This window comes from Cheilinus undulatus, linkage group 21 (assembly GCF_018320785.1).
Source record: "Cheilinus undulatus linkage group 21, ASM1832078v1, whole genome shotgun sequence".
Taxonomy (NCBI): domain Eukaryota; kingdom Metazoa; phylum Chordata; class Actinopteri; order Labriformes; family Labridae; genus Cheilinus; species Cheilinus undulatus.
Window position 1 is genome coordinate 34,801,946 of NC_054885.1, and position 144,179 is coordinate 34,946,124.

The 144,179-nt window shown below is 40.6% G+C and overlaps 1 protein-coding gene across 1 annotated transcript; it reads right to left on the bottom strand.

The window, feature by feature from the left end:
- Window positions 1-2,441: 2,441 nt before the first annotated feature.
- On the bottom strand, window positions 2,442-77,931 carry fam20ca (FAM20C golgi associated secretory pathway kinase a). The gene is made up of 10 exons (XM_041817069.1): window positions 76,840-77,931; window positions 73,180-73,364; window positions 62,333-62,411; window positions 12,769-12,861; window positions 6,819-6,934; window positions 4,933-5,113; window positions 4,730-4,839; window positions 4,565-4,646; window positions 4,348-4,407; window positions 2,442-4,047 (listed from the first exon to the last, which is right to left on the bottom strand). The coding sequence occupies exons 1-10, from the start codon at window positions 77,376-77,378 to the stop codon at window positions 3,792-3,794; spliced, it is 1,701 nt and encodes a 566-aa protein (XP_041673003.1). The 5' UTR covers window positions 77,379-77,931; the 3' UTR covers window positions 2,442-3,791.
- Window positions 77,932-144,179: the final 66,248 nt, after the last annotated feature.

Here is a 144,179-nt window from a genome sequence, read left to right on the forward strand (position 1 = left end):
ACCAAAAAGAACACACTCACCTCTGTTCATGCTTTGAAGGAAGTAAAGTTGAATGTCTGCAGGCACCCACGCAATGAGAGATTTGTGCTCATTTTGCTTTTATTGCACACTTTAATCATTTAGTAAACAGATCTTCACAGTAACAATGCAATAGCAGAAAACAGAAGCAAACCACTGTGCAATGAAGCTTTTTAGGTCTTCCATGTATTTATAGGTATTTACACTGAGAATATGAAACCAGAGCCAGAGGTTTTCCCTGTGGAGGAGGCCTTTGAGCCTCCCTTTTCATCCCCAAAGCACTTCTCCGACTGAAGCCCAGCATCTCTGGCTTTAAACTGTCTGTGGCTCTATGAATCCTGTCCACAATGAAAACCCCAAAAACATTCAAGTACTGTATTTCTGTCATTGCACAGGTAGCGGGTTAGCCAGTGCACAGGACTCTCAGGAGGAAAAACAGCATGGCACCACTTCACTAACATAAAGTCCAGAAGTATGCGTTGTTTTTCTAACATCTGAATGTGAAAACGTACCCAGAGGAATGTTAAATAATATCCAAATGATAAGGTATCTACGGTAAATATTCCCCAAAAAATAAAGTAAAAATAATAAGCTTATCAAAACGCTCCCATTCCCAATAAATAGTCATTTGGACATCACAAAACTAAATCAACATTGTAGCTTTTTGCATTGCATAAATAAACAGCTGTAAATGTTGCAGACCTGTATGTCAACACTAACCAGCACTCTGGCTTCCAGTCTTTGCATCAAGAGTATTTTTGGTTTGAAAAATCTGGGGCCTACCCTACAAAGTGAGATCGGCACACCTCTGCTATCTTTCAGTGACCTGGCTTCACTAAGAGGAGGGTCACATGAGGTTACCTTTAGTGGCATACTTAAGGGTCGCATGAGGCTGCCTAAAATGCTGATGAAGCAGCACAGGGTTCCTTTGTGCACATTCATGGAAAAAGGGTGGTTTAAGCAGCATTTGACCAATTATTAACATGAACATTACTGTCATCAGCAGATCATCATACCTCGCAAACTCAGAGCAAACAATATTACATGGACAAGAAGTTAGACATATACTGGCAGCTAATGCTGTTGGTACTGCTATTTGCTGCTGTAATCCATCAGGACATTATTAATCACACTATTATTATTTTGGTGGCTGATGTGTTTATGGTTTACAGAGTTATCTCAATTTAGTTAGGAAAAAAAACCACAACAATAAATTTCTTGTCAAAATGTTTGTTTACAGAATTTGCACTGCCCTGGGCTAAAACTAAGAAGTATAACAGTCAAGCATAAGCTTCATGTTATAGTGTGGGACAGACTTTTTGATCGCCATGAAACAGGAAGCTTTTTCTCAAACACTAGTGGACATCAATTTTTGAAAATTCTGCAAAATGCAAGGGGTTTCTCTTGCCCTCAGATAGGTTCATCTGATCCAAATATAAGTAATTTTACAGTTCATAGAGAGGCTAAAAAAAAAACAAAAAACTTTTTATACATATAAAACTCACAGGCTGGGGCTGTGCTTGCTTCCTCTATCAAAGAAAGTTACTGAGTCTTCAATATACAGGCTACAAACTTCCTGATACTAAAAACAGGTTTTGAGTTGACCTCAGAATACTGGTTTGACACATTTTAACACCACTTTAAGATTCATAGGCAGCGTTTAAGACTCTGGAAAAACTACTTCCTGTTTCATGGTGAACAAAAAAAATTGCCATGACTATGCTTTCTTTTGCTTCCATAACCCAACAGGATATAACAAATCATGATATCATTATGATGTTGTTTGCTAATATGCTTAAAACTTACAGTGTTATCTCAATTTACTTAAGAAAGAAGAAACCAGTAAATTCTTCTCGTCAAAATATTTGTTTACAGAATTTTCATGGTAGCACTGACCTGTGCTGAAATGTAGGAGTATAACACAGTCAAGCATAAGCTTCATATTCTAATATGGGCCATATTTTTTGTTCGTCGCGAAACAGGAAGTTTTTTTCCCATGAGTCTTAAGACACTCAAATAATCTTTGCACAAAAAAACTGAATGAGAAAGGGAGAGGACTGACATCCATTTTGGAAAATTCTGCCAAATCCAAGGGGAATGAAGCCCTCAAAATGGATTCATCTGATCAAAATATAAGAAATTAAGGGGAGCAGATGGCCTAGTGGTTAAAGGTGCTCCCCATGTACGCAGGCGGCCTGGGTTCGAATCCGGCCTGAGGCCCTTTACTGCATGTCTCACCCCCACTCTTGACCCTGTTTCTGACTCTATCCACTGTCCTCCCCTATCTAATAAAGGCACAAAAAAGCCCAAAAATTAATCTTAAAAAAAAAAAATAAATAAAATAAAAAAAAAAAAAAATATATATATATATATATATACATATATAGGAAATTAATAGTTCCTAGAGGGATGAAAAAAACTTCCTGAGATTAAAAACAAATTTCTGAGTGGTTAGGGATTTGAAGTTATGATTAAAAAAACAGTCTGGGTGAACAGTTTTTCTGTACCTTATTTATAATTCCCTCACAGCTTTTTGACACATTTTAAACCACTCTGGTGAGATTCATGTCTTTACTAGCATTTTAAGACTCAGAAAAAACTACTTCCTGTTTCATTTCAAAATTTGCCATGACTATGTTTTTTGATGTGTATTGAGCTGACTTGAACCCACTGGCAGTTGTATAAAGAATACAACAAAGAAACGATGACGACATATTTTATTTTATTTTTGAAATTTGCTGCAGGCCATTTAGGAAATGGGCTGGGGGCCAGGGTTGTAGTTTGAACACCCCTGTTACAGGGTAAATAAAGTTTTTCTGACCCCTCAGATTCAACAAGGTAAATCCTTAGGAAGACCCCAGAAAAATCATGTGAAAAACTGTTTGCTGGTCTTCGACCCTCCTAATCCATGATTAAGAGATCTGATTGGTCAATGCATTCACTCATCCCGAACATAACCCACTCTAGAACAGCTAAGGTGTTCAGTGGTTCAGCAGCTGTCCTTAAAACCCTGAAGTAACCTCACTAACTGTAAATTCAGCTTTGTAGCATAGCCCCAGATTTTAGCATTGTGTTGTTACACTGCATGTAGAGCCAGCTAGACTTGCAGGGGGACTGGGGAAAAGAATAAGGCAAAGTGAAGGTGCTGTTTGAAGTACAACATTAAATAAACCAAGATTAATGCAGTTCAGATGTATGTGATAACATTTTCAGTCGGACTGTCCCGTGTCTGCTGAAACAAAAAGCTTATAAGATAAACAGAAAACACCGTTTCTCCTGGTGTTACATTTTTTCTGCTGATTGTAGAAGCTGAGACAAGCTTTACAAAAAAAACATCTTCCACACAATTTGTCAACCTGTTTATACATTTGGAAATCTGGTAATAAAGCTTATTGTCTGACCATATGCTGCCCAGTCAGTGAGAGTTCTCATTTGGTTATGTTCTAATATCATAAAACACATAAAACAAACCCTTGATGTGACTGAAACAAACAGAAATCTGAACACAGCAGTGGATCTTTTATGTCTCACACAAGACCAAAGTACATCTGTTTCTAACAAATCCTCTGTGTAGCACAGTCCCTCCTGGTTTCTGTGGACCGGTTCTATTCAAACACACTTAAAAGCAGGTTCCATAGAGGCAATAATGGCAAGTCTCGGAATTCACTGAATTCAGCTTGATATCAGAAGTGGGATCTTTTTTTTCCCATTGGACGAACAGCCATAGATGTAGTCCCTTCTTTTTTCACGTCTTCCTCGGTTTTCGCTCCTCACTACCTGTGACCCAGGCTCCTGTGGGTGGCTGTGTCGACCAGATCTTCCTCCACCACATTAACATAACCTTCTTTCTCTATGCAGCCTGCCAGGACCTGCAGCACCAGCCGGAGCCTGCGGTCCATGGCCTGGAGGTGAGGCTGGATGAGGATGGGGGTCAGTTTGTCTCGGAGCAGAGACTCCTCCATCAGCGAGCTCAGCTTGTACTCCTCTTTGGCCAGCAGCTGGAGGCGCAGGTAGGTGGACTTCCTCACTCTAGAAACAAGGAATGAAAGATAGTTTAGATATATTCCTACTTTGAAACAGATAGTGCTACTTTGGTTCTTACTAGCAAGTGCATTCATATTACTTTTAAATGTACACAATAGTGTGTTGGGCTAAGCCTCATGTTGGAAACACCTAGCCCCAACCCTTTTCCCAAACATATCTTGCTTGCTGCATTTGAGTGAAGAGCTTATTAAAGGACCAGCAAACACACAACCTCTGGGTCCTGCTTCTAGCAAAAAAAGCCACACCAGCTCCACTGAAAAAGAGAGATAGAACACAAGATCTGACCTGCAGCACTGGCTGAGAGGCACCAGGATGGACAGCTCATCATGGGAGTGTTTTCCAAACCTGCAACATCATGGAGAAAGTTGGAAAACTAAAGCAGGATTCATTGTAAATACACTCCTTGCTGGCTAAAAAAGTTTTTGCAAGATGTTTCACTGATTTGGATGCAACAATGTCATCATAGGAGATCTAATGACTGGTGGTTGTGTGGACATTTTACCCTCTTCCGTTGTCCAGATGAATGATGAAGGTGTCATTTCCAAACTTCTCAAAAGTCTCGTAATGATGTCGATCCATGTTACCTGTGCAAGGATACAGCCAATATTTTTCTTGTAAAAAGAACCATAAATAACCTGTTCATTATAGATGATGTCAGCTTACTTACCCATCAAGAAGTCAAAGATGGTCATATCCATGACGTCCAGCAGCCGAGTGCCTCGGTCATACGGAGGAGTCTGCTTCACCTCATCACAGTAATCCTGGTCAACCTCCCATCTGAGGAATCAAACAAAAAAGCAAATATTATACTTGGATGCCTTGACATGTAGTAGAGGGTCATGACTGTGGAGATTTGATGTCTTATCTTACTCTGCTTTCTTGCGTTTGTGGTACGAGCGTCTCCAGGGGTTCCTCCAGGTCTTACGTTTGGCCAGGTTCAGGTCAGGCAGGAAGGCTGCGAGCGAGCCTTCGATCTGGTCTGGTTTACCGCACAGAGCATGCTCAGTGGAGCAGTAGTAGGAGCACTCGCCGTAGAAGCAGACGTTATTGGCTGAGGAGGGAAAAGTAGAGATTTAGAGAAGGGGTTGAAGAGGATGAACAAGCAGTGGTTTTGTGCATTATTTCTTGCTTGATGTTGACGGTGGAAGAAAAAATTGAGTTTGAGGAAAGAACAAGAACTTCTACAGAGAAAAAGCCCTGTGTTGAAAGGTTTTTCCACGGTTAGGAGCAGTGATTAATCAGACATTGGGCATAAGAAACAAAAAGAGCCCAAATATCATTCATACCTCCTCTGAGTTAGCTCTTTTGAATCACATCCATATAAAAAAGAATAAAAAATCTTCAATAAAGTTTCTAATTTGACCTTTTATTTACTGCAAACATGTTATTCATTCCTCAGAGTGTACAAGCTAATCTTAACCTCCCAAGGCCCTGTATGCATATATGAGAACATCATTTTGGCTTTACTACAATTTAGAAATAATTTCTATTACAGTGTTTGTAGATAATTGTCTGGAATCTCAATTAAAGCAGAAGTAACTTACTTAAATATGTAACTTGTTTTTTCTTGGAAATTATATGTTTTTTTTTTGTATTTTGGGGAATTTTCTTGGGTATTTGCAAGTATTTCCATGGAAATTTGGGGGGATTTTTTGCATATTTTGGAGAGTTTAATTGGATTTCTTGAGGGACATTTGCTTTGGATGCTTGTAGGAAGTAGTTCAGAAATTTTCAGATGATTTATATAAGTTTTGTGAAGTGTAATCTTTCGGAATTTTATTGGACTTTTAGTGGGCATTTGCTTTGAAAATCTAGTGTATTGTCATGGTAGTTTGTGAAATTAATTTGTAATTTCTGGGGAACTGACTGGGAATTTGGGGTGGTGGTGGTGGGTATTGTAAGGGGGAAAGTTTAGGGGAATTTTTCATCATTTTCACAAATTTTTGGGAAATGTATTTGTAGACTTTTGGTAATCTGACAAAGTATTTAAAGGGGAATTTGCTTTGAAACTTACTTGACAATTTTCTGGAATCAACATGCATTTTTGGGGGATTTTTTTTAAAATTGGAATGATTGGGCTTAATGATAAAATTTCATTGGAACATTTGGGGAATATTTGAAGAAATTTTGTGTACTTTCCATGGAATAATTTAAATATGTCTGAGAATTTTCACAGAAATTGCATTTTATTTTTTATTTTAGGTAATTTGTGTGGATTTTGTAAAAGAAACTATTTAACAGATTCAGAACTTTTTAGCGGAAATTCTGGTTAGGCTTGGCCTTAAGTAGTCCTTGTGGTGTGTCATCAAAATAAGAAAAGTAACTCCACCATGCCTCTCTCAATGCAATAAAGCTGCTTTAATTCTATCTGTATGGTTTTTTAAGGTTCTTTTCTTTAAGCCACAGATGTGTGAGAAGATTGGGATTCAGTCTTTTCATTCTTTTCTCATGCTTCTTTTCAGAATCAGCTATCCTACACTGCCATCTCCTGGTGACTCTTATTAATTACTTTATCTATCAGCTCATACTCCAGTGCTTTCCTCTCATTAGTGCTGCCTTAAAGAGCAGACCAGGACATACAAACTCAGACACCTCCCCCACCACAGGCACATCACCTACTTCAAACATCACTCAGTTTACTTTTCGCTGAAGACAGTGATATACGGTTTGTTTTGTCCTCGTTTCAAACAGGAAGAGTGATGCTGCCAAGACGCTACGTCTCTGTGCCAAGCTGCAGAAGCTGGCAGGGCGTCTACCTGGTGAAATGAAGAAGGTCCTCCACAGCTTCTTATCTCGCGTCACGTCTCTGATCTCTCTTGTCATGTTGACAAGCCGGCCCGCCACCGGGGGCACCCTACGGAAGTCCAGGATCCTATAGAGAGAGAGGGAGATAAAGCAGTGCTTATTAAAGGGAATAGAAGGTAGATAGTGATATTGACACAATAAACTGAAAAGCCTGCAAACATCATGTGGAGATCTGCAGACTGCAAGTGACATAAGGGCTGACTGGAAAGAAATGCACAGTTATTGCATACTTAAGCACTACTCTTATGGTGCATTATATAGTATTTCTAGTGAAACTGTTATAATTTTTAATAATTCCAGAGGATAGCTGGTACCTTGGATACCTATACAGATCAGATTCTTTTATTCTTTAGTCTTCTATGGTGTCTCAAGCCAGATTTTAAAGACTGTTCAACCAAACAAAAAAAGTGGAATTTTGCCACTTTCACACTTTATTTCCTGTGTATAAAGACATGCATACAGGCAAAGTTTTATAAGCTCAAGACTTGTGGATGGACTTCTTTATGGACTCATATGTTACTGTTGGATATCTAGTTTCAGTCTGAGGGATTTTGAACTGTGGAGGAGTCCACAAAACCCATCGTTTGGGGCTTGTTAGAAAAACCTACCATTTGACTTCAAAGATTTGCAAAAGAGTGAGTGGGTTGTGTAGTTTCTTCACTCCTGGAAAGAATGCATGTACACAGTGTTGTTCCTTTGCCAATTTCTCTGTTTTCCAATGTTATTTTTGTGCCAAATCAAATGTTTTGCAGTCATGAGTTTTCTTGTAGCTGGTTGGCTTGGCTCCGGGATTAGAAATAATGATGTAAGAATTTTCTGAAATGCCTATGGAGGATTTGAAAAGGGATATGTACTTCCAAAACCAGTGCAGCAGTCACTAAAGAGCTCCATAAGCAGAATATCTGATCACCTTTCCCTATGATAAATGTTTGTAATCAAACCGGTAAATGCAGGACTTGATTGCTTTCTTCACAGCACACATAAAGGTTGAAAAACTCATAATCTTACAGTGATTCTGGTCTGCTTTTATAATTTGCACCTACCCAATAACGACTGAAAAGGTGAATATCTTTGCCTCCTGTTCCACTACCACACATTAGCACAAACACAGCCTTTGTGGATCAACTAAAACCCTATCAATCCTCTATACTTAATGGTATGTTTACTCCACTCTCCTCCTGTTCTTTCCCCACCTGTTTACCTCTCTTCCCTTTAATGTCAGCACACTACACCTATTCAGCCCCTCTTAAGGCCTCCTCTCTGTGTGTTTGCCGTCCAAATGACCCAGAACACTCAGACTAAAGCTAAGCCTCCTGGGAGCAGACACACATTCACAGAGTTGGGTGAAACTTTAGCCTATAGAGGACACTATACAGGCTCTGCAAACTGCACCGTCACGTCTGGCCGTGGTGACAAAGGAGCACCTGTGTGAGTGCATTCGCATGTGTGCATTTGCCTGTGTGCAGTCTCCTGAAAACACTCCCAGGACTCACAACAGATGGTATTATAGTGCACATGCAAAGAGCAAAGGATAAAATGAAGCTCTGAGATCCCAGAGTAATTACAGGAGAGGAGTGATTCGAGTTTAAGAGCTCTGCTCTTAAATTTAAAGGATGTTTAGATGCATTTCATCACAGTTGTGTGGAATATAGTTAGAGAAAGTTTTAGAGAAAAACATCCTCCAATCCTGCAGTCCTGAGTTAGTATGAAGCTATAAATTAGTCAGAGCTTAGACTGGGAAGTAGAAGCTGCTGTGGTCGGGAAACTGGATTGTAATTTGCCACTTTTAAACCATCTCCTGGTGGTAATGACGTGCTTTTTATTTCCTGTTTGGGTCCATTTTCCAGCCCACACAAACACGTGCATCTGAGGTTAATAAACTGCACGGCTGTGGCACAAGTCTACTTGGTCTTCTGCTACTTGATAGGAATATTCCATTTCTGGTATTTGCATCAAACCTAGTCTCTTCTTTTTAATTTGAATATAAATGATTTCTCCGAGCATTTAAAAGCATTCAAGACTTGATGTATAGAGGGTTATTTACCAGCTAACCATCTCATATATGTTGATGCTTTGCAAAATGGGTCAGTCTGATGACAGACATGGAATCTGGCCAGTCCATCTGCTTTGTAAGGTCAGTTAAAGCATAAAAAATGACACATTCAAAAGTTAAAGGACTTAAAGTTAATGGAGTTAAATATTGAAGGCACATTATCAGGAATGATTTGAGTTAGGCTCAACAAATCAATGTGGCTATATATTGTCACATGTCCTTTGCAAATGCTTGTATCAATGCAGATGTTACAGAACTGATATGGCCATAAATGAAAGTTTAACAATACACATCCTCTATGTTGCAGTTAATGAGAAAGCCATTAGGGGCTGCAGCAGAAGCTAAACTCTGTAAAATGAGGCATGCTTCATCAAAACAAACAAATATGGATGACAAAGTATTACCACTGCCTAAATGACAAGCAAAGATCTTGGACATGAGCCACGCAATATGCAAGCTGTGCAAAAACAAGGTAAAATACTGCAGCAACATGGCCAACATGCAGAGACACATGACAAGATGCCAGCCTATATCACAAGAAGTTAGCAACAACAGTTAGGTTTGCTACACTGTGTGGATTGTGTGCCCTCACATCCATCACTGAATTAACCTTACAAAGCAACTGGACAGGCCATATTCCATGTCTGTCATCAGGCTGACTGGTAAATAACCCACAATATATAAAGTCTTACAAGCTTTGTGTGATTGGCTAGATTCCATGTCTGCTGTCCTAAAAAAAATCTTGTGAAACAATTGTGCCAGGTCTGAGGACCGGACCAGTGTCAATAAGGTGGTAGCTACAGGTGGGGTTTTGATATACTGGGAGCTGATAGGAATGGCTGTCACAGGTGTAGCAATTAGATGGATGTAGCAAAAGAAGAGTAAAGAACCACACTGAAAGCTTTTCATGGCAGGAAGATATTTTCATTCTTCTCCCCATCTGCTTCAGCATGCCATAGCTACAGGTGGGGGTTAGTCATAGTGGAAGCTGGTATATACAATGACTGCCAGAGGTGAAGCTATTAGCTTGGATGTATCTTTAGCAGCAGTTTTATTGGATACAGACATCTTTTCTTTATTGAAAGAGAAATAAAGAAGCCTTTGAGATGCATGAGTTTTATCTACCAACAAGCTCCACTGATCAAAAACTACAACAGCTCCTGCCTGCTAAACTCACTTTACTCAGTGGACCTTCGCATGCTTACTACCTTGTTTTGTCTCATTGCTCTGAATGGCCAATAATGATTGTGACAGACAGAACACACAGATTGGTTTGAAAAATATCGCATCCAATGGATACAGTCTATCCTGCATGTCAGATTATCACTGAGTCTATAAAGTCAAAATTTCCCTCAACTCTAACTGGGATGAGAAGCTCAACATCAGCACTTTAATGCTCTATAGACTTAAGCTGTACAGCAGTATAGCTGCTAATGAAGGCTTCAGAGAGCCTCTTATTGAGTTTGATTAATGCTGTTTAATCCCCACTCTTTAGTTCATGACAGAAACGGCGGTGCTGACATCATATGCATATGTAAAGCAAAAACACATTCCTGCAAACACAAGTGGAGGAAAGCTACAATATTACTGCTGTATCAAAACAAAAGCATAATAGATGGACAACAGGGAGGGAGGACCTTTTCATGTCAAAGTAAGTAAATCACACATTTATTCATGGCACAGAGGTTAAACACTAACTACACTCTATGGGGATCAGTTCTATTGAGTTGAGTTCTCAATCTAAACCAAGATGTAAGCATTGGAGGAACTGAGCAGCATGGCTTGGTTGGGGTCAGAGGGGCTGCGCCATTTCAGCAAGAACTTAGGCGACACATGTGGAGCCCAAGAAAGCAGCACAAAACATGAATGAGATACAGCAACAGAACGGCAGTTTCCAAAAGCAGTCTCTAATGTAACATCCAGCTTTTAGACGTCAACAATAAACATTTTGTGTTCACCATGACATGACACATCTTGTAGAAATTAAGGAGTTCTCTGTCTTTGGAAGCTGTTGGACATACCATGCATTCAGGAAGTTTCAGACAACCTGCAGCCTGATGCGATAATCCTCTTAATTAATTTTTGATCTCATTAATATTCTCTCATTACCCCAGAATTTTAGAATTTTCTGCAAATTCATTAAAAAGAAAAATACTGAAATAGCACACTGACATAGTAAGTATTCAGACCCTTTATTCCATACTTAGTTGAAGCACTATTGGCAGCAATTACAGCCTCCAGTCTTTCTCAATATGACAACAAGCTCTGCACACTGAGATTGGGGTATTTTCTGCCATTTTACTGTGCAAATCCTCTCAAGCTCAGTCAAGTTAGATGGGGACTGATGGTGGGTCTCTGCAGAGATGTTTGGTAGGATTTAAGTCAGGGCTCTGGCTGGGCCACTCTAGGACATTCACAGAGTCGTCCCTAAGCCACTCCTGTATTGTCTTGGATGTGCGCTTAGGGTGATTGTCATGCTGGATTGTGAACCTTTGTCCCAGTCTGAAGTCCTGAGCACTGTGAGACATGTTTTCACTGAGGATATCTCTGTACTTTTCTCCATTCCCTCAACCCTGACCAGTGTCCAGTCCCTGCTGCTGAGAGACAACCCCACAGCGTGATGCTGCCACCACCATGCTTCACTGTTGGGATGGTACTGGGCAGATGATGAGCAGTTCCAGGTTTCCTCACAGTCTGAAAGTCCTTCAGATGCTTTTGCACTGAGGAGAAGCTTCTGTCCAGCCCCTCTGCTATAAGCTTAGTTTGGTGGAAGGTTGCAGTGATGGTTGTCCTTTTGGAACTTTGTCCCATCTCTATACAGGATCTCTGGAGCTCAGTCAGAGTGACCATTAGGTTCTTGGGCACCTCTTCACCCCCGATTGCTCAGATTGGCTGGACGACCAGCTCTTGGACGGGTAAGATGCGAAATTCTGTTTGCACTTTGTCATTACGAACGTAGATTAATGAGAGAAAAAATGAATTTAAATGATTGTAGCATCAATTATTACTTTTAGAATGCACTGTATTTAAGGTAATGCAATGCACTGAAGTGTTGTCTGTTAAAACCAGATAGAATCTGGACTGAAGGAGGCAAAGCAAGTCTCAGTGACAGTACATTTTTGGGGTTGCATGCCAAAAAACTGTAGCCGGAGGTTGACAGTTCCTTGAAAACAATGTCACCTCCTGGCTGTTGTGGTCCTGCTTGCAGAATTTGAATCCTAAATGCCAAACATGTCGACAATGTCAGATGGCTCTGTAGCTGCTTTTGAGGTTTAAGATTAGGTCTGTGAAACCCTCATATTACCAGATAATCTAGGTTGAATATTGGAACGAAGCAAGGGCACAAAGTCGATTCCTCTAATTGTCTGGAGGTATAAAACTGGTATATATCTTTCCCTTTTCCCATGGAGTCTGAATTCTGGCCTCAGGCAGCCAACACAACCTTAATCTTCCTCACCAGAATCCCAAATCATCAGATTTGACTCCTCTTAACGCTCCTCTGTGGAGTATTTTTCATACCTTGTCTGCTGAAATCTGCAGAGTAACAGGATCATGAGGGAATCATTAAAACTCAGCAGCAAGTGAGGATGATCTGAGCGCTCTGTGTTAGCTAATCCCTCATGTACCAAATCCCATTCACATTCTCACAGCTTTAAAGTGCGTTATGGCACACCTCAGGTTTATAAATGTGTGAAAGTGTCCGCTGTCTGGACGTGAATGAACCTATGTGACCTCTTCTTCCAGACCAAACAGACTGTGAAGGATGATTTGAAAATAGCTCCGTGAGGGAAAACTGATGAGTCATAGAGAAACAGCAGCACAACAGAGCTTTTTATGCCAGAACTCACCTGTCCAAGTGGAAAGCAGCGATCTCAGCATTGTGCCTCTCAAAGTCGGAGAAGTAGAAGAAGTCTGGAGGGGTTTCCTGCTCCCGAGTCTGCCTGAAAGATAGAAGGGAAGAGAATGTCAGCAGGGTGGTAATTTAATCAAAACCGTACAGTTCTTTGTAGTTTGATGTCTTTGTGCTAAAAAAATCAAAAAAGAAAGAAAGGAAGCTGAGGACTAGAGCACTTTTATTTCTTCATTAATGAGAACCATATAGTGAAAGAGATCTGTTAAAACTGGAGGCTGAATTTCTCCCAAGGTGTTTTCTCAGCTCCCAGCTTCATTAACAATGAAGTTTCAAACAACCGTTCTAATTAAGACATCATAAATGATATGTTTAGGGATGCTCCAGTCAAGTTTTTGGCTGCTTATATCAACACCAGTCATTTATGAGTGAGATTGAGAGATGATGATTATGTTTTGTTATAGCAGCTGGTTTAGTGGGTGGCCACCTTTCCAACTATTCTAATAGTAGAGGAAAAGTTGTCTCAATGACAAATTGGCTCTTAGCAATGGGCTGAGGTCTGGTGGCCCAAACCTGCTGTCATCTCAGTGAGTAAACAAGCCAACTCAACACAAAATAGATATTGCAAGAGAGGAACTCAATTTCTTCTCCTTACAAAGCTGATGGATCGTCCGGATTCCATATCAGTCATCATGTAGATCCATCTTGACAAGCTTTGAGCTAATACACCAGTTCCCGCTCATTAAAAGGTGGACATATTTTACCCTTTTAGGACAAGAATATATTGGTCTCAGAGGTCCCCAAAACATGGCTGTGACGTTTTTTGCTGAAACAACACTCCAGTGTTGGATATTTGCATGTCTAAAAACCCCTCTGTTTCAACCCTTCTCAGAATGAGCCATTTCTGTGTCTGTGGCTCTAAATGGTAATTAGCTGTCTGACTCCACCCCTGACCACACCCCTCTCAGGAAATGGATGCAGGACTCCTGATGTTACAGATTCGAACCAGCAATCAGCAGGGTAATCCACTGAGCTAACCAGCATCTCAGCTGGTACCTGAGAGGATCAGTAGAGGAGGGCAGAACTTTCCTCCAAGTGGGGGAGGGCCAACCCAACCTGGGGGCGGGTGCTTACACCCCATGTGAGGTCACTAGATGTAAAATCCGAGAACGGCTTGTTTTAGCACACATTTTCTGAAAGGTGGAGAAAGAGAAGGGGAGAGGGAATGGATTTTTCTGGTACTTGAGGGGACAGGCCAGGGGCACATATTTGTGTTAGAAAAGCTTGAAAAAGTGATTTTTGCATAATATGTCCCCTTTAAGAAGAACAAGGCACAAGCTATGGGTGTGGTTTAATCACAGTGACTGTAAGCCTGTAAACAATGGTGGCCATTGAAGAGATTTGTGTGGATGCAGCTATAGCTTAACCTGGCATGCCAGATGGATATGCGGATGATTGGGTGAACGCTCTGTCTGTCACATATTTACGGGCCAATCAGAGCAACAAAACACATGACGTAGCCGCTACTGAAGAGTAAACTCCATAAAGAACTGCATAACGTGAACGATGGCGACTGTAGACATGTCAGTACACAACTTTTGTCGTTTTTGAAAAGAAAACAACTCACTGCTGTTCTTTGTTCCTCTTTTAAAGAAGAAATGTCATCAAGTTCTGATAAAACTGTTGCTTTAGCAGCATCCATGCTAATGTTTTCTGCCATAATTGCACCAGTCTCTTGCTGCTGCTTGCTTATGTCACAACTCTGTCTGAAAGTACTGCCCCTCAACACTGATTGGTCCTGTCGCTTTCTAACCGGGAGCTTTGCAAGATGGATTCGCCAGTAAGAAATACGGAAAGGGGGGTATCCATCTGCTTTGCAAGGTTAAACCAGTTTCAGCAAGAGCTGAATTTACAGTCTGGCTCCACTGACAGTGAAGAGTTGCGAGGCTGCTTGTTAAGTTTTTGTTATGTAGTTTACTCCTGTGCATACCTTCTAAATCATATGTTTTGTTTCTTCAGATATGACAGATTGTCCAGTTTCTTTTTGATAGGTTCTGTGTGTCCCAAACAAGGTCTATGGGCTATAACCCAGAAAGATGTGAAATATATTCCCTGCCATTGATATGTGACTCAACTTTACAATTTGTAGTCATAGGATATGGAAATTTCTCAAATGGTTTTTGTATATTAAGAACCAATGTGCTTCCTTGCCAGCAGCAAGGACAGAAAAAAACAGCTATAAAAGAAATTAGATATTGTAAACAAGTCAAAAAACTACATAATGACTGTGGACTGCAGTTTTATGGCATAAACCAAAGTAAAATCCACAGGTGATCGGCCTAGTCAATCAGTTCAACAGAACCTCTGATGAACTTCAGTTTTTCTCTGAATTAAATGTCTTCATTTTTTTCCAGACACTTCTGCTCCCGTCTATGCAAATCTCCTCTCTTTCATCAGCATTCTCCGTCTCCTGTAGGGCGAAACTCATCTCGGCATCTGCTTCCCTTTCTGGGACAGCGGCTGACGCACGAGACCAAAGCCTGCGTGGACAAGGCTGCTGAAGGGAGGCTGGATGAGATTCTTGCTCACATCCTGCAGTTCCTCCCAGCGATCACGCTCACACAGACACACATCCAAGAGATGTGAAACCCTGCCAGCCGAGCCATGGATCTGAGTCAGGAACTGCTAGAAGCCTCTTTGTGTCTGTCTGTCTCTCCTCTCTGCCTGTCTGGCAGCGGGATATTATCCCCTCCGCTCTTGCTTTCTCTTTCTCACACACACCTGGCATTAACCTGCTGCAGCTGCTCTGCTTTCACACACATAAACTCTCAGACATGCAGCCACTTGTTTTATCCCCTCCTGCTCTCCTCCTGGTTTGAATTCATCTTTGAGGAGGAGCTTTGCTTTGGTTTTCTTCTCCTTTGTCTCCCAATTGTCTTGAAAAGCAAAACCACCAAACAACAGAAAATTACCCACTCTTCTTTTCATTGATGTGTCAGGAAAGCAGCCATTTACTTACTGATCAATCCCTGCTTTTGTAATCTGTTCTATTTTATACAGACCCAGGATGGAGAGAGGTTGGGCAATGTATCTAGTTTTAAGATATATCAGCATACTTATAAACAAGATATGGGGTAAGATACTTATTTAGATGGAAAATAGATGCCAGGCCAATTGCACCGTAAAGGATTGTTGAGTAATATGCTTCTGACCACAAGTTGATCCATCTGAAGTTTTTAGTCTGAATGGTCATGATCATTTTATTGATTTTATTGGACAATTCATGGTTTTACATGTCAAAAATGCAGGCAATGTCCACTACACTGTCGTAACTCCATATATTCATTAGTGACTTTTGAAAAGAGGGTGAAACACTGAGACATGCTTGGATTTGAACTGGTGGGGGCAAAGAACTTCAATGAAAATGTCTTTTCTTGTGGTCTCTGATTCTCTGATTCCCTGATTCGCTCCATGTCTCTATGTTTCTGTCAGCAGACAACACTGACTTCTGAGTATTTCCAGGTTGATGTGCCAGCACAGATGTAGATTGGTTGAGTAGTATAATGTGGGACTGGTTCTGCAGCAAAGACAGGAAAGGTTACTCCATTTAAAAATGGACTACTGTTGAAATGCTTGAAGGCAGCCCCATTTGGAAGGGAAATTACAGGTCAGGTCAGGTACATGTGAGCATGTGCCGGTTCAGTCCTGTGCTGCTCTGGCCTCCTGATGGCCATCATCCAGGACTGTGCTTGGCCCATGCCCCATCTTTTCAGGTATTCTCCCAGCTGCCCCCTCCACGATGCACATGGTGGACCCCAGGGTCTGGACTAGCCCATCAAGTCCTGGGCACCCAGGACTTGGAGAGCTAGATCAGGCCCTGGGAAGTGCACTAGGTGCCTGTAAAAGCACAGCTGCTCCCATATCAGGCAACTGACCCTTCTAATCTCCACTTTCCTTGGCATGTCAGCATTATACACACGGTCTAGCTCATCGCCCTGTATGTGGGTTGAAGTCTGCACTCATAAAGCACTCATAAAGCCAGCAGATCTATGGATTATGCTGCCAAGGTAGGTGAACTGCTCTACAACTTCTCACAGACACAGATTCGATGGCAGCATCCAAGACATCCCCAAATACCTGGATCTTTGTTATGGGGTGCTGTCCCAATGCTTTAGCCTCCTCACTCTACAAGTCTAGAGCCCCCACAAGGACTCTACAGTCTTTGCAAGGATCGCAGCATCATCAGCAAAATGTGTCCAAGTCCACATCACCATGCATCGTGGAAATGATAATATGAAACATCACCACAGATCGCCCAGCCCTACCTCCTCCTCTCCCCTCTTTGAATTAGACTCTAAGTTGGATTGTTCCCTCTTCCCTTTCTCCCAATTGTCTTGAAATGCCAAACCACCAAACAACAGAAAATAACCTGTCCTTCTTTTCATTGACGTGTCAGGGAAGCAGCCATTTACCCACAAATCAATGGCTGCTTTTGTAATCCCCTTCTTCTTTTTTACCCAGAGCAAGAAAAGGACTGATTGTGTTTCTCATTTCAGGGTGCCACACAGCAAAGAAAAGGCAGATAAAGAGAGAAGGTAGTTTAAAGGTGACCTTTACAAGCCGGAGCACTCATTGCACCTGTGACGCCACTTGTTATCACTCAAACTCAACTGTTATCAAAGTACCTTATCGTGTATAGATAATCAGTACTGCAAAAAGGCTAAGCAGCAGAGACAGAGGAGCACACTGAGGGCTGAAATGGGAGCTTTTCTTCTTCATGATGTAGGCATGAGTCATGCATATTAACAGCTTTTACTTTCATACGATACTGTGCATAGAATTCAGTAAGAAAGCAAGAGAATGAGTTTGACCAGGCTACACAGAACATACTGGAGTTCAGCACAATCTTCTAGTATGTGTGAGGTGATGAAGCTGAACTGCTTGCCTCTGTGGACTCTGTTTATGCTGACTCGGCAGTTTTAATGCTCTTTCATGAGCTCAGACCTGCACAGTGGAGGGTTATATTAGAGAGATGGAAGAGAAGGAGGAGAGAACACAGGGACAGCTGTGGTCCACACTCTGCAGAAACTCTGCTTCTCTCTCTCACAAACACTGGGACACGAGCAAATTAATAAATGTCAGCAACAGAAAGAGGGCAGCACAGACAAAACCAGGGAAGGAAAATCAACATGCAAAGGCACCACTATTGCACCTTTTAGACTGGATCTGATGAGGTGAAATGACCAACTCTCCTCACATGTTCATGCTGACTGAAGATGCAGTGTGATAAAAAGTCACTTAGTTAACTCCATGGCTGCCCCCAAGTCATCTATCAGGTTTTAGTAAATAAAAAGACAGCTGTATTAATGGGGTACACTACAACACCACGGTGGTGGTTCTAAAACAGCCCCAGATTTACCTGGAAGGCCCCTAAAAATTTGCCTTGCTTTGCTAGCTTGCATACACTGTTTTCATCTAGCCTTGCTGTGGACCCCTTGTCATTGCTCCAAGAGGGTATTGCCCCCATATAGGAGTTACTGATTTAAGGAAAAAAGCATTGTGGGTAATTTATGCATGTAGGGTTGTCATGATAACAGATTTTCAAACTTCAATTCTAAACTAGTCAGTTCAGTTCTATTAATACAGTGGTGCCACTGGTTAGAAGTCAGTGATCTGCAGGTATTTAGCCCAATAAATCAGCCAATCAAGGGTGCGTGCCTTGACACCAATAAATCACTGCAGGACTTGATGTGAGAGGATGCTACAGTGCATGGGCTGAAAAAATCTGCTCATTTATAGATACAGTGGTTTCCTCATTAGGTTGACAGCTATTCTGTGTTCCACCAAAATGTATTCTGATGCACAAAGCCCAGTTCCAAAAAAGATGGGACACTAAATTAAAACAGAATACAGTGATTTGCAAATCCTTTTCATCCTGTTTGAAATTCAATATCGCACAAAGACAAGAAATCTAATTTCCAAACTTATGTTTATTATTAAGAAATATGCACACCTTTAAATCTGATGCCTGCAATATGTTCCCAAAAAAGTTGGGACAGTAGCATGCTTACTATGTTGCATCACCTTTTCTTCTTACAGCACTCTGTCAGCATCTGTGCAGTAAGTGTAATGTATGACAGTGCACACCCTGGTCAACTTAAGATGTGCCTCAATCAAAGTTGGGAACGAAGAGTGTCTTCAGTCCCAGGATGCATGCAGAGTCTTGTTAATGGAAGATATAAAAGTGGAAAGCACGATCCTGTCCCAACTTTTTTGGAACATGTTGCAGGCTGCAGTCAAAATGCATGTATATATAAACAAAAAATTAAGACGATCAGTTTAAACATTGGTTAGCTTGTCTTTCTTTTGTATCCAGTTAAATGAAAACGATTTGCAAATCACCATATTCTGAGTGAAGTCATATTTTAAACAATGTCCCAACTTCACTGGAGTCGGGGTTTCTGAGTTATTAAAAAATCATTTTGTCATATTTCTTATCTTTATTACAAACCAGCCATCCCTGGTTAAAATAGAGAAATAGATTGAGATGATAAATGTGCATTGTCTAAGAAAATCAGAAGGTGTTGCAGCTCTAATATAAACTTTAACTGACTTCATACTGTGACAGCATCCTGCTGATTCACTGTAGACAATGAGGAAGAAGAGACAGAAGAGATCTGTCATCTGTTGGTAATCCACTGCAGATTTACACCCCCCACTGACACACATTTTGTCTCTGTCCATAGCCTGTGTGTGTGTTTTAATAAGACTCAGGCTGTGCATCACTATCAGATCGGATGATATAAAACTACAGCTTTAGACCTGAACAGTCCTTTGTTAAAAGATCCTGAGTGCTTAGCAATCAGCCATGCAAGAACCATGTTTCTCAAGTGTCCACCCCCCTTTGATTTACCAGTTCGGTTTGGTTACCGTGCAGCCAAATGAAATTCCCTTTCGCCAGCCTGACCCCACTTGACACCAATTATCGAGCATCCTGCAGCTTCTCTCCTCTGCTCCTTCAGTTTTTTTTCTCTTATTCCTTTCAGCACCCATGTCAGTGTTTGCAACCCATCTTTTCCTTTCCCTTCCAGGTTTCCCACTTTTATCCACCTCTGTATTTTTTCATTACCACCAAGCAGACATATTTGCATTTCATCAAACAGATTAAACCAACAGCTATATCATTTTCCAACCCTCTTGACATGTTTTTAAGGAGTTGTATTACAGTATGAGTCATCTGCTGTGGAAAAGTACCGCTGAAAGTCATATGAGCTCAAAGGTTGAAAAGAAATGTAGGTGATCAGTGCATTTTATTCAGGACACTTGTGTCTAAGTGGCGCCTTGTTTAGAATTGCACGTCTCTCAAGGTGACAGGTGGATGCATGGAGGATAGGACAAAAGATGGTGAGATAAGACCCTTCAGCCTGCTGATTTGTGTGAGTGGATGCTTTTCTGTCATGCACAAGTATCACAGCACAACCAACAACTGCAAACCTTGTGCATATTCATGTAGAGTACATCTACCTGCCTCTGCCTGCTTTTTTCTCTTCATTTTCCTCCACACATGCCGCTTTTTTTTTGCTTCCCCCAGCGTCGGTATCGAATAGAGGGATCTAAGATTTGGCCCAGGGCCCTGAGGTGGCTGTCAAGATTGAATTTCAAATCAATGTTACACAAGTTGTGTTCTAGCCTCAGCTATTTTCAACACACAGGGTGAGGCATCGCCAGGAGGGAAAAGGAAAAGTTATCTGCCTGTGTGGGAAGCAGTACGGGGCGATATTAACATAAGAATGCTGGGGAAAAAAAAGATGAAGAAGATGGATGAGGGCCTGAGTCCGTACTTCAATTTCAAAGTTATTAGATGCTCACGAGGTCGGAGAGAGTGGGAATTAATATGAAGACTGAGTAAGACTATCAGTGATCAGATCTCTGCAGCATCGAGAATTCAGTATGTGGGAGTGCGGAGGTGCAGATATGTGTTTTATACTTGTATAAGCATGAGAAGCTCAGAGAGGTCGTGCGGTTTCATTAATGATCTGCATGAAAACCATGATTCATTAAAAACAACATACTTCAGACACGATGTGTATGAATCCATTACGAAGAGAAATTTAACTTAGAATATACGGTACGCCTTCACAATTCACCTATTGCTAATCCCCGCCCTCCAACGCTATAATACAATCACATTTTATGCAGCTCCGCAATGCACTGAAATCCACAGAAAAGCATGTGAAATTCAGATTCTCCTGCAGTTTTATTAAAACTCATGCAGTTTTAACTCATGGGGTAAAGGCAAACCCTGATAGGAGGTATCCTGAGAGGCTAGAGAATAAACTGTATGCTGTCCCTAAACATCCCTCTACATTCTCATACTTCTAAGGTTAGGCAAGATACTCAGCAGAGTTTGCTGCAAAGCCACAAGAAAAAAAAGAATGTAGCCTAGTGTTAGTTCATGCAGAACATAGTTGTCATACGCCCAGCTGTGATCAGCTGACAGCCAGCTGATCTAATAATCGCTTCCCAGCTCCCACAGCCAATCACAGCTCTTTCTCTCAACACTGCAGTGTATTTAAATATGACGTACTTCTCACTAATCCCTGCTTGCATTGATGTCGATGCAGCACGCTGCTGCTAGCAAAGCTTCACCTCCTCCACCCAAGCCTCCTCCCGTAGCATAAAGCTTGTTATGGGGATTTAAGCACTGAGCAGAGCCTTCTCTGCCAAGTAAAGCTGTATATCCATTTTGCAATAAACTGGTGAAATGTATGACGAGTGTTCCTGATTGAACGTCATTTATTCTGTTGGTAACTTTGCCTCCTAACTACACAAAATCAGCTTGATTATAATGAGTCCTATTGTAGTATCCTGACAGTATGCAAGCGATGCAGTACGACACCTGCATCCTGTTCCGATTTGCCTCTCAGTTGCTTGCAAATGCCAAGAAGCATGGAAAGAGGGAGATGGCAAGGCACCAGGACAGGGATATTTCTTCAGTTTTCTTTCACTTTTCTCACTCAACAAACCTGGTTGCTTGCTTGTTGTTAGTTTGATTTACAAAGTGGATATAGTAGTGCATTAACAACATCCATACTCTTATGCTCTGACTTGTGTTAACAGAGGGAAAACTATACGATTCAAATCTATCAAAGGCTCGTCAATACAAAGTGTCACTCTTCCTTTTGAGGATTGATTGCTGTTGGTTTTTCAGGGCGGATACTGATACTGATTATTAGTAGTGCATGTGACCTGTAACAGTTGAGATTGTGTGATGTACCTTTAAGACATACTGTGCAACGTCACTAGAGGGTACAGTTGTTTATCTTTGTTTTTCAGTCTGAGTGGCACTCTTGTTATGGATGCCTACCTGTAGCTGAGCTCCTGTTCTCATTTTACCACTCAACTCCCCAGTAATGGAAGGATTCGAAACCACTGTTTTGCTCATGTATAAAATTTTAGCCATATAACCAGGCTTTGTAAGGTTGATGTTTAATTTGTAAGAAACTATGAGACTGAGCATTGTGGAAACCCCAAACACTGGCCACTGGTTGTGCCAGTTGTGGGTGTGCACTTCTGGCTTACTTCACTACCTTCAACACTCTCAAAACACCATTAACCTTAGAAATGCGGATCCAGACCATTACAGACCGATAACCAATATTTGATAAACAAAATGTACTTAAAAGTGGCAAAACTAAAACTGCATGCTAGAAACTCAAGGAAAATAAACAACTTGTCATTGGCTCTGTCAGCATGGAAACAGCACAGAGCAACACTGCAGCAGCAGGAAACAGGAAGTGGTGTCAGCGCCACCTAAGCCTCAGCACTGATTGACTGGTAGTTTTGCAACATTGAGCCAGATACATAGTGTTGTATGAGGGAAACTAGGTGAGACTGTATAGGGGGAAAAAAAAGACACAGGGAAAGATAGAGCTTGCAGTGGAGACAAAGTAGCACCCTTTCGATTAATTGCATTTGGCTGATTATTGAAACTTAAAATGCATACAGTGCTAACTGGCTGAATGCCAAATATCAGCAATCAGCCAGGCATATAATGGTCTGTCCCTATTTCTTTTCGTCAGCATTTAAAGTAAAAGCATTAGATGTCATAGCAAGGAGAGCGTGATATTCAAAGGGCAGAAAATCTAATTTTTGACTGATACAGTGTGGACAGTGACCATGCAACAATGTGCATGCAACATCACCTTGTAGCAAACTTTGCTACCTAAGGTCAGTGTTTAACTGTAGCTAAAGGTTGTAGTTAAACTAACCAGCTTAGGCAGCACGTTGTTTTTCTGAACAAGCTAAGTGGGGAGGGCTTAGTGACAATTCTGATTGGCTAGAAGGAGCAGATAACTTTGATAGACCTTTTGCAGACAACAGTGGATGGAAGACGTGCTGAGAAGATGTTGACAAATTTGGTTCAAGGTTTATTTGTGAGCCACAAAATTAAGAGTACAAACCAGGAATGGCACTTTTAACAGCTTTTCTCCCTCATAATTGGAAATTCATTCACAAAACTAAAACTATTATTGAATCGATTTTTTTTTATATAGTTTTACTGAACCATTGGAGGAGTGTTGTCACATAGCTTGGATGGGGTCAGGGGGGCTTATGGGTAGATCTTGGGCGACATGTGCCCAGCTGATCTAGGAGAATATTCTTGGACCATCACAAGTAATCGGCACAAAACTTGAATCAGATACAGCAACAGAACAGCGTCTTCCAGAAGCATTTCAACACAAGAAGTAGGCAGCAGACCTGGGCTGAGCTGAGGGTTTACACGCTGTGCATTTAAAGAAGCAAATTATGTGCAAAGTTTTGATTAGAACCATTTTTAAACCTATATGAACCTCTCAAAAACTGTCCATATGCATCACCTTTGAAGTTAGCAAAAAGACTGTAACACTACCCAGTTCCTGGGGTAACAGAGCATGGATTTTAACTAATAGATGGTCAGTGAAATACTCAATGAAGTAAAGGTGAGAAAACTTTCCAAGTGAATGAGCTGGATGATGAAAAAATAAAAACAGTCATTTAAAATCACTCACATACCTCACTGGATGTTCCACTGGTTCTTTAGAAAATACAAATAGAGAATAAAGTGCTAAAAATAGGTTTAGCCAGACTTTCTCAGCTTGTTCTGCTCCATCGTCTGGTTATCTCATTCACTTTAATCCCACATATTCCTCCTCTCCCAATTATCCTCCGCTGCCTCTCTCTTTTCTGGCTCTCTGACCTTCTGTCTGTTATAAAACCTGCAGGCTAAAACTCAGGCCTTGAGTTTGGAATCTAAATTCACGACTTTGAGGGAGGATAAGGAGCCGTGGGCTAGGTCACTATCTGTGACCACCAGAGCGCTCTGGCAACCCTTGAGACAGATGACAGAAAGGCCCAGAACAGCCGTAAATTGTGTCTGGGAGAGAGTCTATCCAAGTGTCTCATCTTGCCAGATGGCTGGGAGTCCCTGTCTGTATACGTCAGGGATCAAGCCATGGCTTATGGGCCTCCAAAGCCCTGCTGCTGCTCCCCGACGACCCTGTGTGTTCAGTTTAACAAGCCAGGCGACACGGGGCCACAGAATGAAATGCTGAAAGATCATAGAGAGGTTAGGGATCAGTGAATTAAACAGGAGCTCAACTTCAAAATCAAACATAAACAGAAGGATGTTAAAAAAACGGAGTGTCAGTGATTGAAGCCCACATTAAAGCTCTGCAGAGGATTAGAGCACATTAACAGCAGAGCTTCATAAATAGAAAATGACTTTGTTGCAGTTTGGCACTCAAGTTGTCTTCTTGTTTAAGTCTGGAGAGGTTCAGAAAGTATTAACCTCCAGCTGGAGGGTGATTGCTTTTTACTTATTGACTTTATATTAATTTTCTGTACAAGTCACTTCATGAACAGCAGCATTATTCAGCCTAACACACTGAAAACGCACAAAAATGTCTGTAACTTCTTAGATTTTCATCCTGGTGGTGATGTAATGGGAGGGATTGTCCTCTATCAAAGATATAGCAGTAAGTAAACATCATCAAAGCCAAGTTCTGCCTGTAAATTTCAATTTTTAGTTAATTAATTAGTCTTTTAGGTGCTAAAAGGGTCAAAATTGACAAAAACTACAGTTATAATCAATATCTCAGTTTTTCTTTGGATGACAGGTCAAGTTGATTTAAGTTAATAAAGTTATTTTAATCAACATACATTTACCAAAGAACAAGCAAAGACGATAAAGAGACAGGAAAATCTCCAAATACAATAAAAAAGAGGCAAGAGAGTCAGGAAGTTTAAGAACAATGAAGAGCAAAGATAAAACTCTAAAATACAATCATAAAAATCTTCTTATAGGTTTGTTCCATAACTTAGGGGTCTTAAGTCTTTTTCTTTGCTCATACTTCTTTCTTAAAGTGCCTTCTACGAACAGAAGTTTTGGGCTGCCTCTCCAGCCCTGGGCTGTGGTACTTTGGGCCTCCTGATGAATCCTAAGCACCCTACATGTCAAAACTTGTGCACGTGACTGTATATCGGTATCGGCTAAATGTATTTGCAAATATCGACTTATTTGATATTGGCAACACTCCAATATTGTGCTATTTTTATGGTGTTTTTGCATGATAGTTTTGCAAATTAGCATGCATGTCTCTTTGGGGAGAGGGCTCATAAAGTATATCGACAGCAGAGCCCAGCACAAACTCGAAACAAACCTCTGGATGTTTCTATGTGTGTTGCTCTTGCACCACTTGTGCATATCCTTCATATCTCCTCCTCTATGTGCCGTAGCCATCATTTATTTAATTTTATTCAGAGAATTGCTAATGCTGATGTAACTGCTTAAAATGCCCATCCCTTTGTAATATGAATATCAGGAAGACTAAGGGGAGAGGGAAATAGGGTTACTTTTTCATTTTCTAGCAAGTTAATGGCAGTTATCTCTTTAAATCCTCTTGTTCTACAACAAACTGTGAAACTGGAGCTTTCCTCAAAGTTAAAAATGTTTCTAATGGTCCAGATTTTTCTACCAAAATGTTAATCTGATCAAATATTAAGGCATTGCTACTTTTAAGGTCAGGGCTACCCTCTCCATTTTCATATAAAACACACTGACTCAGTAATAAAGCTGATTTATTAAATAATTCTCCATGTTGCAGCTCCATTATGCAGACTGGATCTCTCTTCCTCTGTCTCAGTGCTCTACATTCTCTCTCAGAGCTATTTCTGAATGTCTCTGAGAGTTTTTATTTATTTATTTTCCACTGGCCCTAATTGACTGGTGTGTCATATTCAGCTGCATTCCTGTGGGCATATCGCTCCACAGAGCTCAGTGTTGAAAGGCCTGAAATCACTGCAGAGACCTGCACAAAGCTGAAGAATTATATCTGTTCTTCTGGGATCATCTTAGTGGGCACAGATATGGAGCAGGCCTAAAAAAAAGACTGAGAATCTTATTAGTATCAGTGCTTTTATAGATGAACAGCATCAGTGTGGAGCGTGTTTCCATGTCAAAGACAGTGTTGTGCTTGTTACTCTATAAGCTCATTCACTGGCTGCTCTCAGTGAGAGGAGCTTCTGAATGACAGCTTTCTGATGTCAACAGCCAAAACGTTTGATGACTCAACGGCTTTTCAGCTGCATTTCATTCACTCAGAAAAAGATCCAAGTACATTTTTTTTTCTATCAGAACAGCTTAACATCACAGCTTGACTTTATTTCATAACGGCTACAGATGTTGGAGGAAAACAGATTAGTTTATATCTCTTGTTGTGCAAATTGACAGGTTTCCTTTCAGCTTTTTAATGCTTTGTACCATGATCATGTCAGACTTTTTACATCAATGGCATTCACTCACAAACACGTTGACATAAGCTCTAAAATCCACAAATATATGTTATATTTAGGGATTAGGGATGTTAGGAGCTGCTTATTCCAAAGTTGAATAAATGCAAATGAAAATTCAGAAGTCTTAAAGTTAAAACACTCATAAAAGAGTCAAATAGAGTAGAAATACTCAATACTAATCACACTGTCTGTAGGTAATCAAAGCCATATTAGTTTGCCTCCCCTGGCTACATTAACACTTCTACCACCAGCAGCCTTTAGACCTCCTTTCGTGCTAATGTTCATATGCCTGTGTTCATAGCTTTTAGTCATGTGACCAGCACAGAGGCCCAGAAGGCAAAAAGAGCTTAGGAGAGCAGCAGCTACCATTGACTGCTGCATAAAGCTGCAGCGCCGTCGATTTCAGCTGCCATCTCCTTAAAGAATGCATGTTTGCATCACCTGACAACTGCAGAAAACAGATTTATTCATATGGTGACACTCTGGTCTCCTTAGACCCCTGTAAGGCACCTGGGGCACTATCTAAATCACCTAAATTATAAAAGTCCTAGCCAGAACTTAGCTTCAATGATGTTTACAAGCATATCTGCCATACTTGTAAGGCCACCCATAAGGGAGAGCTTCTGGGGACCAGCCAAACTGGGGGGGCCACAATAGTCAGGAAAATCATGGTCCTTTATAAAGTCAGTCTGTGATAAACACATTTTAAATTCAACCTGAATAATAACCAGTCTGATAAGAGAAACAAAAATGAGGAAAATTTATCTATTTATGCTTATATTTATTTATAGCTTTTTTCTAAATGTAAACCCCTTTCTTAAAACAGAATTCCCTTTTTGGGGTAATGTTAGCAACGTGGATGGGCACAATGTAATGTAATGTAATCAAAGCTGATCTGCACAACCAACAAAATTAATTTTCATAACTGTAAAAAGTGGCAAAAAGGCTGAAAATGGGCAAAAAAAGTGTAGGAAAAGTAGTTGAAGAGTAGCAAAAATGGGATAACAGCAGCAAAAATGGGCAGAGAAAGGCAAAAAAGGGGTAAAAATGGCAAGAAAAAGGGTGAAAAGCTGTTAAAAAAAAGTGGCAACAATGGGCAAAAATAGGTTCAATGTGGCAAAAACACTGACAGCTATATGCTGCAAAAGGCAAAAAGGTGCAAAAATGGCAAACACGGTTTAAAAGTGGTTAAAAAAATGGTAACAGTGGTTTAAAAGTGACAAAAACAGTCGCAAAAATGGCTGTCTCAATTAGTGTCAAGTTGTTAAAAGTAGCAAAAGTCCATTAAAAGAAGAGCTAGAATTAGTTAAAGAAGGCAAAAAACTTAACAGTTTTGAAAAAAAAAGTTGTAAAAATGAGTGGAAACAATGAATAAAGGGTCTAAAAGTGGTACAATTGTACAGCAGAGCATCTAGCAGTATTATTCATCTCTTGATTTTCTCTCTCCAATGGTTCTGTGAGTAGTTCAGTTGTAGTACAACCCGGGCTTGACTCCTCACTGGTTTGTGTATATAGTTGAACAGAACTTTCTTTTATTAGAATTAAAAAAAAAAAACCCTCTCAAGTGGCAACGAAGACCGTCCATGACACTCTGTATGGTGTACAACCGTACTTTCTCACACTAATTGTGCATACTCAAAACACTTTGCATTAAAAGATGGCTGCAAAAAGTTACAACACTTTGCATGCAGGCTTGGTACAAATCCATGTTTGAAATGCGTTGCATTGACAGAAAACACACTCAGCTTCACATGGATGCAGTCTGACACAAATCCAACATGGACAACCTGTTAATCCTGTGAAAATGTTTGTGATAGATGATTGTAGTGGGCGGACTCCAGTATGAAGTGGAGAGAGTAAGTTAAAAAATAATTAAAGTTTACTTAAAGAGTCATAAACACCACTTTATGGCATCATGTTGTGTGTGTTCATCTTGTAAAAGAGGCAGTTGGACTAAAACTGTTTTTCGTTGATGCAAAACAAATATGCATTAGTGTGAGACTTCCAGGCCACCATCCATTGCCTCCCAGAGCGCAGGACCACTGGTGTAGTGCGGGGCAGAGCAGACATACAAAGTATACCCACTACTTCTATTTCTCTCCCTGCAGAGCAGCGCTTCGGAAAGTGTGGGCCCCAGAGGTACAGTAGGTGGGCCACAAAAGATCATTTACAATAACTAAAAAATAAATTATTATTATTTTTTAAATTAAATCACTTTTTAATGATCATAAAATGTTTGATGGCATATTATTTTATGCCTCAGAGGCATCAAAACAAAACCAGAAGTTTTAACTTGTCACCTTTTTATCATTTAACTTGTGTGATGTATACAACCAGTGTCATGGTTTAAGTGGTGTTGAATCAGCTGATGACACTGTTTAGCATTTTACCTTCTGTACTTTGTGGCTCCACAAACACTTTCTGGGTGAAGTTATTTTTTTTATTTTCGGTCAATTTAATCTCTAAATACATTTTTTATTATCATTTTTGTATTTATTTTTAATTTTTATAAAACTTTGGATTTTTGAGTTGGGTAATTATGGTCAACATTGATTAAAACAAAATTACAAACAAAATAATGATTTTCTAGATACACCAAGCGATTAAAGCATGAATGAACAGGCCATATCTACAATTTATTTGCGATATTTTACTTTCCTGACTTAATATGAATCTGACTCATCATGTGATTTGAAAAGAAATTTAAAAACTTTGCAGATTTCGATGCATTATGAGTGCATTTACTGTAGGTTCATACAGTGTAACAATACATGTAAATAAAGTATGTGGAGTTGTCTTGCATGTACCTAAAGGATTGAACAAACCTTTATATTTATGGTAACCCCTCTTTTCCATCTCTCCTGCACCGTCATCCACAACAAACACAACAGCCATCGGTTTATCCGCCACAATCAGAAGCGTTCCAGCAACAACAGAGCGGCACTCGCTCATATTTACATACCCATCCACAGAGGATTAGCCATTTTCAATAGCACAAGTCTGAGACAATCCTTCACTGGGTGTGTGATTCATGACAGGCTTTGCACCGAATCTGAACTATGAATTATGCAGAACAAACACAAACATCAAGGGTATTCCTGGGTCAACAGTGATTAGATGTCAAAATGCACAAGCTTGGGGATGTTAGGAACAATAAGCTTCAAAATGTGGCAGTTTGTTGATGCTGTGTACAGACAGAACCTGAGTCTCTCCTGCAGCTTTGCTCTGCATTTATTTCTGTATTTTGATTTTTCTTCTCAAGGCCGACCACCTGTTTGGAAAAATCTCCAAAACTTTGACAGCTATGACAAACTGAACATCCTACCGAGGATATCAGCTCCATAAAATGAGGCATGTAAGGATTCTACAGGAATGCCAAAAATGCTGTGGATCACTGTCCCCCCAACAACCACAAATATTAAACCAAACAACCCAGAGAGTCCCAAAGAGCAGTCATGGCTCAGGGAGAGGGCTGGGAAATATGACCAAAATCGTATCAAGATATGTTTATAGCTGATATAAGTTAATTTCTCACTATGATTATTCATGTAAGAAATAAATGGTCATCACAATTTAAGATAGAGATCAACTGCTATTAAATCCCTTGGGATTTTTGAATCAACATCATGGTTATTATATCACTGGTGCAAAAACAACATCAGTTCTGTTTTTTGAAGCCATGCTGTCATAGATTTACTTCCATGTTTAGGGTCACTGTCCTGCTGCATCAACCAACTTCTCCTGAGCTTCAGCTGGTGGACAGCCACCCTGACATTATCCTGTAGGATCCCTGGAAACTTGGGAGTTTATTCTCCCCTCAATGATGGCGAGCGGCTCAAGCCCTGAGGCAGCGAAGCAACCCCAATTCACAATGCTTCCTCCACCGTACTTCACTGTGGGTATGATGTTCTCATGTTGGTATGCGTTACCCTTTTTATGTCATATGTAGTGTTGCATGTTCTTCCCAAGCAACTCAACCTTAGTTTCATCAGTACACAAAAGTTTTTCCCAGTAGTGTTGTGAAGCATCAAGGTGCCTCTTGGCAAACTTTTGGAAAGCAGTGATGTTTCTTTGGAAAGCAGTGGTATCCTGCCATGGGCACCGCCTGTTCAATCTTTAGCATATGGTAGACCCATGAAAGGAGATGTTGATTGTTCCAATGGTTCCTTTAAGCCTTTAGCTGTTACTCCAGGGTTCTTTTCTTACCTCTCTGTGCGTTCTGTGTTGTGCCTTTGGAGTCAACCTGGCAGGGTACACACTTCTAGGGAGATCAGCCACAGAACTGCATCGTCTCCATTTGTGGACAGTTTTTCAAACCTGCAATTTCCACATAGGATGACTGCGCCTCGGGTTTGCTCTGACTGAAGGCAAACAACCTCGCCCACTGAGGCGCTGCACAGCGGCACGCAGCCCTGATCAGCAGGCAGAGATCACGGGAGAACTGCAAATTCATGCAGGATTAGTATGTCAACAGCAGACAATTTTACTTTTTGGGGTTCATTTATCATCCTTTCCTGCATAAGAACATGATATTATTGCTTCCACCATTGGGTGAGTATATTAGGAAGTTGAAAGGTTAATGTTTGCTCAATGGATCTGTGGTTTATAGTAAAATTATTTTGCTAAAAGTCCTCAAAAGTTAACTTATCGTCCTCTGTTACTCACTGACCTCTTGGTGACCCTTTACTCTTGCTGCAAGATGCTGAATTGTGACCTGGAGTTCATGCATTGTGTTTTATTTTTAAAGAACCAGATATTCCATGGCGTGACTTCCTTTTTTGGAGCTTTCTGATTGACGGGTACTGACGCGGTTTGGCAGCGGCCAACACTCAAAAAACGACCTGCAGTGCTTTTGACTGCAATATCTCAAGAATGCTTTAACAGATTTTCTTCAGACTTTGCACAAATGTCCACTCTGACTCAAAGATAAACTGAATCCATTTTGGAGGTACAAGGTCAGAGTTAAAAACCGTGACAGCCCTTCCTCTAAACCGACATCTTCACTTTCAATGCCTGACTTTTGTATACCTCCCTGAGCCAAACGGCATATAGTTCTAGGTCTCTTCTAAATCAGCATAATGATATAAATGACATGTTCTTTCTCTCCGTCCCTTGGAATTATATCAATATATCTTATAAAGTCAATACATTGCCCATCCCTATGCAGAGGAAGGCACTTACACCCATTTACAAGAGGGGAGCAGTCTCTCTACAAACTCATCCAGCAGGAAATTCCTCCAGAAAGCCTCAAACAGTTGTTTCTATCCCTCACAGATCCAGAGCTCCACAGGAGGGACGGACCAACGCTTTTAAAGACCTACAGCTAGACTTTAGTCAAATAATGTGGGAAAATGGAAACAGCAGCTCCACCTTGATACTTCTGGTCTTATGGAGGCAGCAAAAGATCAAAAGAGCCAGTCGGTATTTCCATAATAAAAAACAAACGTGTTCTCTCCCCGTGGTGAGATCAATGGAGATTTTAGGAGCTTTACCTGTGTGTGTAGGTGTGTGTGTGTGTATGTGTGTGTATGTGTACAGGTTTTTTTTCTCTGCCTGCTCACAAAATCAATGAGCATTACCAGGAGTCTTCATCTCACTGGGACTGAGTAACAAGCACTGGTGTTCAGCATGAGGTGTAAGCTGAAGCCGATGAGAGGAGGGGGAACTATCCCACACTGAGGGCGCCAGGGAAACTGCAGAGCTGGCGAAAGTAGTCCCTCCACTCACTGAGGGGGATTAGGGGAAAGATACATGAGAAACTACACTAAGGTATCTTGTCTCAGTCTCAGTCATTCCCTTTAAACTGTGATGGGAATGTGATATTTCCTCAACAGATCCCTGAAGTTTGAACCAGAGACTGTTATCATTAAGACTGAAGTTGAGGTAGTCATATTTTTAGTAGTTAATGCTTTTGATGTTAGGAAATGAAATGTAAATTTTATGTTTTGATTGGGTCACTGGTTTAGTAGAAGGTCAGTCTACTCAACTTTGTAATGTACTGAGACCTCCTACAGAGGGCAGCATAACCATAAAAAAGAAGTATAAAAGTCATCCTTATTCAGTCAACAACATGCTTTTTCTGACTTAACAGAGCAGTACAACGCAGAGCAATGCAACAAATATCCTGCAGTAGGGCGTGCAGATGATCGAGTGGTTGAAGGCATGCCCCATGTATGTGGGCGGCCTGGGTCAGAATCCAGCCTGTGGCCCTTTGCTGCATATCTGTCCCCACACTAGTCCCTGTTTCTGAATCTATCCACCATCCTCCTTTATCAAATAAATGGCAACAAATATTTCTTATATCTATAAAATAAAAGTAAAAACTGCATGATAAGGGCTTAAAAGTAATAATTAGCCCTTTGAGCCTGCAAAAAGCCCAATTGGACTCTGCAGGTGAGCTCTGCCATAATGTGCATGAATAAGCACACTAATTATTGCAAAACATATGCATGTTTCACATCAAACTAAACAGAACAATTTGGGCTATAAGCCCATGAAAACAATTTTTCTTCAACAAACACAACTGGAACACCAAGCAAAGAAACAACCACTTCAAAAAAATCATAATAAGCTACACATTTTAGCACTAGCAGCATTCTAATTAATGCTACACATACAAACAAGGAGTAATATGAAATGTGAGGGGGGTTTTGCAGTTTGCTTTTTTTTTCATTGTAAATAAATCTGCTCCACTTGGAGTTAAATTTCAGATCCTTGTATGGTTATCTCCCAATGGCAAAATGAAAAAAATTAGTTGTGTTTGGATATAAAAATAAAACCTACATAGCTGGGTCTATAAGAAATTTCAGATGGCAAATGGCAAAGATGGTGCAAAATGTTGAGGGTCCACCTGAATATTTTGTACTAAAGCTTCTCTAATTATGCTCTGGATGGCAATTTTAGCATAAAAGTTGGCACAGTTAATGTTAAGGTGGTTTTCTATTTCTCATTTTTGAGCTGCGACTGCTCCCCTTCGTTTATTCGGACAAAGACATATTTAAATAGCTGAACAAATCTACAATGGTTTCTTTAAATCAGATACACTTGTTATTTAAATAGGCCTTAGAGTTGCAAAATACTCTCAATAATGGTTTAAAAACATTTTTTTTTTTTTAGCAAGGACCCAAGATAGGGGCTGGTTCTAAAAGTTTAAGGCTTTTGAACAGGCTAAAGTTAAGAATAGTAAATGAATAAAAGGAAAAAAGTCTGAGAACATTAACACTGTTGCATTTATATTTTTTTGCATTTATAATTGAGACCAGCTGATCTCACAGAAGCCCTCATCAGCTGACAGCCAGCTGATTCACTGATCATGTTATTGACTCGTGCTGCCATATTTAAGCCGCTCTAGCCTGGCTACGCTTCGCCGCTTCCTCTGCAAGCTGCTTTTTGCAACCCTCCTCCACCCCAGCTCCTCATTTATTAAGCATCTGACTTAATTAGTGTCATTCTGTTGTTGCCGATGCCTGCTGTTCTCTGGGTTTTTGCTGCTTCTCTCCCTGCCTCAGACCTCCTTGTAGGCACAGGAAAGGCAGGAATGTGTGCTGCTCCTACTTGATGTTTTCCATTGAGGTTCTTGGAAGGTCAGGGGGATCCCAGAACAGCCACGCCACCACAAATAAATAACAGTAGCAAGTGCAAATTGATAACTGCTAATAAACTGCACAAGTGCACTGGTAATTAAACATTTTTGGTCAGAAAAAAAAATTGTGCCTGAGAGTTTAATTTTGTTGTCTTTTGAACCATTCTATTGTGTGCATACAACATAGATGTTAAAATATTTACATTTTTAGAGGTCAAGTATCTAACTTTAAAATTCTGACATTGTAACAGCCCTAAATGATCCCACAGATACATTACCTAGTGGTTTGTTCACTTCCTTTCTGAAGCTTCCAGTTGGGGATTTTGGCTGCCACCATGTTGGTTTACTGGAGCCAGAATTGACTGTATTTGGACAAGATGGTGAAGCTGGCAAGCCCCAACTTATTAGAGCTAAACAATCTGTGCCTGTGGCTAAATATCCCACTACTGAGCTAGTTTCCCACAAAGAAAGATTCTAATTGTGATGGTGATTTTTTTATTTACTGACTTGCCTTTGGATTAAAGTGTCCATTTTTGGATCTCCAGTTTTTGGCACCTCTTTGTTGGCTTCTTTTCTCAGCTCTGGAGGTTACCATTTGGATTAAACACACACAAAAGGGCAGTTTCCAAAGTTAAGGTAATGCTCCGGTTCTCTTATAGTTGCTTATTTTCTCTTAGTCACAGAATCGATTGGAGGTCATGAAAGCCAACGAGACATCTTTGACCGGGGTTAAAACACAAACATATTCTCCTCTTGGGATGAAATTCAAAGCACTTTCCTGGAGTGGAAGTTGGCAGAAAACTGGGCCAGAATGAGTTCTGAGGAAGAGACTGAAACACCTGCCAACGCTATTTCGAGCATCTCTTTTTGAACTGCAAATCTTTAACCTGAATGTAAGTCCATCCTGCACCGAGCCCGAGGTACACCTCATTAAGAATTTACTTGATTATCGCTGAGTAGTTGCTGAACAGCAAACACCAATTAGAGCAAATGATGTTAAATCCTGGGAAGCATAAATTCACAGGCCGACTGTCCCAAACACACATGCAGCACTCTGTTCCAGGACATGGACTGTGCCTGCCCCGTTATCAGCTGAGATAAGTTAATTGGATTGTGAGTAAGCATTTTGGACTCCAATTATCTTTGGCCATCTGTGGGGTGAATATCTCGAGGTGTCTCATCAAAAACAATCTCATTAACTAAACCAAGAGATAAGAAAAATGCACATGCAGTTTTTCCCCTTTCTCCTACATTCTTTTAACCTGAATCAGCTATAAGAGCTCTCCACCTCTATTAAATGACTGTGAGAGATTCCACTCAGGTTTGGGTCTCAGAATTTGCCTGCAAAGACTCCACTGGGTTCAAGTTCTGGGACGTGTGCCTCCTCTTTTTATTCTGTATTTGATAATAATATGATGTATTATCATTACAAGTTGGTACATGAGCTACCATACTTCACAGATGGCATGATGGCAAGCAGATCACCTGCAGCTGCTACATATGGGGCCATTACCCTCAAATTCCACTTACTTAGTCTGCTCAGAGTTCCAAATGTGCTGCACACTCCTGAGCACGTCACTCTCTTTCTAATCCGTCTTTGAAATTCCACAGAATACGATGGCATCCGTTCCCTGCACGGATCCAGCGGGCAAGGGTGCATGCAATCGGTTGAAGCAAAACTGTAGCACAGAGTGTGGCTAGCCAACTTGGCCTGCTACCATTAGTTCTGCTAACAACCTACGATTGCCACCTAAAACAAAAAACAAATGGAAACCAAAATGCAAACAAATCCAATTCAAATCAGTAAATGCTTCATGATAAAGTGGTAAACCCAAGAGAAATACCTTAGTAATCATTAAAATCTCATCTCGCAAGGCTCACTGCTAGGAAGCTGGACGCTCAAAACCTGTTGTGTGTAGGTACGGTTATGATTAATCTACAATGGTTGCCTTGATAATTTTGAATGAAAGACGAAGACAACAGATGATAGTTCAGAGGCAAAGTCCGTATATATGGCAAACGGCACATATAAGGGTATAAGTATGGTGTTAAGAAAAGTCTCGTCTCCTCTTCTGTCCACACGTACCGCGCCTTTTCGTCTCGGTGTGAACTGGTCACTGGACACAGTGTGTTACTTCCTGTGACTTTTGCACTTTATATTTCTTTCTTTTTTTTTTTTTTTCTTAAAGATTTATTTTTGGCCTTTTTTTGATAGGACAGTGGATAGAGTTGGAAACAGGGAAGAGAGCGGGGAGAGACATGCAGGAAATAGTGCCACAGGCAGGATTCAAACCTGGGTCGCCTGCATACATGGCACGAACCTTAACCACTCAACTACGGTGCGCCTGCACTCTATATTTCTATATCAAAATGTCTGAAAAACCTCCTCATGAGAGCGTAAAAAACTTTTAAGCAATATTTGAGATGTTTTTTGAAAATTCAGGTGTTTCCGTAACCATTTTTTTTTTTGCGCTGTTTAGATTTTGCGTGTTTCTAATTGTAATAAAAACGTGGCTTTTGAAGCTTTGCAAGATGCATCCACCAGACTCCATGTCTGTCCTCAGGCTGATCCAGCTTTGAAAGCATCGAGTTGATCTGCTTGTTCCCAGTCGGAGAATTACCAGACCAATCAGTGTCATCTGATGAAAATGTGTTGGCAGCTACAGGCTGGGTTTACAATGGCAATTGGTGTAGAGACTGGCATGGATGCAGCTATAGTGGCAATTTTATCAGTAGAAGATAGTGGCAGGCATTAAACCGGTATCAGTGCTGTCACTGGTAAAAGTTTAAAATTCATGTATTGTGTTTTTGTGCACACATTAGGCAGTGCTGATGTCACCGATAGTGTAGCAGAGTGATATGTGACAGACAACAGCTCAGTCTGAGTCCAGTCACCAGCATGTTTTGCCTTAGCATTACAAACAGCCAGGTAACCAACTAAAGGCCACCCACTCTTGTAATTACCATGCAGCACAGTAGAGAGGGAAAATGTGTGCCTCTCCATGTTTGTTATAACAGAAACATGCAGTGAGTGTACCCACTTTGCAAAGCATCTCTGTCAGTCAGCGCCTGGTTTCAACATGTTATGAGCTGCAATGGGTCGACTTGGTTTGTCTTTAGCCCAGCACTGCAGTGATTTCTTTAATAATGGCTTGAACAACTGTTTTGGAAGGTTGGAGATCTTGTGCTCAGTGTGGATGGTAGTCCCATTCGCCCATCCTCCGAGGTCCGCAACCTGGGCGCTCCAATCCCACATCTAATCTGTGACCAAAACTGCCTTTATCCAGCTCAAGAACATCTCCAGACTCAGGCCAGCACTGTCAGATTCTGTTGTCGAAACTCTAACCCATGTGTACATCCCCACCAATCTATATTACTGTAATGGAGTCCTGTTAGGGACAGGCTCCAGTAGGTTAAGAAACTCTGCTACAAGGGTTCTCACCCGCACTAGGCCCACCTCCACTGGCTCCCAGCTAAGTTCCGCATCAAGTACAAAATCCTCCTTCTTACTTACAAATCCCTTCATGCCCCTCAGTACCTCATCGACCTCCTTCACCCAAACACAATGATTCAGAGCCTCTGGTCTTCAGACAGTGGCCTTCTCACTATTCTATACCAATGAAGACAAAAGCCTGAAATGCTCCTTTTTCAGACATGCTGAAAAAACTCCTGAAGCACCACCTGTTCACCATAGTCTACAATCTCTCCTAAGTCTGCCCCCTCCAAATGCTCAACTTTGTCTTCGTGAGTTGTCTTCATGACTTTTGTGGGCCCCATGAAAGACGCCATATAAATCCAACCTTTTATTATTATCATTATTATTATTAAAGGTGTATTTAAACTGATGACTCACTTGTGTTTTGCCCATGAGGATTCGAAAAAGCAGACTGTGCCATTTAACTCTGCTACAGCTAAGCTGAATGAATGAATAACATGCAATTTCTGTCAAGTTCTTCATAATTAATGCCTGTGGTTGTTATTCTGCGCAAGTGATTTTATTGTGAATGACAACACCAGGAAACGTGTTTGATGAAGCAGCACCTTTAGCAGGAGAGAAAAGAAACTTAAAGCTACAGGAGTGAAGACAGAGAGACTTATAGACACATGTTTTTGTGCTCTCATACTCATTTAGCATGCCATCTCAGGCTTGTTTTAAAGGACAAAGGGGTTGCAACACCTGAATTTTATGCCATTTTAGCCAGGAAAACTCTCATCCTACATTTGACCATTTTATTGCAAAATAAATATACAATTTTACTTTGTGGAGAAGGCTCTGCTCAAAACATGCTCCCTGGGTTAGTCGAGCAGCATGCTTTGACTTTTCAGGGAGCGCATTTCTAGAAACCTCCATATAGACAAATACATTAATGCAATGCATACTGAATACAAAAGAATTAGTTCAAAAGCTATTACAATTAACCCAGAGTAGCATGGATCTGAATATGAGGGTGCAACAAGCTTTATGCTATAAAGGAGGAGGTTAAGCTTTGCCAGCAGCAGCAGCAGTGTGGCGCATCAGTCTTAATGCAAGCAGAGATTAGTGAGAAGTATGTCATATTCAAATGGAAAGCTGCATTGAGAGAAAGAGCTGTGATTGGCTGTGGGAGTTGGGGGGTGATCATTGGGATCAGCTGGCTGTCAGCTGATCGTGGCTAGGTGTATGACTACCCTTGTAAATTTTATTTCTCAACCCTGCTCAACCAAAGAGCCAAACTGTTGAAAAATATCTTTGAAAGAGCCATGATGTAAGAAGTGAAAAGTGGCAAAAATGGGTTAAAGTGGCAATAAAAATGAGTTAAAGTGGGAGAAATGTTCAAAAAGCATAAAAGAAGTGGCAAGCATGGGTGAAAAGGGGCAAACCAGACATCAAACTGCAAAAACTGGGTAAAAATGGCAAAAATGGGGAGAAAAATGAGTTATAGGTGGCAAAAATGGTAAAAAAAAAAAAAAAAAGCTATAAAAATGTTGCAAAAAATGAGTGAAAAGTGACTAAAGTGGGCAAAAAGCAGCAAGAGTGGAAAAAATTGGAAAACAAGCGGTATTTAATGGCAAAAGGCAGCTTGAATGGGCAAGAAGTGGCAAAAAAGGGCAAAAAAGGGGAAAAATTGCATATAGCAAAAAGTAGGATTAAAGAGGCAAAAAATGTTAAGAAAGGGCCAAAATAGAACAAAGGTGTCAAAAAGAAGTGGCACAATGGGCTTCAAAAGCAGAAAAATGGATTAAAAGTGGCAACAAAAAAGGAAAAGGGTGTGTGTGTGTGTGAAAATAATGGCATTAGAAATATACAGACACGAAAAATGAAAGTTGACAATTAAAGCTACAGCTGCACAAGAGTGCAGCTTCCAATGGATGGTTTCCAAGGTCAAATTTTCCCCTTTCTAAGGTTTTCTTTGCAAAAAAATATTTCAAATGAAGTCATAGAAGAGCCACAAATCATCACAAAAGAGCCACATGTGACTAAAGAGTCACATGTTGAGTATCACTGATTTACGGAGTCGCTCCAATGATACTGAAGAAGTGTGTATTTAATGTGTAGTTTTTATTAAATTTAAACCATCAGAGACTTGATTTAGACTCCCAGCTGCCCTAAAAGACTTTGGAGTTGCCTTCAGCTCAGTCCCATTTCTATCTTTTACCCCTACACCTTGGTTCTGAGTGCCCCATGCCCCCTGAAACAGAGTTACTAGAAGCAGAGGTGACTTTTTCCCCTCAGAAAGGGGACAACCCTTTGGACTTGCAGTAAGTGACTTGTGCCCATCTCTTTCCTTTCTCTACCTTCTTCCTGAGGCAGTGTCCACTTTTAATGACCCTGCCACCTTCAAGTGCCCTGCCCATAAAGCATTCAGCCACATACCCACAATCCCCATCACTTTCTCCCCTCTTTTCTCTCCCTCTTGCTGCTTGATTTCTTTTCCTGAAGGACACTTTGGCTGCTGGCCAGTCACTCCTGCCGTCTGTGTTTACTTAGACCGAATGTGAACGCTCCACAAGAGGCGATAAAGACTGTCAGCAGCAGAAACAGCTCTGCTCAAGAACTGGCAGTGTTTATTTCTGACTGTCTCTGAAGATGCCAATAATGCTTGAAAGACTTGTTCCCTCATTATCCCAATGTGAGGCTTGTTAAAATGCCATATTCCAGCAGTGCATGACTGATGACCGAGCAGCATTTGATTTAACGCCGCCGCCTGCTAATGAATGTGTTTATTAATTACCTGGGAAGCTTTGGGGTAGTCGCAACAACCTGCTCTGTTCAGCGCTAAAAGTTACAAGCTCCTGCAGTTCATCCATCAAACCTTTCAGCTCAAAGCGCCAAAGACTCAATTTTTAGCTGGCTGTCGGTTATTTTCAGCACCGCCGCTTTCCCTCGCTGCCAAAATGGATTGCACACAATTGTTTGAAACCTAACTTACAAAAAACTCACGACTTCACCCAAAGAAAGCAATCATGAGAGTCTTTCCACAAAGCCGTTTTTTTGCAAGCGAGGTTCCAAATTCGAGGCATGTCTGTTTGTGCTCCGTTTTCTCCCACAGCTGAACTTTTCTATTTGGACCTGTCAACAGTCTTGTTGTGCTCCGTGGTTTGTGGTCAGATGCTGTTTCCTAAATAGAAACCATCTATCAGAGGCTAAGTGGTGGCGGGGAGATGTCATTGTGGTCATGAGTGGGTGACGGTGGCGAAGGAGGAAGTGGTGAAACCGCTGGAAAAACAGTTCCAAAGATTGCATTTATCCTTTTGTAAGAGCTAAGTGGCAGCGAGTTCTGAACACTTGAGGATGAGGAGAGTTATTTGTGTGTGAAATGAATGAGCTGGAGACTTCGGATGCTTTTACACAAGAACTAAGAATACACTTATGGCAAATTACAGTATTCTTGGATGTGGAACTAAAGATAGATTTATAAGTGAAAGAAGAAAATGTCCAATGCCTTCTTCTCTAATATCGCTCATTCATCATCCAGTGATGGCTTCTCTCTGTAATCTGACCTATAATGTTGCTTCTAAATGCATCATCTTGTAATGATGGTGGGTTGCTGGTGCGTTGGTCTCTCCTGTGTAAATACCACAAAAGAAGGGGACAGTATCTTGCAATATTGTGTAATCCAGTAACAACACCACCAGCAAAAGCCAACTGAAATCAAGACCTCCATGACCCTGCTTAAGCCTGAGAGTGTTTCTGCATGGCTTTTCCACTGAATAGCATAATGACAGGGTGTTAAACTGCCTTAGCCACACTACCAACGTGACTCTGGGGATGGTAATGTCTGGCTGAAGGTTGCTTGGTGAACCACTTTGGTGCAGATGGAAAAAGCTGGGAACTATTAACTGGATTGCCATGAACTTATGGATGAACTGTCATAGATTAGAGAGCAAAAACTCTGTAGGTCTTCACACCCCAAACACCCAACGTAAATAAACCCATTTCATTCAGGACCACTTTGTCAAGACACACCCAATTTGCAGTTCTAATTATTTTCTTTATTAGCAGTTATTAATTTGCCATTATTTGCCTGTGTGGCTGTTCTGGGATTCCCTGCCCTTCTCTGAGCCTATGTGAAAAGAATCAAGCAGGAACAACACATCTTCTTGGTCTTGCTGTGCCTACAAGGAAAGCCTGAGGCAGTGGAAAATCCAGAGCAGCGTCAGCATCAATGACAACAGAATGACACTAATCAAGTCAGATTCATAATAAAGGAGGAGCTGGGGTGGAGGAGGGCTGCAAAAAGCAGCTTGCAGAGGGAGCAGCAAAGAGCAGCCAGTCTAGAGCGTTTAAATATGATAGCGACTAGAGTGCGACTAGCCAATAGTGTGCCTAGAATGAATCAGATGGCCACAGCTAAAGCCGGGTGTACACTGTGCGATTTTCCTCTGATTCACCCATGAATTTTGAGTTGCATGACTCACTCTGAAGATGGAAATTTCAGTGGGAAATTTAAATGAAAATTTTCAGGTATTTTCATGGCACAAACTGGCTGACATAACACCAAAGCATATGCCCTAAAACCTCTTCAGAGGTGTATTTTCTGCAGGAACAGGGCCTACAGGAGACCAGTGGACATCATTTGTAGTCAAAAATAATTCCTGTTCAAAGACAAGGCTGAAGTTATCAGGTCCTACTGGCCCCAAATAAGTGGTAGAAACTAAAAATGCATCTCCAACAAAAGCTCAGGTCTTATAAGAGAGGACTATAAACAAGCTCTTGTGAAAGCTTTTTTTTAAATGTCAGATCAAAGTAAGAACTAAATTTCACACATTCAGGAGCTGCAAATTAAACTCTATTGCGTCCCATGTTGCATAATTGTGTCACAAGGATGCAACATGCAAACAGCTCTCTCACATCTTTTTATATCTCAACATACAGCTTTATAGCAGCAGCAGAGACAGCCAAAGTCTCCCTGCACCTCCAGGACAGAGGTTCTTCTGTTTGCATCACCACCAACCGTAGCTGCGAAAAGGTGGGTGGGAGTGACCCAGGAAAGCCCCTGGATTATGTTCCTTCTTCCCCGGACCGGTGATACCATACCTGACCGCTGCAGCCCCTCCCACATCCTGCCCCGACAATGGGCAAAGCCAGGGGGAACCCTCCTCTTTAATTGGCGGACAATGATTGCATTCTCCTCCCCTTCCACTGGACTCCATCAGGGGGATAGTGGGAGTCACCCACACCCTAATTGCCACCTTGCATGGGACAGGCTTAGGCGAGCACAGGACTGGGCCACAATGGCTGTATTAACCCGTGCTCAAAGGATCACAAAGGACAAAGTTACAGAGCTGCACTGTTCCTTCCCTTTCTTCCCGTTGAAGAACTGTTGCTTCATTCATGCAGCTCAGGTGGACTGTGATGGATCTACCTGGGAAAGGTCTTTATCTAATGACTGGGCTCAGCTGTAAGTGCTGCTGCGGTGCGTGTGGTCCTATTGTCAAAGGTAACAGTTCCTTCAGTGACACAGTAACAATGAGGCATGTGTGCTCTGTCATTTCCTACATTTTACCCAGCAGACAATTCTCCTCATTATAGCTTCTAAGAGAAACTAAAAATGGAAAACACCAGGGCCATTAGTGGGATTTTATGTCACACAGCGAGTTGTTGTCTAATACGTCGGGATAAATTGCAAAAATTCAAGGTGTTAATCGCAGGTAGCGTACTCACTGAAATACTTAGCCGACAGTTAGCCTGTGAAAATTCCTCTTAATTAACTGCAGAGTCTCTAAGTGCTCATTAAAGATAACCATTCTGGGATGTTTTGTGTAATTTCAGCATGTTCTCCACTGCTGAAAGTTCACAAACCTTCCCAAACTGCAGCTTTGGCGTGCTTTCACTACCTCATAAAGACAAATGTGCACTTGAAATGTCTAGAATTCACCTCCCGGAGGGAAATGAGCTTTCAGCATTCCAGGCGAGTGCGGCAGCGACATTCCTCATGGGAAGCTTAGGAATTCCCCCATACAGTATTTTAGACTGTAATGATATGTTAGTCTGACTGAGGAACATAACCACGCAAAGCAGCGACAGAACAATGCCAGTTACCACAACAAGTGTGCAGGATTATAAAAAAGACTCACTTGGATGTGGAGAATCAGAGAGAAGGACGCATGGGTCAAATGTCATGAAAAAGACATTCAATATAGATAAAACTATAAAGATTTTTTTTTAAATATCAAATACAAATCCTGTCAGACCACAGCTGCAGGCACACACTTTTTTTTAGCTGCTTTGTTCTCCATTTATCTATGCGGATGTTTTAGATGTGATAATAGTGGTTAAATTTCTGAAAAGGTTATCATACTGTCACTAGATCAGTCTAACTCTACTGTAAATATTACATATCGTCTGTGGCCAGGATCCCTAACATCTCAAAGCAGATTGGTTTGCGAGACTCCAGGTCTGTCATGAGACAAATCCATCTTGAAAAGCTCCAATCCACAACGTTTGTGGTATACCCAACAGTGTTTGGTCCCATTTGAGAACAAGGCAGTAGCTATGGGTGGGGTTTAGTTGCGTGCAAAGCTGTTTGCAATGGTAAGTAGCTAGAATGTAGCTTTAGCACAGCATCAGTTTTACTAGAACTGGACCGTGTTTCTGCATGAATTAAGAATAAAAACAACCCTAGAAGCTTTTCATGATGTGAAAGATGTTTTCACTCTTCTGCCGACCTGCTTCGGCATGAGTTTGCAAGAGTTACGGGGAAAGGGTTTGTTGTGTAAGTGGGTATATTTTGATTTGATATTCAAATATTTTTGCACAAGGCACACCAAATGTCAAGCCAAAAATCTAACGGCACAACATCTTCCAATTCAAGAAAAATTAAATTTTCTTACAGTGTCTTTAGTTGATGCAGTTGTAGTAACAACACATGGTTGCTCAAATTCACAATGCTATACCATTTGGGAACAACTGAATTACACAAAAACATGCTAAAATTCATATTTTTGGAGCACATATTTATGCTTTATCAGCTCTATGTTGATTAAAGGTATATGCTGTAAAATGATACATGATTAATCACAGCATTTCTTTAGTTTTAGTAATGTTTAGATTTTTAAACGTTTTTATTATCAAGTGTTTATTTTCATTATTTTAACTTTATATACCATCCTTGGAAAGTGCGTTTCACTACAAAATGTATTATTATTATTATGATTATCTATAAATTAACATTTAAAATACTACTATTTACTTGCATTTTTGTTTGAGATAAATTAGTACAAGTGTGGTGTTTAAATGAAGAAATATTAAACAAACTAGAGTTTTTAAACTTGTTTGTGGTTTGTAAATCAGAGAGTCTTAATTCAATGAGCAATAATATTTATAAACTGCAAACCAGCCCGGAAGAGAAACACATCAGGTACAAAATAACTCGTGCTGTAAAGTGAATGATCAGGTGTGCTGTTACCCCGAGGTAGCTGAAGTTGCTGACTGATGTCCAGTGGTCTCTCATCAGTGTAATAAATGTGGCTTAGGCCAGCTGCTCCACTTTAGTTGCTTTTTTAGCTGTCATACAGTTCACGGCTTCTTGTGACAGTAGTTCTTGTAGGTGTTCTGTGGTACAGGTCAACCGAGGCGACCCGGGTAATGTCTTGAAGCCCCTTGTCGTCAACAATGTCGATGGTCTGCGGTCTCTGGGGACCCATTAGCGATCGCATCAAGGCCTGAACATACTCGAGCGTACTGTGAGCAGAGCAGACTCCGCGCAGAATGTCCGCAGTCATCAGAGCTTCCATATTCGAGCGCACTGCTGCTAGTTTCCTGTGAAATTTCCGTGAAATCCTACATTTCCCACAATCCTTGCATGTTGTTTACATTTTTCTGTCATGGTGTTCGACACTGACGACGAGGAAGAGAAGCTGCTCTGCCTGCTGGTTTTACAAAGCAATAAAATTAAGAGACTATGGTATGTACAGCCATTAAATGCCATAAGAGACGAGGAAGGGGAGTATGCCATGTTGGTGAAGGACATGCGAAGTATTGAAAACTTGGAAAAACAAGCGCAAAATGCAGATCGGTGTCACATGAGGGTCAATGTGAAAAATACATGCCGAGCAGTGTTTTGTGTGACACCAGTACACAGAGAGGAGTCCACACGGTCATAAAACTTTCGCTTTGAATCCGCAGAACGGACCTCCGTGGAGTCTGTTCGGCCTTTAATCAGCTTAGATGTCGTCGTTTTGGGGACAAATCTGGGTCTGTTGGACTGCGCCGGTGTAGCTTGGCGTTATGGCTTGATCCTGTGTTGTTGTTAGCGTCTTTGCTAACATTAGCAACATTAGCTATCATGGCTTGATCCTGTGTTGTTGTTAGCACCTTTGCTAACATTAGCAACGAGGCATTTTGCCCGGAGTTGTTACTATGGACTCGTTGTACTTCGGCTTAAGGACAGTTCATCGTCGCAGTATCAACACACAACTTGTGTTTCATCCAGACTTCCATTAGGCAGCTTTTCAAATCTAAATTTGCCGTGAAGCAGACCTGGTTCTGTCTCCTTACTCATCACTGCTGGCTGCGTTTGACCCGCCTTTAACCTTTTCAGCCCTGGAACGTAAACATCCATGCAAGATGACTACGGAAAGAAGTTGTGGTCAAACTTAGTCATATGATTAAATTGCGTTGTTATTTTTTTTAAGTTAAGCTTTCCAGATTTATCATGGGCGTTAACACGTTTTGAAATAGTAAACAGTATCACATCACAAGAGTGCAAAGTTGGTTTGCAGAATGTGGCTAATGTTAGCATTTAGCACTGCATGTTTTTGAACTTTTTTCTAAGCTGGCAAAGCCTATTGACAACTTTATTCGCATTTTTTTAGGTCAAAGTAATGCTAAACAGCACTGTTTCTATCAGATACTATCATTGCTGACTGCAGTTGTTTAAGAGCAAAGAGCATTGTAGCAGCAAGGCAGCAGTCATTAAGAACAACTACAGTGGCTACTAGTAGTAGGCGGGTGTGCTACAGTTTAGATAGCAAGTTTGACCAGGATTGATGGCCTTATCTGATAAAAACTGTAAATAATTAGTTTAACCGGCTTGACAACAATGACAACTTTTTAAAATGTTGATTATTATGTCTATTATTATGTTATTATTCATTCCTAATATTTACAAAGCCTTGTTCTTTCTTGGTCATGACCCTCCAGACTCCTGTTACTGACAAAAATGTTCTAAAAAGTGGCTCCAAAGGCAACATCTATCTGTGTCTATCTATATCAGGTCTAGGCTTATGAAAAACAGGATTTTCAGTTAAGCAGGTTTGTCATTTGGTTGTTCTCCCTGAGCTGATTCAGCACTGACAAAAACACACAAACATCAGTCATAGTATCATCTCCAGCGACTGAGTTGGCCTATAATCACATTAAGATTAGGGCACTCATGGCTCCGCCACATTACTCTGTGAGAGCATAAACACTTGTTAGACAGAGAGGGAGAGAGAGAACGGAGGGGATCTAAAAATAAGGAGCGGGAGGCTCTGAAGGACAAGGAGAGGGACAAGCCGAGGATTAGTGCCGCCTCAGCAAGTCAAACAAACAAGTCCAAAAAGGAGCATGAACGGGAGGTGGAGACGAATAGAAGGATGGAAGGGAGTGGTGGTGATGGAGAGAGAGGAGCTGACCCAGTAAAACATTCATGAGAGATGTCTTTATGTGAGAGTGGGGAGGGAGGGAGTCTAAAATAAGACGGTCCTCTGTTTTTCACTAGTCAAAAATCAATCGAAAGTGGAGACACAGAAGAGTGAGACGCTCAGAGAAACATGGAGACTTCTTCAGAGAGGATCCTGAAAACGGAGCTGAGTCTGTGGCAGTTCTGACAGATGTGAGGGATGTAGAGTGACTGATCATAGAAAACCCAACACACATTTTAATGATGGCGTAGTGAGATAATAAGCAGAACACAGCATGATTGGCACTTCAATTAAAACTTCACGTTAAGATAAATTCTGCCGCAGATGCCTTTAAGACTCCAGGAAGCTAACTTAAACCCTCAGTGTGCCGATGACGACGCAGATGTGACAAACCACTGACTGCAGCTGGTTACACGGCTGTTAAAGCATTGCACTAATTAACCGGCTCATCTCACAGCCTACAAGGGGTCAACGCATCACAGCGCCCACACAGTGACTACACCGGACACACTAAAACACACAACGTAAGAGCGCACGCATGGTTACTCAGCTATTAACACTTCTGGCTCAAACAAACATCCCACATCGTTTGCTAGGCAACAATACAGCGAAAGGGCGAGGGATCGAGAGTTTCATTAAATGGCTTTGTTTACCTGGAAAGGAAAATTAAAATATGGGTAAATCAGAGTCACTTAAAAGACAGACAGTCACATGATGATAGCTGGAAACTGGATGGAGAGCTTGCATAAAGAAGGAGCGAGGTCAGCGCAGGTTGAAAGAGGAGGGAGGTGGTGTGAAATGAACAATCTTCAGCCACATTAGAGAAGCCTTGAGATCAAATTAATCATGCAGACCTGCAGAAGGAGCCAGTAGAGTCTGCAGCTGCCACATGCTGCAAGGATAAAACTACATAAGAAACAGATGTTACAACATCAGGGCACTTTCACGTGTCTGTGAAAGACGGAGACGATGAAATGATGAAGATGGGAGAGTAAAGCAGCAGATAATGACTGGCAGCCGGAATAATTTTTGTACTAATCTTCTACCATATTTCTATGTTTCATTGCTCCTGTACTGTGCACACTGTTGCTGGGAAGTTAATCCAAATTAAGATTAAAATGCAACATGTCCCACTGCAATTTTCAACCTGCAGAAACTGCAATATTTCTTTTACCTGCAATCGATGCCAAAATACCAGTTTAGTCAGTGCCACAGGAACACAGATGATTCAAAGATAAAAATATTTGTCTTTATCAGCTGTTATTATTTTGCACTTATTGTCATTATCTATATTGACATATATTGATGTGGCTGTGCCCCCCCCCCCAGCATCAAACAGGAACAGCACACATTCCCACCTCTCCTGTGCCTACAAGGAAAGCCTGAGGCAGGGAAAGAAGCGGCAAAAAGGACCCAGAGCAGAGCAGTTACAGATGACGACAGCATGACATTGATTAAGTCAGATGCATAATAAAGGAGGAGCTGGGGTGGAGGAGGGTTGCAGCTTGCAGAGAGAGCAGCAAAAAACAAACAAAAACACACAAAAACAAAGCAGAGCAGGCATCAGTGACAACAGGATGACACTGGTTAAGTCAGATTCATTATAAAGGAGGAGCTGGGGTGGAGGAGGGTTGCAAAAAACAGCTTGCAAGAAAGTCCAGCCGGGCTAGAGCAGTTTAAATATGGCAGCATGAGTGAGCTTAGCCAATAGCATGTCTAGAGTGAATCAGCTGGCCATCAGCTGATCAGTGAGGTCAACTGATCTCAATTATATGGCAGCACTTGACTTCATGGCCTGCCTGAGCTAATGCTTTGTTCTCAGTTTTTTACTATGAAGTACAATTAGCCAATAGCTCGCTTACAGCTTGCCGTCAGGTGATGAGGGTTTGAGTGAGATCAGCTTATCTCAATTCTGTTGTGGTTATGGTGGGCCTTGAAATTCTGGCTTGATCTTACTGTAGGTGTGGCTTCGGCAAAAAGATTGAAAAGCACTGTTCTAAATGAAACAGGTGATAATTTTGCCATAGTTGAGCAGCTCTGGATGTAGTTACGATAAAAGCCCATCTACAGTTTCAACCAAAGGTTTTGAACCTCAACTGGTGTTTCCGATGCAAACCCAAAGTTAACACACAGCTCTCTGGTTTGAAGTATGTAGTTTTTAATTTTAAAGACTACTCTGCAGTCAGAAATTATGATGTTTAAACTTCAATACGTTGGTTTTATTCCCTTTTTGAAAGTATGCTGTAATTGCATTCAAATTATACCTTTGTAAACTAACAACTAGTTTTACAACATTTACAAAAAGACGAATGAAACACCCAAATATAGACATCACTTTACTCAAACCATCTGTTTTTTATTCTTCTACAGCACTGTCAGGCTTCCTGTCACTGTTTCTCATCGAACAAACACAGTGTGATCATCCTCAAACATCTGGCTCTATTCCAATTTACTTTTTTTCATCCTGCTTCAAATTTACCAAAAATACCAAAACCAGACGTTTAATCGAACATAAATCCTGGATGTACACCCGCCCACAAACTTCCCTTCATATTTCCAGCCTCCTCTCTCTCTGCCCACTCATGAACAAACCACACCTGCTCTCTGCTGATTGCCATTGATTCCAACAGCCAGGTCTGACAAATTGCTTGGCATCATGATCCGCTCCGTCCGCTGCCAGCTGATTGGTCTGCTGTTCCTGTGACATGAGCGGACTCAAAGGGACGACTGTGAGGCCGCTCCGATGCCAGGACGGCACAGCGGGGGCTGCTGAAAAACCTGAGGAGTTTCTCGCTGCCAAGCACCGCTCTGCAGGCTCAGCACCGTGCAGCCAGAGTTTACATAACCAGTCAGCAAGTGGAGGAATAGATGGGACAGCTGAGGCTTTTATAATATTAAGATTTAGGTCAGGATCAGCAGAAAGGCTCATTTTGGACTCCAGGATGAGGATGTGAGGGGGATGTTTCATGACTTTCTCAATAACACGCTTCAATGCTTGTGAATGATCAAGGTGAAAATCATTAGGGAAGTGTTTAATGATGATTTAATGGCTCCTTTTGTTTTGTTTTTGCAGCAAATTAGAATACATTATCGTCTGTGTAAAACACCCTGCTGAGTGAGAGGCTGCAGCTGCGGCTTCATTTTTAAAGCACAGGACCCGCGTGATGACGGGTGCATGAACTCTGCAACCCCGACAACTTCCTTTTCTTTACAGCTTGTGTGGGTGCGTGAGCAGCAGCTGTGTGAACAGCTGGCTATAGTAACGTGCTTCATCTGCGCTCACACCCAGAGATGAGCTCAGACGGCACCTCTCAAAAGTGTTCGACTTATTAGATCCAGCAGCGCTCTTATGGCCCCCATGGGAGCGCTTTGAGGAAACGGTTGAAGACGATGAAGAAATAAAAGTTGACGTGATGTCAGTGACACTTTCTTAACATTACAGAGAAGGATTGCTTTTAACATGAGCCTGTTTTATTATATCCAGCATCAAAATGTACAGATTGAGTGCATCAAAGCTTTTTTCAAACATTTTACAAGAATGACCCAGTTGTGCAGAAAATCTGTTACACAGTCTGACCCTTTTATTGGTTTTATTTGTTTTTACATTTACATTAATTTTGTGAGAAAAGAATCATGTGATCAAGGCCACCTAAAGGCGCGGGGGGGGGGGGGGGCAATGGAGGTCAGCAGAATCATGATGCATTGATCAGCTATGGTAAGAAAAAAGTATGGTCAAACTTCATAGCTAAGTCATGATGTGCACAAACATCAGGATGCCAGTAAACAAAGAGGAACAACCTTTCTAAAGAATAGAGCATTCGTGAAGAGACAAAAAAGGGGAAAAGTGGCAAAAAATTGCAAAAAAAATGGTAAAAATTGCAAAACAGTGGCATAGTGGGCAAAAAAGTGGAAAATATATTGCAAAAACCATTGAAAAGTGGCAAAAATTAGTGAAAAGAGCCAAAAAAGGCAAAAGTGGCAAGAATGGGCAAAAAGAACTTGCAGAAAATTGTAAAAATGGGCAAAAACCAGCAAGATATTGCCAAAATTGGGTAGAGGGGCATATGGGTTTGTTGGCAAAATTGGGCAAAAAATTGGTTGAAATTGGAATAACAAATGGCAGAAACAAGAGGCAAAACAGGCAAAAAACCAGCAAATAAGTGGCACAGTGGGTGTAAAGAGGATAAAGGGGCAAAAAAGTTCCAAAAAGTTGTGAAATGGGCAAAATAGTGGAAGAAACATTGCAAAAATTGGGCAAATGTGGAAAAAAAGGTTAAAGATGGCAAAAAGAGCAAATAGGTAGCAAATTATTGGCAAAAATGGTCTTAAAGGGGGCGAACTGGGCACAAATGGAAAAATGGTCAAAAAAATGGCAAAAACAAGTGGCAATATGGGCAAAAAAACAAAACAAAACAAAACAAAACAAAACAAAAAAAACAGCAAAAAGGGGCAAAAAGTAGCAAAAACAGGCAAAAGAGCAGCAAATAAGTGGCATAGTGGGTGAAAAGGGATAAAAGTGTCAAAAAAGTTCCAAAAAGTGTTGAAATGAGAAAGACTTGGTTTAAGGTAGCAAAAAAGGGCAAATAGGCAGTAAAATATTGCCAAAAATGGTCAAAAAGGGGCAAACTGGGCATTAAATGGCACAAAGTGGGCAAAAATTGGCACAACAGTGTTAATTTTGGCAGCTATTTTTAATTTTAGTCTTTAAATGAAATTCATTTTAGTTTTAGTCACATTTTAGTAATTTATATCCTTTTTAGTTTGAGTTGAGTTTTAGTCGATGAAATCTCAAAAACTTTTTAGTCTAGTTTTGGTCCATAAAAAGTCCTCACATTTTAGTCTTTACTTTTAGTCCAAGCTTTATTTTCTTTCTTAAATCTGGTACCAAATCATGGTAGTGTGTTCTCTGCTCTCTGCCAAACCTGGGGTCCCTGCTTTCTACAGCTGAGAGGCAGAATAGATATAGATGCATTGTTTTAGACAGATTTACTCACAGTGGAGAAATATCATGGATTTTGAATGTCCGACAAAAACTACATTACATTTTAATCCAGTTTTTGTCATGCTGACAAAAACTAAACTTAGATTTGTCAGTTTTAGTCATCACAGATCTATTTTTGTTAGTCTTAGTCTAGGTTTTTGTCATAGAAAAAGGCTGTTGACAAAGATTTTTAGTCATAGTTTTAGTCAACTAAATTAACACTGGCACAAAATGGGATAAAAGGGCAAAACGTGGTAAAAATAATCAAACAAGCAGTAAATCAGTGGAAAAGTGGGTGAAAAGGGGATAAAAGTGGCAAAAAAAAGAAAAAAAATATACATGCAGAAATCTGCAAAAATGCACCAATAAATTGATTAAAAGTGATAAAAAATAGTGGTTAAGGTGGGCAAAAGGCAGTAAAAATAGGTTGGTGGTAAAAGGAAATAATGGATGGTAAAAGTGGTGAAATTGATTAGAAAGTAGCCAGAATAAATCATTCCAACATCAGGACCCACTAATATTTTAACACCCTTTTCAGCTCCAAGCTGAGATATCTGTCAGCCAGGATGCTAACACCAATGCTGCTGGTCCAACACATGCATTAACATCATTGATAAATCACAACTGGGGCCTGTTCTTTTGTTTTTTCAGAGGCTAAGCCAATTCTGTGGGCTGGCCTGCCTGAAATATGAAACAAAGATACTTAAAGCAAAAACCAAACACCGGCAGAGTTCAGAGCCCCAAAGGTACACGGTGATGGAAGGTGTGTATTCAATCATGATGGGAAATTCAGGAGGGGGCTCAGTCTGTTTGTGCATTGCATGCCTATGTAAATTTGCAGTGTGTTTATGTGCATGTGTGTGTGATCATGCTTTATTTATCCCTGAAATAAGACGTTCAGTTCCATTACAAAGGGACTTGTTGGGATCAGGGGGGATCTGCTGACGATTTGTGTGATCTATCTTTTTCCCTGTAATCTGATACCTCTCTGCTTTCATGTTTCTGTTCATGACTTCGACTGCTTGTGTGAAAGACGTGAGAGACAACTCAATCTGTGCAGCAGCTTTTGTTGTCATTTGGTCCACAGATGCTTGTTATCTAGTCACGACTTTACAGGATTGGGATCTCAGCCTATATGGATTGAAAATCTCTGCGGTTGAAGAAGATTAAATGGCAGTTCCTGTAAAGAGGAAATATTTGCAGTCAGCAGGTAATCTCCATCGAGACCACAAGCTATCAGAGACACTTTATGAGCAGCGTCGTATCTTCCTGCACTTTACATAAATGCATGGGAATCAATAACAAAATCATCAATCTTTCATGATCAGATCAATAACCAGAGCAAGGAGAGGCTGTCTCTAGAGGATATTAGATGTTTTTATCCCTGATAGGATTCCCATCTGCAGACAGGATCCATAGGGATTGTCAGTCCTAACCAAACTGTGGTGCTGTAGATATAATGAGGCCCTGCGATGTTTATATAACAGCCTGAAGATGATCAGAAAACAGGCAGCCTCTTGGGGTTTGCAGCTCAGGCGCTTCAATGCTGACCCCACTGGCTTTACTAGCTGAGGGCCAATGCTTGTCAAAACTGGGCGGGTTCATGAAGAAGAGGATGCATCCTGATTCCCCATGGTGCCAATGGACAGGCATGTGTGCCCTACATATATATCCTAGCACGTCTGCACATGTTATGCACCCTGCGTGATGATACAACAGCTTTCTGCACAACTGCACACAACAAACGGGGACGATCAAAGTCCGCTCTGCTATTCTTGCAATGCATAAACCATCCGGAGCTGCGAGACTATCAGCAGAATCAAAGGAAGGAAGACAGAAACATGCTTGTCAGATGGAAAGTGATGGAGAAATTAATTCTTTCTGTGCATATCTGAGGCTTACACCTCCTTCCGCAATCCCCGGACCATCCATCTGACAAATCCAATTAGCAAGACATGAACATTCTGTATACACACCATAAACCGGGATCTTGGCAGGGGATGGCAGGACGGGCACCAGGGACTGCTGCCAGACAGACATGGAGGCCTGGCATGGAGGGTCTGAGCTCGGCATGTAACCTGGCTCCAGCTGGAAGAGCCGGTTCTTTGACAGGTTGGCAGTAAAAATGCTTCTCTACCCTCTGGTTTATCTCTGCTCCTCATCCATCTTCCAGCACCAGCTCTCTCTTATCAGTTTCCCCCTCCTTTCTCTTAAGTCTTACAGCCATCTGAGATCTCAATTCACTGTGTACTGCAAGTGGCTGCTTCAGTGAGCAAAGCTTCCTGGGATACTTAACGACAGCAGCATCATTTTTTTTTTAACACATTCTTCATCATAAGTGTTACATTCATAGAAAGCATTGGACAAACACCAACCATTTGGTTAATGCAGCTCTTAGGCAGCCTGTGGCACTTGTAAATACTGTTTAAAATTAGTTCTCTGAACCTTTAAAACAGGAAAAGGTATAGCTAAGGTAGGTGTATTACCTGTCCAGTTTAAGTCAGTTTAAGTTTATCAGTATGAATATAAAACACGCAAAGTAAAGCACTATAAAGACTTTAATTGATTTAAAATATATTCCTGAAAATACTGGCAAACCTTTTATGCACAGTGGAGACATATCATTGATTTTTAATGTCCTATAAGCCCAGCACTAACATTAAAGTCTAGTTTTAGTCTCCAAGATGACAACTAAACTTGCTGTCAGAGTTTGTTATCATTGATCTGTTTTTGACTTGTCTTGTCTTAGTTGCATCTTCTTCTTCTTCCTCAACAAACAGTTTTAGTCATCGTTGTTGTCAACAAAATTAACACTGCTTTGTGATCCAACTTTGGGTCCCAACCCACTACTTGAAAGCCACTAAGGCCGTGTTTCCATCAGGGGGTCCGGTTTGACTCAGTACAGTTTGGTATGGTTTGGTACGCTAAACCCCAAAATAGTTTGACACCCATGCCCTCACTTGGTGGGCGGGCTGTAAAGGCGATGAATGTGAAGTCCCATGCTGCACGAGTCTGCTGTTCCAGCCGCAGAGTTATAGAAAGTATGAGTGACAGAAATCAGTAGGGAATAAGTGTTAAAAAGCTTTATTTCAGCTGAAAGTGCTTTAAAAAAATAACTACATCTTAATTATGCTGACTGCTATCAGTACAGATCCTCAGCTGATGGAGTATGTGTACAGAAACATTTTGCGTCATAACTGTACGTAATACATGAATATATCTGGTCTATAACAGTTTATATGTCAAATATAAAAGTTTAGAGCTGTACTGTGAGAATTCACCATATTAAAAACAAGGTAGAAGTTTAGCTGGTGTTTAAATCGAACTAGATTAAGTCAGAAATCCTGGGTGCGCTGATCTCGTTTTAAAATCGTCTGCAGCCTGAAGTTTGAGCACGTTCAACAACCACAGAACGATGTTTTCACAGGTTACCAAAAGTAAGAAGTAGATTAATAACTAGTTACAGTACAGAGAATCAACTGTTCTAAGGCTTCGTATTCACAGAACTTCAGCATGAATTTAGTTTCACATCCATCGTGGATAGACCAGGCTAATGTTAGCCTTCAGGCTCTGCTCTGTGTTCTTAAAATCAGATCCAGATTAACGTCTGGAAACTTGATTTGTGGCCAGATATCAATATCCAAAGACTAGGAAACAGTTTGGATCTCTGTTGAGTCCAAATATCCCCGATTTAAGCAGATATTAGTCCATTTTTCTCCTGTTTTCACCCGCCCCTCACAGTGCAGACTTCTGTTTTTTGCAGCCCAGAGCCAAGCAGCTGAGTCATGCGCTGACTTGACATCAGTACATCCCCCATTGTTGTGTGTGTAGCTCCACCTTTTTAGGTAAGATTGGTACCCCTACAGAAGGGTGCCGAAAAGTGGGACCGTACGGGTTGGTTTTTTGGGACCCTGTCCAGTCATTATCTGATCTGTAGTCGAGTTTCAGTGTGAAATTTTGCAAGATGAAATCTGCCTGGTGACAGACATGCAATCTGGACAATCAATCTGCTTTGCATGGTTTGATTTCTAGAATACTTTAATGCATAAAGAAAAAGGGAGTTCATATTTTTTTCTGACTGATTTGCCTCATTGATGAAAATGTGATATTGATGTAGCAATGTAGAAAATTTGGGACAAAGCCCAATGTGATGCATTGCAAATGCACTCTGATATCAAATTGGATCAACCTGTTTCACCAGTGAAGATGCAAAGTCCTGTTGTGGACTATGCTAGTCAATACAGCTATCTGGTAGCATTTTTTATAAATCCTCAACTTGATTATTTAGCTCCAAAAAAGCTCTCTACATGGTAGAAAATTGAGCGTATTGCATCAGTTCAGACTGGCCACAAAGTCAAGTGTGGCCACATAATTGAGATCAGTTGACCTCACGCAAGCCTTCATCAGCTGACAGCTATCTAATTCACTCTAGGCATGCTATTGGCTAATCTCACTCATGCTGCCTTATTTAAACTGCTCTAACCTGCTGCTCCCTCTGCAAGCTGCTTTTTGCAACCCTCCTCCACCCCAGCTCCTCCTTTATTCTGCATCGGACTTCATCAATGTCATTCTGTTGTCGTTGATGCCTGCTCTGCTGGGTTTTCAACACTTGCGGAAGGGTAGGGGGATCCCAGACCAGCCGCAAAACCACATAAAGACAGCAATAAGTGCACATTAATAATTGACAAAGTGGTCATCAAAATGACAGCTTTCTGTTGTCTCTTCTGTTAAGACAAGCAAAGAAAGACATTGCATAGGTAACATTAGAAACACAAGCTAAAGCAGCTTTAAGGATTTCTTTAAACCTTGTCAGGATGTCAAGGGTGGTCACAAGCTTAACTTCCTGTAATTTCCTGGATTATATCATTTAAGTTTGGTCCTAAATTTGGTGAAGAATAATAATTATTTAACTTGTAGCTGCACTTTTATCAGCTGTGCTATCTGAATATTCTTAAGCCTCAATATATGAAAGCAAACCAGTGTAGAGAATCTCTACATCCAAGAGTCAAATGAGATGATGTTTTGTGGTGGGAAACAGGCTGCTGTGACCTGAAACACTTAACACCAAATGACAGCGTGACAAACCAAACGAGCCTCTTCTAACCCCATGAAATCACCGAACACAATCATAAAGTTAGCCAGACAGATAAAACGAAGCCTCAAACTTTTTTTTCCCCCTGAGCTGCATGGTGAAAAACATCGAGTGGAGGTGTCTGGCAAGCTGTCAGCCTGTGCAGTCTCCTGGCCCATGCCAGTTTACAGATTTGCATTCAGCTCAAAGGAGGCCTGTAACATCAAAGCCTCTTTGAAGCTCCACTTGATGCTGCACAATGGGACAGGTGAAGAAAAACAGCTCAACAATCTGAACTACTGTACCCAGAATGCATCACAGATCCCAGAATAAATGTGGGACACATCAGTGGTGTGACAGAAAAACAAAAGTAAAAGAAAGGTTATCTTTTTACATTACTTCTCACAGAAAACTCTGATATTTTTGTCTGTTTGCTCTGATGACTTATGCATAATATCTGTAAACACTGGAGACGGATGACTGTACCAGTCAAAGCAGAGACTTTGAATACAATATGACAGGCTAAATAAAGAGCTGCAGGAATCTGTAGCATATAATTCAGGAACTGACATGTAATTACTGTCACAACGCTTTCTGACAGCTGCTGAGAAGGCTGCTTTGGTTAAATCGACTGTGAGAAATCAGCATTGTTCCAAATCAAGGAAGTGACTCCTCATTTAAGTCAAAAAATGAAAACCACATCATGTAAAAGTGGAGCTTTTACCACACAAACACATACACTGACACCACCTTTACTACTAAAGGGCTACGTCTTATTTTACCTGTCAACACTTGGTAAAATAACACATTCTTATAAATCGACTTCATACATATGCTGATGATATTCAAGTTTCTATCAGGGATGTTTCCAGCAGAATCATTTTTAAGTCATTAAAATGAAAGAAAATAAAACATAATTAACATTAAAAACTTAAAATTGTATGTTGGTAAATGATGTCAGATTGGTCAGCAAGCATTAACAATGCCAGCACTACCATGCATTGCTATAGATATAGAGACACTATATATGGACAAATATGGATGAAGGTATTTGGCCAAACCTGTTTATTACTAAATTCAGGTATTGTTACAGGTGTGTAAAATAATCATGATACCAAATTCATTCATGATACCAAACAGATCGTTCTGAAGAGCTGAATGACTTCAAGGCTTTGGTACTGGCACTGATGCCACCTTTGCAAAAAGACAGTTCATGAAATTTCATCCCTTCTGGATATTCCACTGTCAACTTTAAGTGATGTTCTTAGAAAGTTGAAGTGTTTAGGAATCACAGCAAATCAGCCAAGAAGTGGAAGCTCATGTAAAATCACAGAGCGAGGTCAAAGGCTGCTAAGGTGCATGGTGCGTAAAAGTTGCCGATGCTCGGCTGAGTTCTGAACCTCCCTTTGCACTGATGTAAGCACAAAAACTGTGCAGTGGGGGGCTTCATGAATGGGTTTCCATTGCCGAGCAGCTGCATGCAAGCTTCAAGTCTAATGCCAAGTGTTAGATGGAGTGGTGGACTCTGGAGCAGTGAAAGTGTTGTGATGAACCACACTTCTCTGTCTGGCAGTCAGGGTGAGTCTGGATTTGGCGGATGCAGAACATTACCTGTCTGACTGCACTGTGAAACTGTGAAGTTTGGTTGAGGGGGGATAATGGTATGGGGCTGTTTTTTAAGGTTTGGACTCCAGCAAAGGCCAATCTTAATGCTTCAGCATACCGAGATGTTTTGGACAATGCTATGCTTCCAACTTTGTGGCAACAGTTTGGGGAAGGTCCTTTTCTATTCCAAAATGACTGTACCACAGTGCACAAAGCAAGAACTATAAAGACATGGTTTGATATGGAAGATCTTGACTGGCTCACACAGAGTCCTGACCTCAACCCCATCCAGCACCTTTGGGATGAACTGGAACAATAATTGTGAGCCAAGCCTTAAGTTATAAGCCAACATCCTTGCCTGAACTCATAAATGCTCTAAATTAGCACAAATTCCCACTGTTGTTTTAATGGTCAGGCGTCCAAATGCTTTTGTTTTGCTTTGAATAATGTTTTGATTGTTCAGTAACATCATGGTGTTATCTTATTTTTTTAACTATTTGTATGGGAGTCTTGTGCAATATGGGTACGTGCAATATGTGTGGGTTATGTGATTGTATCTTTGTTCTGGTCTATTACTTCTGTGTTATTAATTGGCAGCTTCATCTGTGCAGCTCTTGGAGTCCAAGACAAATTTCCCTTAGGGGACAATGAAGTGTATCGTATCGTATCATATCGTATCGTATCGATATGATACGTTCTTGTCTTGAATGCAATTAATTTGTATTCAAGACAAGGACATTAACACTATAGCTGCCAATGGATAAAATTACCCGAGGCTGTTCTTTAATTGTATCTTACTTGATGTGTATACAGTTTTAACGACTGTCAGTCCTTGACAGTCCTTTTTAATGGACATTTTTATCTAGAACCACCATGCAGGTCAAATTTTCCCCATAAGAAAGCCTTGATTTGCCCACTGTTTTATTTCACACCAGCAATAACTAGATGCCGCAATGGAAATAACATCTCTCTGTTGCAGCAATGCCTAATCAGAAGTCGATAGATCAACCTTCAACATGGACACAGCAGGCAAGAAAAGACATTTACCATTGATACATGTTAAAAGGTAATCTCAGTGCTTTTAATGAAGAAGAATACACAATGATGAGGAAGTTTCAGGATTAGCAACCAGTCCAAAGATGATTTTCTAGGTGATGGATAACAGTGATCTAGTTTTCTATCTCTGGTTAATAAGCAGTTCAATGTCAGTGGTTAACTAACAGTCCTCAATCAGTGCTATTTAGAAAATCAAGGCACTTTAATGACAGGTACATTTGACCCATTGGCTGTTTTAGGTAAAGCAGAGATCCAGAGCGGTTCTAGTGTTAAAGAGTATGGACTTATTTTACATCTCCGTAGCTGCAAGGAGACTAAACTTAAAACTAAAGAGTGCTGAATGGAAAAAAAAATGCATCAAACTGATTGCAATTTTAAAAAAGGAATGCATTAATCAATCATGTCAAATGTATCAGCTCTAAAAGCCCAAGTGTGTTTATGGCAATGCATGTTGAATGAAATAAAATCTAACTTTGCAGCAAGCTGCTCTGCAGAAGCATAAAAGTGACTATGAGGATGCATCAAAAGCTTAAGGCTTCAAAGAAGGAGGCTGGGATGTTGGAGGTGAAGCTTTGCCTCTAGCTGTGTGGTGTGATTGGCATTGATGAGTCAGGGATCACTTAGAAGGATGCTATGTTTAAATGGACCGCCTTGTTGAGAGAATGAGCTCTGATTGGTTGAGCTGGGAAACAATAATGTAAATCAGCTGATTGCAGCAATGCGTATAACTTCCTAGTCCAGCTTAGACTAACAGAAAGCTTTGAGACATTTGGCGGTAGTGGTGGAAGATGCCTGTGGTAACCAAATGAGTGACAAAACTCAGACTTTATCCAATGCTTTATGCAGTCTGTGACTCAAACATACTGCTCATGCATGCAAATTGGTGTTGGAAGGCAGACAATAGCTTCTCAGTGAAAGCACCTCACAAGCCAACTGTCAGGAATAAATATGGAATTAATCCCTATGAAATAAATGCTGTATTATTCACATATCGTCACAGGACAACTTTAGGCTCAAAGCTACACATTCAAAAACCATAGCCGCTGTTTGACCTTGACAATAAACATCAAAGTTGGACATGAACTATGACTTATTCAACTCTGAAGCAGTTACTACTGTCACTTACAGCCTCTCCATAAAACAACCCTCTCTGAGAGACGTTCATTCAAGCTGCTGTTGAACCCAGAGGATTAAACTCCATATTATCTGACTGATATGACTGTTTATGCGGGTTGTATGGAAGCAGGCTCTTTACACTTTGAATTCTCATAAGTATACCTGCGCAGGTTGTCAAGATGTCACACTTTGAGCATCACAGGCATTGTTCGCCGGCGTTTCAGGCAGTCTGTCTCATCCTCCTTTCCCCCCTCTCTCCGAGTCTAGCTCAGACACTTTCATGTAGAAAACCATTCTGCATTTCACAGCAATCAAACCCAGCTCCTGAGCAATTACTTCTGATCACAGCCCAGTTGGCCTGGACACTGTTTATCCGTGTCGGCGTGGGAATTCATCGGGCAAAACTCAGCACAGCTGAAAGGGAGGGCATTTCTTTTTCATGTGCGATGCGCTGTTGCCAGCATATATGGATCCCCGAAGACGCCTTCAAGACGGCTCAGTGCTCATTTTAATTAACACATAAGCCTGTTGATGTTAATTAAAAAGCAGACAGAAAAAGATCACACAGTAGGGATGGCTGTGTATCTGAATGACGCAGCGGCAGCTTGGCTCTTATACAGATGAGATCTTCTGTAGCACTTTTTAAATGTATGCAACAGATTGTTGATGTCGGATATTGAAGGAGTAACTAAACCCTCAGACATCTTTTTTCAGAAGGAAACTAAGGGGAATTTAATGGTACTGTTCATCAGTTGGGATCCAACTCTTGACATCAGAGCACAAGTAGGTGCAGGAATGAGTCCTAAAACACGGAAGTGAGTTAGCATTTTTGCACTTCTGGTTCTCTTGTATGAAAGTTTTTGGGATTTTTGAGTTTTCGCTTAAATGCCTGAAATAAGGTCTGTGGTGAACACAAGCTCAAGAGGTTTTAACATTTTATCCCATGATATAAAATACATCAGAAAAGTGCCCCACCTTTGAATTGCACATTTTCACATCTTAATAAAGACGGCTGCTAAAGGACAGCTAACTGGGACTACAGCATTTGTTAGCACCATATACGTCATGCAAGTTTGAAGAAATTTAAGTCAAGTTAAAGACACAGAGACCTCTAAAAGAAGATTTTGGAGCAATGATAATAGAAATACTCTGAAGGTGTGGTGTATGCTGGGATGTATATATGTCATAGAGTCACTCCCAGTGTCACTTACTTCATGGGCTTGAACAGCGCTTGTCCATAGTTCTGGAAAGTCATGATCAACTTCAGCTGAGTGCCTCCTGATTTCATGGCTGAAAGGAAAACAATCAAGATGTTAGATCACTATCTGAAGCATCATCAAACACAGACGTAAACACACACAAATGCATTTGCACGTATGCACAGCTGTTTTATCATTTGCCAATTTGCAGAGTGCAATTTTGCATGAATGCATAATAGAGCTATTACATCTGCAGACCAGTTTGTTGAAGGAGGGTGTGGCTGAGAGTGAGGAGCGGCATGAAAAGCATCTGCTGAAAACGCCTGATGGAGAATGGGACATGAAAAATGTTGATTTGTCCAAATGAAAGGGTGTAGCTCCCGCAGCATGCATGCATGTTCACAACCGCACATTTTTTTTAAAGAACAGTACAGACAGTCCACTGAAAGCACAACTCAGCAGTCTATTATTATACTGCAATTCCTCTCCTCCTCATATGAAGTGACCCAAACCGTCTTGCTCCATCCATGTGTGCACATGTTGCACAACAGACCTGATTCTGAGCAGATGTTTCTCTATAAGCCTTTATGGCTCGTACACGTTTTCTCTGATTGGTTGTGCACTTGTGCACCACTCTTCCTCTCGCTCACACTCGCAATCTGACCTCCTGCCCTGGGAGAGGAGCCTGGGGCGCATGTCCCTGACTATCCGTCATGTCGGTGGTGTCTCCCAGGGGCTGACAGAGACTCACTGTGGGCTCCCTGCCTGCCGCTGAATCAAACAAAGGGACCGCCAGGCCTGTCTAAATGCCTTGTGTTTCTGTCATAATGGACAGGCTTTGGGGGGATTTGCCCATTTATTACAGCGCATTAACTTGAGCATATTACACAACACGGCGCTTCTGCCTAACCCTAATATCAACATAAGCCCCCTGTAGAGGACCCACTTACAGACTGGCTTGCTGGCTGAGGAGCAGGCTGCACTTTCTGATCTGTGCAGAGCTTTTTATTGGTGTTTACTGACTGTCACTGTTTCTTTCTTCTTTCTTGTTTTCATGTGTCATCCTTTAATTCACATCATCTCTGCTTACCTCAGTCTGTCTCATTTTGTCTTACTCATCTCTGGCTAGCCTCCACACGTACAGTGACTCATCTTTAGGACCTTTTTCTTATTTTACTTACTCTGATGCACAAAATGTAACCCAATAACCTCACTTTGTGTTTTTTCTTTACCACAGAGAAATATGCGGGGCAGTGCAGTGAAATAATACCCCGCAGGGATGTAGGTATTCATCCTGAATCTTTTAAACATTTACATCGAGTAAACAGAGCTGGGCTCACATCCATTAATCCATTAACTGTTAGCTATTAAGCTTTACATAAATCTTCAAAATGAAAAACAATATACCAACCTTTAAACTTTTATTGAAAGTAGTTTCCCCTTAATAATTTATTCTAAGCAAGTAAAAAATAAGAAGTATTCACCCTCTTGGATGTTTTACCCTTTAATTGATTTTATAATTCAATCACAGTCAATATACTTGGGCTTTTTTGACCAAAAAAACTCTTTAATGTCAAAGTAAAAACAGATTTTTACAAAGAAATGTCAATCAATTTAATGGTAGCCAGTATTCATGGCTACCATTACACCATGCATACAAAAGAACACCCCAAGCAACTCAGAAAGTCAAGGGATGGATACAAAAAAAGTTTCAAGGTACTGAGCGACCCCCAGAGTTCAGTTAAATCCATCATGAAGAAATGGAAGGAATATGTCACATGAGTAAATCTGCCTAGATCAGGCCAACCTCACAAACTGAGCAACCGTGCAAGAAGGAGACTAGTGAGAGAGACCACCAAAACACCTATGACTGCTCTGAAGGAGAGACTCTGCATAAAACAACTGTTGGCTGAATTTTTTACCAGTCAAAGCTTCATGGGAGAGTGGCAGAGAGAAAGGCACTGTTGAAGAAAACTCAGATTGAATCTGGACTACAGCTCATAAAAGGCATGCGGGAGACTCCATGGTCAAGTGGAAGAGAGTTGTTTGATGTGATGAAACCGAAATGGTGCTTTTTGGCCATCAGACAAGATGCAAAACACTGCATATCACCACTAAAACACACAATCCACACTGAGAAGCACAGTGATGGCAGCATCATGCTGTGGAGATGCTTCTCAGCAGGCAGCCCAGGAAGGCTTGTAAAGGTAGAGGGTAAAATGAATGAAACTAAATATGGGCAAATCCTGGAGGACAATCTTATTCAGTCTGCAAGAGAACTACAGCTTGGGAGGAGATTTACTTTCCAGTGAGACAATGAGCCGACACATACAGAGAAAGCGACACAGAAATGGTTTAAAAGTCAGAGTCAAAGTCAAGTCAAAGCCCAGACCTCAATCCAGTAGAGAATTGCTGGACTTGAAAAGGACTGTTCATGCACGATCCCTGTGCAATCTGGCAAAGCTTGAGCAGTTTAGCAAAGAAGAATGGAGTAAAATTGCAGAGTCAGATGTTTGAGCCTGATTGAGACCTATCCACACAGACTCAGTGCTGTGATTGCAGCTGAATCATTAAAGGGTTAAACGCCCGTGGGGGTGAATACTTTTTATTGGCACTGCAATTACACTTTAATCTTACAGAGCGTTTTTTCATAAGAGACAGCTGTTTTGTGTGTAGATGTTTACCAAAACCCCCTGAACTATTTCTTTTGACTACTTAGCTTTTAACTGTGGAAATGGGCACACTCGTTCTAATACCGTTCTGATTTTTATTTTTCAAAGGGCAGTTTTATGTTTTCAATAACACTGATTTAAATGAAAGAATTTAACTGTTTTGAATTTGAATTGCTGAAATAAATAATCTCTCAAGTTGCCAAAATCTATATATCGCACCCAATCAATTTCCATAGAATCAACTCTAATCCCCACCCACAGGTCCTGGAGACTCCACATTGAAAAGCTATCAGCATCCCTGCACTGAGAGCATTAGGCCTACACATGAGGCAGATTTGTCCCTGCCGGGTCAAGTAGACAGTGCCCCCCAGAGTAATCTTTTGACTTGTTACAGCTACACAACATGTCTAAAACCTCAGAGAGATTGCGATTGACTGAACGAATGCTGTGAACTTGAACCCATAAGCCACAATCCTGGAGGGACTGACCTCAATTCTCTGCTGAACGTTTATGAAATTTTGTTTCTAATTGAAATACTACAAAAGGTAATCCCCCTGCAAAGAAAACGCCGGAAAGGCTCAGCTGATTGTTTCTCAGGATTGTTCCTGCATTGACATGCAATCACACAACTTGAAGCGCAGTAGACTTCAGAAAGATATTTGTTTTACTCTCCTAAAAGTCATTTGTTTCAGCACATGTGTATGATGTTTGTTTCTCTGCTCATGTGGCAGTTCATCCCTTGCTTTGTTCCTCCAAGCATGAATCAATTCATGCAGCTCTCTTCTAAACCCTCATGATCTCTGCGCTCTCTTATGGTGCTTTTACATCTGTGGCTTTTGTCTGATTCAGGTTGCACAATGTTGCAATTTTTCCTTTGTAAGAAAAGCTGGGACTGTCCCAAAATCCAAAAAAGGAGGGGCGCTGTGTAAAATGTAAATAAAAGCAGAGTGCAGTGACTTGCAATTCTCTAAAACCCATATTATATTCTCAATAGAACATAATATTGCCAAAAGATTCAGAGAATCTGGGGGAATCTCTGTACTGAAAATCCCTGCACTGGCTCAGCTCATTCATAAACCATCATCTGTCAACATAGTCCGCTGTGCCGTCAACAAATGCAAGTTAAAGCTGTATCATACAAAGAAAAAGCCACAAACCCAAAATAATGCAGTCTTTTATGGGCCAAAGCACATTTAATATGGACTGAGGAAAAATGGAAAACTGTTCTGTGATCATCAAAAATTGGAGTTCTTTTTGCAAACCACAGAAGACATGTCCTGCAGGCTAAAGAGGAGAGAGGGACCATCCAGCTTATTATCCTGGCACAGTTCTAAAGCCTGCATCTCTGATGGCATAGGGTTACATTAGTGCCTATGGCGTGGACAGCTTACACATCTGGAAAGGAACTATCATGCTGAAAAGTAGAGAGAGGTTAATTTAGAGCAACATATGCTCCAATCCAGACAACATCTCTGTCAGGACTATTTGACTATTTCAACAAGACAGTAATATTCCACATCCATCACAACTGCATGGCTTCACAGTAGAAGAGTCCAGGTGCTGAACTGGCCTACCTGCAGTCCAGACCTTTCACTAATAGAGAACATTTGGAGCATCATTAAAGGAAAAATCCAGCAAAGAAGAGCCAGGACTGTTAAGCACCTAGAATCTTACTTCAGACAAGAATGGGAAAACATTACTCTCACAGAACTCCCGCAACTGGTCTCCTCACTTCCCAGATGTTTACAGACTGTTGTTAAAAGAAGAAGGGATGCTACACAATGGTAAACATGGTACTGTCCCTACTTTTTTGAGATGCAATCAAATTCAAAATGAGCTAATATTTAATAAAATTATAAAATGTCTCAGTTTAAATATCTGATATGTTGTTTATGTTCTATTATGAACAAAATATGAGTCTGTAAGATTTGCAAATGCATTCTGTTTCAATTTAAATTTTACACAGCGGTGTCCCTACTTTTTTGGAATTGGGGTCATGCATCCTATCCTGCCTTTTCCGGCGTCTTCTCCTCCAGATGATCCAGGTATGAAAAGATAAATCTCTGTGCTGAATCCACCCCTCCCACCTCCTGCTGAGTGATAAATCCACCCAGCTCTCACCTGTGCTCCCTCGCCGTACCGTGCCTGTGATTTATGAGTCCAGCTGAAGATGGAACAAAAGGCCACATGCACCGACAGAGAGAGACAAACAGAGATGAGAGGAGGACTAAAGCACAGAAAATGCTGAGCAGAGGAACTTTCTAATTCTGTCTGCTTTTTTTTCATTGTAGTGAGACAGATAAGTGGTAAGTGTGTGCAACAATTATGGGGCACAGAGGCTTTAATGCATGCTTCCACAACCACAAACTCACACCCTGCAGTGGAGGTTCTTCTCAGCAGACAGACTGTTTTTATAGGTGTGTCTGGGTGCAGATTGATGCTTTATATCATATAAACACAAGGGACAAAACACAGAACCTACTACAGTGTGGGCTGAGTGAATGATTGTGAGCTGCCTGTGAGAGATGGAGGGCCTAATAACAATGAAACTGTGGAGACAGCGTCAATAAGAAGCACAATGAGTCTTTGGGTGAACAAAGGCAGAGATACAGCATGCATCTGTGGAGGAGATTTCAGTATTCAAATCCAGTTTGTATGAAGCCACTGAAGCAAATATGATCTTCTAAGTAAAGTGCTTTATAGTGTGTCAACATCTCCCACACAAAGCAGATTTGAGCACAATGGCATTTGAATAAAGCACAATAAAGTCCACTTAAGGTGTGCCATTTACAAGGAAAAGAGAGGATAAAAATAAAAATCAGCCTTAAAAGCAGCTGTAAGCTTCATGAATAACAGAACATGATGGAAAAACCTGCAGAAATGACTGATTTTACATGAAACATCTGCAGCTCTTATTTTCTTGACACTACTTTTGACCACATCGTGATCACCTTTCCTCATGCTTTGTAGTCATTTAACCAACTGGACCTCAAATGCATCGTAATGTGTGCACTATTAGCCATGTCTAGTTAGCTAATAAGCAAATAATCTAATGATTTAAACATAGATTTTAACTTTGGAGAACGATTTTTGAATAACAGGACTTCCTGCAAAGTTTGGGGGACAGTTAGAGGCTGGGGTGTTGCACAGAGTCAGCCAGAGTCAAGGTCAACACGTGTGTGCTGCTTGGCAGCCAAGGTTAAGCTCGATGGCATCTCTTTGGTCTTCTTACCCCTGGTGATGCACCCAGAGAGAACCGATAGTTTTCAGGCTCTGGGAAATCCACAGCATGACCAGGGGGTCATGGCAACCAAACCACCCTCTTGGACGGTACGCTAGGCCATGCATACTCATCACATTCACCCCTTACTATGCCCTTAAAGGGAACATATTATGCAAAAATAACTTTTTCAGGCTTTTCTAACAAAAATATGTGCCCCTGGCCTGTCCACAATCCCCTCAAGTACCAGAAAAATCCATTCCCTCCCCCTTCTCTTTCTCCACCTTTCAGAAAATTTGTGCTGAAACAAGCCCTTCTCAGATTTTTCCCCTGATGATGTCATTTGGGGAGTTAGCCCCGCCCATGGGTTCGGTTGGCCCTCCCCAATTTTAAGAAAGTTCCGCCCTCCTCTCCTGATCTTCTTCACAGCTAACAGGTGAGAGGAGGATCAGGAGAACCACATCGATTAAGCCACATCCATTTCCTGAGAGGGACGTAGTCACGGGGCGGAGTCAGACAGCTCATTAACATTTAAAGCTACGGACACAGAAACAGCTTGTTCTGAGCAGGGATGAAACAGAGGGTGTTTTGGACATATACTAGAGTGTTTTTTCAGCAACAAACTTCACAGGCGTGTTTTGAGGACCTCTAAGGCCAATATAAACTTGTCTTAAAAGGGTAAAATATGTGACCTTTAAGGCAGGGGTGTCCAAACTAAGGCCCGGGGGCCAAATGGCCCATTTCTGATTGGCCCTCTTGACATAAAATTAAATATGGCCTATATTTGAACGTTAACTTTGTGCTTGACTGTATTGAACTGTGTAGTATTAGCACAAGGCTGTGCTACAATGTTAATCCAGTAAATAAACATACTCAGTAACTCTGCATATCTTAAACTTAACCTACATTAGATTGGTTTCATTGGTTTTACATATCTTCAATAGGGCTAGGCAATTAATCGCAAAAATTAAATCACAGTATGGACTGCTGCATTTTTCAAATCGCAGACATTGCAATATTTCCTTGACCTGATATGTGGTAAAATACCAGTTTGATACAATTTTGTAACAGCAGAGATTTTATACTCTACACTGCTCTATCTGGTTTGTTACTGAAAGATCTTTTCTTTCCCGTTCTTCCACAGCCGATGCTCTCAAGTCTCACTTGTTCTGATGGAAAAATTGCCTCTTTTTAGGGATGTGGATCATTTGCCTCAGCTCGGTACTAAACCTGTTCTTTTGACTCCCATAAGGGTCTTCATTTGGTTTCTAAATTTAGATTAAATAACAAGAATAGAGCAAGGAAAATCAGAGCTTAAACGGAAGCTAGCTACTGTGGTTTACATTAAAAGGCTGTTTCATAAAACTACATGGCACTCTGTCTCTTAACCCACAAGTTTAATTTGGTTTGGTTTAATTTGATTCAAAATCTCGATGAGCTTTAAACTTATTGGCTTACAATTTACTATATAAACGTTAAAAGATAACTGTTAGTATAAGTGTGATTTGATTTAAAAGATGTGTCTCAACTCAAATTCTAACTCCAGGTTGCTTTGTAAAAATGCAGAACCAGGTCCTTATGGTACAGAATTTCAATCTCTATCCCCATTTAGAACAAGACTTCAAATCTGTTACTACAGAGCAATGTATTGAAGCTCAAGTATATTCTCCTTTGCATAGAATTTGCACTTCTTTGCCACCAGAATACAAATAAGAGACAGTATTAGGTGTGTAGGAATTAAAACCACAACTTGAATGCCAGTGCAATTTCCTTACAAGAATGTTTTCGGCTTTTGTTTTCTGTCCCTGTATTCCTCATGAGTGAATGCTGCTCTCATTCAAAGGTCAAACTTGGCTGAAATTAAGTGCTGCTCATCATGCAAAGGGATCTGTAGAGGATTTGTTAATCAAATCACAGCCATTAAGGAGACATAAAGCATGTCTTAGCAGAGGTTTCTCTTGAGACACACGAGCGCTCACATGCCAAAACAGCCACGTCATTTGATAAACATAGATTGTTTCAATCTATATGAAACTCCCCAGAGAAAAGTCAGCTGAATGCAGGTTTATAAACCTGCACACACCAGCAGAAAAGCAGATGTAGGGGCAGATGGGTTTGATTGTGACCTCTTTTTCTCACACAGTTTTACTGTATGCACAAGTTTGCTACACCAGTCTTACTCTGTGGTGTTCTGCAGAATGAAGCTACAAATGAATATGTGCAATTAACATATGAATTATTAAATCATATTTTTGTCAATTTAATGTTCTTATAAAAGCAATACTTTTTTGGTTTCTATTCCAGCCACTCAATCTTAAATTTTTTGGTGCAAATTTATTAAAAAAAAATCTCATGACACTTCACACAGAGAAAAGGTCCAGACTGTACTCTTCGCTGTAACATTGCATTGCAATCTCCTGTATTGTTTCTACATTTTTTCCTTCAAATTTTATGTAAATCTTAATGCTTGCTGTACAAAGTGGAATTTGAAACCATTGTCTCTTCAAATCAGCATCTGCAGAGTTTGCATCACACAACAGCAGCTTTGGAGAGAGTGTGGTTTCAATGAAAACAAGTAAGAAAAGACTGGAAATCTAAGGATGAAGAGCACACTTGGAGAGTTTTTTGTCATTTTTTCATGAACTACATCTAAACATTCTTTAAACATTGGCACAAAAGCATTTTAACATATGAACTAGACTTTGGGTGCTTTGCAGCATTTAAAAAGTAGGCTTTAATGTTTGAGCTTCTCTAGGAAATACATCTTCGGTGATGGGAACTAAAGCCATGTTTTTAAGAAACGCACCCAGGCATAAAGAACTGGAACTACCACTTGGTGGTTATACGCTCCTGCAAAGTTTCCAACTGCCAGACAGTGAGAGTTCAGCGGTGGGGATAGAAGGGCTGGGGTGTTTTCTGGGATACAGATGTAAGCAAGGGATGAGCATGAGGCCGAATAACCTTTGACCTCCAAAATCCAATCAGTTCATTCCGTAGGGGATATTTGGTGTTTCCTACAGAATGGCACTATACTTGGCAGTAGGGGTGGAAGAATGGGTAATTTCACTCTCTTCAATTTATATTTATGTTTTTTTCTACAGTGTATAAAGGTGCTCAAATATCCTCTCTCACCTCTTGAATGTTTTACTTGATATTTTATAACACTGAGAGCTTATTGCAACCATCATCCTTGAGTACAGGATTGCAGGATATCAGTAGCAAGAACAAATGTTAAAATAACTATGCAAAGAGCTAAATTTCTAGCATGAAATGTAACTCCTTACATTGCATTTATGTATACATGGACACCTCTTTCATGCATGGATGGTAATTATGTAAAAAAACTGGTCTGCAAATATACTTGGGTGGCCCACACGAGCATAAAGTATGAGTTGGAAGCGTTCAAAGTTAGAAGAATATCCCTAGGAATTTTCTTCTGATATCACAAGCAACAGGTGCTCATTAGTCCCATGACCTTAACCTTTGTTCCACGACCTTTAAAATGCCCTCACGCCATCCTTGATTAAGGTTGAACATTTGTGCAAAGTTTCAGCAAAGATCTTGGGTGGGTTTACAGTTGCACCTCCATCTCTGTACCATTTAGCATGTAAGTGTTAATCTACTCCACTTCTGTTACTTTGTTTCAGAAATATTAAAGTTATCTTCCGTGTAAAAGCCTCTTAAGTCACATTCTAGCACAGGACGGAGTCCCATGAGAGTGTAGTGAAAAAAACATGTTACAGAATGATATTCAAAAATTTGTTTGAGCACATTTTTCTAGCAGTTACTGTAAAACTAAAAGCTTAATGAAAGAGAAATAACACCTTTTAAAGTCAGTGTCATGTTGAAGAAAAGAGGCGGTAACTACAGGCGTGGGTTAGATGAACTGAAGCCTGAAGAAAATGGTGGTCGGTAAAGAGATTGCAATTATAGCAACAGATTCATAAGAACTGGACCACGTTTAAAAATGTATTATAACTTATGTTAGTTCAGGCAGGCTACTGAGTCAAGTGCTGCCATTTAATTGAGATCAGCTGATTCACTTCTAACCACACTGTTGGCTAATCACACTCATGCCATTATATCTAACTGGCTACACTTTACTGCTCCTGCTGCAAGCCACTTTTTGCAACCCTCCTCCACCTCAGCTCCTCCTTTATTCTGCTCTTGACTTCATCAGTGTGATTCTGTTGTCATTCATGCCTGCTCTGGGATTTTTGCTGCTTCTCTCCCTGCCTCAGGCTTTCCTTGTAGGCACAGGAAAGGCAGCCAACTATAAGTAATGGCAATAAGTGCAAACTAAGAACTGCTTATAAAGAAAAATCTTTCCAACTGCAATGTGTGTTTCTTGATAAAGTGGTCCTGACTGAACTTTCCTTATTGTGTAAGATGTTTTTGCTTGATTACATCGATAATAGCTGCCTGTCCATCTAGTTTACTCCTCAGAGGTGGTGCAAGACTACTCAGTCATGTTTTTTTGTCACTCTGATTGTTCTGTAATGAACATGACAGTCAGCCTCCAAGATTCATTGGCTCCACCTTTTCCAAACACTTTGTATGCACTGTTACCTTGATGCATGTCACTTATATCCCATGCACTGGATATTTAGGAAACAGTCTATCTTATGTGTCAGGCTATAAAAGCCCGAGTTGCCAGTGCACCTCCATGCAGAAAGAGCAAATATACTTGAACATGAAAAGCAGAAATGTTTATGATGTAGGGTTTTGTGCTTTGAAAGAAAATATTAGGATATAACTGGCTATGATTTCTATAAAACTCCTTAATGAAGCATTACTAAATGCATCTAAGAAAATTAGAAAGGTTGCATTGTGTGTAGCATTGCATTGGGTTGTTGTGTTTAACTCTGTGTTAGCTCTGGCTCTCTCAGTAACCAGAGTTGCCCATCTCATACATATCACAGGCATATTACACGTAGTGATGGTCTAGTTTTCCCAGTCTGACTCACCCACGCTAGTGATCCTCTGTGTGACCAAGTCCTTCAGTAAGGCATCCAGCACAGGATTGTGCCTGGAGTAGAGCTCGTAGCGGTTGATGCCGATGTGGAAGCGTAACCAGTTTGGGTAAGATTCAGCAGTCACCTCTCCAGTGGGAGAAAACTCCTCCTCCTCCTCATTGCCCTCTTCATTGTGCCTGAAAAATTAGGGAGAGAAAAGGGGTGAGATGGTTGGCAGAAAAGTTGTTGTGCAAGCAGATTCCTGTTAGGATTATTTATAGTATCTGTCATTTATGATAGGTGTGGAGAACAGCACTATTTCTGGACCTGCATCCACAACAGGCAGCATTAGATTGGTCAGGTATTCAGGTATTTTCAAGTACATTATGATCAACATTTAAATCTCAGTTATAGAGAGCTATTTTTCCTTTTAGGTGCACCATAGTTAAGCAATCGCTAGATATCTTAACTTCTCCTACTCTCACAGTGGTGTAAAATGAGGATAACGGTGATCTTTTGAAGGTATAATTTCAGCTAAAGAAACTCACAGATCAGTGGAAAAGTCAAACATAATCTACACATTGTGATATCCAAAGTTTTGGAAATTTATCATTCTCTTATGCTCTTTTTGTGTAATTGTCTATCAGTGACAAGTTCTTTTTTCCTGGGTAAGCTAATGTCATTACTTTTTATCTACCAGAGGTCCCTATTCTCTTTTTAAACAAACATTGAAAAAAACTAAACAGGAAGTAAGGTACATTTATCAACAGTATAATTAACAAAGTAAAAGCATCACAAAGAACATTTTCTCAAGACATCTTTAGCTTAATTATCAATCTTAACTTGTTTACTTACAAAAGCAACTAAATGTGTACTCATGCAGAGTTTAAATGCTGTCACATTAACTGGGGATAGTTATATGTCATTGAGTCATTTTGTACATGCACTCCTGCGTATTTCCTAATATATAGCAGTGTGAAACAGTACCCTTCTCCTAAATACCCTTAAGACAATTCAAATTACAAAGTAAAAGCATGAGAAAGAGCAGTTTTTAGAGAAGCCTAAGCTTAATCATTTACCTACACAGAAAAGCAACTAAATGTCAACTCCTGAAAAATGTAAATTCTGTCCCATTAACCAGGGATCATATGGACTTCATTGAGTCATTTTGTACATGCACTTCTGCATATTTTTTTATATTTAACTAGGGCTGGGCGATTATGGCAAAAATCCAAAACACAATTAATTGAACTTTTTCCCTTGATTACAATTAAACAATTACTTGCTCCCAACCTCCTACTCTGGTCTGAGTAGGAGGTTGGGAGCAAGTACACATCAGCTGAAATGTCTTTTTTTTTTTTTGTAAAATTCAAATTTTCTAAGAAAACTAGGAAAATAAACAACTTGTATTTCCTGCTAACAAAATAAATTATTTTTATACTGTTGTATAAAAAGTAGAAAATAACTTTGCTGCTCACATTTTACAGTCAGCTCCGTGTCTGAGTTTTAGTGGACTGGCTGAGCACATGACTAGTACTTCTTCTTCTCTTGGGTTTACAGCAGGCTACATGACTTGCAACACCTGGCCACCTATCATGTGACTACACAGCCAATAGTGTGTTTTAAGGGGGTGGTACATTAGTAGAGAGAGGATTACAAGGGGAGAAAATTTAGATAATTGACACAGCAGGTTCATGTCAGTCAGAGGCTCTAGATGTCGGTTTTGATTATTCTTCGATTATTTTCCAAGCTCTATGTTGAACAGTGTTGGACAGTACCCTTATCTTAAGACAGTAAAATTACAAAGTAAAACATGAAAAAGGAGAGTTTCTCTAGAAAATGTCTTTGCTTAATTATTCACCTTAACTCCTGAGCAGTGTAAATTCTGTCACATTAACCAAATATCATTGCCAGCATTGAGTCATTTTGTACATGCACTCCTGCATGAATCCTAATGTATTCCAGAATTAAATAGTAGACCTATCTGAAGTACACTTATCTAGTGTGAATACAAATTATAAAGTAAAAGCATGACAAAGAACAGGTTAATTGTATGCCAGTGAGCCATCTTGTACATGCACTTCTGCATATGTCCTAATGCAGTGGTTCTCAAATGGTGAGGCAATCTAGGCATCTAGGTGTACAGTGGGAATTTGTGCAATATGTTATCACTACAACTTAATGGCAAGTACCATAACCAGGCCTGCCCAAAGATCTGGCAGGACCCCTGAAAAACCCCAGAGAATGGGACCTCCCCAGTTGTGGTTTATTGATGATATCAGTGCATGTGTGTTGGATCAGAAGCATTGGTGCTAGCATCCTGGCTAACAGTTACCTCATTAGGAGCTGAAAAGCATGGCAAGCTATTATTGGGTTGAAATTGCTGTTAAAATTATTAATTCATGCTATTTTTAACCAAGCTAACCACTTTTTCTATCCACTTTTGCCACTTCTTTTGACAACTTAAACCATTTTGCTGCTTTTTTAAGCATATTCGCCACTTCTTATTACTAATTGTGACCCATTTTTGCCACTTTTTTGCCATTTTCCCATCACTTTTAACCGCTTTTTACCACCATTTAGCAACTTTAACCCTTTTTTGCCACTTTTCTGCCACTTGTGTTTTTGTTTGCCACCTTTTTGACACTTCAACCCATGTATGCCACCCTGTCGCCAATTTTTGCCCACTTTTGCCTTTGTTTGACCACTTCTAACCCATTTTTACCACCTTTTTACAACATTAAATCCTTTAAGGCCACCCATTTTTGCCAATATTTTGACACTTTCAACAAGTTTTTGCCAAGTTCAACCCATTATGCCACTTTTTTACAAATTTTTGCCCATTTCTGACCTTGTTATGCCACTTTATGCCCGATTTTGCCACATTTTTCAGCACTTTTAACCCATTTTTGCCACCTTTTCCATCTCCATGATCCCCCAGTTGGCTGAGCCTCAGAGAGCCCTCCACTTTATCTCCCCTTGAAGGCCACCTTGACTATGACATTATTTAAATAGTCTATTTTGTACTGATTTAAATATGGTGTGCCTTGAAATTTTGGCTTAACCTTAAAAAAGTTTGAAAACCACTGTCCTAATGTATAACAGTATTACATAGTAGCCTTATCTTAAGTATCCTTATCTAGTATCAGTACACATTACAAAGTAAAATCAACTTAAAGCCTGACAAAGAATGATTTTAGGGATGATTATAAGCCAGTGAGTCATTTTGTACATGCGCTCCTGCATACATCCTAATGTTTATCAGGCATTAAACAATGTATTTGACAGAATGAGCACTTTGAATTGTCTCCTACCCCTAAGTCATGGTTTCAGACCTGTGCTGCACTCAAAGTTAACACCATAAAGTACACTTCTTTGACTTCATTTGACCCCCAAACAACACACTGCTAATAACTGATTAACTTCTACGATATGGACTGCAGTAAATATGGTAAATTGGAGAAAAACTGGATTTTTAACATGATAAATGAGGTAATGTATTAACTATAGATGTTCAGCTCTCAATCATGAGAAAAAAAAAGAATCATTCTGTCAGCCCTGGATTACACTACAACACCATTTGACCTCTTGAGAACATCCGGTCTATAATCAGATATGTTTCAAACTGTCCCACTTGTTCCCTTTAAGTTGATGAAATCTCCAGCTGCTTACCATCCCTGGTTACCTGTCGCCCTTGGATAAAACCTGATGTCAGTGTTGACGTTAAACAAAGTGTCATCGTCCGTCAGAGGCGGAAGGTCAACCTTGTATAAAGGATGCTCAAACAGAGCGGAGAGTCTGGAGACACCGTGAGCCGGGACGGTCCGACCCCCGCTCGCGTCTCCGATGAGCGGCTTGTGCTCCCCAACCTGCCGGAGGGACTCGGCTCTGTCCCCGGCAGCTGTGTTCTTCTCCAGGGAGTGTGACGTGAGGTTGGAGTTGGGCTCGTTGCTGAAATCCTGCAGGATCCTCAGCGTGTGTTTGTTAGGCCAGCCCGCTTCAGCCGCCGACCTGGCGCGCTGCTTCCCCCAGCCCTGCGCCTCCCCGCCCGGGTGGTGAGCGCACTGACAGCCGCTGTCCCCGCTCTCCGCTCCGGCTGCACGCTTCTCGAGCTTCGGTAACAAGTCTATCATGATGTGCATGGTGCACGCCACGAGAAACACCATGAGTATCAAGACTCTGAATTTACGGAACAATATCATCTTTATCATCTCTGTTTTTCCTGACACTGTTAGCTTTAAGCGCAGCGCACCTCACGCCACCGACATTGATGTCCAGCAGATGACAAAGCAGCGATGTTAGTTTGGAGATTTACTCTGATCATTGCGCACATAATGCGTGTCAGCCTATGTTAAAAACTCCATCATGCTCTCACATATTCGCTAGCTAAAATAGTCCCAATGCTTCCTTCCCAGGCAGGTGGACGAACCCACACATCGTGGACACTTCACTGGCAGTGCTCTTCATTCATTCATCGCCTTGTTAAATAGAAAAATAGATACCCTGTTCTTCCTCAAATCTGCTCAAACACACAAGGAAAGAGATGCCCACTGTGTCATATTTTATAAGGAAAAGTAAGAGGAGGGATATGAGTCCACGAAGCACAGCCTTAGGATTAAAAGAAAGTAAGAATCCCGTAAAAAGAAAAGGAGATGCGTAGAGATGCTCAGATGCTCTCTGTCCCGCTTCCAGCCTCGCTGGAGTCAAATGAGAGACTGGCCGGCAGGTGCAGGGATCCCGGTAGTCGTTTGTTCCCCCCCTTACGCTGCCTTGTCTTCAGTCCAAGTGTTCATCCAAGGGTGGGTGTGTGTTAAATATTATGATGGAAGCCCGCTGAGCCCGGCCTCGGTAGCGTCATGAGGAAGAGATTGGCTGCGTCTGCACATACAAGAAGCACTAGTGACATGAAAGGAGAGCTACGGGGAGGACTGGAGAGCTGCGAGGCTGCAACTCCAAAATGAGCAGCTAGAGGGCGCCGCTACAGCCTCAAATACAGTACTGAGTGGGGTACGGATGGTCAGACTGTGCAATAGTGTGCCTTCTTTCAAGTGCAGCAGAGTAGGCTGAGGACTCCATGAATCAAACTAAAAAGGTTCCCAGCAAACACAGGAAGTAAGTGTACTTTACTGCATTTTTAACAACAGAGATTTCTCAGGGGTTTAGCAAATACAGACTGTCATATTAGGAAGAGAGACTGGGGACGGTTGAAACAGCTCAAACCTGCTGAGGAGGTAGCACTAACCTGCAGTTTCCACATACAGCGAACCAGTGTTGGGAAAGTTCAATTTCTACATGAACTATTTCAAAGTTCAGTACACAAATTTTAAAATGAACAAGTTCAGTTCATAGTTCATAATTCAAAATTTTGAACTAAGTTCACAGTTCCAAAAATGAACTAGTTCATAGTTCTTTTTTTTTTTTCAGTATGTTGCTGCGAGCTATTACCCTTAGAATACTGGCATTTCCCCGTTGTTGCCACCCATTCAGTCCACACTTGCACCCATTCAGTCACTTGCACATACCTTGAAAGGCTAGCCAGGTGCTTTAGTTCAATGTGCTGTTTCAGGTTTGCTGTTGACGTTGTTGATGTACAGAAATGCTTCTTGAAACCCGGAGGGCAAAGTTTACACAAAAAGGTGAGATTTTTACCACCTGGATTATCACTGACGTTTTCATAAAATTCTTTTAAGTAATCATACGAAGATGCAGTCTTAATTGTGGAGGCAGAGTCTGAAGTGGCGCTGGCCTCATTTGTTTTTGCCTCCATGCTTCGCATTTTGATGACGCAAGCGGCGGTGCGACTCTGTGGTGGCTGGTGTTGCCAGATTGGGTGCTTTTCCCCCTACATGTTAAGGCCTGTTTACAGTGTGTTTTAGCCGGGTTTTCGCCTGGAAGGCTGTATGGAAATCTGGCACTGCGTTTCACACATCCATCTGGTAAACCACTCATAGCCAGCGTTTGGGAAAGGGCAGAGCCTTTGAAAAAAAACTTTGAGGGTGATTGGGTGAACATTCTGTCACATCTTTACGGGCCAATCAGAGCAAAAAAAAAAAAAAAACACGTGACATAGCCGCTACTGAGGTCTGCCTCTACTGAGATGTAAACTCCATAGAGAGCTGCATAACACTAACCATGGTGACTGTAGGCTTTTGTCATTTTGTCATTCCTTTAATGAAGAAATGCCGTCAGTTCTGATAAAACTGGTGCTTTAGCAGCATCCACGCTATTGTCTTCTGCCATTATTGCACCGGCCTCTTGTCGCTGCTTGCATACGTCACGACTCCACCGTGCCTGAAAGTACTGCCCCTCCTCACTGATTGGTCCTGTCACTTTCTAACCAGGCCCAAATGGTTCAGACAGGAGCTTTGCAAGATGGATTCGCCAGTGAGAAACACGGAAATGGGCGTATCCATCTGCTTTAAAACCAGCAAGTTCATTTTGTCTTCTTATTCTGAATAATCTACTTGGGTTTCTTTTTTTCAGGCAATTTATTGTAGATGTTTTTACCTTGACATGTTTCAACTGTCATCTGCAGTCTTCCTCAGAAGCGTCAGCTGCCGCTGTGATGTGTCCTTATATGCTGTTCTTCTGAGGCGTGGTCAGCCCGACGGACCTGACAGGTCTATCCGGCTGACCACACCCCCCTCCGCCCGATGGTCCCTGGAGAAGAGAGTCCCAGGTGTGGGAGGTGCTCTCCCACACCTGGGACTCTCTTCTCCAGAGACCATCGGGTTTCTTTTTTTTGTCTGAAAAAAAGAAACACAAGTAGATTATCCATCTGCTTCGCAAAGTTAGCTCAGGTAACTTCCAGTCTGCATCCAAAGCACACTTTTGGGAAAATCACTCCACAAAAACCTGTCAAAGCATTCTGCTGGGTTCAAAAGGACTAATGCATGTTCAGACAAATGGATCAACAAACAAAAAACATAACAGCTCTGGCCTCAGCTTTTGCCAGTGCCATAAAAGTAGAACTGCATTCTGGCCGTGTTAATACCATACACATATGCGCCATCATTTAGCTCTGGTTTGGGTCTTTTTTAGCAGAGTTTTGGGGGTCTTTAGCTTTCAGTGGATATGCTTAAATTCCTGCAGAGCAGACTTTTTTAACACAGTTGACCTGTTTGTGCTTGTTTGCCGTGAACGTCTGTCTGCAGCTTGATATGCAGTGCAGATGGCAGCATCATAAAACATACATGTGGATCCTGTTTATTCTGACTAAGTCTGGCACCAAACTGAACCTTACATTATTCATTGTGTTTATAATGTAGCTCACTTTTTATCTGGTGTTTAAAGTGTATATCTATAGGACTTTTGGCTTGACTCTTGCTGTTTTTCCCCTGAGACTTTATTTAAGACATAAACAGTTCATAAAAGTTAGTCCATTTAATTTTAAATCAAAGGTGTTCTAATCAGTGTATTTATCGTTCGCAAACATGAAACCCTCTCTGCGGACTGTTTTGCAGTCCAAACACACCTGTCTGCCTTCTCTGAGGCAATTTTTTTCTATTTGCTGATAAAGTGAAACACACCTTTCATTTTAACTGCAGGAGGACAAAACACTTGAAGCAATTACTGCAGCCAGCACTTATATCAGGGCTGGCTAGATCTCTTTGAGACTTCACAAATTAAACTCATATCAACATTTAGAGTGCCATAGAGTTCATTCAAGCTGCCATATGCAGACAAAGATACAAACACAGCTCGGAAATCTCTTTAACCATTTCTTCACAAAGCAGGTGTCAAAAAAGCAATTAATGGAATCTAAAAGTGACAAGAGAAGACAGAATGACACATATGCTTTTGTCTTATGTGTGCTGTGCAAGGCTCACCAAGTTGGCTCTGTTGGAAGAGCTTCACTTGGCGTACGCCCCTCTTCCCAAGGGCTCTGAGCTGGAGTTCATGCCTCTGCCAGATTTGTGCATCTAAATAAAACAGGATCTGAAAGCTAACAAGCCCATAAATTGTCCTCCCAAAGGCGAGTCTGCTCGTCCCATTTCATCCCGTGCTCCAAACAAAACAAATTGGCACATACAGACATGATAGAATCCACTGATACTACACATGAATTATAAAATTAGCTGCAGCCCAAAGAGTATAAATAAAAAAGGCTTTTGTTGGAGTAGACTGAGCCTGTTAGCGTGCTACAGTTGCTTTTGGCACTAAACCTCACTGTGCAATGCCAGTGAGCACAAATATAACCTCTATCAGCTGATGAAGTTTGTTTGTAATTGTGTGCTTGAAGCAACTGCAGCTGTCTGCTCTCCAGAAGCTCAGATCTACCGCCACTGTCCACAGTCAGTGTTAGCAGTGCATGTAAGGAAGAATGTGTCATTACATATTTGCTATAAATCGCTGTAAAATGTCAGAAAATGTCCAAGCCAACAAGCTCTACTGACTTATGAAAGTGAAAGAAAATCAAGAAAATAATCCTGTCTGACACTCCTGATGCCTTGTCGTCTATAACTTTTATTGTTCTTCACCCATGTCAATGCAAGCTGATCCAACACGCCATGTAATGTTTCATATAGCACAATCATCATGTACTTCTTCCACCTCTGCTGTCACCTAATACTCATCTTACCAACACAACCTTTTACATGCACTATATTGCCAAAAGTATTCACTCACCCATCCAAATAATTGAAAACAATCACTTCCATGGCCACAGGTGTATAAAATCAAGCACCTAGGCATGCAGACTGTTTCTACAAACATTTGTGAAAGAATGGGTCGCTCTCAGGAGCTCAGTGAATTCCAATGTGGTATTGTGATAGGATGCCACCTGTGCAACAAGTCCAGTCATGAGATTTTGTTACTCCTAAATATTCCACAGTCAACTGACAGTGGTATAACAACAAAGTGGAAGCAACTAGAAACAACAGCAACTCAGCCATGAAGTGGTAGGCCACGTAAAACGGAGCAGGGTCAGTGGATGCTGAGGCCCATAGTGTGCAGAGGTCGCCAACTTTCTGCAGAGTCAATGGCTACAGACCTCCAAACTTCATGTGGCCTTCAGATTAGCTCAAGAACAATGTGTAGAGAGCTTCATGGAATGGGTTTCCAAGGCAGTGCAGCTGCATCCAAGCCGTACATCACCAAGTGCAATGCAAAGCATCGGATGCAGTGGTGTAAAGCATACCGCCACTGGACTCTAGAGCAGTGGAGACGCATTCTCTAGTATGACAAATCACGCTTCTCCATCTGGCAATCTGATGGACGAGTCTGGGTTTGGCGGTTACCAGGAGAACGGTACTTGTCTGACTGCATTGTGCCAAGTGTAAAGTTTGGTGGAGGGGGGATTGGTGGGGGTTGTTTTTCAGGAGCTGGGCTTGACCCCTTAGCTCCAGTGAAAAGAACTCTGAATGCTTCAGCATACCAAGAGATTTTGGACAATTCCATGCTCCCAACTTTATGGGAACAGTTTGGAGATGGCCCCCTTCCTGTTCCAACATGACTGTGCACCAGTGCACAAAGCAAGGTCCATAAAGACATGGATGAGAGAGTTTGGTGTGAATGAACTTGACTGGCCTGCACAGAGTCCTGACCTCAACCCAACAGAACACCTTTGGGTTGAATTAGAGCGGAGACTGAGAGCCAGGCCTTCTCGTCCAACATCAGTGTGTGACCTCACAAATGTGCTTCTGGAGGAATGGTCAGAAATCCCATAAACACTCCTAAACCTTGTGGAAAGCCTTTCCAAAAGAGTTGAAGCTGTTATAGCTGCAAAGGGTGGACGGATGTCATATTAAACCCTATGGATTAAAAATGGGATGTCACTTAAGTTCATATGCGAATCAAGGCAGGTGAGTGAATACTTTTGGCAATATGGTGTCTCATAATGCAATTTTAAATACAGTATACTCATTTACTTGGCAAAGTAGGTTTTATCTGGCACGTTTCTACATGTATTTCTACTTAGAATTACTATTATAGTCTATTATCTGAACACAGCTGCTTCTCTCAGGTGACAACAGGTGATCACTGAGAAGAAGCATTTCAATTTACAGATGGTATATTTTTAAAGAAAACTGGCTGATAATCATCTATTCCTAACCAATCTAGTCATCTCTAACAATTACAGTATTGCACTGATGAAGTTGATATTTTATCATTTATAATCCTGACATCAAAACCATTAAAAGAAAAATTAGAAGACTTGGGTTTCATTTTTTTTTTTATCTAAATCTGAAATCAAAATTTCAAGACAGGAAAAAGAAACAATAATATGCTTTCAACTTGTCCTTGGGAGAGGAATGAAAGACAATTATATGTCTCTCTTACTTACGATTCATTGCTTTAAAAAAAAATGTTTAAAACAGCCGGAGAAAAATGAAAGTAACAAGAGGCTCCTTTCAACATCTAAGCAGATGAAATGAAGCTCCTCTGTACAGACTCTCATTAAATTTGAGTGCTGTTCAACACTTGAAAACTTTCTAATATTAGATTAATGCAAAAGTGTAACAACTGTTTCCAAGCTTCAGATTGTGCCAAATGTTTGTTCAGTCCATCTGCCAGTTATCTGACAAACAACGTCCAGCCACAATCTGCTGCTGAAGAATAGACGTTGTCGTTTTTGTGTTTGAAGCATCTATTGTATGAGTTTTTTCATAAAGACAATAAAGTTAACAATAGAGGGGAAAATCACTCTCACAATCGGTTTTCACACATGAAGCACTGAAAATTTTTCAGGATCTCCTACCCTGAAATCGTCCCAATCCTTATTCACATATAGTTTATCTCATTGTGTGAATTGTTCTCTGCTGGATCTCAGCAGTTTAGACAGCAACACTGCAGGAAAAACAAGGTGGATCAAGTGATGGAGTCCATCAGTATAGTGAGAGGAAGCGGAAAACAATATAGCAGCTTTATTATGTGCAAAGACGGCCCTGCTGCCCATCAATATGTGGTTTAACATTATATCCTCGCCTACTAGCTCGCAGTGAATTTTTTTCAATATCTCCTGCTGTGTTCACATATCACCCCACTTAACCATCATTCTTCCTTTGTTTGGATGATGCATTCATAGTCATGGTCTTGTTTCACTATTTCTCAAGCATGATAGCACAGTGGTTCCAGTGTCTGTGCATCAGGTGAGCTGGTCCATGGGGTGACCGCGTGCACTGTGAAGAGGGCAGCTGAGTGGGCAGGCCTGGAGGATGGCCACCAGGAGGCCAGGAAAGTACAAGACCAAGGTTGACAAACTGGTATATGCTCCCATACCTGACCTTTTACTCTTTGATTTATACTCTCACCTGCCATTTTATTAAGTACACCTGCTCAATTGCTTGTTAACACAAATAGCTAATCAGCAAATCAAGGCAACTACTAGTGCTAGTTGAAACTCATGTTTCAAAGTAATAACAGTGTGGTGCATATAGGCATGTAGACATGGACAAAACTACTTGCTGAAGTTCAAACTGAGCATCAGAATGGAGAGGAAAGGGGATTTAAGTGACTTTGAAAGTGGCATGGTTGTTGAAGCCAGACGGGCTGGTCTGATTATTTCAGAATCTGCTGATCTACTGAGATTCTCATGCACAACCATCTCTGGGGTTTACAGAGAATGATCCGAAAAGGGGAAAATATCCAGTGTGCGGCAGTTGTGTGGATGAAAAAGGCTCGTTGATGTCAGAGGAGAATTGGCAGACCGGTTTGAGAAGATAGGCAACAGAAACTCAAACACCACTCGTTACAACCAAGGTATGCAGAATACCTGAATACCTGAACACACAATGCATCAAACCTTGAAGCAGCTGGGCTATGGCAGCAGAAGACCACATTGGTTGCAACTCCAGTCAGCTAAGAACAGGAAACTGAGGCTCGCCAAAATTGGACAATGGAAGACTGGAAAAACGTTGCCTGGTCTGATGAGTCTCGATTTCAGCTGTGACATTCAGATGGTACGGTCGGAATTTGACATAAACAACATAAAAGCATGTATCCATCCTGCCTTGAATCAAAGGTTTAGGCTGCTTGTGGTGGTGTGATGGTGTGGGGGTATTTTCTTGGCACACATTAGGCCCCTTAGTACCAAATGAGCATCGTTTAAATGCCACAGCCTACCTGAGTATTGTTGCTGACCATGTCCATGACCACAGTATAGCGATCTTCTGATGGCTACTTCCAGCAGGATAATGCACCAAAGCTTAAATCACCTGAACTTGTTTCTTCAACATGACATGACATGATTTTTTACTGTACTCCAGTGGCCTCCACAGTCACCAGATCTTCAACAGGGCACCTTTGGGATGTGGTGGAATGGGAGATTCACATCATGGATGTGCAGCCGACAAATCTGCCGCAACTGCTCGATGCTATCATGTTAATATGGACCAAAATCTCTGAGGAATATTTTCAACACCTTGTTGAAACTATGAAGGATTAAGGCAGTTCTGAAGGCAAAAAGGGGGTCCAACCCAGTACGAGTGAGGTGTACCTAATAAAGTGGCTGGTAAGTGTACGTAATAGCATAATAAGCCTCATTTGCATGAGACTACACCTTGTTTAGGTGTCAAACTGAGCAGATCATAGCAAATATAACCCCTGCTATGCGTTAAAGGCAGTATATTTTCACAAAACTCCTGAAACCCTTTGTAAGGGGGTAAAAAACATATTTATAATTAGAAGAATCACTTGAAAACGATCCAGGACAACATAAAAGTTAAAGTGTAAATTTACTCAGGGTTGGCAGGAGAACATTTTTTAGCTAGACGACGCATGATGGAATTAGGTCCCAGATACCAGACCAAATTTTGACATTTAAATCATTAAATCATGTCTAGTCCTCACTGGGAAGTGTGATGAAATATTTTAACTTTAAATCAAACATTCACTTGATTTTTGTCTATGTTTATGGCTAAAATGAACTGATGTAGTCTCTTTAAGGCTGAAAATATTTCATCCACTTTCTACACCACTCATCCCATTCGGGATTGCAGGGGGGGCTGGAGCCTATCCCTATCATTGGGCAAGAGGCGGGGTACACTCTGGACCAGTTGCCAGTCAATCACAGGGTTGGCTTAAAAATCTTACAATTTTGTATTTTCCGACTGAAATAAATAAAGATGTAACAGCTCTTTCAGCTATTCCTGGCTCAACACCATCAATCCCTGGACAATATCTCTGCATCACATTTATTTCCTTGAGTCTTCAATGTTGCAAGAGTTTTTAAAACCTTTGACCCAAGGAAGGAAAAAGTAACTTAAGATGGAGCAGTTCAGCTACCTGGGGACCAGAAGTCGTTCTGCATTTCATAGCAGAAGCCGGTCTCATGCCATTTTGATTAGCTGTGGGTATAAGAGGAAGGCTCACCTTGAGTTTAGAATAAGATGTGATGGAAGGAGTGGGAAAAACACGCTAAATAAGGGATAAAACTGAAGCATACTCTGGATTCTGGCCTGACTCGGCCCATTGGAATCCACTCAGGAATACCTGAGAGTCTGACTGTGTGTCTGAGTGTTTGACCCCAGGGCTCGTCTGTTCCTCAGGTAGGAAGTGCTTTTTGAATAAGTTCAAGCAGAGCTCCCAGACCTCACCGACGTCAAACCTGTCTGCAGAAATCAGCTATAAAAGAATGCTGCAGAGTGAGACAAAGACGTATTGAAGAAACCAGTCAATCACAACGTCTCTCTGGGGAGCATGAATAAAAAACATACATCTGAATTTATGACTGTGTTTCTTTAAAGGCCAAGAGGCTCAGTCACATCAGGCCCTGTTTTATGAGCTTGCTGATTTGTTAACAGCTTGTTTCAAGCTGAGTGACGAACGGCTGTGCAAATGTCACAAGTATAGAAGTTATAACTGGAGAATAATGTGGTGGAGTAATAGCAATAAAAATGTTGTTTTGACAAATGGCTTGTCATTGTGAAAGAAAGGAGGGTGGGGCAGAGTGGGCTGGAACAGGGACAAAGATAGCGAGAGAAATGACTCATTCATTTACTGGACAGTTAACAAGCTGGAAACTGGACTTCTGTGGAGATATGTTAGAGAGAAAAAGGCCAATCATTACCTGTAGGTGTTTGTATTTCAGTTCAAAGAATTCTATTTCTGTGGGCTGGTTTAGAATGCAACATAAGGACAGTTTCAACTCTTTTTTGATTTAATAATCCTCTAAACAATCCTAGATCAGCCCAGGCTTGCCCACAGAATTTGCTTGGTCCCTGACAAACCCGGAGAATGGGACCTCTCCTGTTGAGATTTATTGATATATCAAGGCTTATGCTTCAGATCAGTAGCATTGGTGCTAGCGTACTGGCCAGCAAAGTGTTTCAGGCTATTAATGGGTTCTTTTTTTCCACCTGGAACCCTAATAAACTAGAAATTTTATAATAACCCCTAAGCCTAAACCTTACCTTAACCCCCTAACCCTAAAATTACTTGAACATTATTCAGGAAGGACTCTAAATAAATTAGTGGGCCAAAAATGATAAATTACCACAGAATCAACATGCAACTTTCACAGAAATCTGTCACCTTATTTCAAAGAAATTACTGGTCAAATACCACCTAGTTACCAGCAAACTTCCCCAATATTAAAGGTTAGAGTTTGGGGTTGAGAGTCAGGGTAACGTACCAGCAATTACCAGAAAAATACTAGAAGGGCTAGGGCTAGGGTTGGGAGGAGGGGTTAGGGTAAAATACCACCTAACTACCAGAAAACTTCACAGACTGTAGAAAGAATTGGACAAACCCCAAGTGACGTAAGTCGTCTGCTTACAACAGGCGGACTCAAACGGCTCTTGAAGCCAATCCGTGGAGGCTTCCATATTGAAATCGCGGTCTCAACTGAACTTTGGATCAACCTAACGGCCCGCCCACTAAGCGCGACTTCCTGTCAGCCTGTTAGCTAGCATTCAGATTGACAGAAATGGAACCTCTGCCTGCTGAGCTATCTGTCAATCAAATGAGATGCACCAATCAGCTTTCATCTTAAATATAATCCAAACGATCGTGGTATAAAAAAATTCACCCCCGTACAGTGGAGCACAATAAGACACTAGCTAATGAGACACATTTGGTGTTTTGAACCAGGCTGTAAACCAGTTTATTTCTAGTCAAAACTGGCTGTTTAACATGTGTCCCAACAGGACTTCCGGTTTTCCTGCAGCCAGCCTCAAGTGGACAATCGCGGTATAGCAATTTTTTTGCACTTGCACATTGACTTCATTTTTCAGGACCGGAGGTTGCCGCTTGGAAAACTTCCACGATATTTGGTTTGATATTTGGGGTTTGGTTTAGGGAAAGAGGGTCAGGGTTAGGGAAAAAATCACCTAATTACCAGAGAACTTCCATAATATTACAAGGCTAGGGTTGAGGATAAGGGTAGAATCCCAACTAATTTCCAGAAAACTTCTACAATATAACATGGGTTAGGATTAGGGAAGGAGGGTTAGGGATAGGGTAAAATACCACCAAATTAGAACTTCCTCAATATTAAGTGTTACAGCAAGGGTTAGGGGATGAGGGTAACGGTTAGGGTAAAATACAACCTAACTTCCAGAAAACTTCCATGATATTACTTGAGTTATGGCTAGGGTTGGGGGTGAGGGTTATGGGTTAACTTAGGGTTAGGGGTTTGGGGAAGGGTTAAGGTAAAAAAAAACACCAAACTATCAGAGAACTGCCACAATATCACAGTGAATATACACTGTTACCAGTTAGATACTTGATAAAAACATATTTCAGAGTTAATAATGGTTAAAATACCAACTAATCACTAGATTTTTACCACCTCATTCTTAGAAATTACTAGATAATTTCCAGTAATAACCTTAAAATTGCTGGGTAATAAGGACCCACTCTTAAATCAAGTGCTACCTTTTTCAGTGGATTGATGTTAAATAATGTTTTGTTAGTGTTGCACAAAAGCTGTTGGAAGATGAGTGGCTCTATTTTAGTTATTTTCTAAACTGTGAGTTCATTTTAGCATCATTGCTGTCTCTGTGCTAAACTTAGAGGAAAAGGAAGTCACTCATATCACTTCTATAGGACTGATTAATGTTCATTTTTGCTGATGTGCAGTTTAAATCAGAATATTCTCAGTATTCCCGTCTCTAAAGTTAGTTCTTTACCGTGAACAGCAGCCACACTGTGTGTACCATGCATCTGATGATTTCAGGCTTCTATTTTCAATTATAGCAGAGCAGTATCAAATCAAATAAGCTGAATACATCAATGTTACAGACCACACTGTTATTACTTTGAAACATGAGTTTCAATATAAAGCATTGCTGTGACACATAGATTATATTAGTCTTTAATTTGGAACCTGTACCAATCACAGCTGGATGCAGAATTAGAGTAATGAGACTACCGGAGCCCTGCACAGCGGTACAGTGCGCCCGCTGCGTTGATCTCTTCATCTCAGAGAGTAATTTTAAATTAGTGGATGGTCGGCTGTGACCTTGGAAGTTAAGGCATGGAGGGGACGGGTGTGTTAGCTCTGTGTTGTGTGTGCATGAATGGAGTATTCCTAACAGAGATGCGGCAGTGTTACAGCAGATGCCGTCACATCTATCAGCAGGTTATGAACCCTGACTGTCCATCATGTGCTGACAAAGTTGACATGTCACTGTCACCCATGGGCCCACTTTAAACCTCTATCAAGGGCCAGATGATAGATGTCGGCCTTTTCCTTTTACTCTGGTACAATATCAACATAATAGAGCTCTACTACAGGATGACGAAATGTTGTTATTTTACATGCAAAGACTCAGGATAGAAACAGGGTAAGCCACAATAAGCTACAATACGATAAGACAGAGAGGGACAGGCTATGGTACAATATCATGCAATGGGATTCCAAATAATGCAGCAATAGCAAATGATATGATACCATATGATCTGTCATGATACTATAATACGATATAAGAAGATATGAAATGATGCCACCAAAATATTATACAACATCAATTCCTAAAAAGTTGGGACACAGCATAAAATAAAAATGGAATGCATGATTTGAAAACCTCTTAAAACATATTTTATCCACAGTAGAACATAAACAACACATCCAGTGGTGAATCTCAGAAATTTCATGAAAAACAGCTCATTTCTAATTTAATGGCTGTAGCACATCTCAAAAAAGTTAGGACAGGACAACAAAAGGCTGGAAAAGTAAGTGTAACAAGTGAAAAACAGCTGGCAGACAATTCTGTTACTAATTTGCAACAGGTCAACAACATCACAGGTAATAAAAGGAGGGTTTTAGAGATGCAGAATCACTCATAAGTAAAGATGGGCCGAGGTTTACAAATCTGTGAAATATAGCATCTAAATCATTAAAAAAAAAATGCCCCTCAGTGTTAAACTAGGAAGATTTTTGAATATCCCACCATCTACAGTACACCGGAATATATGTAATTTAAAATTTATCAACTTAATTATGGGGAAATATATATATATATATATTTTTTTTTAATGATATTCTAAATTTCAAGTTGTACCCGTCGTTTACTAAATGTTGCATGGTGCTTAGCTCATGATGGATTAACGTCGGGTCTATATAGATGATATAGCACACAAAGAGTACCGTCTAGCCCTCCTGTCTTTGTAAGGTGTCTTCAAACATTGGTTATGAATTGGTGCTTGAGAGTTAATTGTGTAAAGTACTATTAACTGCCTTGTCACTCTATACTCTGGTAATCAGCTGATATGGACGTCCACTTCCTTGAGTTCTGAGACATTTTAAAATCTGTTCTTTCCTCCATAGTTTGTTTCAGGGCAACTGCTGCAACCCTCCTCCACCCCAGCCACCTCCTCATCTTATCCAACTCCTTCAATCACCACCATCAGTGTCTAGACTCCATAGGGGGGTCTCCTATCCTGCTGTAAGCCTCACTACCTCTTCAGGATCATTAGGACGTCACAATGGAGTCACAGCATTTTTTAAACTTGTAAAACAAATCATTAAACTCATTTTAAATCTCTCCTGATTGAAATAGCCATGCCTTTTCTTGCCACATTTGCAGCATGAAATACAGATGTGTGGCAGTAATTTCTAAATAAATGAGATCGGCGGTTAATATTAGTCCAGTGCTTCTGGGCTCTTTTTCTCCAAAGAGCCTGAAATGCACCCGCTTCATTAATCCAGCTCCGTGTCAGAGGTCATGTCTGTGTGCACATACGTGTGGAAGTCATGTCGTACAATAAAAGCTTGGTGACTTTCCGAGCAGACAACCTGTGCCCTCAATTAAACGGCTTGCAGAAGAGAATACGTTTTTAATTTGTATTTGACTTATTGCTCATTACGCTTATCACAGGAACCTGTGTTAATGACTTTGAACTGGAGGACAAAGGAGAGAGTGATTTATTACCGCTGCACCTCCAGCTCCTCATTCATGGAGCTCAGTGTTCACATGAAAACAACAATTGCCGGAGATGACATTCAGTTGCTTGGAAGGTTAAATTAGCACATTGTCCGAAGCTATGACAACAACACCCCAACAGAGAGAGAGGACGGGCCGGCGACCACTCGCTGCAGCAGAGCGGGGTCTTCTGTTTCAGCAAGGTTATTGGTTAGCTTTGCTGCAGTGGTAATACGCTGTCATATTAGCTCTCTGGATGTCAGATTGTGATGCCTCAGAGGGAGATCATGGACTGTATCTCCTCCAGCAGGGCCGAAGCTGAAGCTCTGCTCAAACAAACAAAAGTAATGCGTATGAGTGAATAATGATGATATTGTTAGTGAGGTGTCACTTCCTATAATATATATGTTCTGGATACTGTCTTCAGCTGTTTCTGCCTGAGTCTAGATCCTGTGGAAATGAAATGTAGTACAAGGGATACAATGATGAATTGTCTTCTGTCGTTAATCAGTAAATCTGTGCTAAATCAATATCTGCTTGGGATACATGGATCAGTGCAGTCTAGAGTGTGCAGATCCATGGTCCCATCAATGGTCTCCCACATCATAAACACAAGATCATTCTGAATGGACAGGGGGACTAAATGTGCCAATTATAGATCATCAGTGGCTGTAGAAATTGTAGGGATAATTTCTAGAAAAGGGGGGTATAAAAGCTAAATGGTGCTTCTTTTACAGGCTCTCTTTATTATAAACCTCTGTCCTGTCAATCTGTTACAACAGCTGCAATTTTATAAAGGAGGATTTCATATTGTTGAAGAAAGATTTAGCTATGAAATATTCAAAAACAAAGCATAAAATCAAAAAGATGTAAATTTCAATAGCTGGGACTTTTAATGGGCTAAAGCAGTGGTTCCCAACCTGGGGTCCATGCACCCCTAGGAGGGGCGCCAGAGATCTTACAAGAGGTACATACAGTATATGCACTATATTGCCAAAAGTATTCGCTCACCTGCCTTGACTCACATATGAACTTAAGTGACATCCCATTCTTAATCCATAGGGTTTAATTTGACGTCAGTCCACCCTTTGCAGCTATAACAGCTTCACCTCTTCTGGGAAAGCCTTCCACAAGGTTTAGGAGTGTGTTTATGGGAATTTTTGACCATTCTTCCAGAAGCGCATTTGTGAGGTCACACACTGATGTTGGACGAGAAGGCCTGGCTCTCATTCTCCGCTCTAATTCGTCCCAAAGGTGTTCTTTTGGGTTGAGGTCAGGACTCTGTGCAGGCCAGTCAAGTTCATTCACACCAAACTCTCTCATCCATGTCTTTATGGACCTTGCTTTGTGCACTGGTGCACAGTCATGTTGGAACAGGAAGGGGCCATCCCCAAACTGTTCCCACAGAGTTGGGAGCATGGAATTGTCCAAAATCTCTTGGTATGCTGAAAGATTCAGAGTTCTTTTCACTGGAACTAAGGGGCCAAGCCCAGCTCCTGAAAATAACCCCACACCATAATCCCCCCTCCACCAAACTTTACACTTGGCCCAATGCAGTCAGACAAGTACCATTCTCCTGGTAACCGCCAAACCCAGACTCGTCCATCAGATTGCCACATGGAGAAGCGTGATTCGTCACTCCAGAGAATGCGTCTCCACTGCTCTAGAGTCCAGTGGTGGCGTGCTTTACACCACTGCATCGAACGCTTTGCATTGCATTTGGTGATGTATGGCTTGGATGCGGCTGCTCGGCCATGGAAACCCATTCCATGAAGCTCTCTACGCACTGTTCTTGAGCTAATCTGAAGGCCACATGAAGTTTAGAGGTCTGTAGCCATTGACTCTGCAGAAAGTTGGCGACCTCTGCGCACTATGCACCTCAGCATCCACTGACCACGCTCTGTCATTTTACGTGGCCTACCACTTTGTGGCTGAGTTGCTGTTATTCTTAATAGCTCCCACTTTGTTATAATACCACTGACAGTTGACTGTGGAATATTTAGGAGTGAGGAAATTTTACGACTGGACTTGTTGCACAGGTGGCATCCTATCACAATACCACACTGGAATTCACTGAGCTCCTGAGAGGGAGCCATTCTTTCACAAATGTTTGTAGAAACAGTCTGCATGCCTAGGTGCTTGATTGTATACACCTGTGGCCATGGAAGTGATTGGAACACCTGATTTCAATTATTTGGATGGGCGAGTGAATACTTTTGGCAATATTGTGCACTTCTGTTTATATCTTTATGTTGTATTTTTTTTACTTTCATTATATTTTATTTTATTGCACTATATCTACTTTGTTTTCTCAGTATTGATCCATTTCACATTGCCTTGTTTATATATTTATTTCCAAATGAACTCTTTTTCTCTGCTCTGCTGCCATTCTTCACTTTCAATTTTTTTACTATAATTGTTCAGCTTGGTTCGCATATTTAAATGCCGTTACTGTCAATATCTGACACCTATATTTAAAATTGTCTGTTAGTAGACATTCCTTTGCATATTTTTTATATTTGCACTTGTGTTTTCTTGTTAGACTTCTGCTATGTGCTGTCTGTAATGCTGCTGCTCTCAGTGCTCTGAATTGCCTCCCTGGGGACGAATGAAGTTTTTTGAATTGAAATATACAACACAATGCAATGATTGTAAACCTCCTCATCATGTCAACATTACCATGCATTATGTGGCAAAAGCCGCATGTCATCAGATGACCAGAGGGTCACAGAGGTACAGGGACGCCATGGATGAAGAGAAGTTAATTTCTGAGGAAGGAAAACCACAGGATTTTAAGTGAAACCACACATCCTTTCCAGAAAACATAAACCCTTTCATTTCCTCATGTACTTACCCATAGAAAAAGAAAAAAAAAAAAGCATGAATCATACAGAAGAACAGCAAATGAACTTCAGAAAGGCAACGTGACGTGATGTTTACATGCTATTGTACAGAAAAACTGAAGAGTCAGCTCTCAGATATTTCCTTTAGGGTTAGCTAGGCAGTGAAGAGCTGTTTTTGAGAAGAATTTAGTACTTAATAATTCTTCAGTGGGTTTTAAAAATGGACTTCTTCTCAGTTGCTGAATTAGGCCCAAATTTTTTTGTGTTTTAAATGTATTTGATGATATTTTTCATGGACTTATTTTGTTTTGCTGTATTTATGGATAAACTCGCACTCTCACTAAGCATAAAAAGCTGATTGGGCAAACTAATGATGGCTTAAATAGCATCAATCTAGTGTTAAATCAGGAGCTAGATACCAAATTTGGCAGCTTTTCCTAAGAGGTCATTTTCATACTGCTCTCTGTCTCCTGCTGCGTTGACATCAGTTGTTGTTGCAGTGCCAGGTTAGGGTGCCATGCACTCTGGGTCAACAGGCAGACAATCCAAGAGTGAGCCGGTACGATGATGTGGCAATCATCTTCATTGATTTGACTCTGAGTGCAGGATACGTCTGCCCAGGGCAGTCACCGGGCCTCACTTCCTGTTCTTGGCTTTGGCTAATTTCACCGTCTGTTTGTTATACAACAGCTTGGCGAGGCCCAAATCCTGCTGCAGCATCCCTCCTGGGCCACATCCTGCTCCCACTCGCTTGTTGACACATAGGTCATAGCAGGGCGTCGGCCGTGCTTCCATTCAGACGTAAACTACAAAAACACAACCACATAGCTCAGCCAATCAAGACAGAAAGACGTTTCTCTTTCCATTACCATGCCAGTGTGCCTGTGCCGCTCTGTGTGAGATGCTATGCCTCCTCCTAGCAGGCTTGTTGTGTTTGGTCATGTCTCCTCATTCTGGATGCCCATAATTAGATGGAGCTGGACTCTGCACAGGAAGGATGAGGTTAAGGAGTGGGAGCTGGTGGCCTGTTTACTTTTACGATGAGGAGCGCTGAGGTCTAATTACAGAAGTGACACCCCCGCCGGACCTTGATGACACGCTTCCTGTGATTACAGGAAATGACCAGTATTGATCGGACAAGAGTCATGTTTAATTGCATTAGAATAATTGCTTATTGATGGTCGAGGTGAGGCTTGTCCTCGTGTGTCAGGTGTAAAACCTGATCATGCCACAGTGAGCTGACAGCCTTTCAGCCCCATGAGAGTGAGCGCTCATATTTTAGTACAAATTCTTACCTTACTTCTTGGCACAATATTGCTTCCTGCAATCCCTGTGCTCTGAAAGAAAAACACTTTTTCAGGATTTCTTGACATATATCTGGGTGTCTGGAGCATCTATTGACCCACAAAATGGGAAATAAGCCAACACAATCCTTGTTCATGGTCCACCTACGTCTGAAAACAAATCTTTTGCAAGTTTTGCCATCATTTTTCTCACAAGCTTAGCAGCCACTGCAGGAATGTCGACCAGAGACCTCAACATAGAAGCTGGTCTGTTATTGGCTGCAAAGATCAACACCACTCTAGCCTTAGAGGTCCAAAGAATGAAGTGGTTGCACCTTATTTTGAAAGGAAATGTCCCATTCATAGTCAGAATTTTTTAAAATAACAAACATGTTAACACCTAACTGCGTTATCGTGTTATTTTTAATGCTAGTTTACTTCAGTGGTGGCAATTGTTTGAGTACAAATCTTGGAATCCAAAACAATATTCCAAAAGGGGACCCTAAAGTGTATCATATTGTATTTTTGCAGCACTCAGAGGGCATAACGATAATCCACAAGGAAACAATAAAGCTTATTGTAGCACACAGTTCTGTACCATAATGTATCATATCATATTTTTACAGCATTTGGAGTCAACGACCTTTTTCAAGGGGGCAATAAAGTCTATTCTTCAAATGGACAATAAAGGATATCGTATCCTTTTGTATCGTTTTATATTGTCTCATATTGTACAGTATGGTATCGTATCTTTTTTGTAATATATACCTTGTTAAATGTATTTTCCTTGGACTTGGATTCCATAAAAATAATCTGGGAGACAATAGAGAATTGTATCATATCGAATCATATCGTGTTTTGGCAGAATTTTGAGTCCATGGGCCAATAAGGTGTACCATATCTTATCAAATCATATCGTATCGGATTGTAATTTATGGTTTTGTATCTTCATATCCTATCATATATTTTTGCAAGACTTGGGAATCCATTTGAATATTCCTGAAGAGTATAATAAAGACTATCTAACTGCATCATATCACATCACATTTTTGCTGCAGTCTGAGTCCATAACAATATTTCACAGGGTGACAATAGTGGGTATCCTAGCATACCATACCGTACAATACTGTATGGTATCATTTTATTTCAAACCATATTGTATTTTTACAGCATTTGAAGTTGACAACAATGTGTTGCTAGGGGTGGTAAAGCCTAATGTTTTGTAACATAATGTTACATAACGTATCGTAGTCTAATGTATCCTAATGTAGCGTACCATATCATAATGTGTTGTATGGTATCTTATGATATTATAGTGTATTGTATGTTATGTTTTAGTATCTTATAGTATTATATCCTATCATTTCATATTTTTGCATGACTTGGGAGTCCATATGAATATCCTCAAAGGGAATATTAAAGAGTATCTTATTTCATTATATCACATCACATTTTTGCAGCAGTCTGAGTTCATAACAATATTCCACAAGTTCACAATAGAGCAGTGTTTCCCAAGCTGGGGTCCTGGCCCCCTAGGTGAGGCGCCAAACATCTTAGGGAGGGCGTGAAGCTTTTTCTGCTCCAAGGTTGTCAGAAAAGGGTTTGCAAATATTAAGTAGAATCATGATAAAGCACTTAATAAACAGTTAATACAATGGTCCTTTGGCTAGAAAAACCTGTGAAGAGCCACTTCCTTGGGGTTTTATCAATGAAACAATTAAATGGATGTTGATTTTTAGCAACAATATGACGATATAATGTTTTTGTTCTGTTTTGAAGGCAGCTTGCCTTCAAAATGAGTGTGTGTGGGGGGCTCCAAGGAAAAAGTCTTTGGGAACCACTGCAACAGAGGGCATGTTGTGCAGTACTTTATGGTATCATATAGTATTGTATTATTTTATATCATATTGTATTTTTGCAGCATTTGGAATTGTTGACAATATTTTGCAAGGGGCAATAAAACTCCTAAACACAGGGACATATCAAATGTCTAAGGCAAATCTACTGGCTGAAGAATTGTAAGCAGTTTTGAATTTCTTCTGACATTCAGTAAAATCTAATGTCATCAGTGATGTTAGTCGCTGGCCTTCATACTAACTTGTTCCACTCACAAAAGCCTCTTCTGGTGCCTGATCTCTGTTATATTTAGATTGAAACACAGAGATTACACACAGACCACAGGGGACTGTGTTAAACCTGGCACTTAGGTATATGTCACCTTTAATGCAACACAGATTTTCACACTGAATAATCCACTCCAACTTTGCAACTGATATGGCATCCAATGATAACTGACTTTACTGAACCACAAAGACGACAGGAACTGAAGGAATGCTTTCGTAGTTCCTTTCAATTTATCATGCGGAAACACCAGGACAGAGTGTAAAAGATGTATATACTTCTATTAGGTAGAGCTGCTTTTAAGAATTCAGACCAACATTTAGAAACACTCTGATTGTGATGAATTATTTAAACTTATTTATAAGCCAGACAACACAGGATGAATAAAAAAACACAAAACGACCCAAATGAAAGCCAGAGCGGGTTAAAGGTTGTTAGTAAATAAAATAGTATTTAAATAAAGCTGAGTTAAAAGCCAAACTGAAACAAAAAATATTAAGACAGACAAAATATAAAGCTGAATTTATTAAATTCTACCAGATGTCCATTAACCCCCCTGCTTTGCTGCTCCATCTGTTTCTGGCACAAACCAGGTCAAATTGACACGCAACCAACTCTGCTGCCAAGATAATAAGCCCCATAACACCAAACTCCCCAGATCTCCCCACAGTCCCATTACATGCATTTGGAAAACAACAGCACTGGACATCATTTAAACCCCAGATTGTCTTTATATCATACACATGTGGGTGCAGGTGGAGGTATTGAGATGCTTTTGCCATCTGGTGAGGTGTTTTTGCTGTCATTAAATATTCAAACAGTTGCCATCCAGGGCCATTTCATTATTTTGGCTTTATTTCTTTAAAACCAGACGTTTTCAAGAGGTGTCATCCATCTTTTTAATGCTGCAAAGTAAAATCAAACTGAAGAAAAATCACACACGTAAAGAAACATGCTTCTCAAACAACAATATAAGAGGATTCCTCCTTGTTCTTCTAGTTTGCAGCTTCCCTCTCCATGCAGCTTAACTTCCTCCAGTTTCCCACTACCTAACCATTAAGCCTGAGTTTGAGTGTGATCAATACATTTCCTGGTGACCTTTGGACTTCTTCAGGCAACTGTCAATAGGTATTTGAGGTCGGTCTGTCAGGACTGGCTCTGCAGTCGCCATTGCACCATCAGTCCATCGATCTTCCACCTTCCTCTTGAGAAATACAAACAAACCTTATGCTAACTCCTACAATATATTTGTGATCTGCTGAGGCAGCTGTTGCTCCTGATATTTATCATCCAAAGCCTAATCAGGTTTATAGTGAACGCTTGAATCTGTGCTCCTGCAGCACCACATGCAAAATATAAAATAGACCAAGGTCTGGACTGCGTTCAGGCCAGTCCAGCACCTGGACTCTTTTACTGTGAAGCCATGGTGTTGTGATGTTCTTTGCATGATACATCTATATGACAGACAAGACCCAAGATCACAAGTAAACAATACTGACCTTTACCCTGACCCTTGTGCACTCCAGATTCTCTGAACCTTTGATGACATTATGAACTGTAGATGGTGTGAAGTTCCTTTTTAGAATTTCCTTTTAAAAAAGCAAACAAATGGAATCAACAGCATTAGTAATTAAACCACATAAACACACTGTGATTAACCATGATTAATCGCACATTAAATACTACCATTTACCAGTGTTTCTTTATTTGAGATAAAATAAGTCAAGTATGTTGTTTGAATAAAGAAATATTGGTAACCCTGTCTTTTACAGTCCCCTAAGCCAGTGGTTCCCAACCTTTTTTCATTGAGCCCCTCCTTCACATACACTTTATTGCCAAAAGTATTCGCTCACCTGCCTTGACTCACGTATGAACTTAAGTGACATCCCATTCTTAATCCATAGGGTTTAATATGACGTCGTCCACCCTTTGCAGCTATAACAGCTTCAACTCTTCTGGGAAGGCTTTCCACAAGGTTTAGGAGTGTGTTTATGGGAATTTTTCACCAGTCTTCCAGAAGCACATTTGTGAGGTCACACACTGATGTTTGACGAGAAGCCTTAGCTCTCAGTCTCCGCTCTAATTCACCCCAAAGGTGTTCTTTTGGGTTGAGGTCAGGACTCTGTGCAGGCCAGTCAAGTTTATCCACACCAAACTCTCTGATCCATGTCTTTATGGACCTTGCTTTGTGCACTGGTGCACAGTCATGTTGGAACAGGAAGGGGCCATCCCCAAACTGTTCCCACAAAGTTGGGAGCATGGAGTTGTCCAAAATCTCTTGGTATGCTGAAGCATTCAGAGTTCCTTTCACTGGAGCTAAGGGGCCAAGCCCAGCTCCTGAAAACAACCCCACACCATAATCCCCCCTCCACCAAACTTTACACTTGGCACAATGCAGTCAGACAAGTACTGTTCTCCTGGCAACTGCCAAACCCAGACATGTCCATCAGATTGTCAGATAGAGAAGTGCGATCAGAGACTCCAGAGAACACGTCTTCTCTGCTCTAGAGTCCAGTGGCGGTGTGCTTTACACCATTGCATCCGATGCTTTGCATTGCACTTGGTGATGTATGGCTTGGATGCAGCTGCTCAGCCATGGAAACCCATTCCATGAAGCTCTCTACACACTGTTCTTGAGCTATTCTGAAGGCCTCATGAAGTTTGGAGGTCTGTAGCGATTGACTCTGCAGAAAGTTGGTGACCTCTGCGCACTATGGGCCTCAGGATCCGCTGACCCCGCTCCGTTTTACGTGGCCTACCACTTTATGGCTGAGTAGCTGTCATTCTTGATAGCTCCCACTTTGTTATAATACCACTGACAGTTGACTATGGAATATTTAGGAGCGAGGAAATCTTATGACTGGACTTGTTGCACAGGTGGCATCCTATCACAGTACCACACTGGAATTCACTGAGCTCCTGAGAGCGAGCCATTCTTTCATAAATGTTTGCAGAAACAGTCTGCATGCCTAGGTGCTTGATTGTATACACCTGTGGCCATGGACGTGATTGGAACACTTGATTTCAATTATTTGGATGGGTGAGTGAATACTTTTGGCAATATAGTATTTCAAAGAAGAGCTGTGGCCCCCCATGACCCACACTAAAGAAAAAAATGTTTTTTTTGCTTTTCAAAAATACACATCTATTTAAATTGTTTTCACCATTAAAAGCCAAAGAGAAAAAGCCAAAAACACAAGTGTTATTAACAAAAGACTTTTGTATGAACCATTCATGAGTTTGATCATGATTTTAGATGGTTTGAATGACCCTAAGTTTAACAACCTCAGAGCAGACAGAACCCTGAAATCTCTGGTCCCCAGATAATGCTAATGCTAGTAACACTTATGCTATTGCCCTAGACACACTGTTGCTGCCAACTTGAACTCTAAACTGGTTGCTGCTTTGCATTGTGGGAACAGAACAGGAAGTAGACTGGCTGTTTGCTTACTACCTGCTACATCTTACTTGTTACATATACATACAGTATATTTTTCTACGTTGATGACTTCCTGATATATTTGGCCTAATGTGGATTTCTCATTTGTTTACATACACAATACTAGACTTTGGCCACTGCTGGTTTTGCATACAGCCACTGTTTTGTACCTTTGCCATTTTCTCAATTTTACTACCCTGTTTTTGCGCTGAATCAAATGTTTTATAGTTAAAGTATTTGGGTGCCTCGCAGGTTGGCTTGGCTCTAGGATTAAAAAATAGGATTTTCCAAAATGTCAATACAGAATTTAATGCGGGGAATTACTTACAGAATGAGGGTCAGTGAAATAGTGGGTGATGACTATTGAACTCTATGGAGCAGGAGCCTTTTTTAAAATCCATTTCTACATTTGTGTTAATTCTTATGCTGTCACCAGCCTCTCCTGTCCCTCTTTGCTTCCCTCTCTCCCTCCTACAGTATGCTCGTCTCTGGCTGCTTGTGTTTTGTGCAAAGCCAGACAGCCTTGATCTTCTGCCAGGGACAGTGGCTACGGGGCATGCAAGGCCACTCAAAGTTGCCCTGCTCCGGGGTCACTGCGGTCTGGAAGCCAGCACGGGATCGCAGAATAAACAAGTGGTTTCAGTCCAGGGGGCGGCTCGGGGCAGACGATACAAGGGCGAGTGATTGCACTAGTATGTATGGATTTGTGTCTGCATGTGCCAAGAAGTCTTAAAAGTTTGGACGTGCCTGCAGCATGCCGTCTCCTGGAGCTCTGCTAGGAAACGTTGACTGCCTCATGTGTCAGCAGAAGAGGAATGTTTGTGTTACATGTTTGTTTCTGAGTATAATCTTCAGGCTGGTATGTTCTGGGGGTGGAAAGGCTGTTGAAACAAATCTCATCAATATCACCTCTCAGCATTTACACTGACAGGCATTAGTGCACCGTCACAAGACATTACTGTATTAAACTGTCCTTCATACATATTCATGCTTGTGTCTTACTATAGTGAACACACAGAATGGGCTTGGAATCTCTAAATTAACATGCAATGCAAACAGACAGAATGATTTTGATATAATCAGATTAAGTATGACACTGCCAACTTCAGGGATTACAGTATGACGGCTTATTTGCATAATGGGTGTCCTCGAACAAATGTAATCATTTCAGATTATGCCAATCTGTTTGTAAAAACAGGATGAGAATCGTGACACGTGCCTGGCTCTTAAAGGAAAACTCCATCCCACAGTTCGGTTATAATGATACGCGTCAGCCATGACAGGAAGTGATGAGTCAGAGTGTTTCACGCTGGCTTTAGCCTGATGGAGCTCAGATATGATTGCCTTTCTTTGTTTTCGTCTTATAAACACAACACTTACTGTGAGATCTGTCTCCAGTGAGTTGTTTTTGTGCGAGCTGATGTAATTCCTCTCAGATCTCACGGCTCTGGGACAGACGGGAATCTGTGAATGAACTTTTTGTGACTCATTTTGCATCAAAAAGTCAGCTTAATTTGTAGAAATCTTGGTTAATACTGCTAATACTTACTAACTCTCTTTTTGAATGCAATGTGGCACCATGGAGTTAAAGTTTAAATGCATTTACAGTGAAGTACTAAGAAACCCTGGTTTAGATGAAATGTTTTTAGTTGTGTGATTAAACTGACTACACTTCTGGCTCTGTTTAAACATTTATTTCATAAATATTCACAAGTGATTATGCAGGTAAAAAAGAAAAAAAAAACTTAACACTGATAACTTGGGACATTGCATTTTCTCTATTACTGGACATGTGACATGGAGGGCAAGTTTCAAAATTTTGTCCCGTTAAAGGGCTGCAAAGAGGGCTTGATAAATTTTGTCCACTTATTGGCTAATAAAGAAGGCACTTTTTCAATTTCTGTCCAATGAGCTGGCATCAAAGATGGTAGTTTGTAAAACTGTGTCCGCTGTGAGAGAACCCATGGCTGCACTGAGGCAAAGTCTGTCCAATTAGAGGGCACCAAAGACAGCACTTTGTCGGATTGTGTCCTATTACAGAGCACCATATCGGAACTTGTCAAATTATGTCCACTTAGATGTGACCAAAGATAAAACGCTGTCACATTTTGTCCACTTAGAGGGCACCAAAGACAGCCCTATGTAAAAATTGTGTCCCCTTGTATGGCGCCAAAGTTTGAACCTTGTCAAATTTTGTCCACTGAGAGGGCTCCAAATATGATGTCATATTTTTTTTTTTCAATAAGAGAGCACCTAAGATGACACTTTGTCAAATTTTGTCCTATAACAGGACCCCAGAAAAGGCTCTTTGTCAAATTGTGTCTCCTAAGAGGACCCCAAAAATAGCAATTTCTCAAATTTTGTCGACTAAGAGGGAACCAAATATGGCACTTTGCCCAATTGTACCCACTCAGAGGGCACCAAAGATGATGTACAATTTTATGCACCAAGGGTGCACCAAAGCTAAAAAATTGTTAACTTGTGTTCAGTTACAGAGCACCAAAACTGGCAGTTGCCAGTTCTGGTGCACCAAAGACAGCACTTTGTCAAATCTTGTCCTATTACAGTGCGCTGAACAGGACTTTGCCAAGTTTTATCCATTTAGAGAGCACTAAATACAGCTCTTTGTCAATTCGATCCATTGAAAGGGCACCAAAGATGGCACCTCATCACATTTTGTCCACTATGAGAACACCAAACAGGGTACTTTGACAAAGTTTGTATACTTAAAGGGCACCAAAGAAAGCACTTTGTGAAAAAATTTGTCCCCTTATTTGGCACCAAAGTTCAAATCTTGTTGAATTTGGTCCACTCAGAGAGCACTTAGGATGGCATTTGCTATCTTTGACCTATTTGAGGGCAGGAAAAAGGGCACTTTGGCAAATTATAACCACTAAGGGGTCACCAAAGACAAACTCTGTCCTATTAGAGCACACAAAATAGGACTTTGTCAAATATTGTCCTCTCAAAAGGCACCAAAGATGGAGCTTTGTTAAATCTGTCCACTTAGACGTAACCAAACACAGCACTTTGTCAAATTTATCCATTTAGAGGGCACCAGAGATGGTACCTCGTCACCAAAGAGGGCATTTTGACAAATTTTTTGTACTTAGAGGGCAACAGAGACAGACCTTTGTAAAAAATTTTGTCCCCTTATGTGGCACCAAAGTTCGAACCATGTCAAATTTTGTCCACTCAGAAAGCACTTTTTTTCCCCCAAAAAAAGGGAGCATCAAAGATGACAGTCAAATTTTGTCCCCTAAGTGGACCCCAAAAATTGCAATTTGTCAAATTTTGTACAGTAAGAGGACTCCAAATGTGGCACTTTGCCAAATTTAGCTCTCTTAGATGGAAAAATAAAGGCCATTTTTCCAAATTTGTCCAATAAGCAATCACCTGTGACAGCACTTTGTCAGACTGGATCCATTAGAGTAGTGGTTCTCAACTTGTTAGGCATCAGGACCCCACCTCCTTATGAGAAACCACAACACAAGTTTTCTACAATGTTAACCACTCAAACTAATTTAATGAAAAAAGTTGTAGTTTGGTCCCTAAATGGGAAATATCTATGTTGAATAAACATACAAGGCAATGTAAAAACCTAAAAAAAAAAAAACATGAATGAATTTCCTTTATCCACTTAGGGATTCTGGGATTCTTTTTTCCTTTCTCTTTATTTCGACACACATTCGTGACCCACTGGAAAGAGCTTCTCAACCCATTTTTGGGTCCCGACCCACCAGTTGAGAACAGCAGCATTCGAGGGAATCAAAGAGGAAATTTTATTAAATTCTATCCACACAGGTGGCACCCTGAGGCCCCCTTTGTTTCTTATCATACAGGCATCCAAAAGGGCACTTTCAAACTTTAGCGCACCAAGGGGACTGATTACCCCCTGAACACACAAAAAATGTGAAACAATGTTTTTTGTTTCACAAGTATTTTGGAGTTTATAAAGTTTTTATTTGTCTGAATGTTTTTGCATTTGACCTTCAGGGATTCCGTAGTTTTTACATAAAAACCCCTGTATGTATGTCTTACTACGTCTTATTTGTGTAACTGTAAAGGTCGTAATATGATTCCTGCTACTGCTCTAGAGCAGCATCGCAGCAAACTAAGTTATCACCCAGTGCACTGCATTATTATGACATGATATATAGGCTATTCATAATGTGCATATTTAATAATTTATACAATACTGTGTATCATACATATTTCATCCGGAACGTTCAGTTATGCAGCATAATGTCGACTCTTTTAAATAGCTGTGTATGACTTGCTGACAAAGTGGAAATGCCCTGAAACAACAAGCAGGCTGCAGGTTGTCCCACATAAATGTAACCCTGGATTTCTTTCTTCACCAGCACCGCAGGCCGTCCTTATGCTCTCATCCCGGCTGTCCTGTCGCCTCCGGCACAAAGCTGAGTGAGCTGTACCAGAGCTTCTGCAGTCCACCGGGAGTGGGTTTGATTGACTGGACAAAGAATAAAGCTGTGCTGAAATGTGCTTATGTCCGCTCTGAGAATAGAAACACATCTTTAATGGAGCCACATAATCAAAAAGTATCCTGTCAACTTCCTGCAGAGTCATGGTTTCCTCACAAAGAGGAAAATCTAGTATTAAAAAATATTTAACCACAGATTCAATGCTTACTTTGCTCTCTGCGTTATCATCAGTGAGTTTAGTTAGAATTTAAAGATTCATTGAGGAGCTTAATTACAGCTTTTAGACTCTGCAGCTGGTCATTATGCTAATCTAAGATTCTTTACTGTGTACTTATGTAACCCTGACACACAAGGAGTGGTGTGACGTCGCAGAATAAGCCTCAGACTGACTAAATAATGGATGTGGCCACTGTGACGTTATCTGATGGTTTGTTGGCTTACTTTTTGAAGCTTTTGTCATGTTGTTTAATTGGAGCCTGAAGTGACCATATTTGGATGAAAGGTTAGCGCTAAAGGGTAGCACGGTTAAGCAGAAGCCCCTCAATGCATATCCATGAGGCCTCCCCTGAAGGACCTGGAGTGGATCCTGTATGTATAGATTTTCATTCAAAGGCCTCAACAATTCTTCACAGCACTGGCACGTCTTATGAAAAGACACCTCATGGCAAGCATTTCAATATCTCACCAGTTTCACAGGAAGTTGCCATGATTCTCATCAGAAACATCAGATTTCATCAGATTTTACCTGTATGATCAAGGTCTGCCCCTATAGACACACAAAGGTTAATCTTATGGTTTGCTGTAGCGCCTCCTACTGACAACAGGAAGTGACATAATTGGACAATTTCATGATTCCTCTTACTGAGTTGAACCTATGAAGCTCAGATTTGATAGAAAGGCCTTAGTATTTCCCCACAACACTGACATGTTTATTAAAGAATGCCTCAAGGCCTATTCAATATCTCGCCAGTTTCACAGGAAGTTGCCATAACTCTCATATTAAACATCAGAGCTCATTAGATTTCACCTCTATGATTAAGGTCTGCCTCTCTATACATTCAAAGGGTTTTCTTATCGTTTGCTGTAGTGTCACCTAATGGTAACAGGAAGTGACACAATTGGACTATTTCATGATTCCCCAGCTGGACCTAAAAGCTCAGATCTTGATAGAAACGCCTCAATATTTGTCCACAACACTGACATATCTAATTTAAGGACACCTTACTGCTGATGGCGAGCAACTCAATATGTTGCCACTTTCACAGGAAGTTGCTTTAACTCTTTTACTAAACATCAGATTTCACTCAAATTTCTCATGTGTGATCAAGGTCCGCCCCTCTACACATCCAAGGGTTGGTCTTATCTTTTGCTCTTCAGCTGATTGACTATCTCAATCACAGGAAACATCATCAGATGGCTTGTGTTAGCTCAGTCTAGACAGCTGCAACCGTTGCTAGCAAAACTTTTCAGTTTAAACCAACATCTCTGTTCTTCAGATGTTGCCAGGTGATGCAAATGGGACATTTTTGAGGAAAAAGAGAATTTAAATAATGCCAAAGCGATGAATACTTCAGAACTTTGCTGTGTGACTCAGAACAGCAGGTCCTCTCACAGAGCTCATGTGGGTCAAGCAGAAATTTAGTCATTAACAGCTTTGATAAAGGGGGCAAAACCCAAAATTAGGATTTTATTCAAGCTTTCCTTCAGGCTATCATTATATGTTAATAAAGTCCACTTAAATAAGTAATCTACACTGATGATAACCCTCATGACTCATGCTTAGAAACAAAACAGCAGCATAAACAGTTTAAAAACAGCAGGATGAATCATAAATTAGAGTTGGATTGTTTGTTTGCTTCTCCTCTGTTCTCCTTACACTCACTCCACCGTACCTTTCTAACAATACCCATCCTTTGGTGATACGACGCGTTCATTTAGTCTGCGGTCTGTCACAGGAAGCTAATACAGCCCCCACATCCAACAGTAAGAACAAGGTCGACCATGCTCAGCAGATGTGTCTCCACCTCGGGCTAATTTCTTTAATTCTTAAACAAGATGTGCATGACAGAGAATTAATTTTCAGCATAAACAAGTTACAGTTTGTTTCCTGAGGTTGTTTGGCTGCCGTTTGAATCGGCAGCTACACATGATTAATAATGCTGTCCTGCACCTTCTGTTGAGGGAATTAAGAGAAAAGTGGTGAAAATGAGCACAGGTGTACGAGAGTGGACCGGGTCACGATGTGCTTTGTGTGCTAACTCACATACACATATCCCAAAGCAAACACACGCGCCTTTGCATTGTGTCCCCTCTGAATGTCATTGCTTTGCCTCCACACTGCAGATAATGAGCATATTAATATGTACATACCCAGTCAGGTTAATGCCTGCCTGACGCTCCAATTTCACGGCCCGGTCTCAGGTCTTTCTGTGGTTTCTCTATCAGATAAAGAAAGAGAAATATAGTTCTGAATTATTGAACAGATACATGACTGACAGGCCGGCTGATGAAACTGAAGGGGACGGAAACAGAAGAGGAAGAAAGGACTAAATTGCTTTGGTGAAGCTGATTGATGCCAAAGATAACTTTGTGTGAGGGACTGAAAATACTGGCTACCAATATGGATGCAACATTTTGTGGAATAATAATTGTCCAAATTGCTCCATTTTTAATGTTCATCTATTAGTATGGAGGCCATGGTACAAGGGTGTCAAACTCAATCACAGAAGGGGCCGGATTCTGAAATAAGGTTTAACCTGAGGGCCTGAAAGGGTTTAACCAAATTGTTAACCTCATTTTTGCCAATAATAAATTATGGGGGAAAAAATGAGCACTGAGGATAGATGATTTTTAGATTTAAAAAGTCAAAATGATAAGCTTAAAGGTTCAAAATCTGAGATAAAAAGTCAAACGTATTAGTTCAAAAGGTCAAAACACAAAATTAGATGGTAAGATAATGCTTTTAAAAGGCAAATATATTAAAAAGAAAGTCACAATCGTGTTTTAGGGCAAAAATATGACTTTAAATTAAAATGGTGCACTTCAAAGGTCAAAATGTGAGATAATGGTCAAAATAATCAATTGGAAAGGTCAAAATATTCAATAAAAAGTGAAAATAATACATTGACAGTCAAAACATGAGATAAAAAGTGAAAAAACTTAATTAACAAAGTCAAAATATGAGATAAAAAGTGAAAAAACTTAATTAACAAAGTCAAAATATGAGATAAAAAGTCAAAATTATAAATTTAAAGGGCCAAAATATTAGAGTCGAAATAACAAATTGAAAAGGTCAAAGTGTACGACAAAAAGGCAAAATAATAATTGAAGTCATAATTGTGCAATGCAAAATTTAAAACATGAAATGAAAAAAACATAGCTTTAGTGTTTCCAAGATAACAAGTAAATATTGGTTGTTTTCTTATGATCTAAACTAGAGATGTCCAGAATAACCGCCACTGATTATTATTGGTTGATTTGAATCAAAATTTTTATCAGAGTACTGGAATAAAATTTTGTATTCAGTGATGACCGGAATTCTTCATCTGTGGTTAATACTCTGATGTTTGCAGTTTACAGAAGCACTGTATGTGAAATAGCATAATTTAATAGGCCTATAACCAACAAATATGGTCATTGTGACCGTATGGTCATCAGCATTGGAACCAAATTAATTTTTTGGTAACATTTTTTATGTGCCCCCCCACACACACACACACACATAATACATCATAACATATTGTAAGTATACTTCTAATGTGTTATAACTCACCTATGATGCTGTATAACTGCAGTTTTAAGCAATTATGACTATTCATAATGCCTGTGTCTATAATGACTTATAACTACATGCACTATAATAAATTATAAGTCATTATAGACATTGGCATTAGAATTAGTTATGATTACTGTTGTAAGGTATAAATAGTCATTAGTGCTTATAGTTTGTTATTACCTATAATGCTGTATAACCATAGTTATAAGAGAGGGGGCATAGAAAGTGTTACCATTTTTTTTTCCAATTGAAATGTCTATAGTTACCAAAAAATGATTGCTTCTTTGTTATACATATGTTTTCAGTTCTTACATTACTGAAATAATTCTGTTTTTTTAAACTGAGAAATAATTGATATAAAGGGAGATTTCAGCTAAAAAGAGCCATCAGGTAAACTGGACCAGATAAGTTGGAGCTTCCTCTCCATTATGAGGTATTCAGGCCGTCTCTGTCATGTTTGCACAGTCATAGATATGCAGTTTGACAAAGTGTGACACAGACAGGCCTGCCACTGGTTGTCACAAAGCATTGTGGGATACAATATGGTGGTTAGCATGCAAAGCTAGTGACAGAAATGATCCCCCTACCACTTTGTATTTAATCTTTGAATACCTAGAAAGTGACCTAAGATCCAGGCTTGCAAGAAAATATTCCATAAGGGCTAAGAAGACACAGATAGCATCATTGCTATCCAAGACTCTTATCACCCCCAAAGCCTCATCTTTCTACTATTTATTTTATGGAAAATAATCCACTTTTTGTGGGGTTTTTTTTGCAGTAAAAAATGAAATATTTCAAATAATCAAACTGGCATTAAAAGGGTTACAATTCTGAGAATTAGTGAATTTTTTTGTAGTTTTGAGCAGGTCTGAAGTTGTTTAAGAGATTTATGAAAAAAGTGGAAAAATATTGATGTATGGTGATGTAGTAGCAGTTTTTTGTACATGTACATTTTTTTCCTCGAAGGTGTCCAGAGGGTAGTAAATTTGAGGAGGGCACAAGGGTTAAGATCTCAGTAAATAAAGTCATTTTTATAGAAAACAGTGTTCTAACCTGAGATACTGACAAAAATATGTCAAGATCTTGAGAAAACAGTCACAATGTACTTCCAACATAAAAACAGAGGAAAATGAAAGTATGGGTGTAGGTCTGTTTAGGGATTCCATCAGGTTATATGTCCCGTCTTTATCTTTTTTTATTTTACTTTTCAGGAAAGAAATCTGAGTCTTAAATCAGATGAACTAGTAAAACCTCTGAGAACTAAACTGCCCCTTGAATAATTTTGAGCAGTGCCCGTTTGAACCAACAGCTGCAGATATTTTTCAGCCATAAGGCAGAGGAGAACATTTGTGGCTAAAAAGCCATTGCAAATGTCAGACAGATAAAACAGCTGCCGTCTGAGGAGCTGTCAGACAGACGGTGCGATTGGGATAAACGCTCGGATGTATGGAGGGAGTTTATGAGTGTGTGTGTGTCTGGCTCTGTGCTTTACAGTATGTCTGTGTGTTTTCTGACAGTTATGCCTTAAAGTTTTATTACCTGCTTTAAATCAGCTGTCACAACAGCCCATATCTTCACCACACTGTAACTGATAATCACACGCTCATATAGAAGCCGCTCTGTGACTATGAAATAGTACGGGCTCTGTTTTGATGGAGTAAGGCATGCTGTCTAAAGTGCATAGCAGCGTTGATTCAGGGCATGTCTGTCTATGTTCTCCTATCAAAACAACACTCAACCTGGGTGCAAAGCCAGGCCCAGAGCCCAAAGAAACAAGATTAAGTAGCTTGATTGTGCATGGGTGTGTTTAAGGGGAACTTGAATCAAACCAGTCAGAGTGTCAACCAGCATTCCCTTTAAGAGCCAGGTGTGCCTGCTGGATGGTGTGTAGGTAATGACACCACATATTTTAGATATGGTAAATTTATAATCATTTTTTTATCTCCTGGAATTCTTGACTGTATTCTCTAACATTTGCATGCAAGGCTTAACGTTAACTTATTTGCACATTAGCCATTGTGGTTAGTAGTTCTACAAAGTTACAAGCAACTTTGAATTTTCTGTAGCTACAGTTGTCTTGTTGGAAATAACATTATACATGACTAAAATTTATGTGAAGTAGATGTGCAATCCTTTGAAATGTAAAAGAAAACAGTAGTACCAAGTGGCCACAGATCTAGTATTTTGAATATATTTCCAGGGCTGGCAGCTGAGAAGCACCCCCACAGCATGATGTTGCCACCACCATGCTTCACAGTGGGGATGGGATGTTTGTAGTGATGTGCAGTGTTTAGGTGTCTTGTCTGATGGCCAAAAAGCACCATTTTGGTCTTATCAGACCAAAGAACCTTCTCCAGCTTGACCATGGAGTCTCACAAAGGGCTTTTGGTTTGAGTTTTCTTCAACAGTGGCTTTCTCTTTGCCACTCTCCCATAAAGCTCTGACTGGTGAAGGACCCAGCCAACAGTTGTTGTCTGGAGTCTCTCCCATCTCAGCTGCTGAAACTCCTTCAGAGTAGTCATAGGTGTTTTGGTGCCCTCTCTCACTAGTCTCCTTCTTGCACGCTCACTCAGTTTGTGAGGACGGCCTGATCCAGGCAGATAAACACATGTGCCAGATTCCTTCCATTTCTCGATGATGGATTTAACTGAATTCCAGGGAATGCCTTGGATTTTTTTAATCCATCCCCTGAATTGTACTGTTTTATAAATTGTTCTCTGAGTTGCTTGGAGTGTTCTTTTGTCCTCATGGTGTAATGGTAGCCATGAATACTGATCAACCAGTTTCTGAACTTTCTCAACTTTACTCACTGTTGCAACTTTTTTTGTTTCTATGTTTCCACTGCCCTTATTTGCAAATTTTGCCCCCTTTTTTAAACCCTTTTTGCCATATTAACCTTTTTTTAACCAGTTTTTGCCTCTTTTAACTTGCTTTCTGCAAATTGCATTTTTTCCTTTTTTTGCTGATGTTTGCCCATTAAGGTGCCTCTTGCCATTACATGCCACTTTTTCCCATTTCCCCCCACCTATTTGCTGCCTAATGCAAATTTTAGTTATTTTTCACTCATTTTCCCCAAGCTTTCTGCTGCTTTTTTTTGCCAATTTTAGTTACTATTCACTCATTTCCCCTTCCCTTTTGCTGCTTTTTGCCAATGTTTTAGTCACATTTCCCTCATTTCCTCACCTTTTTGTGGCTTTTTGCCAATTTTTATGTCATATTTTACTCATTTGCCCCTAGCTTTTTGCTGCTTTTGCCAATTTTACTCACTTTTCACTCATTTTCCCCAACCTTTTTTGCCAATTTTAGGTACTTTTAACCAGATTTTTGCTGCCTTTTTGCCATTATTGCCACCTGTAACTCATTAGTTGTCATGCTCACCCATTTCTACAACTTTTTCTCCACATTTTTTGTCACTTTTCACCTAGTTTTTCCTTCCATTTCTCTATGATGAATTGAACTGAACTCTTGGGAATGCCTTGGATTTTTTTAATCCATCCCCTGAATTGTACTGTTTTATATCCTGTTCTCTGAGTTGCTTGGTGTGTTGTCCTCATGGTGTAATGGTAGCCATGAATACTGATCAACCAGTTTCTGAACTTTCCAGACACAGGTGTCTTTACTAAAATCACTTCAGACACATCCACTGCACTCATGTGAATCCCATTTCACTAATTTTGAGGCTACTAGCAGCAAAGTCTTCAGGAAGTTAGCACTTTACAGAGAAACATAAATGGTGATGTGTTGTAACACATGGTTTCGTTCCTGCAGAGGATTGCAGTTGCTAATAAACCTAGAAATGTCCTGTGTCATCAGGAGATTACAGGATAGTTTTTGATACATTTTAATAAGCTTCATGATAAAAAACATTTTTATTTGATGGTCAATAAAACAGAACACTTGCATAAGGCAGAGCAGGGCAGCCTCCAGCAAAACAAAAGTAGACATGTCCACAGGCACTTTTCAATGAGTGTTTCATCATTTTACTCGTGCATTACAAAGTAAAGAGAACTTATTTAATCAAGGTAAAAAAAAACAGACCTTTATCTAAGGTTAGAGGCTGAGCTGATCTCGCAGTAGCTGGTGTAGACACTGCATATACTATGATCCAACACGCTGTGTCAGTGCAGAGTGTAAATTATTATCATTATAAAGCCCCTGTGAGGAGTTTTGACTGGTTATGAATCAGGATGTGTCCAACCTCTACATTCCTGGTTCTCACTTGTTGAGTCAGGACCCAAAAGTGGGTTGTGGAGCCGTTTTAAGTGGTTCATGGATGTTTTCCTGGAAAAGTTGTGGATAAAAGATTATGCTGCACTTTTATTTTGAAGGACAGATGTTTCATGAGCCTGTGTACATGCAGTAGTGTGTGTGGTAGTTTTTAAGCACTGTAGGAGCATATAAATGCTGGTGCCACAGCTAAAGAAGATTAGAGGAAGAACGGTAGTTTTGCATTATGCAAAACATGAAGTAGGAGATTCCCTACAGTAGAGCCAAGTTGTTTAATGCCAACCTTAAAGACCCTTTAAAGTGAAATCCAAAATATGTCTTTACACTCTAGATATGTTGGAATATGGTTGCTGAAAACATGTACAAAAACTGGGATCTACATGTGACCAAATTTTGGATTGTGCTTGTTAGAAAATTTTTTCACCTCTTTCCTGGCTGGGTTTAATGTGGGCGGGGCAAATATGTGGTGTCACAAACCCACAGTGGGGAATGACCCCGCCCCTCTAACTTATTTTCCCCTACCTTTTCTCTCTTTTTTGCCAATTTCAGTCACTTTTGACTAACTTTTTGCTGCTTTTTTGCCATTACTGCCACCTGTAACTCATTTATTTGTCACGTCTCACCCATTTCTGCAACTTTTTCTCCATGTTTTTTGTCACTTTTCACCCAGTTTTTTTTTTGTCATTTTCTGCCTATTTTACCCGTTTACCCATCTTTGGCCACTTTTTTGCAGCTTTTTCACCTATTTTGCCTGCTTTAACTTATTTTTATTGCAACTTTCACCCACTTTTCACCACTTAGATTGTGGCTCTTGCAACAGCATGTTTCAACGATTTTGCTCTTTGGTTGAGCAGGGTTTAGTAACACTGTTTTAGAGGATTGTATTTCTCCTGAGTGGGCGTGGCTTTACCTCATTCAACCGACATGCCCACGCCATCCTGGAGCAGATTTTACTGCCTCATTTTTCATGATTTTGAAGCTTAATCTTATAGATTTAGAGATGTTTTATTTGACTGAAATTTCACCTGGGGGTTCATAACAAAGTGACCCATCATACAACAAACTTAAATACAGATTTATTTTCACTTTACTGGGTCTTTAAGAGCATAAATTAAGGTCTTCAGATATTTCCATTATAGAAATAATGGTCCAAATGTCCAAACTATTCATTTACTTCAACAAATGACAAAAAAAACCCCAGAAAATCCTCACATTTAAGATGCTTGGACCAGCAAGTATATGATCTCTTACTACACAAATCTTTTAACATTAGTCAGTTCCATATTTGATTTTGACCACCCTCTGATCGACTCATCATTGCAGTTCCATGTGCCCCCTTTTTAAATTTTGAGCTCGTTCAGAAATGTCTGCACAGGCCTGCTAAATTTGAACACAGCTGCTTTAAATGAAGAACTGAGCAGCTACACTGTGAGCAGCTACAGACATCAGAGTATAAAAGAATGCATGATGGACTTCTTCTAGCTTTTGGAAAAAGGAATGATAGCGAGAAAAAGGAGGCCTTGGAAGCTGTAAATGTTGATCCTTTCAATCAGTGACAATGTCGGTAAGGAAAGGTGTATGGCTCTGAACTCTTGCTGTATGTCTGAGCTGCAGCAGCCAATCAGGATGCATGAATCAGTCATGATCTGATAGATATGGAAAGAAAAAAATGATTTGCTACAGTGAGTCTTCAGAAAATATCATCTCATTCTAAAAAATGTATTTGATAAATGGATTCAGCCTTTTTTTAAAAGATACGGGACACAACCCTTAGAGAGTCAGTGAGGAAACGTGTCCAGCGTTTCAACAGCATCTGAAGGACGCTGTGGGAATGGGTTTTTGGAAGTTCACATGGGGATTTGTAAAAGACTGCATCAGGTTTTATGCACTGATGTAACTATGATTCATTGGGACAGTCCTTTAGTGTACGTCCATTCAGAGTGGAATGAAATACTCGTTGTTGTGTTGCAGGTTTTTCTTTGTTCTTGCAGAGATTCAACAGCAATGTTTCAATACAGTTCTGTTTGTGTGTATCAGTGCCAAATAGAGGACAAGGTGGGCACATGCTAACCTGAGTGGTTATTATTCTCTTGTACAATATTGTGCTGCATTGTGTTAAACTGTTTTGCAGTCCCATGTATTGTACTTTATTGTATTGTATTATATCCTATTGTACTGTAGTGTGGTATGTAATGCACAGTCTGTCTTAAACAAGTGAATATCCTATAATGTGATCAGCAGCCTCCTGTTGTGTTTCTTTATTGAGAAGACATTATTAAAGTTCTTCAGCGTGCTTGAAAACCTGCACTGAACATCTATTAAACCTAGCATGGTTTTAATAAAGGAAGATGCTTTGTTGTTTATATCAAAAGATTTGCTTTTTTTCCCAAAAATCTTCCAGAAAAAAGTTTTAAAAGTTTTAGCTTTAAAGTTGCCAAGCTGGCAACAGTGTAAAGAAAGGGCCGACAAAGGTGAAAACACGGGCTCTCATTCATGTCTTATTTACCAAAAATCGTCTTTCTTACATCTTTGACATATTTTCACCTCTTCTACTGAGGTTATGTTTTGTGGCTCGTCTGTCTGGCAGAAGAACTTTGAAAAACTTCTGGCACTTGGTGAAGGATGAAGGCTGACTGACAAGTTTGAATCAGATCCAAATCCACCTCAGACTGAACGATACAAGCATGTTATTTACTCTGCCCTAAATGATAGCAAATCAGAGTTCTTCCTTATCCATGTATGTTTTTCTTTAACCTTTTCTAAACTTTATTTTGTAGTCATTTTCTTCCTTCATTCCTAAAGGTGCCCTGGTTGCTGAAACTACCCCTACAAGTGTCCTTTGGATGTCCCAGTGGTGCATAAAATATGGTAAAGTGCCCTTTACGGTGCTCTCTTAGTAACAAAAAAAAGATTATGACAGTGATCCTCCAAAGTGCCCTATCAGTGTGCAGTATATGATCCAGTGGCCTAGGTCCCCTCCAGTGGAAAAAACCCTGAAAAAATCCTTTAAAGGGTACATTTCCACTGGGCAAAATAAATGACCAAGAGCCTTTAAAAGTGCCTTACCAGTAGATGAAACATGATAAAGTGCACTTCAGGGTGCCTTCCGGAGGACAAAATATGACAAAGTGCCCTCATGGGTACACTTCTAGTGTGCACACAAATGATAAAGTTCCCTCCAGAGTGTCCTACAAGAGGACATAAATTGATAAAGCACCCCTTTCGGAACTATTCCAATGGTCAAAAATGATAAAGTGCCCTAAAGGGTGCCCACCAAGTGGACAAAAAAATAATGAAGTGCCCTAAAGGTTCCCCTTCAAGGGTACACAAATGATAAAGTGCCCTCCATTCAAGTGGACAAAAACGATAAAGTTCCCTCTGGAGTGTCCTACCAGAGGACAAAAAAAATAGAGCTCTTCTAGGTGTTCTTCCAGGGGACAAAAAAAATAATACAGTGCCCTCCAGGGTGCCCTTCAAATGAAAAACCAATGACTGAGTGCATTCCAGGGTCCCCCTATAAAACTTTAACAAGTGCCCTTTTTGTGCCTCATTAGAGGGCGAACAGTGATAAAGTGCCGACTTAATTTTCCTTCCAGTTAATGGAAACAAGGTAAAGTGCTCAACTGGGTTCATTCCTTGAAGATAAAACTCAGAGAAGTGCCCTCTTGGGTACCCTATCAGAGGACAAACAATGATAATGTGCCCTCAAGAGGGCATGGTGCAGAGAAGGTAAAGTGCTCTCCAGAATGCCTTTTCCAGAGGACATAAATGACAAAGTGCCCTTTATGCTGTGTACAAAAACAGATGAAGTGCCATCTGAGGTGCCCTACCAGAGAATGAAAGCAAGGTAAAGTGCTCTCCAGGGTGCATTTCCAGAGGATAACAATGGTAATGTGCCACCTAGAGTGGTATTCAAGTGGAAAAAATGATGAAGTGCCCTCCAAGGTGCCCTTCCAGTGGACATACAATGATAAGGTGCCCTCCAGAATGTCCTGCCAAGGAAAAAAAGGCTCTTGGAAGTAATTCTGCTATCCTCTAAGAGGAGCATCCCATTTGACCTTAAGAAAGTCATGGATATCTTAAAACCCAAAGAAAAGAAGTAGCCAGAGAACAATTCTACTCTGATTCCAGCACCCTGACCACCCCCCTGAGCTCCTCTTTATAGAGTTTTTACACTGACATCCTCACTGGTGTATCTTCTTAAAAATAAGCTGATTAGTTCAGAATTCCTTGTCTATTTTAATAAAGAGGTGTAGTAGGTGCAATCACAGAATAAAAATGTTTCAGTTTAACAAGGATTTCCAGCTATTTCACCTTAAATGTATGACGACTCTGTGCGTTGGTGCCCCATCACATACAGCAGGTGCTCTTTTCATTATTTTGGCCCTGCCTCTCAAACATCCGGAGTCTGCCTACACGTTTCTAATAGCAACAGAACCAAGAGCTGAGCCTGCTGAGATGATGTGTAGTAAATGCAATGGTAGTCTGTGTTGCTTCTTTTAAAGATTAAATGGTTAAACTGAAGGTGCAAAGTTTCTTTGGTCTCTCCATGTTTTTCTGTTATTTTATGTTTCCTGAATAGGATCCATAATGGGCTCATCTTTTCACTACGGCAGCCATTAGCGGGCACGGTGAAGATCAAAACGGATCAGTGCCTTGGGTTTACATTTACATATCTCACATCACATTTGCACATCTGAGTGAGTCTCTGCAATCTGAATTTGCATCTTCATGTTAATGAGGGTCAGATACAGTGTTGCTCTTAATGCAGGAGACATACAACAAGGAGAAGGAGAAGGTCTGACCAAGGTAGTAAACAAGAGATGAGAACATTTGAAATGATTTAGTAGTTTGGAATATGTTTGGAGCATAACAGAGACAAAACAGGACTAAAATGTCTGATATCATGGAGATTCCTATAGGAATGAATGGACTTCCAAGTTGACTCGCCTACATAAATATCAGCTGTTTCCAGACGGATTTTTACATTGTCCATGTTTTTACAATACCACAGAAGGGACTTAATAACAAATATGGATTTTTCAAAATTTCCCTGGCAGTCGTGGTTACCTCCAGAAGTGAACATCACAATCTAGAGTCTGACTGTTAAGCCCAGCACACACCAGCACCATCTGACACGCATCAAAACGATGGCCCCCAGTATCTTCTATGAACAAACCCACACCAGTGGTGGCTAGACACCCGTCGACGTGCCACTGCTCTATTTCTGACGACACCAGTGAGTAATTCTCAGAGGGAAAGACTTTTGTTTCCATCTCGGCTGCTGCAGTAGCAGCTCTGTTTTGGGAGCACAGGAAAATAAATGTAGCATTTAGCATTTCAGCAATTTCTATATTTTATTCCAAGTGTACATAAACAGGAGGCCTCAGCTGCTGGTGAAATTATACTGCTCCTATTGTTTCTTCACTTACCCAGTGAGGCGGGGAGGTGATCCCCAAGTGGGCTTTTGGCTCTGGTATCAAGCCCTTGGCCCAGCATTGGCTGGTGGGGAGTTTGACTGTGGATGCGCTGCTGCTGGTGTGCATTAGGTATGGCAATTGAGCTGCGCCAAATGCATCGGTCTATCACTAATGTGTTTTAAACTTTAGATGTTGTTTACATTCATAATCACAGGTGGAGCGAAGCTTAGGGGGCGTAGCTTTTAGGGGTCCACGATCACGCCGGTGATTTCTTCATGTGCTATTTTGTCATATGACAGCATGAAAGCAAAGCCACATTTTACATTGCAATCATTTCGTGTGGAAAGCATGATCTTTAAGCTTTCTTTCAGTTTTTGTTTGATGTCAGTATGCCAGGTAAAACAGGAAATATGATCATTCTGATTTGATATAAAATATAACATTACACATAGGGGACAGTGGACCATGCTGTACAGGACTGGCACTGGTATTTTTTTTTCCCAATTTCATCATATTGTAATAATTTTTAAAAATGACAACATATTGTTTTAAATAACAATTTATAAAAGTCAGTTTTTTGGGGGGTGTTGTATTTTTGGAGGCCCTAAATCTAGTACAGTAAATTAAACTTAAAAAAAAAATAGTTTTAATTCTATAAACTTGAGGTAGTGCCGAAAAATATACCAAACATTAGCATGGTATACATTGTATACCAGTGGTTTATTTTGTCAAAAGAAAATGAACAAATGGCAAAACAGCCACTGGACCTCTGAGGGTTAAGCCCCCAATGTTTTCTTAAAAGCCACAAATCTTCCAGGCTTGTTAAAAGCATGTTGCTTATGAATGCTATAATAGATAAATGCTAAAAGAAAAAAGTGATAAAATGGAAATTTAATTCTTTAAGCAGAACATAATAAAAGGCATCTGGTCTTTTTTTCATAAAAACGTATGCACTGACTACAGTATGAAAAGTACTTCTGACGTTATAAAAATACAAATTTTAAAATTTTTGTAAATAAGTAAAGATCTGTATCCTCATATGCTGCTTTTATGCTCTTTGTTTGAAAATACAGAATTTAAATTCAATCAGCTTCCTGATGACTTTGGAATGGTAATGATACTTTAAACATAATTAGATTAAGACAAAGTTGATGCAAGTGCTGCAGGATTTTTTTAAGTTTGAACTACATAATTTTTGCTCAAATGATTCATACATTTGTTGCCATTTAGAATTTACATTTTAATTTGAAATTGTGTAAAAAAATACTGCATACAACTAACCTGGCACGCCAGATGGATTTGTTTCAGACATTCATCTGGTAAACCTCTCATAGACAGTGATTGGGAAGGGGCAGAGCCCTTGAAAAAAACTTCGAGGGTGATTGGATAAACGTTCTGTCTGTGACATCTTTACAGGCCAATCAGAGCAACAAAACACATGACGTAGTCGCTACCGAGGAGTAAACTCCCTAGAGAACTGCATAACATGAACCATGGCGACTGTAGACATGTCAGTACACGACATTTTGAAAAGAAAACAACTTACTGCTGTTTTTTGTTCTTCTTCTAATGAAGAAATTTTGTCAGGTTCTGATAAAACTGGTGCTTAAGCAGCCATGACTGTACAGGCCTCTTGTTGCGGCTTGCTTACGTCTCGACTCTACCACACCAGAAAGTACTCTGATTGGTCCTGTCACTTTCTAACCGGGCCCAAAGTGTTCAGACGGGAGATTTGCAAGTTATTCGCCAGTGAGAAACACAGAAACAGGCGTATCCATCTACTATGCAAGGTTAGCACACAACTGCCCAATGAGGACAAGATTTCTAGGGAAGCGACCTCCTTGACTGCACATTTTTTTTGCGCTTAGCCCTGGATGTTAAACACGCCTGGCTCTGGCCTTGTTCATAATTGTCACCTTAACGTAAGGTAACTGTCTCTCAAACAGGAGCCAGCTTCTTTGGTTTATTTAAGAGAGGCCCATTCGTGAAAGACACATTATTACCTGGTCCCTTACTCCACAAGGTTTGTTTCCAAAATAGCATCAGCATTGTCACTAAGAGCATGTTTATAACAGAACAAGGGCGAAAAGCTGTTAAAGAGGTGTAGCTAGTGTCTTTACTCTGAAGAAGACTCTTGTCTCCCTTTGAGCTAGACGAACTTAGTTGAGATATCGACCACCCTCATGACAGATAATCAATTCATTTGTGGAAAAAAATCCCTTTTTTCATAGAGTGTAAGGATCATTTTCCATTTTCTGATAATAACTGCAGCATGCAGGTCCAGCCGGAGCTTTATCATATTAACTTCCTAACTTCCTGCATTCCCAATGATTCCTTACATTACTGCAAACTGAGCTATCAGTGGCATTGGTTTCGCCTTGTACTGTATGTGCACAACAACCAAATCTGCATGTTTAAACCAGTGATGACTGTACATGACTCCATTATGTGGTAGAGGTAATAATGGTGACCGTATTGAAACAGGCCCACCACCCACAGCTATGATGTAGTTTGAAAAGGACTAATTTGCCACAAAGCCTGAACAAATATTTCCATCCAAGGTCAAAAAAGCAAAGAGTCCCACCTGCATTAGGAATCAAAGAGTAATCCAAATAATGATATCATCTTCTGCGGCTCAAAGCGTCGACGTGTAGCGCCTCTAGCACTGACCTTTCACAAACCTCTTCTCCTAGTGCAGGAATTTTACACTTCAAAGTACGGAGTTAAATTATTCCAATTAGGCCTGCAGCGCTGTTCTGGTCGCACCAATCTGCTGATGAAAGAACTCACCAAGCCTATCAGCCTCCCCTCTGAAACTCATTGCACTTGTACATTATACATATTCATCGTAGTGTTTAGGGAGAGGTCTGCTTTATGCAACCATGAAATGGAAGATTATCCATATTGTTTTCCAAAGAGAGGAACAGTAAGTGGCCACGTTGCTTATTTATCACATGCATGAGACAAAGTTGTTTGCAGGTTACAAGTTCTGTGATGCTAAGTCTAAAATAAAAGGCCTCCTGTGACTGATGGCTTCAGGTGCACTGCAGGATTTATATTTATGGGAGCAGACAGCCGGGTAAAGAATACAGCCAGATGGGAGCTTATTGGAAGCATTTTACCCCTCATGGATTTTTAGACTACTCTATTGATTCTGTATGCATTGCACCGAGGCCGTCTGAAATAAACTGCACGCTGTCCGTGCCACTGAAGTAGGTCTCGTCTCCACAGCCCTGACTCTTTCCTCATCCGGTAAGCGCTTCATCTGCCTTTGAAGGAGCAGAACCAAGGGAATTATATACAGGGGGAAATTGACGATAAAGGCTATTATGTCCACTGTAATATCCATTTCCCAAACAATAATGTCGGGGAAGGAAAAGTAATGAGAGCAGAGCGGTATTACCCCGCCATCTGCTCTCCACCACCGCTCAGTTGGTCTCAACTCTCCGAGGCGGCTTTCTGTTCGACTCTATCTGGCTCCTGTGCTCCCTCACTCTCTTTTTACACCCCCCCACACCCAGCTTTGTCCGCATTAACCCTCTCATTTCCTACATCTCTTCTCATGTAACACTAGCAAGTACATCAGCCATCATCTTGGGATCAATTTCTCAGTTATTGTAGGGGTGGAAATGATGAAAAAAAAAAAAATCCTGCTCCAGGTCTCATGCTGTGAATATCAGCCTTATGCTAAAAATGTCTGCCTTCCATTTGAGATAACAAACTCTCCTGAAATATGCATGAGGAGCTCAGAAGTTATTATAGGTGTATTTTTCATACATTTGTGTAGTTTAGAAGGCATGTTGGGGGCCTGCAATGCTCAGAAATATTAACTCCCAACAGTACAGAATCCTTCAAAAAAATTCCTGAAACCAGACGGTGATCCGGATCACTCCCAAAATCTAATCAGTTCTTCCTTATGCCATTTCTGACATATCCTGAAAATTTCATCAAAATCCGTTCACAACTTTTTGAGTAATGTTGCTAACAAAAAACATACAAACAAACGAAACAAACCCTCCCGATCACATAACCTCCTTGGCGAAGGTGAAGATTTATCGTTAGTTACTGCATCTCTGGAAACTCAACATAAATACTAAAAAACGAATTAAAGTGATAAATGAATTTATTACCACCAGAGTGTCTTTCAGCAATCTCAAATAGCATAGGCGTTTACTGCCCTCTTGTGGTCAGAAAAGATATTGAAATAACAAAAACTATGGCTAATAACCCAATAGGTTAATGGTTTTTTAAGGTACGTTTACATTTTCGGTGAATACTGCTATGAAATAGCTACATGTGAATCTGACGTGGATAACAAAGGTGAATCGAGAGGCAAGTTTGGGAAAAGTTTTCTAGTGTTGGAAGTGAGACAGCTGTGCCGGCTGATACAAACTTAGCCATGTTAGCATGCTAGTGATGTCACAATTTACTTTATAATGCCACAATAAATGTAAAAAAATAAAAATTGCATCAAATAAAAGATTAATCGCTAGGTATGGCATCTCTGGGAACTCAACATAAATACTTAAAATCAAATTAAAAGGAATAAACAAATTTATTTCCACCAGAACATCTTTAAACTATCTCAAATAGCATGGGCGTTCACTGCCCTCTTGTGGTCAGAATAGATATTGCAATAACAAAAACTATGGCTCATAACCCAGTAGGTTAATCGTTGTTTTTTTTTTAAGGTATGTAAACATTTTCACAGAATACTGATATATAAAATAACTAAGTGTGAATCTAGTGTGGATAACAATGGTGTTTAATGAGAGGAGAGTTTGGGAGATTTTCTAGTGTTGTGAGGTGAGACAGCCATGCCGGCTGAAACAAACTTAGCATTGTTAGTGTACTAGTTATGTCACAATTTATTTTATAATGTCACAATATATTTTTAAAAATACAATTCCATCCAATGAAAGATTAATCGTTAGTTATTGCATCTCTGGGAACTCAACATATATACTGAAAAATGAATAATAGCGATAAATGAATTTATTACCACCAGAACGTCTTTAAACGATCTCAAATAGCATGGGTGTTTACTGCCCTCTTGTGGTCAGAATAGATATTGCAATAACAAACTATGGCTAATAACCCAATAGATTATCATTATTATTATTTATTTATTTTTTTTTTTAGGACCATAGAGATCTCAGGTAAAAAGGTGCCGGACTTCAAACCAAAGGATCTCGGGTGAAAAGGTGCCAGACTCAGACCAAAAAGTACCAGACAAAAGGTCTCAGACTTTAGATGAATAAATCTCATGAAAAAAAGGCATCAGTGTCAAACTCAAAAGGTCTCAGAAAAAAAGGTCCTAAACTCAGGACAAAAAGGTCTCAGCAGAAAAGGTTCCAGACTTCAGATGAAAAGGTTGTTGGGAAAAAAAGCGGTCAGACTTCAGCCCAAAAGGGTCTCAGGTAAAACACTGCCGTTTCAAAACCAGGGAGGTCTCAGGTTAAAAGGTGTCAGAGTTTACACCAAAATGTCTCAGATAAAAAGGCATCAGATTGTAAATGAAAATTAAAAAAAGGAATTTTCACACTCAGACAAAAGGTCTCCAGTAGAAAAGTACCAGTCTGCAGACCAAAAAGTCCCTTAGAAAAAGTCCTCAGATTTCCAATGAAAAAGGTCTCAGAAAAAAGGCGTCAGACACATAAAAGTCAGGTTAAAAGGTGCCAGACCTCAGATAAAAACATGTCTCAGGGAAACAGGTGTCAGACTTCAGACCGAAAAGTCATCAGACTCAGACAAAAAGGTGTCAGGAAAAAAAAAGGTTGGATAAAAAGGACTCAGCAAAAAGAAAATAATTTTCTGTAGAGGGATACTGAAATGTCATATACAACGGTTTAAAAAGACAGACAGAGATCTCCATAGAAGATCAGACTACAACAACTCTTCTGCCACCATCAACTGATATAAACTTATGGCTAGATTCACATCTGTACATTGTACAGTATCTAATGCACATTAGAATAAAAGATAGGAAGAGAGATTTATTTGATATTTTAAAAAAAATAGACATATACGGACGCCTTTTCTCCTGAGACCTGATCATCTGGGTCTGCTGCCTTTTTTCCAAGACCTTTCTTGTTTAAAGTGTGATGCCTGTTTTCCTAAGACATGTTCTTTTGAAGCCTGATGCCTTTTTCCTGAGACCTTTAAAAATATATATATATATATATATATGTATATATTTTTGGCCTTTATTTGATAGAGGAGGACAGTGGATAGAGTTGGAAATGGGAGAGAGAGAATGGGGAGAGACATGCAGTAAAGAGCCACGGGCGGATTCAAACCCAGGCCATTTAGACTGCTTGGCCATCTGCACACCTCGTTCTTCAGACCTTTTTGCCTTAAGTCTGTTACACAACAGAGATTTTCCTGAGACCTAATGTTTTTTCATCTGAGATCTGACACCTGATTCAGACCTGAGGATAATCAAAGTTACCAGCTATCAGCAGCTATTAGAGAATGTGATAAAGTACATTTAAGTTTCAGTGTGACTAGCTCATAATCACTGCAACATCACACAAGAGTTTTGACCTTATTCATTGAGGTTATACACTTTGTCTGCATAGGCTGCAAAGGCACAACACAATCCTAGTGATGTCAGTGGTTTCTGAGGGGGCGTTTTGAGACTCAACAATGGTGGGCAGCATAATGGAAACGCTGACTTCATCTAGGTTAACCAAGGAGGATGCATAAAGGTGGAGTGAGGAGGGGCTTTATTTACGTACATCTTTGTTGCTGACACAGGCCTATCTAGTTCATTTATAGCTTGTCATGTAACTCAGATATTCTGATGGATATGTGCTTTAGAACTATTCAGATTTGTTCATTTGTCTTGAGTCAAGACGCCCAAGAGCAGTAGTTCTCAACTGGTTAACCCACCACCAAATTTTGGAGATTTTTTTGGCCAGTCAGATATATTCAATAAAAAGTAGTAGAGCTAAAAGGTGTAACAAAACCATGATACAGGACAAAATAAAAACACGTTTTTTCCCAAGGCATACTGCCGCAACCCATTGAAATGGGCTTCGTGACCAACTTTTGGGCCCCGACCCACCAGTTGAGAACCAGGGGACCTCAACTGGTGGGTCGGGGCCCCATTGGGGGTTGCGAGACACTGAGAGGGGTCTCCAGATGTCTTAAAAAACTAGGAATATCCTTGAATTACACTGTTGCCACTTTACACCAATTTTGCCCAATTTTAAACCGCTTTCATCACTTCCCCCACCAGTTTTACCAACTTCAACACATTTTTGCAACTGAAAACCCATTTTTTTGTCAATTTCAAGCCCTTTCCACCACTATTTTTCTGTCTGTTTTTGCCACTTCTAAACCAAATCTAGCAAATCTCTGCCTACTGTTGGCTCTATTGATACATTATTGCCACTATTAACCCCCTTTTACCCCATTTGAAGTTACATTTCACGATTTGATATGCCCATTTCAGCCAGTTTATGACTTTTTTCTGCCTCAGCTAACCTTTTTTGCCAGTTTATATCAATTTTCATCCCATTTCACCAACTTTCCACCTTTTTTTGCCACTTGAACACCATTTCAGCCACTTTTTAATCCTTTTTTACCACTATTCCCCCTTATTACCAATATTCCCCCTTTTGCCACTTTGACCCATTTCTGCCAGTTTTTGGTTCATTTTTTGTCACTTTTATGTCATTTTTGGCACTTCTAACCCATTTATGCTACTTTTACAAGCTAATTTCACCACCATTTTTTGCCATTATTAACAATTTTAGCTATTTTTAACTTTTTGAATTATGTTTTTAACAAAAGGATTGCTTTTAAGGGGGCTACTTACTAGACAAATGAATTAAAATTTTGTTTCTTTGATTAGAGTGGTTATTATTCGGGTCAAATATAAAATACCACGGCTTAAATTTCACAATGAACCATGACTTTGCTGGTCCCCAGAATGGCTGGGCCCCAGAAAGCTCTCCCATTGCTTCCCCCTAATGTGTGGCCTTGTCTGTAGATGACTATTCTTGAATATGCATGGAGGTGTTCAGCCACCTTCAGGTACACGGGGGGTCCCCTGTCTCTGGCACCTTAATTTTAGGGGTCCTGGGTTGGAAAGGTTGAGAACCACTGCTCTAGAGTACATTATAAACTGGTATACTCTGTGTTATATTATCACTATCTGACTGACCAGTATGCTCATTGTGACTAGCATGGCTTAAGATCTCCTGCCACAGTATGAATCATAAATAAAAATGTGAAGCAGTACACAGATATTTTTCTTGCAGTGCTGCAAGAAATACTGCGTGTGCATGTATTTCTGAGATTACACTGGGAACCAGAGCTTTGTAGTGGGACTGTTGAGTCTCTGAAGTCTTAAATCCAGTGTGAAAAAGCCCTGAACTAAGCCGTGCCATGCCTCTAAATGTATGTGAAAACATGAAGGCTATGAGAGTCATAAGAAAAGCAGTTCACACCAGGTGTCATCATGTTTAGATAAAATGCTTTTATAGGGTACATCGCTTTCAAAGTTTCACATTTTAAATGCTTTAATTCATATAATTTCCCCGTCTGTTCTCTCCTCTAAAAGCATTAAGTGTTTGATCCCGAGAGGGTTCACCAGCACTTAGGGTGCCCTGCTGTCTCACCTCTGTGGAGAAGAAGGCGCTGTGACATTTAGGCCTCCCCGCTGCAGGCCCAGGGCCAGCTGTGACAGCCGGCCGGGGAGAGCTGCTGAGCGTGGGGTGGAAATGCCAGCAATCAGTCAGGTGGTACGTCACCGTCTCACCGCTTTATTGTCACTGAGTGGAAGCGATTTCCTGACCCCCGGAGCTTCAAAACGCTGTCTCTCTCTTAAATTCAAAAGCGTACGAGCTCACTTCTTTTCCACAGCAATAAAACACACACTCCTAAAACATGCGGTGGAAATAATGTTGCATTGAGGTGTTATGGAGTTTTGATGACCGTGTCTCTTCTACCAAACAACCTACACAGGAGAGAAAGGAAACACTGACTCCTTCATGTTCTCTCAGAGCTTTTTCTCCTCCTTGCTCTTCAAAGTGGCTGTTGTCCAAAAACAGTCTCAGTGGTTTCTAGACAACTCAGTTTGGCCATAACCATAGAGGGGAAATCCAAGTTTTCTGCCACAGCTGACCACACACACCCACTCGTCTGGATTCCTCAGCTGGAGCTCAAAGACACATCAAGTCAGCGTAGACTGGTGACTGGACGGGGACACAAACAGCAGCATCCTGCCACCCACACTCCCCGGGTTACTCAGGGCTCTCATTAGAGCCTGTAAAAGTCTAAACATACGCAAGCTTGTGTAAGAGGTATGTCTGCACTCACACGTGCATAGGCTGACACGAGAGATGAGTTCATCAAGGCAAAAACACTGAAAACATATAGTATGACAGATCTATTTATGATAAAAATTACTCTTCTAAAGCAACAAAATGTAGCTGTTCACATTAAAAACAATACTTTTGAATGGTATCTTTCCCTTTTCCAGAGAACAACCTAGTCACCTGCTTCAAGAGCTTTTTTTTTTTTACCTTTATTTAACCAGATAAAAACCCGTTGAGACTGAGATCTCTTTCACAAGAGTGACCTGGCCAAGAGGTCAGCAGCACACGTCATAATAAATAATACATATTCAAGAGACAGATAATACACAATAAGTTAAAACAACAACAATTAAGAATTAGAGCTACATCACATTTTAAAGTGCAGGAATAGTGGTCACAATAACAATTTAGAACACAAGCACTGTTCCATGGACTCATGTTGTTTATCATTTAAGATAGAGCGAATGTTTTCCAATGAGATGAGTTCAGAGTGTTTCAAATCAGTCTGGAGAGTATTCCATGCAGAGGGGGCAGCAAATCTGAACGCCCTGTTCAGTCCTGACACGAGGAACAAGCAGGTGGATAATATCACAGGAACGTAAAGCCTAGTGGCTTTTAGTTCTTTGCAGAAGAGTACATAAATAAGTGGGAACCAAGCCAAGAAGCGCCTTGTAGATCAGAGTCAGTCAGTGAGTGTACCTGCGAGCTCAGAGAGGGCCAGCCAGATTTGGCATAGAGTTCACAATGATGTGTGAGGCGACTACAGCCAGTGACAAACCTCAGCGCACAGTGATGGACAGTGTTCAAAGGCTGTAGACATTTAGCTGAAGCAGTCATATACAGAACATCACCATAATCAAGCAACGGTAGAAAGGTTGCAGGAACAAGACATTTATGAGCTCTGAGTGAGGAGCAGGACTTATTTCTATAATAGAAACCTATTTTAACCCTGAGTTTGGTGATCAAACTGGCAATATGTGCTTTGAATGGGAGCTTGCGGTCGATAAGAAAACCCAAATATTTGTAATTTGAGACTAATTCAATGAGAACACCTTGTGAAGTTACAACTGATGGGATGTTCCCTGGTAACACGCTGGAACTAGAAAACACCATGAGTTTGGTTTTGTCTGCATTTAAAACCAATTTAAGTTTTTTTTTTTTTTTTAAACAAGATTGCACAACATTAAAAGCAGACTGTAAAAACTCTAAAGCCTGCATAATCGAAGATGACCAACAATAAATAATGGTATCATCTGCATAAAAATGGTAAGAGGCATTTGACAAATGATCCCATATGTTATTAAAACAGATGGAAAATAAAATAGGTCCTAAGACTGAACCCTGGGGCACACCCTTGGATACCTCCAGAAATGACGAGGTGGAGCCAGCCATCTGGACACATTGGGTTCTATCAGACAGGTAGTTGGCAAACTACGATGCTGCACTTTTTGACAAACCAATCTGATGAAGCATGTTTATCATTAAACTGTGATCTACTGTGTCAAATGCCTTTGCCAGATCAATGAACAGTGCAACACAGTATTTCTTATAGTCCTAGGCATCAATAAAACCATTTCAAACCTTAAGAGTGGCTGTAATTGTGCTGTGTTGCTTTCTGAAACCAGATTGAAAAGGTGATAAAATGTTTGTGTCAAGAAACTCCTTCAGCTGGTTACTGACTATACGTTCAAACACTTCAGCAAGAATACACAGTTTGGAAATTGGTCTGTAATTGTTTACATCCCAAGGTTCACCCCCTTTTAACAGGAGCAAAAGCCGATTTCTAGATTTTGGAAATTCACTAGTGGTGAAGCTTAAATTAAAAATATGAACGATATGAACTATGGAACCCTGGTTCTCTTGTGAGAAGTCTCTAAGGCTTTTCAGCAGCAGCTAACACGGAAGTAATCAGTGTAATTGGATCTCAGGGAAAATTCAAGCAGGAAGACTGTTTCTGCTCACTTGTTCCTATCTCCCTTCTTCCATTCATCCACTCTCTGAATTACTGAGCTAATCAGATTCTACCAGAACCTGTTTTGTCCAATCATGAGGCACCTGGCATTTTTTTTTAAACTATGTCAACCTCTTTTCAGAGTCAGCCTGTCATTTTAGTGCAGACCTTGCAACCCCCTCCACCCCACCCACCTCAATTCATTAGCAGCCCTACTGCACCCCAGCCACCTTAATTCATTGGCAACCTTCCTCCTCCCCAGCCACCTCAATTAGGCTCACTAGCATCCTGCATACCTCAGTCTCCTCCTCCAAGCCACCTCGTTGGTCACAGGGGTAAGGCTGATGGTGAAGTGCTAAACTGGCATAAGCTCCCATACTTGACCTGACTTGACCTATTTTGTGGATAATCTAGGTTGTGGTTTTTACAGTCATCAATCACGTTGGGAGTTTTTATGCTGTTCCTCTGATTGAATGAAACTGTAGCTAAAGAATCATTTCGTGTTGTCTCCCCATGATAAAAGCTTGATGAATGTCAGAGGAGAATTTAACATCTGAATCTTGTTTTGTGTTACAGCTTCTATATGATGAATGGATTTTAGATGAGGCACCATATTAAGACTGACTTTAGGTTCATCCGTCGCCGCTCTGTGACAGACTCAGCCCTTTCTGTGTTTCCTGCTCTCTTATTCTTCCACTACACACATTTCACACATGCACACGTTTTTTCCACCCCATTGAAGACACTAATGCTCTTTATCACAGCTCAAGTGTTTTGCACTCTTCGACAATGCCTCTTCTCCCCCATCCGCCTCCCCCAGAGCTTTTCCCTGGTGCCTTTTTGACAGAGAGCAATTTGCACACGCTTGGAGAAGGCGATGAGCGATGAGAGGAACGTCGTGGGCCGATGCAGACAGGGGCTAATGCGTATTTATTTCATTGAGTAGCATCGCTTGGCAAAGCCAGCGTAGCTCATACCCAGGGTAATGGCTTGACAAATCAGATCTGTAAGACTATCCACACTTGCCACTTCTCTTTTTCCTGCAGGTACAGAGAGAGCTGAGCCAGCAGTGTGGGAGGAGAGAGAACATCTTACTACACTCAGTACAGGCAGAGGAGAACATCTGTAGTTCGTTGTACGGATATTCAACCATATAAAAGAATGTTTTATTTCTTATGTACCGTCAGATTTCAGCATATCCAAATGATATAGGAAAAGTAGTAGCAGGTTAAGGGGATAAGACACGCCCATTTCCCCCTTCTTGCTGTCCCTAATCAGCCACAACATCTCTCAGTCTGTGCTGCTTTTTAGACTTTATTATTAGCCATGACGCCATAACTATTCAATGTGAGCTTAGCACAAGCTACTTCATGTGAAATGATGATACTGTCATGTAAGAGACACAACCACTTGATTTTAAGAAAGATATGGATAATTTATGATCAAGGATAATGGCACTATATTACCCATAATCCTAGAGTGTAACAGCAATTTGATTGGCTGATCACAATTTTACCCTTGAAACGTCCATGTCCTGCTGCTCTTGGTGAATTTGATGGCTGTTTAAAAAAAAAAAATAGAATTAAACCCTTCTGGGTCCCCCAGGAAAACTTAAACCCAAATGGATCCCTGCAGGAAAAAGTGCTTTAAAAGTCATATAAACCAACGTTTCTTCCACTTTTAAAGCTTAAATCTTTTAATTAGTTCAAGCCCTGATCAGAACTCTAAAGTTTTTCTTTTTTTTTTATTTTATGCCATTTTTGCCATAACAGCACCCCTTATTTTAACAAAAAATAAAAAAGCCTATATATTATGAATTGCAGAGTAGAATAATTGGGGTGAAGTTATTAGAGCCTTGCCGATGTCAGTAGATTACAAAAAGACTGATTCTGTTGAATGATTAATTTCAGTAGAGGTTTATATCAAAAACTCACACTTAGGACCCTCAGGACCCAAATGGGTCCCTGCAGAAAAATGATGGGAAAAAAAATCACACATTTTTTTTCCCCCCTTTCAAAGCTTAAAATTTTAATCAGCTTCAGCCCTGATCATAACAGTGAAGTTTATTTATTTATTTATGTATTTCACAATTGCATTGGCATTATAGTGAGAAAACCACATACTATAAAATATTTTTAAGATATGAATTGCAGATTGTAATGTTTGGGGTGAAGTCGTTGGAGCTTAGTAAATGTAAGTAAATTATAACATTATTTATTTATTTTTCAAACAGGTTTCTATCAAAAACTTACACTTAAAACCCTTGGGACCCAAATGGGTCCCTGCAGAAAAGTGCTTATAAAATCCTACAAATTAATATTTTCTCCCCTTTCATGACGTTCAGTCCTTATCAGAACTATTTAATTAACATCAGCGTTTTCGGATAAATGTAAGAATAAACCTGGGCTGTTAACATTAGTGCGTTAACGCTTATGATTACTCTTGAAACCTTAATGTGTTAACACAGGCAGATATATTGACTATTAAAAAATAAAGAGTGGCTAAAAAAAACTTACTGGGTACTGGGAGTCCTGGAGGGTTAAAGGTATAGTGCTGGATTAAAATGACAATGAAATTTAGATAAAGGCACTATTTGTCAATAAAAAAGACCAGGTTTGACATTTTAATAAATCTATTTTATTGCCAGGTGTCTGCCACAGGCCCAAAATGACCCCTTCTGTGCTCATGCAGCAAACACTGCATGTATGATTTTACATTCCACATAACTAAATTAAGTATTTGGAACTTCTAGACAAGGTTCACATCTCACTAACTTAGTTAAAATATCAAGGGATTAAAACTGGATGCACCTCCGCAGCTTTGAAAGAGAGTGATGTGAAGCTTGAAATGAAGGCGCTCCCGTAGAGGAGATATATTTGGCCTCCTCAGCACCTCCAGTGGAGCTGCGGCTCAGCATGACGGCTCTTCTGACTGCCTTATCACTCTGCAGGAGATCCCAGATTTGAATATCAGGCTTTAAAACAACACACCTAACTCAAATGAACAGTGCAGTGATTGATGCAGTCATATAGATCACTGCTATGATGATAATAATGACCCAGTTATGGCAGATGTGGATTCTAACAGTCTTAAATGGCATTTAACTGATTAAGGAAAATAAAGTGCCTATAGAAAGTACTCATTCCCTTGGATGCTTAACCCTTTTACTGATTTTATAAATTAATTATGTGAAAACAGATTTCTACAAAGGGTGGTCAACTGAATAAAAATATGTAATGTAAAATAAGTGACAGCATTAACTAATTGTCTTGTAAATGTTCTGCAGAATTTGCCTCTTTGTTCTGACTTTATAAAGTTCAGTTACAGAAAGTTGCAGCACCACACAAAACAAATGAGGGTATAAAAATCAGAATGTAAACCATATTTGTATTGCCCTGTATTTCCTCTGAATACAGTATGCAGTAAAAGAGGCTGCTGTATTTCAGTCTGAGTTTCACTGAGACCTGGTGTAACTGACAGACCATGGAATCGTAATAACTGTGCGCCAAGTCACATTACATTTTGTTTGTTGGGCTCTGAGCAATTTGTAATGTTCTGGTTTCATTTTATGAGCATAAAAATGATCATTTGGATCTCCGCTCAAGTGTGCAGAGCCCAACTGTTGCTGCTGGTGGATGAAAATGTCACCCATAATAAACATCCAAGTCTCTATTATAAGAGGTTTTTTTCGTATTCTCGGCTCATAAGACTGCTGTTGATTTTTTTCAGTGACAAATGCTGGTTTCAGAAGAGCATTTTTGAGTGCATCAAGTCAGGGTGATGCCAGTCAAAACTTGATACTCCACATGCGTGCAGTTTTAAAGTTAAATGTTCTGAGCCAGGTTTTCTTATAGGTACCCCTGTGTGGTGTTCTTATGATGCTTTATTTTTCTCTGCAAACATGCAACAGAATGCAACTAACGATGCATTATGAATGAAACTTTTAAACTTAAGTCACAAATCTACTCAATGCAAGCAAATTGTAAGTGAGATCCCCTCAGTAATCAGAAACAAAAGAGGCAAACCCTATTGAAGAAATGCGACATTTAAAAGGTATGTTCTCCTGTTAAGGAGACACCTGAAAAAGTTTGACTTTCTACTTTTTAGTAAGCTGCATCCCAATTCTTTTTTTTTTCCCTGCAAATTTTACCCCCCTTAACTGAGACCATATAGAAATGTGTTTCTCTTTGGGGCTAAAACTGCTGCAGTGAGCAGGTACACCATATTGCCAAAAGTATTCACTCACCCATCCAAATAATTGAAATCAGGTGTTCCAATCACTTCCACCTAGACATGCAGACTGTTTCTACAAACATTTGTGAAAGACTGGGTCTCTCTCAGGAGCGCACTCTAGAGCAGTGGAGATGCGTTCTCTGGAATGACGAATTGTGCTTCTCTGTCTGGCAATCTGATGGACGAGTCTGGGTTTGGTGGTTGCCAGGAGAACGGTACTTGTCAGACTGCATTGGGCCAAGTGTAAAGTTTGGTGGAGGGGGATTATGGTGTGGGGTTGTTTTCAGGAGCTGGGCTTGGCCCCTTAGTTCCAGTCAAAGGAACTCTGAATTCTTCTGCATACCAAGAGATTTTGGACAATTCCATGGTCCCAACTGAACTTAAGTTCACATGCGAGTCAAGGCAGGTGAGCGAATACTTTTGGCAATATAGTGTATCTCTTCTCTTAGACATTTTCCAACTCTTCCTTAGGGACTATGAGGCATTCTAAGGCCTGATTAGATTTAATATCCCTTCAGCAACTCCTTGGAACACCCCAGAGTCCCCTCCCAGTTGGACGCACCTGAAGACCTCCACGGCGAGGTGTCCAGGATGCATCCCGTCCTGAGCCCAGCACTCTCCTGAGGAATCTCATTTTGACTGCTTGAAGATGCAGTCTCATTCCTTCATTCAATACCCAAAGATCAAGACCATAAGTGAGGTTGGAATGAAGATTGACCAGTAGATTGAGAACTTTACCTTTCGGCTCACCTCCCTCTTTAACCACAATGGTCCCTGCAATGCTGCTGACACTGTACCAATCCACCTGTCAGTTTCACGGTTGATTGTACCCTCAATCGTGAACAAGACCTTGAGATACTTGAACTTTTTCACTCAGAACAAAGACACCCTCCCAACCTAGAGGGATCAGTCCAGGCCTTTTCACTCAGCTACAAACCGCCAAGTGCCTGCAGGACACCCCCAGTTGAAGAAGCCAACAAAACTGCATCATCTGCATAAAGCAAAGATGGAATTCTTAGGTCGTCAAACTGGGAACCCTCCTCCCTGGCTGTGCATGAAAATCCCAAACAGAATTGGTGATAAGACCAACTTGCACCAGGAACGTGTCCAACTTCTTGCCTTTATGGTCACTCTAGAGAGCAGGAAGTGTTGTTTATCTTCCCTTATCAATTGTTAGGATGATTTATTCCCCTCTACAAAGATGTAACATCAGAATACAGCTAAAAACCTCTGAACCAGCCCTCTGGTTATGTGACTTCCATAGCTTTTGCAGCCAAATTTTGCACTTTGTTGATTTCAATTTTCAACTACGTAGGTTGCTGCTTTGTCTGTAACCTTGATGTGTAGATATGTGTCAGTTCAACTCTGCAGTTCTTCTTTTGGCAGAGCTACAGAGCTGCCTCATGCAGCCCCCTCAGCACCTCAGTGCAGGAGTGTAAATCCAATCTGAACTGAGAGACAAAAGCATCAAAGAGTGAAAAATCACCGCTCTGATTGGAGAGGTGTGGAGGCCTCCTCTGCTGACTGCTAATAGACTACAGAGAAAGAGCTGGCACTGAGTACGGAGGATATGTAGCAGCCTTGTTAACACTAAAAGGGGGAATGTGAAACACAGTGTGACACAACCTTTTCAAGCTTTCGTTAAAAATCTCTTAATGGAGAAGGCGTGCGTTCCTTCCATGTAATGAGGTCAGAGGGTTCAGGTAAAGTAAGACACTGGCGTAACAAGGTGAGATGTCCAGCAGATGGAAGTGAGTGTGGTAAAGTGGAGCCGTCTTTTCACTGACACTCAAAGCTTCCCATCACATTTACTTTTCCTTCTCTGTCCGACTCTGTATTCTCATCTTCTCTCCATGATGCACAAAGGTAATTGATTTAATTTGTGCAACACAAGCTAATATTCAATCACCGCCAGCTCCTGACCTTTGGAGTGTGAATCACTTAGCTGTGCTAATTCTGTCACCATCCGAGCAGAGCTGGATTCAGAATGCACCGAGTTCAGCGCCACCATGCAGGCAATAATAGGTTATCTGCTTAGCTTGCTAAATGAGGTGTAAAATTAAATGGCATGGTTTGTTTTCCATATTTTTGAGCAAAGAATAGCTGCGTTTTCTTAATGAATGCCAGTTTCATTGGTATTTAGGATAAATGCCAGAAATGGAGTCACCTTTTGTTTCAGGATATGGACGAAGGATTTCAAGTTCTTTTATTGTTCGAATTTTTCATCATCAATTTGCTACGCCATTTTAGATTTATTGAAGAGGCATCTGCAGAGGGACAGTTAATTTGGGGAGGGGAAAGGGGAAGACATGACTCAAGGATTTGGTAACCTGTAGGCCATGGTATGGGACACTTACAGTAACATCTGCATAGGGAAGCACTATCAAAGTTCTGCACTGTTTTTACGGTGCAGCCAACATCCAGATAGTAGCATGGGCATAGCACGGGGGGGGGGGGGGGGGGGTTAAAAACCCGCCCCACAGTAGGGAGGGGGGGCCATTGGGAAGCCTGCAATGAAAAGTGAATTTATATTTTTTTTTGTATCTTAGTAATAAGTGTCATTTTTGAATCAGTTTTGTAACAGACTGAAATTTGTATCAAATAGAGTGAACTACAATACTGGATGGCCCCTGCTCCTCGCTGCCAAATAATGCAAGTAAATTTAATTTAATATTGCTCAAACATCGAGAAATTATGGTTCAGGAATATATTTAAATGTATAGATATTTGGAAAAAATATGCAACTTTTGTTGTTTGGCTCGCCCGCGAAGGGGGGCCCTGTTTAATATTTTTTCAGGGGGCCCAAAATCCCTAGCCACACCCCTGGATAGTAGTTACACATTCAGGCAAAAACTTTGAAAAGTTTACAGAGAAAAAACAACAGAAATGATTAAAAAACCTCCATCTAAAGCCTGGAGGAGCAGAGTCAAACAATGCTCTTGTATGGTCTGTTTCCACCAAGTGGTCCGGTTTTGGTGTACTCTTATCTTGCTTATGCATCCACATCCAATGACTGTTCAGCCATGCTTGTTGAGATCTTTATTATAAAGCTCAGTTCAATTATAAAAGTTGGTCTTTCTGCTCCCAAACAGCTCTTCATTTGGTACCAGTTTTACTTTTTTTGTCTTTTATAAAGATGAAAATAGGGGGCCGGAGCAGCCTTTCTGTGCAGAGTTTGCATGTTCTCCCCATGCACGCGTGGGTTGTCTCCTGGTACTCCAGCTTCCTCCCACCACCAAAAACATGCTCATTAGGTTAATGGGCGACTCTAAATTGCCCGTAGGTTTGAGTGTGAGTGTGCCTGGTTGTTTGTCTCTATATGTCAGCCCTGCGATTGACTAGTGACCAGTCCAGGGTGTACCCCGCCTCTCGCCTGATGACAGTCGGGATAGGCTCCAGCCCCCCCCGTGACCCGAAATGGAATAAGCAGAAAATGGATGGATGGATGGATAATGATGAAAATGGAAGCAGAAGGAACTGGCTGTAAAACAGGCGCCAGCTCCTGTGGCTCACGAACACAGAGCTGTTTCATAGGACTGGCTTGTCCATGAACAATGAATCAGTACTCGGTGGATTTATAGTAAACCACCCTTTTCCATGAAAGTTGAAAAGTTGTTAAAGAGTGGCAGCTAGCCTCTCAGCTCAGTGCCATACTCCTTTAGACTCTCGTCTCCCTTCATCTGGCTAGATGTGTCGTAGGGGTTCAGGACTAAACCATTTGTGATATGTCGGCCCCACACCAGGGAAATTGGTTGAGCTGTGGGAAAAATCTTATTCTAAAGAGTAGGGATCATCTTCAATTCAGAAATTCAGACATTTTCTGATGATAACTGCGGCATGAAAGTCCACCTAGAGCTTTAAACATATTGGCAAAGCCTGATGTTGTGGCTGATAAGGGACAGCAGGAGGGGTAGAGGCTCCTCAGCTGAAATAATGAGGTTTAATGCCATTTAATGGACACATTTCAGTGCAAAAATCTATTATACCTTTGAAAACTGGGTGGAAATTATTATTTTGTAAATTGTTTCTTTGAATTATATTTAAATGATTGGGTTGCTTTGAGGAAGGCTGATAGTGCTCCACATCACCACAGTCTATTCAGTCAGTCAACTCCTCTTCTCTGGAGCATTTGAGTTATTGACACCTTTTAGAAATGTTTCATGCACATATCTCACAAATTATCTGGTCTGTTGTGTGAATTATTGTATTAAAGGCTACTGCTCTGCCTCTCTGTGCTCTTTAAACCAGTATGCTGGCTTCACATTAGTGTCTCATTGTCATTGATGTTAGATTCTGGCGTGCATGTTGGTCCCTTGTGATTGGTTCCCCCTCCCCCACTGAAACCTGTTAGAGCCGAGGCAATGTCAAACTGAGGATGGAAACTGAGGAGAAAGAGTTGACAATTCTGCTTGATATCAGGAAATGAAAAAGGGTTTTTTTGGTCCCTTACCATTAAAGCAATCAATACAGCTGAGAGTGGCAAGGCTGAAGTGTAAGATTGCTGTTATTGAAAAACCATAACTTGGAAAGCTCCACTTCTACACACCAATATAGCTGTGATTTGTTTAATACATGTGTCAAATGGGTCAGCGCGTACAGGATGTGATTCTTTTCTTTACATGTCCAACCCTGTCTGCAGCTTTCTGCAAGAAATGAGAAACATTTTTTGCTTTCGCTGGCGAGATTTACTCAGCAAGAGAGAAAGGTTTCTACAAATTGCCAATGCTGGCCAGGGATATGCTGAAAAGAAATGACTTTTCACCCAGAAAACATAACCCCGGTCAGGAGATTGTAAATCTCAACTCGGCTGCTGGAAAGAAACGAGTTCCCATTTTCTTTCAAAGAAAAATCCAAACAGCCAGTGTGCTGCTGTTGAACAAAAGTGCTTCTTTTGAAATGTTTCAATCTTTAAACCAAGTGTGTTACAGTGAGTCATGAATGATGCATGGCCTTGGTCTTCACCGTGGGTTTTAAGTAGAGGTAGAAATAAAACTGAGTATGCAAAATGTGCTCCTCAGACTGCCCTGACATCAAAAACAACCTCACTTATTCTGCAGCCTCCCATCTGGAAGATTTATTTGGTCATGAGCTTTGGGAGCGTCATTACATCACCGGGATCAGATAATCCCAAGGATTATCCGAATCCAACATTAAAAATAAATGTCAGTACAAGGAGAGACACCTGCTGATAAAATGTTTTTGGTGAAGACGGCTAACTGAAACACAAAAGCTAAGACAGACATGAGTATGTCCTCAAAGCCTGTGAAGTTATGATGACTTTGTTGGGATTTTCTGGATCTAAATACAAATGCACACACAGATGCAAACATGCAATCCATAAATCTATCAGCCAGTGTGTTTACATGCACAGTAATCACTCAAATAGGACATGTACATGACTAACCTGCTGTTCTTGTCCCAGAGAACTTGGAGAGGATTGATTTCTTCATGGAAGTTGGTCCTGATCCTAGGCACAAAGTCGGACATGTTCCCAGTGCATGATGGCCTCTGCCATGGCTTCCCCTCATCTCCGATTCTGTTTGTGATTTTCATGGACAGGATCTCAAGACAGGGACAGGAGAGTTTACGGTTGGGTGACCTCAGAATTTCCATCTCTTCTTTTTGCAGATGATGTGGTTCTGTTGGCCTCTTCTGCCAGTGACATCCAGCAAGCACTAGGGCGGTCTGTGGCTGAGTGCAAAGCAGCCAGGACGAGGGTCAGCATCTTATTCTCTGCCGGAAGACAGCGGGTTGCTCCCTCCAGGTGGGACAAGTGTCTTTGCCACAAGTGAAGGAGTTCAAGTACCTCGGGGTCTTGTTCATGAGTGAGGGTAGAAGGAACAATGAGATCAACAGGGTAATTGGAGCAGCATCTGGGGTATTGCAGATGTTGTACCACACTGCTGGGTGAAGAGGGAACTGAGCCAGAAACAAAACTCTCACTTTACCGGTCGATCTTTGTCCAACCCTCACCTATGGTCATGAACTCTGGGTAATGACCGCAAGAACAAGTTCACGGGTTCAAGCGATTAAAATTAGATTCCTCAGGAGGGTGTTTGGGCTCCGCCTTGGAGATAGGATGAGGAACTCGGACATCAGGAAGGATCTCGAAGTAGAGCCGCTGCTCCATTGCGTCGAAAGGAGCCAGTCGAGGTGGTTTGGGCATCTGATCAGGATGCCTCCTGGTCGCCTCCCTGTGGAGGTCTGTGGATTATTCATCTCATCTGGTCTGGGAATCCCCCAGGAGGAGTTGGAAAATGTTGCTAGGGGAAGAGATGTCTGGGTTGACTTGCATAACCTGCTGCCTCCGCTATCCGACCCCGGATAAGCTGAAGAAAATGGATGGATGGTCCTGATCCAACCTAGATTGTGGTGACACGCCTCCCTGCAGCTAGTTGCTATCGGACCTTCTTCTGACTGACCAATCACATCACGCCACAAACAACTGATGATAGAGAAAACCAGCAGCAAACTGGTTGTATGTCCGGGGATGAGGGGGAGAGCCTTGAGGCAGGCCTTGGACATGTAGGAATACTGAGCCATGGTAGAGCCATAGAACATATGTTTGCATAAGAGGTGAGCAATTAAATTTTGGTATCAGACACAACAATGTGCCTTAAAATAGCACATACTGTGAGAAGGATACAAGTTCTTGATGAGTGAGTGCATGACTGATATGACTGCGAACACACTTCTTTGTCCCATAGACTCGTCTTGATTGTCTCAGCCTCCAAACCTTTTCATTTTCCTCCATTTTCAGGAGGAAGTATTTTTTCTTGTAGGTTGAATTTCTTTTTACTAGAGACCCTTTTCCTCCTGATATCAAGGTCCCAGCTATTTCTCACGTTGTCTTTTTTCACTGACAGAGTCCTTCATGTCGAGGTGGAAATGTTCCCAATGATATCAGGCTGGCAAACAGCTGTGTCATGTCAAGATAACTGTGTCTGCTGTTCAAAAGAAAATAAAGCATTATTCTGTGGTGACATTTACTTGTTGGTGAAGTTATTAATTTTCCATAATATCCTGAGCCCACCAGCTGGGTTAATAAGATTATCAGGACTTTTGGCAGTGAATTTAAACTGCTAATCTGGGATTATTCATAAGTAGAAAATCATGTTGTTGTCATTAATCCAATGTGCCCCTTAGTTTTACTCAAAATTCAATTCAAGCTTCTTTCTACGCCCAGCAGAGAGAAAAGAGTGACTCAACGTTACAAAGAACTTTGTTTTGGTTAAAGCTGACACACACAGTCATTGGAAATTCAAGGAAAAGCTACTTTCATCTGCGCCTGTCATCTAAATGCAAAACAGACACCAGGGGGTGTTGATCTTGAAACAGTATTCACAAGGTTTGGCCTTACATGTTAAGTCCTAGAAATGGCTTTAATCCTGATTTTCTCTGATATGGGACCAGCCTTGATGTGTAGTCCAGCTATAGGACTTCCTGTTATGTTTAATATAGGAAATCCTGGACAACAAAGAGAACAAACTATGTAATAACATACAAGGAGTTCATTCTCTTCATGCCAGATGCATTAATGATTTTAGGTTTACATAATCATGATTATAATTAAAGTCCAACCCAGGACTCACAGTATGGACCGTATAAAGCATGGACGTAATCTCAGTGACATCATCCAATGGTTTCTGAAGAAGCATTTTGAAGCCAAATGATTGAAACGTCAGGTTCCTACATGGCACCCTCTGAATTTAGATGAGAAAAAAACAAAAACAAAAATGAGATATTCAATATAATACATGCAAAGTAGATCCCCCCGTTATATAATAATAATAACCCATTAAAGCCTGAAAACACAAATTAGAGCCAGAAAATTCTCTTTTTTTGAAACTGACATGTTTATTTAACACGCTAATGGATTACGAAAAAATCAAGATTCCCATAAAATTTAACAGATATATATATATATATATATATATATACTGTATTTTTAATCTCATTTGATACATTAGGTGTTTTTGGTAACTGATAATCCACATAAGGGCATTTTTTTAAATCATTTATCAGATTGTATTCAAATTTTTTTTAGCAGTTTATTGATCATATCGATTGGATGGAGGCATCATTAAAGTATGTATCAAATATGATACAACAGGCTTTCAGGGGATAATAATAATAATAATAATAATAATAATAATAATAATGATAATAATAATAATGTTACTACTACTTCTACTACTACTAATACTACAACTACTAATAATTAATATTATGAAAATAATAATCTTAATAATAATCATCATCCGAATCAGTATAATCATAACCATAATATCATAATCATATTATTTTTTGCAAAATTTATTTTCATGCATTTTTGTCATAATCCTAAAAAACTTATCATTATTATGTCCCTATCAACCAAAATTGCTGATTTCATTAATAAGCTATAACAACAGGAAACACTATGTTTGCCTCGGCCATGGAGGTTATGTGATTGGGTGGGTTTGTTCATTCGTTTGTTAGCAACATAACTCAAAAAGTCATGGACGTATTTTCATGAAATTTCCAGGAAATGTCAGAAATGGCATAAGGAAGAACTGAATAGATTTTGGGACTGATCCAGATCACCGTCTGGATCCAGGACTTTTTTTTAAAGGATTCTTTACTATTGGGAGATAGGGCTGCGCTGTTACCACTTTACGCCAGGAGATGGCGGACATGCGTAACTTATTCAAAGTTTTGGAGTTTGTAGAGTTTGCAAGACGCTCTCCCGGTCGAGGAGACAAGTCGGCGCGTAACAAAGAGAAAGACAGCAAATTGCAGCGAGCATACTCACAATGCTGGGAGGAATAGAGGAATATTCACCCTCTGCCATGACTTCCACACATAGCAAAGCCAATGCTTTGCCTCACCGTGTCTCCACGCCACCGGGGGAGGAAGTAATCGGCTCGGAAGAATCGGAAGAATTAGATTTTGGGAGTGATCCGGATCACCGTCTGGATCCAGGAATGTTTTTAAAGGATTCTTCACTATTGGGCGATAGGGCTAATGGCGGAGGTCTGCGCTCTCTGAGTGCTTTTCTAGTTACAAATATTTTGGTTACTTTTTCAACAACATCCCAGCCTTATCTCAGAAACATTAAATATTCATTGGGAGAAAAGAAACAAAGCAGAGAGGAGCTGAGATTATTTGCATAGAAACTTCATTACAAACACAATCACTTCCACTCCAAACTGCTTTTCCCTGAGATCAGAGGCAGAAGGCGAAGAATGAAGTCAAAATAAACACGCAAACAAACACACACTCACATATCCACACACAGACACAGACACAGACACATTTTAAACACTCACATTCTAAGGTATAGAAAATAAGTTTTTTGGATGGGTTTAAACAACATAAGGAAGTTTTCTAAAACGTCAATATTTTTCCCAATAGACCACAAAAGGGAAAATAGCGCCATCTTGTGAAAAACATTAAAAAATTAAATGTTCACCAATATACTAAAGAAAAATCCCAGCACTTACTGCATGCATGTTTTCATGTTCTAATGGATTCAGGATGAAAAAAAATCCAATTTTTATGGAAATGAATGGGACCAAAATTGGCCCTCGGGACACATGGAGGCTAAAAAGAGAAACTGAGCTTCTGAAATATGGTCAGAAAAACAAACAAATTGATAC

Coding starts and splice junctions, on each gene's coding strand:
- fam20ca (XM_041817069.1), bottom strand. CDS start 77,378: ATGATAAAGATGATATTGTTCCGTAAATTCAGAGTCTTGATACTCATG. Junction 62,412..73,179: donor ACAGAGGATCACTAGCGTGG/GTGAGTCAGACT, acceptor TTTTCCTTTCAG/CCATGAAATCAGGAGGCACT. Junction 6,935..12,768: donor GCTGCTTTCCACTTGGACAG/GTGAGTTCTGGC, acceptor CTCTCTCTATAG/GATCCTGGACTTCCGTAGGG.